Source organism: Symphodus melops (assembly GCF_947650265.1).
Source record: "Symphodus melops genome assembly, chromosome: 3".
NCBI lineage: Eukaryota > Metazoa > Chordata > Actinopteri > Labriformes > Labridae > Symphodus > Symphodus melops.
The window spans coordinates 26,241,024-26,385,202 of NC_136693.1; the positions used below are offsets into that span (position 1 = coordinate 26,241,024).

General features: G+C 40.1%; 3 protein-coding genes across 4 annotated transcripts; 2 read left to right on the forward strand and 1 right to left on the reverse strand.

Annotated features, from left to right (window-relative positions):
• The first annotated feature begins 411 nt into the window (after positions 1-411).
• On the forward strand, positions 412-27,493 carry lrrc49 (leucine rich repeat containing 49). 2 transcript variants are annotated; one of them, XM_079340417.1, is made up of 18 exons: positions 412-751; positions 894-959; positions 1,047-1,122; positions 1,233-1,475; positions 1,571-1,673; positions 2,118-2,321; positions 2,785-2,851; positions 6,447-6,590; positions 10,966-11,027; positions 13,076-13,223; positions 15,689-15,772; positions 16,973-17,148; positions 17,858-17,953; positions 22,081-22,315; positions 23,259-23,444; positions 23,933-24,042; positions 25,739-25,892; positions 26,658-27,493. In XM_079340417.1, exons 1-18 carry the CDS (start codon positions 653-655, stop codon positions 26,871-26,873), a joined length of 2,469 nt encoding a protein of 822 aa, XP_079196543.1. In that variant the 5' UTR covers positions 412-652; the 3' UTR covers positions 26,874-27,493. The 2 variants fall into 2 exon arrangements, with proteins under 2 accessions (XP_079196543.1, XP_079196544.1); XM_079340418.1 differs by lacking the exon at positions 26,658-27,493 and adding an exon at positions 24,292-24,343 and having other exon boundaries at positions 25,739-25,812.
• A 5,061-nt stretch (positions 27,494-32,554) lies between these two features.
• Positions 32,555-76,050, forward strand: thsd4 (thrombospondin type 1 domain containing 4). Its single transcript, XM_079339587.1, has 18 exons — positions 32,555-32,815; positions 33,387-33,442; positions 33,992-34,064; positions 35,276-35,586; positions 36,819-37,245; positions 38,997-39,099; positions 40,699-40,835; positions 65,658-65,862; positions 67,804-67,979; positions 68,425-68,521; positions 68,738-68,935; positions 69,382-69,511; positions 70,110-70,314; positions 71,864-72,037; positions 72,749-72,922; positions 73,078-73,257; positions 73,579-73,723; positions 74,829-76,050. Exons 2-18 carry the CDS (start codon positions 33,414-33,416, stop codon positions 74,969-74,971), a joined length of 2,907 nt encoding a protein of 968 aa, XP_079195713.1. The 5' UTR covers positions 32,555-32,815; positions 33,387-33,413; the 3' UTR covers positions 74,972-76,050.
• Positions 76,051-78,207: 2,157 nt separating this feature from the next.
• On the reverse strand, positions 78,208-93,071 carry pepd (peptidase D). Its single transcript, XM_079340052.1, has 15 exons — positions 93,000-93,071; positions 91,242-91,425; positions 90,328-90,455; positions 89,334-89,397; positions 87,104-87,151; positions 86,764-86,825; positions 85,783-85,827; positions 84,843-84,918; positions 83,988-84,034; positions 82,609-82,677; positions 81,810-81,887; positions 80,701-80,849; positions 80,055-80,239; positions 79,100-79,291; positions 78,208-78,745 (listed from the first exon to the last, which is right to left on the reverse strand). The coding sequence occupies exons 1-15, from the start codon at positions 93,014-93,016 to the stop codon at positions 78,608-78,610; spliced, it is 1,482 nt and encodes a 493-aa protein (XP_079196178.1). The 5' UTR covers positions 93,017-93,071; the 3' UTR covers positions 78,208-78,607.
• Between the last annotated feature and the right edge of the window lie 51,108 nt (positions 93,072-144,179).

A 144,179-nucleotide genomic window follows, 5' to 3' on the forward strand; every position in this document is an offset into this window, starting at 1 on the left:
CTAAACTCCTGCGACCTCAGTCATTCAAAACAGGTTATTGCTGTAATGTATTTGTTTTAAAATATTTAAAATTGTGTCCACTGTGTTGCAGGCAAATATTCATTTTAGGACATTACATGGGGATATGATGACCTGTCTGCACAATCGATGTCAGACAAATAGGCTACTCAAGTAAGACTAAAGGAGCATAAAATACAATGACACATTGAGGGTTACTGGAAAAATTACATGCAGACAAGAACTCCCTGTATGAAAACAAAAGTCCCTGTTTAAAAAAACATCCAGCTCACCAGAAGAATATGATTCTGAATACATCTCTTAAAAAATGATTTCCTCTTTATAGTTTTCAAGACTGAGGATATTTTCCTTACGGAGAACATTTCAAGTGACACAGGAAGTGGGTGTAACAAAGTAGCGCAGTCGTTGCCGTGGCAACAGGACTTGTGACACAGGAAGTTTGTGTCGCTTGTTGGGAAGATAAATGATGTTTTGAATGAACTAAACGTGGCGCTAAAAACGATTTATTGAGCAAATGAGATTGCGTTTAACTTTCAGATCTGCATGTTATTCCTCGTAGCGCTGCTGAAACAGACTTCTTCTTCGGGTCTAACCGCAGTCTGTGCTCTTCACTTGTTACTGATCCTGTCGGCGGATGGATCCGGAGCGGACTGAGGGCAAAGTGATGAAGTCTCAGAAACACAGCAACGTCAGAACGCATAACAAGGACAGATATGCGTGTCTTACTCCTATGGTAAACACCACCTTATCTAACCTCAGGGTCTGTTAAAAGGACCACTTATTTCCAGATTTAGAGTGAACTTCCTCACGGTTGTAAAAGATTGAATAAGGTTTTAATGCTTTAAAATGAATCTATTTCTATGACATTTTTGCAGGTCAACAGTTGCATACTGCACTTTACAAATGACAAACCAACAGTGCCAGAAAGAGCCCAGAGGAAGGTGAGCTGGGATGTAAAGAACATATTTAAAGACAAAGTCTCTTTGTGTGGTTAATTTTTCTTGATAAATCTCATGTACTGTTCGCAGACTGACTCTCAAGATCTTGTAAAAGGAGTAAGCATGAATACAACCCAAACATCGAATCATTCAAACCCTGAGCCAGGTAAACCTATAAGCTGGTTCACACACTCACTCAGCACTCTATTCATGTATGTCTTAAAAATGTAAATAATCCAAGGTTTCCACTGTTTCTTTCACTATAACTCTCTGCAGAAAACACGATATATGCACATAGACAAGAAGGACTTATCCAGACATCTTCTGTCCCATCACTTGCCTACGAGTCGATAGATTCTTCGGCACATATCCCAGTGCCACTTTTGGGTGGTGCTAAAAGTGGTTTTGATGCAGATTCACATGCTGCACAAGAAACTAGGTACAAAGGGTCAGGGAGACCAGCCCACAGTGCAAGTGCCAAATACTACTCTACTACTTTAAATCTTCCCAAGGCAGCAGGTAAACAGCAACATCATCCGTCAGTTAATGCGAGATTAGGAAGCTGTTTTTAGTGTCTGTGATATTTTCTTAATTGTGTTTTATTTAAATTTCAGATGGCTCTTGGGGATGTAAATACAGCACAGTCCCTGAATATCCTTTCACTCAGTTGCCATGTGAGCATTATGAATCCAGTTTCCAAAGAATTGACTTGGACAGGTACAACCAATTTCTTAATGTTTTAAACATAGTGGAATTTTAATGTTTTGATTAAATCTACATTTTATATTGAAGCTGTACATGCAGTGTACTGTGAACTTTCCGAGGACACCATGCTTGCTTTATGAACCCAGTATAGGCTGTAATAGTATCTGCAGTACAGTAACGTTATAGTGCTCTCATGTGAAATTGTAGATGCTTCAGATTGCCACCAGGGAGCAGCAAAGTCCCTTAAAATACAAACCCCTTTTCCCCAAAGACTTTACTGTCAAGAATATTTCACTAGTGACAGAGCAGAGTCAATTCATGTGTGTAGGGAAATGATAAGCAGTTATTTTCATAACAGGATTACACAGTTTAAGGTAGAATAACATTGTTATGTAATAAAAAATTAAGTACTGAACAATGATTGAAATTGAGCTGAATAGGGTTTTATTTTTCCAGGCGCCGTCTTGAGATGTGTCCCCACCTGGGTGATATGGATGGTCTACAGTTTCTCAACCTTCAGCATAATCTAATCACAACTATCCAGCATCTTTCACATCTGCAAAAGCTAGTTTTCCTTAACATGTATGACAATCACATCACTGAAATGACTGGCATCGAAGCTCTGAGCTCTCTGAGGATCCTGATGTTGGGGAAAAACAGGTTAGTAGTAATCATTAGATTAACAAAAAATTAAAAATAGATTTGTCTGAATTGCCTTTGTTTCAAAGACGACATCAGTGCTTTCAGCAGGTCCAGTGTCATTCTTCAACCATGAGTCTGGAGCTTCATTTTGTTTTGAAATGTCAGCTAGAAGAACATTAACGTCACAAATCACTGTAAATACAGACACATTCTTTCTTCAAGAGTATCTATTACCATAGATTGATGTAGGTTTCTATATAAAGACGCTCTCACCTGTTTATCCTAAGTTTGATTTGAACTCCACTGACTTAAACTTACTCCTGCACAACGCTGTTCAGTTTCACAAACAGTATGTTGTCATATTATATTCTTAATGGCCAGTGGCAAATCCACTTTCCTCTGCGTGCTGCCTTAACCCAGGTTAAATGTCCCATTTCATCTCACTTTGTCATTTATATATTTGTTTTTGTTTATTTTTCAGAATTTTTAAGATATGCTGTCTGGAAAACCTGTCCAAGTTAAACATCCTGGATTTGCATGACAATCAGGTATTTTATCTTCACTATCCTCCCAGTGCTAGGAGTGTGTTTAGTCTGGTACAGTTATGTAGTTGCCAACACTGCAACTGGAGCTCACTGTCTTTAACTGGAAGGTTCAGTAGACTCACTGAACACTGTAGCTAACTCCTGATTTGTGAGATGCAGTTCTCTTTATTTTAGAGTCAAACAGACACGACAGCAGTAGGCCATGCGTGAACATTCCTGAGTGATGATATTTCTTCACCCATAGTTATAGTCCAACAGCCTTTCAAATTGACTTTAGGTATCATTACTAGGATGTCTAGTTGTTGCTCTTTTATGCACTGTGTTTAAAACAGTGTTAGGTATACATAGATAATGCCCTGCACTCTTATATTGGCTGATTTTTCAGGGTTTTTGGTTGTCAGGAATAATGCTGGAGATATGATCGTCCTTTCCCCTGCATACCTCCGTTTTTAGTTACTAAACTTTAGCATTTGTTTTAGTTCCCACCACTGTTTGAGCGTGAGGAATAGAAAACCATCAGAACCCACAAGCTTTTGTCAAGGGTCTACTCCCACATCAGTGTCCTCAGTGACCCCAGAATAATTTATTCAACAGGCATAACTCGATGTTTTCAGCGCTAGACATTGTTTTGAGCTGTAGCACATAATGCTGTTTTACAATTAATTTGGGTCAAAATCTGTTATTCCCTCTGTTGGTTTAGTCCCCCCATTAGAGCGTGGCTCTCTGATATTTAAAGCCTGAGAAAACAAATGATGTAAGAGTCACTGGTGAGGATTTTAACAGCTCCTGGAAAAGGAAGATAAAATAGAAAGGCTTCCCTTAGTCGAATTAGTGTTTTGCCAGCATGCCGCCCACATCTCTCCTTAGAGAGGGTCTACATAGGCCAGCTTAGACTCCCCCTCTCTCTGATGTTGGCTGCACTTTCCATGAGAAGGCGGCCCAATTACTATTCAATGACTTCTACAGTATTATGTTATTTTTTCCTCCTGGAGTAGTCTCTGTTGCCTCAAACTCTGACTTCATGTTGTGTTTGCAAGCTACACATTCAATGTTATAAAGTGACAACTGAATGTAGAATAAATCAATGTTGTGCCTTCCGTGTTCCCCATCGCATTCAGAGGAAGCAGGCGTCCACAATGGAGTGGATGACGAATGCATTACTCCAAACAAAAAAAAGCTGCTTTTCCTAAACTGGCTTCTAACCGTTTTGTACACCTGAAAAACTAGTCAATCATGTGTTTTAATGTTTCCCACTCCCACCAGAGATGTGTCCTAAATGTAACGTGAACCTCTCTACTATGATAATACTGGAGGGTAAAGTGAGGGCAGTCAGTAATGTTAAGAGTCGTGGTTATTCTGATGTGTCAGGTTGTTGTTAAAGTCACTGTTGGCTGTAGGATACCAGCTGCTTGCACTGTTTTTTTTCTGTGTGCATGTTTAAACCACACGCCGTACGTCACTCTCGTCCTCCAGCAGGAAGGCTCACTTCCCTTCAAACCTCTCTTTTTACCATTATGTTGATCTGTAAGACGTAAGTTTACAGTGAGTTGAATGATTCTTTTCAGTAGAGTGGAAGATAACTCACTCTGACCGAGTGTTGGAGTCACAATGTGACCTGACATTTGATGTGCGTTCTCACAGAGGACAGTGGAGAATGCCCCACAGCGTCTGTAAGACACAGACAGAGTATAGGAGAGTAAGAACCTATTGGTTCATCTCTTGTCCACGGTAGAAAGAATCCTTTTTATGAAGTGTGACCACATCTATCATGTGTGTTAAGCACAGTTTACTGTGAAGCTGGGACAGAGAGATCCCATGTAGGAGCAGGCTTTGCTTTCGTTTTGTCATACTGATACAACAACACAAGCTTATTTGTGTTTGTGTCATTTTCTCTCACCACTAATGGCCATTGAAATTAAGATGAAGAGTTCTGCATTGTTTAAAAGGAACGTGTTTGAACCTGATGTGACTGTTGTATCTCCTCTTGATTCATGTTCCTCTCAAGACAAGAACAAGCCTCAAGGCCCTCAGATAATGTGACCTTTGAAGGTTGTTTCTTCCTATTTGGCACTGTGGCTTTTTTGCTGATTATTGTTTATTGAGAATGAATCCGTTTTGCATCCACTGGCTGCTCTACTGGACATTTTCCTTTTTGACACAACCTCTAACCTGTTATGTACCATCGGTCCGGTCAGTGTGTGATGATTGTGTGTTGACATGAGAGTCCAAAATATTAAAGTCCAACAAGATGATCTAAATGTGTTCAACGTATGTACACATGTTGTTGTGGGTGGATGCACTCAGATTGTGAGTGAACGCATCCACCTGTAAATGCACACTTACTGTGATTACTGTTTTGTTATTTACAAGCATCACTCCCACAATCATGTAAATGCATTCTCTCTCTCTCTCTCTCTCTCTCTCTCTGTCTCTCTCTCTCTCTCTCTCTCTCTCTCTCTCTCTTTCTCTCTTTCTCTCTCTCTCTCCCATAAAGCAACGGTGAAAACAAACAAAAGTAGAATAAAGATGCATAAACCAATAAATATCATAATTAAATATGTTGAATAAACACAGAATGCATTCATTTACACATTTACCGCATGTGTAGATTTGTTTCGCACATTAACCCTAGAAACATTAACCCGATTAGAAAATGCTCAAATTGATAGTGAGTCTGTCGTTTAGCAGATTCGAGGAGGTAATTGTTCCCAACAGAAAGCAGGATGCTTATGTTGGTGAGTCACAAGTCAGCACATGAGCAACGTGGAAGAATAAGGCATTAAAACTCATGCAACCCGCCAAAGTCATTCTATTTGGATATCTCAGGGTCTGTGCTCTGGACTCCTAAGATTAGGGTTTATCCTTTGAAAAGTATGAAGGTCAAAGGCCAGAAAAGGCGGGTGTTCATTTGTTTTTAAATTTTCTCAGTAAATCATTAAGGGAAATCATGAGCCAACCCTTGTTAATGGGGGAGTACAGTAGTCATATTCCTTCAAACATGAGCTGCACTGATCATTACGTTTTGTATTGTGACAGAATCTTTGAACCTCTGCTACCCATTGAACCCTATCCTCCATGTACAGTGTGCTCTTTCGGGGGCAAACACATCACTGTCAGGGTAACAGCCATCAGGAATTCCTCTGAAGTATTTAAAGTGTAATAATGATGGGGGCCCCTAAGTATCCTATCCCAGTGAGGAGAGGAGACGACTGGGTATCATTTCACCAACGACTGACCCTCAACTATTTGTTTGTTATGATTTGGGAGGTGAAACAGGGGTCACTGCTCGATGTGACTGGATGCACATCAGTCATTCAAGATATTCAGTGTTAAATTCAGATAAAACAGAAGAGTTTGATTGTCAAAGTATTCTAATTATTTAATATTTAGCAGAAAGTTTACCCTTTTGCACCCCTAAAACATTTAGCTGTGTGTAGCCTGATATAATCTTACATACATGTGACCCATGCAGGAATCTTTAAGAACATCGATGTGAATGTGAGAGAGATGTAGTGTTATATCTTGCTTCCCTTTGTGTGTTCAATTTATAATGTGATTATCCAGATTCCTGTCTCATGTCTTCTGTGCTTTCATTCAGATCTCCAGGATAGAAAACCTATCTCATCTAAACGAGCTGCAAGTCTTGAACCTGGCGGGAAACAACATCTCCAGAGTGGAGAACCTGCTGGGTCTGAACAGATTGACTGAACTCAACCTGCGCCACAACGGCATCTCTCTGGTGGTGAGGGGCCTCGTTCCTGTTTAAGTGTTCCTTTAAAGAAATGTCTTTGCTGCATGTTCACCTTTCTGCTTCACGTTAAGATAAAGAAACAAACTGTTCACGGTGAACACAACCTTTACCAGGACAGAAGTTTGTTTTCCCTTTCATTCATCATACGTTACTTTGATGTGAGAAGAAATTAGATAGTAGTTGCAAGTAAGTTTTAGCGCTTTAATTAGCATTTTTTATTTGCAACTTTTGATCTGATAAAGTTCCCTGTCTGGTCCATGACTGTAAACACTGCAGCTGTATTACAGATGGTCTTCAGCTTAGGTGATACATTCCTCAGTTTGATGAAAAACTAAACACACGTTAACCCTAGCAAATGTTCCTCATGGGATAAAGAAGGTGATTGCCAGCTTCATCTTTCATCTTCATGTCAATCCTTTGGACCAGGTCTTGTGAATACATACTGTTTCCTTTCTTATGGGATCTCATTTAACAGTTTTTACTGTCACAAAATAACAAACAGAAATTACATCAATACACTCTCTGTCAGACAGTCTGTGGTGTTACCCAGGGAGAGGTAGCTTATTATTCACAACCTCCCACCAACTTTGTGTTTCAGTGAAAGAGAAATTTGATATTCTAAACACGCAGATTCCCTCGCCTTGGTTTCTATACTTTTAATCTGATAAACAGAACAGTGCATGCCAAAACAGGCCCCTTCATTTGTATGCAAATCCCCAAAGCCTTTTCCTACTTCTTGGGGTAGAAAATAACGTAATCCAACATTGTTTTTGTAAAAAAAAAAAAGAACACACAAAAAACTCTTCTTGTCACTCATCAAGTCTTCTGCCTGCAAGTTCTGATCCTGAGCCACTTCCTGTGGTAATTATCGGATGTTGGGTTTTATTTGATACGCAGGAGAGGAAAAATGCCACCCCTCAGCAGATTCTACACTCTCTGTCATTAGTGGTGTTTGCTGCCAAGTGCTTTTATCACACTCAAAGTAAATAACCATCCTCAAGGTGTCCAGCTTTCCCCTTTTATTCAAGAAGACTGAAATTGTGGACTGGAAGAGGGACGTACTGTATATAATAAAGATTTTTAAGACTTATATTTTAGATTCAGGCATTTCATAAATTAGATTAAATCCTTATATATTAAAAGTGCATTAGTTATCTTAAAGGAAATTATTTGGGAAATAGTCATTCTTAGTTTCAGTGTGGTGGACATATAAAGACAGTAAGTATGTACATACTTAGGTTGTAAATTGACTAAATAATAAATGGCTTGTAAAGTATAGAGGTTTTCTAGTCTTCTGACTACTCAAAGCGCTTTCATATGTCAGGTGACACCCACACATTGACACCCATTCACACACTGATCACAGACACTGCTATGTAAGGTGACCATCAGAAGAAACTAATCCCATACACATTCACACTCAGCTGACGAAGCAGCATGAGCGACTCGGGGTTAGGTTACCAGGGAAACATCGGACATAAATCATAAGGAAGGCAGGACATGTGGCTACTGGAGCTGGGGATCGAACCCCCCGACAAGAGAAGACCGACTCTACCAACTGAGTCAGAGCGTCCACACAAGTGTAATCTGTTCTCCAATTCTCAATAAACTCTGGTGAAGTCTATTTGCACACTCTAAATCAATTATACTTAATAAAGTGACAGTTCCTTCACAGCTACAACAATAATAACTGATTATTATGACTAGATTATTATGATTTTGTTGTTGTGTTCTGCTGTTTACTTATGCATCTAAGGTGGGTCTTTCCATTGAGTAGGTAACTGTGGCAGTAAGTGATGTATTTTACATTTTGGCAGAGGGAACAGTGATTTGTTTGGAAGAAATCTAAAGTCAACATTTGCACTGATTAAACAGACCAAGCAAAAAAGAATCACCCAGAGGCAGAGTTTTTCCAATGTGCTTTTCTTCTTGTGGGGTCACTAGTGAGCTGGTTCTTTGTTAGATCTGCTATGGATTAGTTTGTGTGTTGGGTTCATAAATTCATCACATCGAGTGTTCAACCTTTTGCAACCCACGTATGACAGATAAGGGATGTCTCTGTGAGAGGAGTTCAAAAACAACACACTAGTGAACAACATGTAACATCAGTTTGCAGTCTCAATGTGTCCACCCACATAATGAACTGTATCTGCAATTATTGCACACAATACCTGAGGCCAGATGCATGCCAGGCAGGCTTACCGCTCAGATTTAGCTATTCAAAGAGTAACCGCAAAACAACAACAGCTTCTAATCTTTGACACCCCCTCAGCATCCACATGTACCTGTGTGTTTATTTGCTCAGATTTTGTGCTCGTTTGTGTGTGTGTGTGTGTGTGTGTGTGTGTGTGTTTGTGCATGAAACTGAGATAGCTGTGATGAGAGGTAGTGCTGTTTCTGTGGAAAAATGTCTCTGCCAGAGAGTGTGAAAGAAGAAGACACGCAAACTGTCAGTAATAGAAGGGTGGAGCCAGGACAGAGGTGAAGACATAAATACACACACACACACACACACACACACACACACACACACACACACAGCCACAAAGCTATAACCAACCCCACAACAAATCCTGTCAGCCCATTGGTTCTGATCAATCTGGTTTTAGAAAAAGATCTCACATTGGTTGCTGATTGTTATGCAGCACATCAGCTCAGTGATGACATCATTGTGTCTGAGACAGGGCTGCTATATTTAGTCTCAGACAGCGTGCAGTGGCTGCTGCTTCACCAGTATCCATAGACAGAGGCTGTGGGGTTGTGTAGGAGGGTCATCTTAAGCTAGCACTGGTTAGCATGACTTGCACTTTTTAAGAAATAGAAAAAGAAAACACATCTATATTGCTGAAGTGCACCGTATGCAGTAACAGAAATCTGAATACATTCCTCATTAAAATGAAAGTAATATATTCACTTAATACGTACCAGATCCTAATGTCACAAGATTCAGAATGATCTCCCCTCATAGCAGAAATAACAAGCTGTCTTACAACCAAGGTACCCTTTTAGCAGTCATCACTCTTCAGCATTACTCTCTTAGTCTAATTTTGGTGTCTGGAAATGGTGGTTATTAATGACAGTTTTGTTGCGTCCTTAAGTATCGACCTCACTTTATAACCCATATGTTCACAAAAAGTGTTAAATTTGCAATGATCCTAATCTACACTGGACAACCAAATGTTATGTCACAGTATTGACAAAAGGAAGTGTGGAGTATCGGTCATTGTCTGTTAGACATGTAGGCTACAGTATGAATCCCACGACTCATTAGATGACAATTGAATACTGTGTTCATAATTTCAATCGAGGTTCACATGTTCAATCATTTATTAAATAATATTAAATTCACGAATTCTGCATCCAGAAGTGTTACACAACACTTACAAACAGACACAGCTCTGTGTGTTATTGCTGCTGATGTTGCACACTGTACTACAGTGAGGAGTTTGGCTGTGGGAATGGATGAAAGAAGAATGACTAAGTGTGTACTATATTTATCTGCTTGTGTGGACAGGGTGTGTGGGACTGTTCAGAGTCTGAGCTGCAGCTTTTGTACTTTTTCTCTGCAGAGGAGCTAGCATAGCCTGGTCTCTCCTTTGAATGGAAACTGGCAACAGTCTTGGAGGAGGCTGTGAGGCGGTGGCTGCAACATGGGCGGATGCTGACGCAGCTCATTCAGACTGCTGCTGGGAGTGTCCTATTTGCTGTCGGCATGTATAGCATTGACCATCTGCACACACGCAAGCACACAGAGCACATTTTTACAGACAGTACCAACTGATTAGCTGAAGTCATTATTGGTTGTGATGGTGCTTACGTCCCTCTTTATCATCTTCACTTTGCCAGCAAGCCAGCTGCGGTTCCTCCCCTCCTCCTCCCTCCCTCTCACTAAACTCTGCATTGATCCTTCCTGATGAAGATTTTTTTTCCCCATCCAAGTCAGTTTTCATTGAATTAATCGTAGCTATTATTCTTGCTTGAGGAGTTACAGTGTCTCATTGCTCAGAGAGTGCATCTGGATGTATATCTGTTTGAGTTAGCTTCCTGCAGCAGGGATCTCTGCATTAGCGCAGCACACACACACTCTCTCCCCTCCCCCTCTTGTCTCACTCTCTCTCGCTTGCTCTATTGAGCCCCTCCTCTCCATGTGCAGACAAGGCAGCATGCTAGTATATGTGTGTGTGTGCATGCGCAGGGTGGATGGGGATGCTGTATGCTGAGGCTGAGAGCTGCAAGGTGACTGAGGGAATGGATAGGGATACAGGGCTCTAACAGCAGTGATGATGCAGTGCCCTCTTCCTGAGCACCCTCTCCTCTTCACATCCCTTCATCTCTCTCTCTTCCCTCTCCCTCTTTCTCTTTCTAGACTGAGGTGGACCGCCTGCCCTGCTTGCAGCGCCTCTTTCTCGGCTGCAACAACATCACCAGGTAAGAGCTCATACCGCTTAACTCCCTCCTCCCCACATAGCAGGGACAAGGATAGCTGCAGGACATCTCCATGTCCTCTCCCTTGGCTCTTGGGATGGGTCCAGCTCACAAGCTGCAGGCAGAATATACACAAATATGCACAGCCACAGACAGACACACACAGGTGTGGTGGGCTGGTTCTGTAACCTAGAAAAGAACAACCAGGATGTGTCCTTAAGTAATTAGCATGTTGTCGAGGGGGGCCAATAAATTAAATTTATTCACACAGCAGAGATAAAAACTGACTTCCGTGTAAAGTAAAACCAGATTTGTAGTTGAATTTAATTGGGAGCAGCATCTGTAGGTGAAAGTGTGTCGTCAGTGTTATGTTGCTTAGTGCAAATGTTGTCCAGCTTAACGCACTGTTCCCAGTATCTCTCATTGTTTTTCCTCTGCTTCTCCCTCTCTTAGTCAGCATCAAGATTACAGAGAGTTAGCTAGTTGAGGCAGCACACTCTTCTCGCTGAATGAGGCGGCTTTACACATGCTTTGTGTCTGCCTGGAGGAGGGGCCTGTGTGTAGGATACAGGGTGGGCCTGTGTTCGTTAGCCTGCTTTACAGTCACCTTGTGATGTGATAGATCTGACCTGACACCCAGAGCCAGCCCTGTTCTAGTGTCTGTGGGATTCTGTGTCAGTCCCTGACACTTTCATAGAGAATCCTTAAAAAGTCATTTCAACCAAATAATAACTTTTAATTGTTAAACGTTGTATTGAATTATCCATGATACTTATTTTAAGTAACTACTGAACTATGTTGTGGTTATTCAACTACAGTATTTCTTTATACATATATACATATATATTTTTTTATAGCGTACTCTGAGATAAAAACGTCTCTTTTGAACGTTCACTCACCATATCGTTGTTTTAACCTGATGTGTGTAACTTTTGTAGCTGTTAGTGCTGAGAGGAGAACAGTTGAGCTCTGTTGCTATGTTGAGGGGCAGAACACACTTTCCATCAGGGTGCAGTCTGTTGGCTCTGGGGAGGATGTTGGAGCAAAAACAAAAACCTAGTAATGTCTCAAATGTTTGTATATTTTTGCATATCCTGTCAGAATAATGAATCTGAAGCGAGGCAGATTGTAGCATTAGATGGATGTTGAAGTTCTACAGTTTAAAACCACACAGCTCTCTCCCAGCATACAACTACTTTGTTATTGGACCTTGGACAACACACTTGGACAGTTGTTGGTCTTCTTCTCACTGCTGTCACTGTTATTAAATGGTTTCCTCACAGCAACAATACCCAGGAGGGTAGTTTTCAAAGGGATTGTGAATGCACAGTTATGCAAAATGCATGAGATGTGGTCAAGCACCAATGATGAACTCTGGAGTTGCTTCTCATTATCATTGTGAAAATCTCCCCTTTTCATTATTAGTCGCTTCTAATTGTCTCTCTTAAAAACACAAAAATGCCTGAGGGTACTAGTTACATCATTGATCTCAGAATTTTATTAACTCAGTATTTTTTTTACCATTTCCTGACTAACCTTTAATGTGAAATGTTGACATGCACAAGCTGAACTTTCTTTAATAGTACACCAGAGGTTCATCTCGTGACCTTAATCTGCATACAGTAACCTCTGGCTTGGATCAGACACAGTGCAGAGAGGGAGGTTCATCTTCAGTTCCAGGCAAATGATTCATAAAGGTTATTATCACAAATTAGTCATGATAAAACCCCCTTGTTGAAATAACATGACTGGGCTCTTTCATGTCTCCCTTTGCCACTGGGTGGTATGAATACAGTAGACAATCTTTCTCTCATCATTAGCATGAGTCATCTCATGCTACCAGTTTTCCTGCTAATTCACCAGTTGGTCACGTTTTGTGTATTTTGTTTGAACATCCAACAATTTTTGATTAACCAGGTGACTTAGGTTTCTGTATGAGTTTACTCATCTTTTCTCTATGATTGTAAAACTGCCGGCGTATATTGTATTGAAAATAAGCATGTGTGGCTGTAATGCTCGATTTAACTGCAGTTCTTCCTCCCTGTGTCTAGTTTTGATCAGCTAGCCTGTCTCGGAGAGTCACGCTCCCTTTCTGAACTCACCCTGGATGGGAATCCTGTAGCCCTGGAGACATGGTACAAGCAGGCCGTCCTGCGCTGTGTGCTTCACCTGAGACAGCTGGACATGAAGCGCATCACGGTATGACCAAACTGTTAAACTGCATCTGTTTGTGTGGTTCACAAGAGAAAACTGGTCACTGGACAAATCCTGCACATCAGAACTGACTCTGAGCTTCCCTTACTTTTAGTTCATCGTCCTTTGAGATGTTCTTTCATTATTTCTTTACATTAAAGACATTTACTCACATGTTCACAAGGGGAGACCATCATATGTTAGCTACCAGTAACACCGAGCTATGTGGCTCATTGAACATGTTAATAAGCATAGGAAGTACTCGTGTAGAGGTTTGACATTAAAGCCTGCGTAGTATATTAAGCTTATAGCACTCAGCACATGACACACTACATGTTGATTCCATAACATCTTGTGCCGCTCAACAAAAACTTGATTATTTTTAAAACGAGTACAAAGTTATGGTGAACCCATGTATGCTTTCTCCTGTTCACTTTCAATGTGACGAATCCAAAGTTAGTCTTTGTGAGCTGTTGTTGTTTATGGTTGTTTAATGATTAAACTGTGAGCTAAGAATTCCCAATACCAAACATTTAAAGCCATGCCAACAAAACAATAATTATCCTTAAGATGAAGTCATCGAATTACTATAGCATGCCAGCAAAATGCTGCAGTGAAATATCAGCGTCCTTTTAAAGGCTGTCAAGCAGGAGCACCCAGGTCTGAGCTTGTACTTTCAAGGAATCTGTAAGTACCACACACCTTGCCCTCAAAACATACTGCTACTACTTAAAAAAAAAGAAAGAAAGAAAAAGAAACGTGTAGCTCCATTTTCAACTTTTTTCATGTTTTCACTTGAATTTCAAAGCATACATGGTCTTTAACTGGTTTTGCAAGTTTCATGCTCTGCTACTGTCAGTATTGAATTTCTCATTACCAGGAGGTTTAATTTTAGCAGGACACATTATAACAGTGTCAGTTTAGGACTGACGTTTCCTTTTATTTAAACAGTGGGGTGATGTTGATGGGAGTGGACTTCATAGTCTCTGAAGATAAAGATTTTCGCTCCAAGTGATCTGGAAAATTTGCCCCCAGTGCTTAATGATGTCAGCAGAAGGGAGATCAGATTATCTGAGATACTGTCTATGCCTGGCAGGTTGTTCATTATCTATGAATGAGATGAATTTTAATACTGCAAATGAGATTAAAAGCTACTGTTTGTAAAAGTACAGTATCGATTATATGGGTGAAAGGGAAAGTTCAGAAACATACACACACAACAGGCTGGACATGTCTCTTACTATAGGTACAACATCCATCCATCAATCTTTATTTGTTTAGTGCCAATTCATAACAAATGTTATTTTAAGACACTCTACAAAAAGGGCAGGTCTAGACTCTACTCTTGTTTGTATTATTTACAAAGAACCAACATTAATCCATCATGAGCACAGCACTCAGCAACATTTAGCAAAGTTAAAGGGACGAGGAAAAACCTTTGTGATACCTCGAAGAGAACCGGCTGCATGGTGAACCGCCATCTGCTGTGAATATGTTGGGCTTGACACACTGTGCAGTGTGCAGTATACATGTATTGGATACAATGAGGTCAATGTATGTACCCATTATTTCAGCTACACTTTTTGTGTTTGATGAGCTGATGTCAGACTGGATTGTTTTGTTTTTTTAATCTCAGTGAAGGAAACGAAAGGAGTAAATGTAGAACTATTTAAAAAACAAATGGAGTCAAAAGCTGTGTTCAGACTGCTGTTCTAACAGTTGATTAACAGTCCTTGACTTAAAACAAACATTTATACTCTGTAATATTATAAAGAATATACGGAACAATAATTAGATTTTCCACATATTCAGATACAGGTTTTAATTTTTTGTATGAAACATTACATTTTATTGTTGGCTGAAACAACAGCCGACTAACCCTTCCTATAATTGTATGAGGGCCAAACAAAGACTTTGTTTATGCTGAGAAATAGCAGCCTTTGCAATCATTACAATATTAATCCCTTTCACAGAACAGCAAACACACTTTGGTCATTTTTCCCATCGTCATGTTTTTTTCTTCTCATATAATTAGTTTATAATAGTGACATGCAGGCCTGGCATCTTAAAGTGTCTCCACTCGGTGACATCACTGTCTCGACTCCAGTGAAATTAGCATTTGCCTCTATTGATCAAACTGAAGCATCGACTCTGCTACTCCGTCACAGACAGCTGCACTAAATATTCCCAGCTCTCAGCTGCCACACTCAGATTTTGTTGGCAGCATTGCATTCTGGGAGTTTTGGCTTTCCCAAACAGCTGGGCATAGTTGATCCGGGACTGAAAATCAGACAGATAATCCTGTGATGCAGCCGGCTGGTGTGAGAATCTCTCCCATCCTCCACAATGGTCCACTTCTGGGGTAGAGGACAGTCTCCCTGGCGGCATCTTTTGTGGTTCCCCGTCTCTCTTGAATAATTCAGAACCCATGAATGGAGCGACACCCTGATTGCACTAGCTCTCTCTTTCAGGACGAGGAGCGGCGCATGGCTGGTGTACAGGCTCGAAAAGAAGAGGAGAAGAAGAAGGAGAATCACAAGCAGACAATTCATAAGGTACCACTCCGTCTGATTTGTTTCTCTTGTCTTTACAGTTTAGATGTAAAATACACGACGGCATGCGTCTCAAAGAGGAGATAAACAAGTTTTCTGTGAACCATTCGATGCCTTTTTCATACTTTTAAATGATCCTGTTACTTATTCGTGGTAAGAGGGAGATGGCAGAAGTTGAAAGTACTGACGTGTGAGGTATTTTGCCAGCTGAATGTTCTCCTGTAAATCCAGTGCATGTTAGAGTATAGACAATACAACAGGCCATGATTATTGTGTTATCTATTGTGGTTGTTAATAGATTGTTTTCCCATCCTTTTTTTGTCTCTATTTTATTCATTATTTATCCATTGTTATTTATCTACTATGTGTATTGTGATGTTTGAAGCTGGGTTTTAGTGGACCATTAATGACACTTTTTTTGGATACTACTTAACTTATCAAATGTTAAGATACACAGCAGCATGGTACAATACAGCTACTCTTAGGAAACATATCTAACTTATGGGAGAGGCCATTTGTTCACAGCTGTATTGTCTTTTTAAATCCAATATTTCTTTGAATCGTCAACCATGTTTTATCTTACACATGAAGCTGTTCTTCAGAGTCTGTGTATGTGAGTACGCTGTGCTGCAGTGGTTACTCATGTTGAGAGATGGTCTCTGTGCTGTACCATTGTCTCTCCGTAACCTGACTCTTGCTAATCCCTGGTGTTGTATATTGAATACACAGCCAACTTAGAGCGAAGGATTCAATATGAATTGATACTGACTCAGCCATGCATCAGGGAGTGGCACATTCCTAACCAAGTGTATCGAAACTACAGCTTTCTCCAGGACAGAACAAGTGAATGAAAGCAGAGCAGCATGAATCTTCTCTCTCGCAGGGGGGGGGGGGGGGGGGGGGGGGGCTTCACTTTAATGCTTTCTGGGCAAACTGCACGTAAAGCAACACAGGCATATACAAGATTAAATTTAAACTTAGGGCTGGATGATTTTTGCCAAAAGCAAATAAATGCCTTATAGTTTCTTGTACAACATATATCAGGGACAAGTAAGGTGGAAGGTTTTAGTTTGCCTTCAATTACAGTATGTTATGATAGACAGATAGGTCCATGCCCTCTGAATGCTACTCAAGAGAACTGTCACTTGAAACCATCTCTGTCCTTTGTGTATGTGTGTGTGTGTGTGTGATGTGATCATCCAGGAGAAGCGGCGTCTGGCTATCCGTAATGCAGCACAGCAGTGGGAGGGGGTTCGGACCTGTCTGGAGCTGCCACCAACAAATGGAGCTAAGGAAGAAGTCAGTCCGGAGAACAGCCCCGCCCACTGCCCAGCCCAGACCAATGGCCTAACACAGGAGCCTTCTCCAGAAGAACCCAGGTACACAACAACAACAGAAGAAGACTAGGTCACTTATCAATGCTAAAAGAGTTCACTGGCTGGAACAATAATCAGTGCTTGGCTGAAAATGTGCTTCTGTTGGGTCTGAAGTGTATAGTGCTCCCAGTACTGTAACACGTGTTTGTGTGGTTTGATTCTGCTTAAATGAACACATTAGAGTCAATTGTAAAACACAAAGTACACTCAGGCACCTGTAGGACTCAGTTTAAATAACCACACTGATCTTAAGGCCTTCTTGTTTGTAGACTGCACTGCATGTCTGGCTAACATATATCTCAACAACTATTAGATGGATACAAATGCTTTTATGAAACATTCATGGTGCCCAAATGATAAAGCCTCCTGGCTTTAGAAATCCACCTTTTTTTTTACGGAGGTAGTATTAGTTGGATGAGGTTGTTTTTTTTTACCGTGAAACTTCCATAGGATAAATTGTAACATCTTCACTTGTCCTAAGTACTTCCTGTCCTGTTGTTTTAGGGTAAATTTTAGCAGGTTAACATGGTAACCTGAGGCTGTGTTAGCAAGGCAGTAAATTATGTTGCTCAGATTTTAATTTATAGTCATGATAATCTATCTTACACCTGGTATAGATTGATAGGACTTGATATACAGTAGTTAGCGAGTTTTCTCCCCTGACAGTTAAAATGTGTTTTCTGTTGTGTTTTTTTTCTCCTTCTTAAATCAGACGGGTAAGCCCAGGTTCAGGACCAGAGCGACCATTGGGGGGAACGGAGAACAGACTCCGCACCAACAGCCGTCCAAACAGCCCACGAGATTCGAAGTAAGAGGAACGTGCATGTTGGCGTACACCCACCCTGCCAAATACATACAGTATGCATTAAGAGCAGAAAGAGCAGCTGCCTTGAGTTCTGTTGGGCTCCATGATGACTTAAAGACTGACGGAGTAAAGGATCAGTTACCACAAAAACACGCAGCTTTAGCCATATTCACCGTGTTGACAAATGACAGACACTCAGGGATACGTACACATGTTGTGTTGTGATTATCTTGCACTATGATCAGGACACTACTGAGAAAGAGTTAGTGCTGCTTGCTACTATCATATCTTCCGTCTTAATGACGTTTTTTTGTGACATATTATAGATTTTCTTTTTATATGTTATGTTAATATCATGGCCCTGACTATCCTGTGTCTTTGTCCAGTTTTGCTGTTTTAACTCTTGCACATGTGGTTTTATAATATGTTTTTTGAACTGAACTGTGTACAGGGTTTGATATAGGGCACAACCTTTTTGCAGGGTTTATTGCTCGAAGAAGTGCAGGCTGTTATGTTGGGTACTGTGTTTGCTGCACTCTCTTTAGCATCAGTTCCTCTTTATCTTGTGGATTTTTCAAGCAAGTTGTTGTGTTTGGAGATGAATGGCCTAAAGATATGTAATCTAAATCAACAGTCAGTCTAATGCCAGCTGATATGCTGTCTTACACAGGTTGCCCAGGTCTGAATGAGTTATGAGGGGGAGGCTGAGATGAAAGTTGGGGGCTGTGTCAAGGACTATTATTACATGTTTTACAGAAGGCTTCACCCTCCTGCTTCAGGATATGAAAAAGGTCCCAGAGTACATCCCACTATGGCAATGGCTTTCCTTGACTGGTTCTATTATAACTTCAGTCATGTGGTTTAACAGGTTATGTCCATGAGCAGGACTCACGCGATTCTCCGATGAGCTGAGTGTTGTTTTACTTCTTCTTGTATTAAATAACAGAATGACAACGGCCTTTACAAACCTGGCTCCACCAGAGACTTGAAAAAAGAAAGATTTTGACACAAGATAAAATAAAAGCCTGACTGAGAAATGAAGGCAGAAAAATAATCCATAATATCCCAGATTATCTTTTATAATCACTTGGAACCAAAATATCCATAAAAAATAATAGAGCGGATAGCCGAGTGATTATTTTGCGAGCCCCATGTCGCAGCGGCTGTATGTTCGAATCCGACCGCCACCCTTTGCTGCATGTCATGGCCCACTCTCTCCTACCGACATTTCCTTTCTCTCTTTAGCTGTTCTACCCAATAAAGGCCAAAAAATCCCCCCCAAAAAACAGAATAGAAATTTAAATAATATCTGATCATACAATTTTATAATATTACAATTCTTTTTTCCCCTTAAACTCTCATTTAGTAATATTGATGTAAACTTTTACTCTCCACCTCTGCGAGATGGGAAATGTATGTAAACATTTTTGGAATTCTGAAAATTACAACTTTTAAGAATTGCAAATGACAGGGAAATGGAAAGAACAAAAACATCATTTCCATACTAAAAAAAACTTTTTTAATCAATCACTATGAATCCAAATAGTTATATGTGCAAAAAAACCCAACAACAACACACCCTCAAAATATATTTATATGAAATGAAAGAGGAGCACGAGGCCATCGCTAGCTGTCGTTAGCAGCACCAGTTCAGAGTTCCTACCAAACATTATGAGACAAAAGCTTGGTTCAATGTAAAAGTGTTACAGTGGCAAAGGCCCATTTTTATTTCTTTGCGAACAATGTATGATTTATTTCCTGTTGGAGAGAGGAGCAGCGATAAGTGACAGCAGTAGTTATTTCTAAAATATCCAGTATTGAGTTTTGGTAGCCTGTTTGCTTTACTCAGCACCCAACAAGCCTATCATCTGCACTGCTTAGTGCCACTTGAACCATTTGTTTTCACTTTTTGACAGAGTGACATGATATATTGCTCTCTTGATATGACAGCATAGAGAGCAATGTTTCATACGTGTCACTTCCACACAGTATTTAGGCAACTGGAGACATGTCTGTGTTTATGTATACACGATACAGTATATGGTACAAGCCAATGAAGCCATGTCTTTGGGGGGGATTATGTTCTTGAGAGATGACAGATGTCCTTTTTAAAACTCCTGTAGGATTAAGTGAGATAGCTCTAATTGAATTAGATTCAGAGTCTAATAAGCCAGAGCAGGATCCATGTAACTGTGACAGATTTCTTCTTCCCCGCCTTGTACCCTTCTTCACTATGTGTTAGTGGCTGGGTTCAAGTCAGAGGGGATTCAGGGCCACCTGGCTGCCTTTCAGCTGTGATTACAGGGGAACAGTGAGTGGCACCGTACAGACGGTGTGGATGGCACACTTCCAGGAGTTGAGCAGCACTAATTCTTACCATTACTTATCGACATGTTACTCTTCACCTCTTTCACCGACTCCTTCTGATTTGCTGCCTTTGGCAGAGGAGCAGCATATTCTGACCCCTCCCCATCTATAGCTGAGAAGTCCGATGTTTCTGTCAACGCGTGCTCACATCAGAACTAAGCAGGACTTTATACGTTTAGTATTTTTACCACCAGACCTATTATTTATACTTTTTTACTGAATGTTCTTTCTATTAAGTACTTATTGAAATATGTGGAAGAGGAAGTCATGTGTTTGTGTACCTTCTTTTTGTAGCTGTGCACAATACAAGGGAGATGTTACTCTCGAGAGCCCTCGTCATATCTCTCACTGTTTAAAATTGAGAAGATGAGTGGACCTGTGTTTTTGAAGGTCTTTGTATTTATGTTTTTTATGTGTATTACTGTCATTGTAATCTTTCTATGCGTTCAGATTTTTAGTCGACAGCAGTTGTGACTCTGCCAAAGCGATCGCAAACAATCTCCCTTTACTATCCCTTGATGTTTGACGGAGACTTGCTTTCATTCAGGGACCTTAAGTGAGGTATCATGTTATGTATTGTGCCGAGATACAAGTATGATTGTGGGGGTTAATCCCTCATAGTCAGCGATTAATCCTGTTGTTGTTTTTGTTTGCTATGTATTGTTCAGCTGTTGTTCTCCCAAAAGGTATCAAAACCAACTGAAGTGATTAAAACTGACTGAACTTAAAGGCTAACTACGGCCTCAAAGAAGCCTTTGAGTAATGACACAGTGAACATTTGAATGCACACAATCATGCACAACTTGAAGTACACTATATTTCCTGAGGCACATGACCATTCGCCCGTCTTTTACACAAAGCTAACGTTTAGAAAAACAGTCAGCCACATTAGCTTGAAAGGGATCTGTTCTAAACACAGCAGGTTGCTCTGATCAGCAGCATGTTACTACGATGCAACTTCTCTGGAGTGTGTGATGTAGAAAATGAAAAGAAAACGAAATGACCCCCTCCCTCCAGTTCACTGAATAGTTAGTAGAGAAAACGTTCCCTTCTGCCTTGATCAGAGAGGAGGCTCAGCTCCTGGGGGATCAGTCTGCAACAAAGACGGCCAAAGCTTCAGTTACTGTTCAGCTTCATTTTGTATGTACCTCTCTGTCTGCTGTATGCCTGTTGTCCCCTTTCATCTCCTTTGCTTCTTCTATCCCTCAACACTCACTTTCTAAAAATGGGTCTCAACAAGAATCTTGGATTTAAGTCCTGCAATCAAAAGGATTAGTCTTCAAACCCTTTTGGCGCTCTGTTGCAGCGAGATTGGTGGGGTGTGAAATATGAATAGGGATGATTAGCTGTTGGCGGGCTGAATCCAAATTGGTCAGTGTTGAGTAGCGGGCAGCCAGTAGCCATCTGATTCGCTGTTATGCGGACATTTCTCGGATTCTTGGCTGAAGCAGAGGACATGAGCTCGAACAGTCAGGGAGATAAGGTCTCCTTGAGATTCCCTCAGATTCCCCAGTCTCACGACTCTCTTATCCAGTAAGGGCACTTCTACTGCAAAGCAATTAGACAAGACAAACAGAACATTGACTGGACTTCTCATGTTCTGCTCTGTTGTTGGGTTTACTGTTTTTTAGCACAATGACTGCTTTTTTTATACAAATTCAACCTCAGCACTTTTGGCTCAAAGTGTGTCTTCAGGTTTCACAAGGCAACAAATTCTGTGCATTCAGCATATAAAGACTGTTTTTGTCCGTGTGCTTCTTCAGGCTGGTGGAGCCAGGCAGCGGCAGTGTTCAGAGCTTGTCCCTCTCTGACAGTCACCTGGCGGAGCTGGATGGAGACACTCTGCGTTTGTTCGGACTGGGAGCCCTGGAGGCCCTGGAGAGGGGCTGGGGAGTCCAGACCGCTGGAGCTGTCACTGTCATAACCTTTCGTTACATCAACTTTGACGCCATTGTACAAACACTGCCGAGAACCAGGGTGAAGTTCCCCAATCTGTCGGTAAGGTCAAAAGCCACATACCAAAATGAACCATGGGATGATATTAACATACGTTTCTTCAAGAAGAGACAAACACAGATGGGGTTATGGTTAACGCTTAGCATCATCCACAAACAAAGTGCAATGACACTACACAAAGAGAAACTATTTTGTTTATGTCACCAAGAGTAGGGATGTAAAGAATAATCGTGAGGCAGTTAAAAATCGATCCAAAGGTGTCAAGATTTGTGATCAGCAGGTGTTGTCATGACAGTGGAAGTATTTTGGCTTCCCAAGACAAAAAAATGAAAAACAAAAACTGAGTGCAAATATTAGAACAAGAACGAGAACTTCAGAAAAACCAAGACCAACATGATGCAGCAATTAAACAACAGAACAATGAGAAGCTCCGATCACCTCCAGATTCTCTTAAAATAAATTGTTGGAGAATCGTATTGTGATCTCAGTATCGTGAGTCATATTGTGAGTCGAGTGAATCGTTACATCCCGAACCAAGAGACACTCCAATATGATCTGACTTAGGGAGAGAAAGGTGGCAGGTGTACAGTTGTGTTGGCTCCCACCCTCCTTTATTGTCAGTACTGTGAAAAAAAAACTTATTTTAAAGGTAAATAAAATACTGCATTAGCAGTAAATGGGTTTGGTGACTAAACTAAATCTTGGTCTAACAATACATGATGCACCTTTCTCTACTTTCACCTCAACTGGCCTCTTCACTTGTATTTCTGCTCTTGGCATCAGATCAGGAAATGATTATTTGATCTTCACTTAATGAATGACTATTTGCTCTCATAGCCATAGTACAGTACAGGCCTTGTTCATAAAGTACCTCACAATTTCAAAGTTTCTATGTTTTCAAACTGATAAAAAAAAACAACCCGTATCTAATCTTACAGATACTCTGTGTTTGTATAGTTCTAAAAACTAATAACATTTTCTGCAGCATTTGATCTTCTTGGAAACCAACATCAGCCGGCTGCCACAGTTGGCTGCCCTGGCTCAGGTGAGGCGTCTGGACCAGCTGACAATCCACCCAGAGGGCAACCCAGTGGTCAGTCTGGCTCTGTGGCGCTCCTTCATCATCTACCGCCTCAACCACTTCAATCTACAGAGGATCAATGGCCAGGAGGTGAGGACCAGCTTGCTTTTAATGCAGTCCGTCTTCTGCCTGAAGGTGCCTCTTCTGCCCCCTCGTCAAAACATGAATGTAGTAACCTAACCAGTAACAATTTTAACTTCTTCTGATGAGGTATCAAGTCAGATTGTTATTTGGTGCAAACAATATATCGTTTGTTAAATAGGACATCTAGAAGTGAAGGAAAGTTCAATACTTTAGTACCTTTGACTGAGACTTTAACCTGCTGATTGGCCAGTCCAGAACATTTAAAAGACTTGAAATAACATGTAATACCTTGTTTATTTGGACAACATGGTAAAGTCTTCTTTTTAAGATGACCACCAGAAGGATTTTTTTTAAGTCCACTATTCTTTAAATGATGGTACTGTACTGTGTTTTCGAGAACGGTTTCCCTCAGAATGTTGCCCATAATGTTTTCCTTTTTTTCCCCCAAGGTTATAACTCTCAGGTTTAAGTTCTTGTTCATTTGTCTCCCTTAGGTGACCATGAACGATGTGATCGCTGCGGAGCGTGTTTTTGGTACACTGGGTCACATAGCAGCCACCGAAACGCCCCGCTGCCGTCTCCTTTTGCTGCTCGAGGAGTCCAGGTGATAGCTTGATCTCAAACACAAGCCAACATTCACAGTTTGATGACAGCTGTGTTTCTGTCCTGGCCAGTCTGTGCTGTTCCTTTAAATATGTCAAGAATGTGTGGATTCTTAAATGTGTATATGAGTTACAGCTTACAGCTTATGAGTGTGTACTGTAGGCTACTGTACTTGTATGTGCATGCCTGTGCGCTGTGTTTTTGCGTGTGTATATTTTTAGATGTGTGTGTTCACATTTGTGTGAGACAGTGAGATGAAGCCTGGCACCAAGGAGCCAGGGAGTTAGACAGCCAGTCTCAGGGTAAGGGTGGGTACTTGGCTCTTTGACACAAACATTCCTCTCTTTTCTCAGCAGAAAGCTCTTGAGTTCTGTCACTTTTAGTTGATGAACAACATCTACGCAAAAAGAAGCCAAATTCTGCCAACACACACAGCAATAAATCTTATGAAGCCAGTGTCCCCTCTGTGTTCTTGTTGATTGAGGGAAGGCTCAGTTGTGAAAGTTTACAAGCAAAGCTGCACACAGTTACTGTTCCTTTAAAGGTTTGAAATGTGCCCAGTGAATTCATCTCACTTGTTCTTCCTAATCGTAGCACATGAAGCCTCATTTTTAGTGGACAGAAGAGAAATTGAGGACTATATTTCATCAGGTGTGTGCATATTTAAGAGAACATCAAATAAAATCTCTGTTACACAGGAAATGCGATTAACCGCCCGAGTGTCCTCTGTCGCCCTTTTTGTGAGGATTTTTTCAATGAACTGTTGGCTATTTGACTCTTAGTTGCATTTACTTTCTTTCAAGATCGACTTTTTCCATAGGATGCTGTAGAGGCTGTGTTTTTGATTAAAACGTGTCCTTTAACTTCATTATATAAAGATATGTTATTCAAAAGTTGATGCAAAAAGAAAGAAAGGCCTGAAGCATTGATTTGTATCTGACAAAAATATGTTGATTTGCACTTTGGCTGTGATTGCTTTCCCATCCTGTGTGCAGTCGGACTGTTTGACCGAGTTGGAATAAGTTTCAATATGATATCATATTCTATATTTCTCTCAATGGATTTTTGCACTCAATTACACAAATGGAATTTATTTCAAACCTAGCACAGTGACACACACACACACACTCATTTCCTTAAACTTGTCTTACCTTGTTAGTCAGCGTGATGTGTGGCTGATTCACGAAGTAATTCTCTAAGAAATTCTATTTGGCATACACAGACAAACTCAAACCCACTTAACAAACTCTGTTATCCAATGTGGAATGTTTGCCTGCAGCTTCATCTCGAAATAATGTTTCATCCTGGCACTGACCTGAGGGACATGTCGGTGCAGTGATGTTAGACACCAGATTTTATACTAGATAGCAACATTGGAAGAAGTTTAAATCACTTTTAAAGTCATGTACTTATTTTGTAAATGTGCACATCAATGCAGCTGCGAGATAGAAGTGAAATGTCTCTGACTGACATTACTGACTGTGCTCTATCACTCTAATCTGATTTGTGAAGTTTTGTGTTTCTCGAAAACTTTTATGATAGTTCTACTGAATCCAGCGATACAGTACACTCGATGGAAGGAACGTGAACACACATTTCTAATATGTTTTTGTTTGTCTAACTTTCTGGCATTTGTTCGCTCACAGTGTCTGTGTGTATCTTCACTTTGTATCTCATTCCCTCTCTTCTCCCTAAAGGAAACGCCAGCTGCAGTTCTTATTGGAAGGGCGCGGCAGGCGGGCAGGGCTCAGTCCGGAGGAGCTGCGAGACAATGGGAAGCTCCTGGGAGAAGGTCTGAGCAGAGCGCTGTTTAACTACCCAAGCAGAGACTGCAGTGCAGAGAGCCCTGAGGTCAGCTCCATGTCGTTTCTTTAACGTTGAAATGAGATTGATTGACAGCTCAGTCAAACCCACTGAGCCACTAAAGACATGTTGAATTCCACATTGCATGTACTTTTACAAAGAAACTTTGACTAAATTAGATGGTAAACAAAACATTGAACGTTTTAAAATGTGCTATCATGTAAGTGCATTCAAACGCATGTATACATACAGTATATTATATATTCCATGTTCCATCCACTCTGTCTAACCGATTTTTGTGTGTTGAGCGTGCTCGTGTTACAAGAGTAACTATGTGGGCTGCTGCCATCACAGATATTTCAACACTATCATCTGATGGTTTTACGACAATGTGTTGTGCTCAACAGTATATTCTAACTATTGAAATAAGTTCGACTACAACAGCCTTGATTTTTCCAGGAGGGCCTCCGGTGACACATTTTCAATATTAGAACTTTAGAGTGAACGTGGGTCCATGGTTCAACATCCGTTTTCCATCTGGTTCATGAAGAACTTGTCGAAGTTACTTATATTTTGCCTTTCATGCATTCTCTGGTAAAATCAACATCATTTGAGATTTTCTGACTTTTGGGAGGGATTTAAACTTATAATAAGAAGTAATGCCTCATATAAAAGGGTAAAATATATTCAGTCACTGTCATGTAGCTGGTAAGTCATGTTTGATCATTAAGCAAAATAAACTTGTACTGACCTTGTACTTTGGGGCTTAAAAACCACATCAGTGGACCTGACATCATCTTGTTTTACTCACAGGAGGGGAGTGTGGAGTCGTCGGAGCGTTCTGCCACGGTAGAGCAGTACCTCCAGGAGTTGGTCCAAAGGGCATCAGACACCTATCTGAAAGGTGAGGCTCTGCACAAGCTCTGGCCCTCCATGTTTGCAGAGATGGTGAGGGACTGTGTGTTGGACATGAAAGACCGAGCCGCCTTCCGCCAAGCCAGCCTTGCAAAGATCTCTGAGACCAAGTGAAGAGGACCACTGAGGAACCCCCCCCCCCCCCACCCCAACACACACGCACACAGACACACACACACACACACACACACACACACACACTAACACGCACAGCTCTTCTGATGCCATGTCAAACTCCATCTTTAACATCACTGAGCGACACTGTTACTGACTGTCAGTTAATACAATCTTTGGAAACTGAAGGATGTATTTCCCAAGTGTGGGAATCCTTTTCTTAGCATGTACGTAGACTGTTTTAAAGTCTGAAGAAATGAGTTAATTGAATGTACATGTTCACTGATGACACACTGTTTGATTCTTCAGTGCTTGGAGCAGTAAAATACTTGAAGAAGGTCAAAGGGACTATTTGACTCAGTGCATTGTGGTCCCTACCGAGCATCCGCTGCACTTCTGAATGAGCCCTCTCTACCATTACTATCATCAGCTGAAAATGACCTGTGTCTCTTTTGTTGAGACTAGAATGATTTTTCTGTCTTAAATCTTCTTTCATGCAGCACTCTCACACAATGTCTTCTTTTTGCATAAAAAGGACAAGTAAGGACAAGGACCTTTGTTTTGTTTACCACTGATTTTCTGTATGATTCTTAGAATTAAAGGTTATGTATTAACACCCAGTTTGTGTACAAGGTTCGTGTGATTATTTCTTCCCTCAAACATTGAGTCTAGGTCTAGAAATCAAGTCAAATGAAGTGAATCAGTTATCCAGGCAATAACAGAAATCACAATCTCTGCAGGATGAAATCTCTGGAATCAGAGCCCAATAGGCATGTTTTTGTTGGCATCAAATCAGTGTTGATCAGTTGTTTACTTATAGATGCGAGTGCATGTAAGCCACCTCTGCACTGTGTTAACACTCCAAGTCATCTTCCCTGGTTCCTCTCACAAAGTTTAAAATTAATTATCAACTTGCATAATCAACAACTCAGATCGATGGTCCGCCTTGAGGCTTGCTGTGTGTATTTTTGTGTGTGTGCGTGGGTGTGTTCCAAAACGCCCAGTAACCATTAAGTGTCCTCTTCTCAGTGGCAACTCGAGCTGGAATGTCCCCGAAGGCAGACAGACAGACTTCATCAGTTTCTCACCACCTGTTCACGCTCCCCTAACCTAAACTATCCTGAACACACTGTTTAACCCTTATTAATCAGGCATGTAGGTGGAGAGCACAGCAACGACCTTAAGGAGTAACTGCGGGGTCGATGGAGTGTCAAACATCTCCACACACACAAAGGACTTGACAGGTTGCTGTCCAGCTTCATCAGCTCGATACCAGATGAATGCTTTGCTCACAGGTATTTGACTTGAAAGGTGAGAATCACTCCAGGATGTTATGAGTTTGTCATTTCTCAGTTTTGGGTTTGCTTTGCTCTGATTTTCAGTGCTTTTGGTGAATATTTTTCTCATTTTTTGTCTTGCTGTGAATGTTCCTCTCAGCATCCTTGGTGGTTCACCGTTTCTGGAAATAAGGACTCTAATGAACATACAAGAGCTTCAGACTTTTTGATGCCTTTAATCTGTATTCTCTCTGATGGCCAGAAGTGGTTTACCTCAAAGTCTGATTATAAAATACAGGGTCAGAAAATATCCCACCTTCTTATTTGATTTTTAAAAATCTGACTTATAATTATCCCATCAAGCATGCCAACAATGTTAGTTTTCTAAATCACGAAACATTTTCAGTTTATATGCGTGGATGCTTTGGTGGTACGTAATCACTGTTTATATCCTCCCCACCCCCAACAACATAGACAGAAATGATACAAACTACAGGAAAGAGATCAGCCGTCTGACCACACGGTGCTGAAATAACAAAGTCCTTAAATGTGGGCAAGACCAAAGAAGAAGAACTCTCCCCCCTCTCCTCCACCAGGGCATGTACATCAGCAAGGACTTCTCCTGGACAAGAAAGGCAGCATCTTTTCTACTTCCCCCCAAACTGTAGAAGGCAACAGCCCCCCGACCCATCATGTGCTCCGTCTACAGAGTCATCACCATGTGATACAGCAGGAACTGCACCGGCAACAACCGCAAAACACTTGCAACACAGAGTGAGGACAGCAGGAAAGATCATCCGCTTCTCTGTCCGCTGCCTTCCTGACAGCGACAACAAACTCCTCGCCCGCAAAGCTCCAAGCATCGTGTGCGTCTTGGTCTTGGATCCTCCTAGCTGCTCTACCAGACTTATGAACAGCATCACTCACCAGGCTGTCAGGAAGAACTCTCTCCCCTCTCCTCCACCTCTCCCCCCTGCAACCCACAACTCCAGATTTTAAACTGCCACCACCCATCATGGAGCAGTACTCTCTCTCTCTCTCTCTCTCTCTCTCTCTCTCTCTCTCTCTCTCTCTCTCTCTCTCTCTCTCTCTCTCTCTCTCTCTCTCTCTCTCTCTCTCTCTCTCTCTCTCTCTCTCTCTCTCTCTCTCTCTCTCTCTCTCTCTCTCTCTCTCTGTCCCCCCTCCTAATAAGAACCAGACACTTACATTAATGTCACTTTATAATTTATACTGTCCTCCCCTTATCAGCAACACACATGCATCAGTCACTTTAAAAACAAAGGACTTTAAATATGCAGTTAAGAACCTTCCCTTCACTAAGTTAAGGGCTTTATATTTAATTCAACTCCATGCACACGTGTTGTTGTTTTTGTTGTTGTTTTGAAGGCATATATTTTCTTAATTTTGCACAGTCTTCTTCTTATACTAGTCTAGTCTGTGATCACAAGCAGACTTCTACACAGTCAAGTGTGAGGACTCTTTAGTCAGGACAAATACATTAAACAAATGTTTTTTTTTATGGTGGTGTGATTAATATCAGAACTTGAACATTGATCAATCAGCTTAAGATGTTCATGCCCTTTTTCTCATTTGACTTATTTCCATTCTTCCCTCTAATAGCAGAATAAAGAGCATGTTGTCCAATGGATCCGCCTGAAAAAGGAGACATGTTTTATGGGAATTGTGATTGCATAATGTTTAGTTTTCTTTGGCGACAGTCCCCCCAAGTTCTCATCTGAACATGGGACATAAAAGTGTTTGTGCTTTGAAAAGAAACGCCTTGGTGTAAATGCCTGATATCATGAATTTGCAGTAAGCTTGTTTTGAACCGCTCTGTTTTGTGCTGACACAGTTTGTCTTTTTATGGGACTATCAGGGCTGTCAGCGTCTTGAGGGATGTGTCCCAAAGGACTGACAGAACTCTGTGACTCATGGCAGTGTGCAGACGCAGAGACGGAGACAAAGTTTCTCACAAGCATTGTTTCGAGGTCCAGGACAGTGTCTTCTTGAGCCTTAACACATTAAAGTCTATATACTCTCTGCCTCCAATCAATCCCTCATTAAAATCAAATGCAGCTTTTTGATAGTTTACAGAGATGTACATTGGCATTCATATTTGAAGTAAGTCCCAGCCTTGATAACTGTCAGAGTATGATAATAATTATACATTTTGATTTGTGCTGCTGGAGGTGCAGCCCCTAATGTTCATGATGCTAATCCAATGTGCTCAAATTCTTTTTACTGAAAAAGAAAGCTCGATAAGACTACTCCTACTACTGTTCTAGTAGAAGAACAGTATAGCTAAACCTAGAAACGTATTTTAAAAAAATACACTATCTGAAAGATTACCTTGCTGATTTTATGCCAAAACTGAAGGAAAGTAGTGCCAGTGATTCGTAACGTCACAGAAATCGTCAGTATGTTGCAAAGTCCACCAAAAGCTTTCATTGTGTTTGCTTTGATACTTATTACAGCTCACAGAGATTGTACATTTGTGAATTTTTTCAGCAGTAAGTTTATAAAATAAGGCGGTGCTCAACATTTGATTTAATCATCTGAAAACTTTTTTCTCGTTAATATGATATTGGACATTTTATTGTCCTCCTGGGAAATTGAAAAGTGCTGCGAACGTTCAACTGATCTGAGTTTTTAGGCTCATTAAAACGGCTTTCATCAAAGTTGGTAACCTAACTCTTTGGCCACACAGAGGAGGTTAATAAAAGAAGGAGAGAGTGAAAGAGAGAGCGTATAGACATCACTGTTCTTCTATTATGGACGTAACAAAAGACTACAGTCAGGCAATATTATCCTCACAATTTGTGTTTGGGTGAGTGACAAGCAATAAAGCTCAGTGCGAGTTTGGAGGCTGCAGTGTTGAAGTGCTCGACCCTCTGATAGACTTTTGTCTGGTCCGGAGACATGGCTGCCAATTTGTTCCACCTCACAGGACCAACTATTAGCTCTCCTGGGATGAACTGAGCGCATTGTTTATTCAGAACATTGCACTGTAAAAAAGAAAAAAAATACCATCTGCAACCGTCACTTCAATTAATTGAGGTCAAATACCAGATTTTTGCTGAGCACAACTTAAAACCAACAAAGAACTGTAATATATTTTTTTAAACATGAACTTTTCTACTTTATTTTGTGCATTCTGTATTTAAGATATACAATATTTATTCATTCTAAAGAGTCATTTTTCCCTTCTGTGTCGTTTCTTCCATCCAGTGTCAAACGACAGGGGCTCCTCTTTCCGGATGTTGTCTGGAAAGGCCTCCGTTATGGGTCATCCGGAACAGTACTTCATTATCGATGCTTTAATTGGAGCCTTGTTTTTCCTGTGAGGCGTTTGGAAACATTGGGGTTAAAGGCAAATTCCTGAGCAGCATCAACGTCCATGCACCAGTGCGGCCGGTCACAGGGGCCAATAACAGAAGCAGCTCCCCTGCAGATACACACAAAGACATGTACAATTATATACTGTGCAGAGGTGCATAAAGAGAGTGTTCCTACTGTAGCTACACACCTTCACAGACACTTACACTTCATTTACAGATTTTGCACTGAAGAGTAGGCTACAGCTCTTTTTTCTGCTGTATTAAAGCTCCTATGAGGACTTTTAACTAGTTAGAAAACAGACTGGAAAGAATATTATGCCCAGTTAAAGCTGCCAAAGCAAAGGTAATTTCTATTTACAGTTTCTTTTTAATATCTGAAACTCCTTACACTGAGAAGGTGTTAGACAAAGTGATTAAAAGCATGCAGCCCTTTTCAAATTGTCCATGGAAAAGATTCTAACTTAATGATACATTTCACTGTTAAAGACAGTATACAAGGAGATGGCACATTAACACAGAAGTGGAACATTTATGATTCAACTTCTGCACAAAAATCACACATCACATTTAAAAACAACAGGCATTGGACCTAAGTCCCCCCCCCCCCCCCCCCCCCCCCCCCCACACACACACACACGTTAAGTGAACTAAACTGATGTCACCTTCCTGTATTTATGGGTCCTGCAAATGTCAAAAAGTCACTTCTGCCCCTTTTGTATCCACCATGGGAGTTTGCAGGTGCAATTGAAGCTTTGGCTTCACAGCAGTCGCTAAATTAGATCATTTACGAGCCTGTGGCTCCAATGTGGACATGTCAGAGTGAGAGAGCGGAGTGTCAGAGGCACTGAGGCACTGAGCAATTGAAAAAATAACTTTCTCTCCTCCACACACTTCAGTGCGCGCCACTCAAAGAGTGAGAAAGGAGAGAGGAGGTAACACACACCTGCATGTTTATGACACGCAGACAAAGATTGTGTGATTTTCGCGGCAGGGGGCGCAGCAGAGGTTGTTTCTGATTCACTGTGTCAGTTTCCAGGTTTTGTCATTCCGTGTCTTCGTGCGTAAAGGCAGAAGCGCGGGGATCATGAGGACCCGGGTCTGGAGTTTGTACCGCGCCAGGACTTGATTCATAACCCTGGATACGGATATGCTTTGTTTCATGGCTTAGTACTTAGTCTCTGGAGGTAAACCCTGCATTTCTACCTGGATTAATGTCCCGACTATTAGGATACAGGTCTGCGCTTGGAAATGGATCTGTAAACGCGACAGTGTTGGATACACAGTGGAGTTGCTAAAACGTTACCATACCAGCATAAGTTACCTGCAGGTACATACGTCTGATAATGTGTGTTAATGTGCTGTAAAAAGTAACGATGGGTAAACACTGAAGTAATTCAGCATTTACGCAGTGTCCAGGACTTTGTGACCACCCTGTCTGCCTCAATGAACTTTATATCGACACGGTGCAAAGCAATGCTGAGTTATAAGGTCTGGGGGTGAGAGGTGAAAGTCTCTCCTCACTGGACCTCAGACCTGCTGTCTAATGGGGGTAGCAGTTTTCAGCAGGGGGGCTCCCTCATTAGGAGCCACAGGTCAGAGAGGTCAACTTACATGGTCAAGTGGGTAGAAGTGGTTTACTTGATCCCTGAGTCAGACTGTTGAGGGACTGTAAGACATGGTGTTCACATGTGTGGGATATTTATGGCGCAAAGGCACAACTGTCAGCATTGTACTGACTAATTGTATTACTTTGAATTCATGTTTTTATTCTTCAGGTAAATTGTGCTTATATTTCAGGTTTGCAGTGTCTGCTCTGAATCCATACAGACAGCCTTTGTGTTTACAATTTCAGTACCACTCAGTTGTACACTAATGTTAACTTGTCTTGTTCCACTCAGGTATCAACCTTTAGGAATCCAGGAGCTATGCAGGGATCCTGTGTCTGGATGCTCAGGTACAGTAGGTGTGGAAACAGAATAACGGCTGTGATTCTTTAACTCGCCAATGTGTGAATCAATATGACTTATTTGTTTTTTATGCAATAGTAAAATTTGTAAAAGCGCTATATAAGCTCAAGTCCGTTTTCCATCACATTTGCCATCAGAGACGGTCAGTTTGTAAAACATGTTCCAGTGACATTTCAAGTCGAGGGACTACTGAAACACTTTGAATACATCCAATCACTGAGCTCATTTGGAAACAGACAGCAAGAATTACACAATGTTGTTTGTAAAACAAACAAACATTGGTATAGGAAGCAGCGGTCGGCTCGATTGTTAATAAAATCATCTGTATCAATCACAATCAGTGTCCTCTTAATTAAAATACAGCTAATTAGATAAGATACATAATATAATAATACATAACATTTTAAGATACAGCTAATTTTCAGTCTATCAATTTAGCATTTTTGTCTTATAAAATTCTTTTGCCTATGCCCTTTATGTTTTTGGTTTTAAGCGGAAAAGGTATCACTGGAAACAACTTCTTTTTCTCCATGTAGAGTTTCTCTTCTTCTGCTGTTACTTTGGCCAGACACGCTGCACAGCCAACACAGCACAGACCACCAGTTCGAGGTGAGTACACGCTGATTAGCAGCTGGTGCTACTGTGTGTGTCCTAACACGTGTGATCCGTTTGAAAGTAACATACACGGGATGGCGAGCCCCACTTGAAAGGAATTGTTGTTATTTGTTTTATATAGCAGTTTAATTACATGTTTGGCACATGGTATTGGAGTGCTCTTCAAGTGGAGAATAGTGTGCATGATCATGTCTCTCAAACGCCACTCTTAGTTTTAGGCTTTTATTCTTGCCTCCTGTGTCCCAGCGAGTGTAAACAGAGAGAGTTTTCTCAGGGGGAACCTGACCTGAGTGCTAATCTGTTAATTTGAGAGCATGAGTGAATTGTCGTGAAACAGGGAGGGCTTATGTCAGCTGTCAGCCAATCACCCTTTGACCTGCGGAGCCACAAAGCCTACTTGGAAGAAAGAAACTTGTGGATGCACCTGATGAGACCACTGACACTCTCATGTCAGGTTAGAGGAGGTTGATCTGAGTCAGCTGCATGTGTTTCCATCAGGGGTCCAGCTGTGTGACCTACAGCTGACCCGGGAGATGACTGTGGTGTTGAGTTACAAAGGCTGAAGCAGGGGAGAAAATGGGGGCTGGGGGGGGGTTGAGATCTCTCTGAATAGCTGCATGGGCTGATTGACAAGAGAGGAACTTCCTGCCAACTCTCCCCGCTGTTTCTGTATTCTCTTTCCGTCCACTAAAAGTCAAAGGCAGCTGAGCTTTTACTACAGCCATGTGTTTGCCCAGAGAGGTTGCTTGAATGGAGACAAAGTACTCCTTAAAGAGCAGGGTTTCCAGGGGGCTCCACAGATAAAGCCGACTTGGCACAGCTCTTCTCCTGGCGGGTTCCTCAAAAAGAGAGTGCTGCGATCATTGCTAATACAGCATTGGCAAAGTTGCAAGAGTCAACAAGGAGAAATGCAGGTAGCCAATAGACGACAGGCCACTAAAAGACACCCACTGATCAGGCAAATCAGCTCTTTATAGCCTCAAACAGAGTTCTGCTTCATGGACAGAGGTGGGAGGCAGAGGGGCACGTCAGTGATGTTGATGAGATGAGGTCACTGGATTGAGTCTTATAAAAAATAATAATCTGGGATCAAGTCTCCTTAAGGTAGGGTTTTCACCTGTTCTAGGCATTCACTTTACATGGCACTATTCTGCATCTGTTCTGTCTGCAGTGTTGCTAATCACGTTTGTTTTATCACCATACAGGCACCTCAAAGCGCAGACACCCAGCAGGAGCTCAGGGCAGAGCATGGAGAGATCCAGGGCTCCTGGGGAACCTGGGGGCCCTGGTCAACGTGCTCTCGGACCTGTGGAAGAGGGGTTCAGGAGCAGAAGAGACCCTGCCTGCCTGTTTACACTCCATCCAGAAGAGCTGGTGTTCCCCCGCAGCAGCAGCCTGGCCTTGTCATTTCAGCCCTGCGGCCCACAGTCCCTCTGCACCGCCACACAGGCAGGTCTAACGTCAGCAGGCAGGAAGAGGCGAGGGAGCGCACACAGACCCGACCTGGTGGACACAGGTACTGTATTATCTTGGGAAAGGAGTTAGATGGGTTTTGTCAAATTGAGCTGTTGATACCCTGAACATTTTCAGGGCTGTTAAAAAGGAGTGACAGAAGGATAAATTGGTTAAAGGCAGTACTGTGACATATCCCTTATCATAAAATACAGAAAAATCAAAGGCAGGTGTTTCCAGACAAGTCACAGAGGATCAATACTATATTGAATGAGTTTGGACAGTCTATGGTTTGGACCTGTTGTAGCCTTTACCAGCTCTTGATCCCAAACCAAGAGCTACTGCATGCACATTTAGTGGTGCAGCATGACAGGTGGGTGCTTTGTAGGTTTGCCAGGAGGTTTAAGAGCCACCTCAGCTTCACATATTTGCTTGTGTTTTTTGGTTGATGGAAACTCTGTTTGACACAGCATTTTCAGAAAGGCGACAGACATAGTTTATAAAATAGTTTAAAAAAAAGTTAATAAAACCATGGGAGTTTGGAGCTATGTTTTGGCTCCCCCAGCACCATCAACATTAAATTAAATGATAACAGACACAAGGACAGTATATAACAATAATGGTGGCTATTTTTGTCAGACGCACGTTAGATTATCCAATAACTTGTTGACATCTGCAAAAAAAAGTCCACAAGTGTTTGAATGGTTGGCATCATTATTTGTGCCATTTGAGAGTTATGACTTCAGTATACAAGAGGAACTATTGGTAGAAATCTTAATGGCCATGGTTCTCAATGGTTAAACTGTTTTCTTTCTCTTTGGCGAGGTCCACAAGTTCAAAACGCCGTCTGCTGCATGCTGAGAAGCCTTTCCACCCTTCACTGGCTTGTCTTTTATAGATGGAGTCAAAAGCTGAGCTTCTGCTTGGCAGCTTTGTGACCTCCTTCCTGATATGTCTAGCTTTGAACAAATAGCACTGACAGTGGAGTAAGGGGGGGGGGGGGTTGAGTTGGAATCTACAGAGCCAAATATCAACAAAGGCTCCCAGAAAAAAGGGGATCTGGACGCTTCTCAAAAGTTTGAACTGGATGAAGGGCCATGAAAGAATAATTTAGCTCAATTAAACTTCATAGAAAAGATTCTGATCCAAATATTCTGGATGACCTGTTTTGTACACTGTGGTTGGTTTTTAGAAGGTGGATTATTTCTAAAGTAAAACAGACAAACTCCAAGCTAGTCTTTCTCTCAGGATGTGTAGTTGTAGACAGAGAGATGATATTAATATTTGTGTCTCCAGGAGGGTTTCTGACATTGTCCCGGGGAGGTACGGCTATGGCAGAGCTCCTTATGCTATTCCACTGCAGACAGATACAGGCCAGAGCTCTGCTTCACCTCACCGTCACAGACAGAGACGCACTGCTGCACCTGAGGGCAACCACTACACTTCGAGGGGCCATGAGGGGCAAAGGTCAAACAACCTAGACCCCTCCAACAACCTCCATCCCTACAGCAGACCCCACTTGCAGCCAAGGCAGAGGCAGCAAAATAGTAACCAAGTCTGGGCCCCTCTCTACCAGCCTGGTTCTGCCAACCAGGCTGAGACTCAGCAGGAGTCAGGCAGCCAAACGTCTGGACCCCAGCAGCACCAGGAGAGACCTTACAATCCCCTGCCTGCTTCCTTCTGCACAGGGGAGCACACACGCTACAAGATCTGCGAAAACAATGTAAGCAAATCTCAATTTTCCTACTATAATATCATGTTAGTCATGTAATAACATAATTAAGTAACAGCTCAAATTGTGTAATTATTTTTATTCTTTGCAATGCGCTGGCACTGTTCTTTAAAGAGCTGGAAAAACAAGAAACAGCTACAGTTCTATACGTTCAAAGTTTATCAAGATTTTCAACACCAAGAAGAAACTTTTCCATACCACGTGTTTTAATATGATAAAATACAACTTATAAGTACAAACGCTTTAAAGATAAAACACCTTAGATCTTCAGTTACTTTCTTAACACGAAAGCAGCCACGAGCAAAAGAGACAAAGAGCAGTGGTGGGCTGTTCAAATGTACTGGTCTGTTCAAACTGATTAAGTGTGTTAGAAGTTATTTCTGCCTCCAATTGTAAGCTGACAAAGTCTCTCTGTTAACAAACTTGCGTATATGCTGCTAGCAGGTACATCCTACAAATTCCTTTCCACTTGGCTACATCTATTAGGCTTGAAAGAAGACTTCAACTTGACTTATACATGTTCGACATATACATTTGTTCAGTTTGAGAGTCATGTTTCCTTTTCAGCTCACAACAGACTCTTGTCTCCAATCCAAATATAATTCTGCTGCTGTGAGGTCTCGTGTATTAGAGCTTCACAAACCTAAAAGAAGAATTGCTCTCAGATGGTTGACACAGTTCAAAGATATAGCCACGAAATGATCAAGATGAATGAGTCCATGAAAATACGTACTAACAGCATCATAGCACTTGCTAAAAAGCATTTTCATCCTTCTAGTTTCAAAGCCGTTTGCAAGAATTTGCTTTCAATTTCAGTAATTAAATACAAGAATCAACCAATTGTGGATGCCGAGGACATCTACATCTCCTGCTGAGGGTATCCAAACAGACTTTTACTGATATAAAACTTTTCTGGAGTGATAACCACGATGCATTCATGTTAAAGCTGATGTTATTATGTACTAGAATGCACTATTACACGTTTTGCTTTATTTCTGAGGTCAACCAATAACGTCATATTAGATACTAACACTTCATATTCTCCACTGGTAACCCAAGTCGAAAACCCACAACAATAAATGTAGTATCTGAGGAACACGTTGGAGTTGAACTTAAACTGTTGCTGCTCAACTAAGCAAAGGTTCTGTAATCCATCCTTTGCATTAAAGGATTGCAGCTGTGGCTCAGTGGTACAGTCATCGTCTCGCAACTGGAAGGTTGAGGGTTTGATCCTCAGCTGCTGACACTTAACCTCAAATTGCTCCTGCTGCTGGATGTGTTCTGTCGGTGTGACGTGCAGTGTAAAAGCACTCTGAGAAGTCAGAAGTGGACTATACTATACTATACTATATTCTATACAAGCTCAAGCCCATTTAATGTACCATTAAACTACATTTAAACAGTGTTGGTTCTTGTATATGATATCGAGAGTGTGATGACACAGATATTCAAGCAAAGTAAAGCAGACCAGGGTATTGTTTAGACAGTGGAGATATGGAGATGTCAGGGAGGTTGAGTTAGTTGGGTGCCTCAATAAATACCTGAAGCCTGAAATAAAGGCACATGGGTAGAACAGAGAGGGTCGACTGCAGCAGTCAATAACCTGATATAGAGTTTAAAAATGAGGAAATGTATTTTCTGCTGTAAAAAACAAACAAACAAGTGACATGCTGGTCTCTGTATCTGGAACATGAATGCATGTGTGTGAATGTTAATGTGTGTGTGTGTTGGTCCATCTGCAGGCCTGTCATCCATCCAGCAGACACATCCGAGCTGTTCAGTGTTCTTCATACAACAACCAGCCTTTCATGGGCAGACTGTACGAGTGGGAACCTTTTAACGAGGGTATGTTGTATATAAGCATCTCTTTATTTACAGTGCGTTCATATATCAATGTTTAGAACATATACAGAATAAACAGTTTTAGTTTGAGACCAAGAAGGATCTTTTGCTGTTGACAGGTCAACAGACATTTCCAGATATTGTTCACCTTTATTAGGCTAGACAGAATATCTTTGAACTAGCAACAAATTCTAACACAAGCATGCTAACTATAGAAAAAAAAAACCTTCTATTGAGTCCTTTTGCTGGCCGTCCGTCTGTTTTGACTCAAAATGTGTCATGTTGAGATGTTGGAGATACTCCAAATGTTTTAAGTGCTTCAGTCAAACTTAAGGTCACTTTCATTTCAAATGTAAAGCTGTCAGTTACACCTTCAGCTGCCTGATGTGTACGCACTAAGGCGTGTTGTGACGTAAGCGCTGCAGTATTTCACCTTTCTTTTTACTGATGTATGTTCATTCTCACAGATTCTGTGACCGCGCTCACCTGAAGTATCCAGGCAACAGTCAAAACACCTCCTGAAATGTAATTTCTCTATGAACACTAATGGAAGTAACAGCCTCCAGTTTAATATCCTGTCAAACAGATGTCGTCTCTGTGCCGCAGCCTCGACTGACGCGCTATGCAGACGTTCAGATTTAATAACCTCAGCTACATGACGGAGGTTAAATCGGGTTTATGTAACATCTATCTTGCTTAAACATGCATCACTTTAAGTAATACCTTTCTTTTAGGCTCATCGTGTATCTTAATAATAAAGAACCTGAATGAAAAGTTTAGAGGAGGAATCAGAATCCCTGGTAATCTCTCTCTGCTGATTTTAAACCACCACATGAAGAAAAGAGGATCTTATATCAAAGTCAAGTTAATTAATTAATTGTGACATGCTAATAGACAGAGCACAACTGATATGGGATTTGTGAGATAAGTACTAACTAATTTTTTTAGAGGACAAATTTAAACACTGGCCTATATGGTGACTGACATGGTTGGTATTTTGAAGTGAACCCCCCCCCCCAAAAAAAAAAAAAAAAAAAAAAACGAAACATATGACTCAGGGTGTATTCACACCTCACTTGTTTGGTTCGCTTGAAACACTGCTTTAATGTATCAAAGATACAACGTAAGTGCAGACTGCAGTCTGATCAGCTGTTCTGCATCTACTAAAGACATTGCAGAGAGTTTTATATACTATTCGGTTAAGGTTCTTAAATCTTAAATTTGGTGGTTTCAATGATCAATAGTATTAAAAATAACTGAAACAAGTGCTTCCAAAAACATTTTTAACTAAAAGCTGCTGCCAACAGATGAGAGAGATCTCTGTGTAAATGTATGAGCAATGATAAAATGATTTCTGAAATACTAAAGCAGTAAATCATCTGTAAAAACAAGATCTTGTAAAACAATGCTGACGTATCTGTGACAAGCAAAAAGAGAGTGGTTGAATATGATGCACATTTTTAAGTAGTACTGTAGATGTTGATCGGACCTTTGTGCACTTCTGTTGATAGTGTTGCTTTTACACTTTGTTTTATCAGTGTGCACTGTCTTATATTTTATCCCAGTGTCTGGTTTATCAAAACGTCTTCAATCTTCTTTCAGTTTCTGAGGCTCAGCATTGTGAACTGAACTGCCGGGCCATAGGGTTCAGATTCTACGTGCAACTGTCAGACAGGGTGATCGATGGGACGCCATGCAGGAAGAATGACACCTCTCTCTGTGTGGCGGGAAAGTGTGTGGTAGGTAGACCGCTCTTTACACCGTCTGTATTATAAAAGAAAATCCTCCAGTCGAAGATTTAGTCTTACTAAGACATACTGAAATGTTTCTGTCTGCCACGACAGGCTTCCTCAAGGCTGTTAGTTTATGAAAAATGTATTAGTTTGATTCATTTTGGGATTAGACCGACCATCAACCCTTTGATCGCTTCCTGTGTAGGAACTGCTGTTAAAGCTGGTCAAGACACCACATCCAAACACAACTTTAAAATACTGAAGTGGGTTCCTAAAAAAGATAAACATTTACAAATCATAAATAAAAGATACATAAGAAGTTATATAAAACAATCAATTTGTGCGAAACCAATAGTGGATAAAAAAAAAAGGAATTTTACACAAAAAAAGGCACAAATAGTTTGATCAAACCTTAATTATGAGTTTTTGATTCATGTTTTCCTTGCATCTTGGTAAACCATGGCTGTTCCCTTCAATAATCCAACCTGAAGGTTCATATCAAGCTCAAAACTATGAGAGTAAATATAGTTATTGAAGTTACACATCATAGACACTACATGTTTAAAAAAACTGGACATTTACATCTACTTTAGAAACAGAACTTAAACGGTAGCTCTGCTGCAGTGACATGACCAGCAGAGGGCAGCAAAACTTCAGTGAGACTGCCCTTCAATATCAGGGAGTGAAAAGGAGGTCAGGGTGACCTTCATTTCACTCACAGGAGATCTGGGATCTCAATAGAGGAAATATTTGCACTTCTGACCCCGTATTTGATACACATGATGAAAACACACCTGTGAGCCCTGAGCAAGAGAGAGAGAGAGAGAGAGAGAGAGAGAGAGAGGGAGAGAGTCGCTGTGTGGGCCTGCTTATAGCTGTCTGTGTATTCTCCAGCAGAATTCAGTCTGAAATTCTTTTGTTTCTGGTTTAGCTGAAAGGAATATATTGGAGAAAGAGTTGATTTCCAGCTGGTCATGGTGACCTTGCTTTGTTAGCCCTGTGTGCTTCCCATGGACTCTAATCAAGAGAAAGTATTTCTAACATCAAGATTTGATGAAGATATCAAGATAGAGTAGTTTGGATTCAAAGTCATCATCAGCCCTTCAGGGAGAAGATCGTTTCCTCCTTCCATTTAGATTTTCTCAGCTGGTCCAGTCATTTAAGAATGAGCTCCCCTCGAGCTGCAAGCCAAAAGATAATGCAAAAACATCTGGATTATTACATTTAATTCAGAACCCCTCTTGTCACTGAAGTGAAGCATTTTCGTGTGAACTATTTTGGAAAACCGTTGTATTTGTTCCTGCACAGTGAAGCTGTCCCCTTCAGGGTGAAGTGCACACAGCAGATACAAACATATGGAATAATCACTCTGCATAATGTTTTTAGCAAGATACGTCATTGCAGGGATATCGATATAAAAAGAACCGTAACAGTTGGCCTGGCACAGTGAGTGAGCAGCACAGCTATTCATCAGCGGCAGTAGCAGCAGCACAGAGCAGGAAGGAGCCGCAGGGAGGAACGAGGAGTTGGCAGCTCCAACAGGTTGTTTGAATTGTTGGTCATCTTTGGTGCCTGTTTGGATCAGCAGACAGTCAGCTGGTGTGACACACTCTGCTTGACTCTACATGATACCTCATAACTTGTCAAAATACACTTAAATGGGATGGATAAAAAAAAACCCAACAACAACATTTTTGAGTTTAACAAATTCTAAATCAATCAATCAATAACATGAGATCCAACATTTATCTCTATCACTTTTAGTTGATTTAAAGGGACCATCTTCAGTATCTAACCATTTGATGCATTGTGTCAGAGTTTAGCTGTCAGATCATATCTTCAGTACCTTCATAAGGTTTGTATCCTGAAATATCCAAATATCTCTTTGGACATTACCGTCAGGCACTTTTGATTATTAAAAAGTACCACTAATACTAAACGTATCATCCTCAGAAAATGACACATATTGACTTTGTGTTTCATAGAGAAATATACTGCCACCTGTTGGACAGAATGCTGTATATTTCCCAGATTATTCAAAGATGATCAAAATGTGTGGATCCATGTTTTTGGTTCCTGCAGTTTCACCATCTGGAAAAAGTACCCAATGTAAAAAAACCCATTTAGTTTAGGACCATATACCTCCAGATGAAAACAAATTCTCAATCAGCCTGTACCGTAGGCTCCACTCATTTGTAGATTTTAATAAGCTATAAGTGATATATCATCTTCTAAACATCAACATGCTGGATGTTACAGACTGCTAGCTATAAATCTGTAATGCGTTATTAATACTGACTACTGTAGAAACGTTTAATCTAAAGAGTCCTACCTATGTTGGAGATATCTCTTAACAAAAAAACATAAAACACTTGTGTTTGATTGGCAGACAGATGCTACCTTTTCTAAAAATGTTTATATTTAACAGCTTTGATTACCTTCTAGTTTCATTCTGAGTTACATTGTGTCACACTCTGACATTTTATCGCTCCGAGAAAAGCTTGTAACTGGCTGAAGTGTAAGCTGGGGCTTCAGAGAGCATGTTTCGTGTGAAATAAGGATGTGTTTTTGATGTGGCTCTGAGAGCGTCCAGCTGTGACCAGGAGCTGACCAGCTGCTGGGCTCAGTGGATTGAAGCACTGCAGCAAAGCAGAGTCTACATTTAGTCTTTTGCTGTTATTGGATCTCCAGTATAAGAATTGCGTCATCAAGTGTTTTGCTTTTCTTAAAGGGTGTGAAGTGTGAGTGAACACTTTTGCCATATTTTCTGTGAAATTTATGCTCACAAAATGAATATCAGATTGTATTTCACAACATGTTTCACACATTCGTTACATAACAGTGAGTGTGTCTCTTTCAGATGTTCTCTACGATAGGACCACATGTTATGGAAACCAGACTCTTTAATCCTTGTCTGACCGTATGAACAACAATGACAGACGTGGATGGATATTAAACGGTCACGTAAAAGTCATGAGGTTTCTCTCTTTGTGTGGTTGTTTCCTTCAAAAGAAATATGTTGTCTCTGCTTGAACTGTTTTTGTTGGCCACTATCCAAACCAGGAGCAACAACAAGGTCTGAAGTGCAATAAACCAAATACTCGTGCTTTAAAGTCCAAACTAACCAAATCCAAACACAGCTCCACCATAAAGATCAGGATATATGTCACGCAAACATCCTGCAAACTGATGAAGGGTCTTGAAGGCACTAAGTAGCTAACATACAAGCTATACTATATTATAGTAATAATATGCTATATTATGCCACCATATTATGCCAAAATATAACAACCTTTTTTTTAAATTATTCATACAGAGGAGAACATTGCACAGATTCCTGGGAGCCAAAAAACATATTAATAATGCTTTCAAGGAACACTACAGGAAATTGAAAATCATTATGGTGAGATGTTGTCCTTTGCACAACTTGAGTTCCACCTTTTTTTTGAGGTTATAATTTCAACTTGGTTTGAATGAAATGCTTGCCTTAGTATACAAATACTCTACTCTATAGATGTGTACCTTTATAAAACAAAATATCTAGTAATGTTTTTCTACTTTATTAGTGACTTTAAATTTAAGAGAGAGAGAGAGAGAGAGAGAGAGAGAGAGAGAGAGAGAGAGAGAGAGAGAGAGAGAGAAATTAGAGAGGAAAGGACAAATGCCCTGAGTTAAGTTTGAATCCAGAGTGTAGCAGTCCTTTAAGACTCCTTTGACTTTGCAGAAGTGTCTGGAGATCATTTTAGTTTTGGCTTTCATGGAGCAGTAAAACATTTTAAGATTCTTAATCATAATAATGACACGATTACTCAGAACATTTGGACTGTACATTTATTGGTTTTAGAGGGAAATGTAGCCTTTAGCTTACGGTACAAACCAAACTGCAGAGTTTGAGTGCTGTGTGGTCCCCTGTCACCTCTCGCACTGCATGAATAACAACCCAGCTCTGCCCACTTCACCTTTGTCCCCAAGTGTCACTGCGGGAGTCCTTCTCCTGTTTCTGTATCTGACACAGTCACACCCTCAAACTGGCCTGCTAAAGAGACCCAAGTCTCGATCAGGTTTTACAACCAAAATTAACGAGGCAAATCAAGTTCTTTCAAGGTTGTTCCCTGCAGTTTTGGACTCAAGTGGTTCTTCAGTCTTTGTCTGAAGGAGCACTGGTGTGATTCCATCCTTACTCTTTCTGCCTGGATTGTAGCCCAGCCTTAATTGTCTGCGGTATTGGCAGCTCAATGCTTGTCTTTCACTGTGGTATGGAGTGAGGGTTTGATAATGAATGCAACCAGTTTGAGCAGCCTATAATGAAGGTTTCAATGGGGTTTTTTTTTCTATTAAAGCGTCTGGTATCGAACAAGAACATGGTTATTGTCAGGTTTTTATTACATGGTTGTGAATGGAAGCATGTCAATGATTTATTCATCTTTTTTATATTTGAATGCTTTGTCTTTATTCAGTCTACATCCTGATTTGAAGAGGCTGCAGGCAAGCTAGTCGCTCAGTGTTCAGGAGCCTCAGCTCTCTTTGTGTCTGCAGCTGTAGCCCAGTTTCTCTTCATGATTTGTCCTGCCTGTGATGGCTGCAGGGAGCAGCTTCAAAACTACTGAGCTGCTTTCTCTTTTCACACAAGCACTCCTGCATGTGTTGGGGCCAACAGAGTCAGACAAAGAGCTATTTCTTCAGAGAGTTATTTGTCACAGGATATTCTAATTGTTGGACAGTTTTATTACAATGTCCTCATTGAATTCATACCCTTAACCCTAGAAGTGACTCTCTCTCTCTATGATCGGTGGTCTTTCAGGATCATTGGTAAACTAATAAGAGGAACAGTCTTCAGCCTTGCTAGCAACTCTGTGAAACAACCCAGGTACCAAGGTTGCAGCATGTTGATAAATCTTGGGTATATTGCTTGCCACTATCTGACTGTGGTATGTTAGCACTAAACAGTTATTAAGAATATCACAACATTTTCTGTCCAATTAGAAAATGTCTGTCATCTTTGAAGAAACTGTCGACTCTTTAAATGAAGTCTATGTAGCCAGCTTGATCTCTTTCATTGATTGGGGGGACTACTTCGTTAGAGCCAGAAATGACCATATTCTGATAAATCATTTACATTTTCTCTCCTGGTTGACCGATCAGCAAGGCAGCAACATGTCAATGCCAGACAAGAATGCTAATAATATACTCCCCAATTCATATTTCACTGTAAATGGGACCATAATCCACAAGAATAACACACTGTGTAGAATGTAATCATCAATTGGCTCCCTCTAATTTTGTAAATGTTTTTATATATATTACCTTATAAACCAAGGGAGAAGTAGTTACAATTTCTGGTAGACCTTAAATCTGACTTCTTTTTGCCTCCAGTGGAGTTGCCCCCTGCTGGCCATCAGCAAGAATGAATGTTTTTACAAAATTTTGCGTTGGCTTCAATTATAATAAACAAGTGGCTTCATTTCATCGGCATCTTGTAACACTTGTTAATATGTCTCGGCTCAAAATCAATAACTAATGAATGGAAGAGACAAGTAGTTACAGTTCTACAAGGTGCACACATTTATTATGCATACCATCACAGACATATGTAAAGAATTTAATGAGGTTTTTGATTCTTCCTCAAAAACCCACAGTACCAGGGCCAGACTATAAGATGACATGGTATGTCATCATTTCTTGTGTTTTAACTCAATGCAATGTCATTTTAAAGACATTATATGAATATGAATGACCATGATTTTTGTTGATTTATGTTGAATGTGTTGGATCTTCTGAGATGACCATTTATGATCATTTATTCCAAGTGCTAAACCTTTCTCAGTTCACATGTTGAAAGCTGGCTCTGAGGCACTGAAAACCCCTTGAATGTGCAGCCACTCATTTCAGACGAACAGTGAAAGAAAGATCCCTTTATGGTGGGACTTCCATTCAGCTGAGACTTCCCTCTCTTCAGACTGAGGAAGGGCATTTGAGAAGGGTGTGTTTATTTTTAAAGGGCGATCACTGACCACACACTTTTCTGCAGGCATTAGTGGGCCCATCTGAGGGTAAAAAGCTACCTGCACTATCTTAGACCAAGCAGTGGATTTGCAGTATTTCCTCCTGCTTTAAAGGGATACTTCACCCATTTTCATGAAGCTGTGTATCATTAGAAACATGGTAGTAGTGTTGAATGGTCGTGAATCCAGCCCTCATTTTGCCCTGAGACGAGAAAAATATGTTTTTCTTTGCCTGGAAGTTTTCTTCATGTGATGCAATATGACGCTTTTTGCATCACATGAAGAAAACTTTCAAGCAAAGAAAAACACATTTTTCTCGTCTCAGGGCAAAATGAGGGTTGGATTCACGACCATTCAACACTACTACCATGTTTACACAGCTTCATGTAAATGGGTGAAGTATCCCTTTAAGTAAGATCGCTCATAAACCAAAAACTGAAATGAGCCTGAATGTTTTAAACCTGACTCTGTTTGCGTTTATTTTTATTGATGAACAGTGAAACATTAAACTGACATATTTCCGTGTGTTTGTGGACGTATCCTTATCTTTAGTAGAGAAGTCCGATAAAATAAGACTACATCAGACATAGTGCAGTCTCCAAGTCTCCTCCAGTCTTCCTCCCTATCTGGCACATTTCCCAGCACCCTGAGTTCCGCTCTGGCTTGGACTCATCAGACTCAACATCCCAGGCCCCTCCTCACCTCACCTCTCTTCTCTTCTCTGACAGCTGCATCTGTTTAATGCATTCCCTGCTGTGGTGGACATGCAGACTTGTTAAAAAGGGGATGAGTGCTCTGATATACTGCCTGCTTGGTGAAGACTGGTGGAGATACCTCAATCACATCTATGACAAGCCAAGCTCCAACTGTATGCTCAGAGGGGGTTCTGCACCATTACCCTCTGCAGATGGTTATGGATTCATGTCAGCGCAGCCTGCCTTCAGGGATTGGACAGATAGAACAACAGTTATGATAGGTTTATGGGTGTAGTTCTTGTTATATCAGCCAAAGCATCTTAAACATATACTGCCTTCATTTCTGGATGTATGTTTTTGTTGGCCATGCTATCAACATCGCTCTACAGATGACAGGTGTCTATTAATTTAATTTGACACATCTCTACATCTATCACATGGATTTACATGAACGTTTATTTTATATATATATATATATATATATATATATATATATATATATATATATATATATATATATATATATATATATATATACTGTATATATATACTGTATATATATATATTTATTTATGACAAGTCCAGGTATTCAGAGGATGTATCTGGAAAAGTTTATCTCTTGATATTTGTTGTAGCTCCTCTCTAAAGTTAACATCTGTGGCATCTTGGAATGGATTGCCATGTAATTTAAAACAGACGTTCATGTTTTACTAGAGATAAATTAGAAATACTTTGTTTGTTGCCTTTCCACTCCCAACAACATTTTAATGCCATTTTGACCTACTTGTATGTGCCAGCGATTCTTTTCGAGAGTAAGAATTGCAGGTGTAAAGAAAACATAAAAAATTACAAGAAAAAAAAATACATTTGTAATGATGACTTTATTCCAAGATCAGATTATGTTCTCCTAGTGTCGCTCCTCAGAAAGTCAAAGGACACGTTTAGCAACCGCAGCCCCATTGCTAGCACAGATTCGTTCTGTAATGGTGCATGTAAGGGCACTTGTATAAATATGAGAATTCCAGTTGGAAGACAGTTGAGACAGACGGTGCGTGGGAAGTGAAGATGTGAAGGAGATGACAGATTGATGGCTTAGTTTGGCCTAAACTTCCTTTTCTTGATGGGCCTTGCTGTCCCACCTTCTCACGCTCATTGGCCCGCATCGACTTTGCTCTGTGTGATCATTGAACAAGACCGACACTTTCTTTGCACGGCCATGTGTCTGCTTGGCTCTGTCATAGCTCATCAAGTCTTTCTCCTAAAGAGAGGTTTGAATGTTTAACAATCGAGTGGAGCTGCCTTTCAAGCTGTTAAAAAGATGTCTTCATCCATCTACATTGTGTGTGCTTTCAACACTTTCGTGTGATACCTTCAATATTTATCACATTTTCTTTTCTTTCACAATCAGGTCAGCTAAGCGCCTAACTGTGGATAACACATATTTTTAATTAAATCAAAATGGATGTGTTGATCCCCCCTCCAGTGTGTGTGTGTGTGCATGAGGACAATAACTAGTTCAACATATTGGCCAATTATTGTTCCTATCGACCTTTTGTTTTTTGTAAAGATGTTTATGCTGTGTGTGGCTTTTTGGGCTTTGGTGTATTTATTTTTTAATTTTATTAGATTTAGATGTTTACACTCTGGTTAACATGCAACACACACAGGTCGAAATATACAAACAGGTTCCTTTGGACATGCAGTGACAGAGAGACGTCAGGAGCTGCCTCTGGCAGGCGCTCTGGTGCTGGTTGCGGGGGAGGGGGGCTTGCTCAAGGGCAACCTGGCAGGAAGTTGTCTGGCACCTCTCCAGCTACCAGACAAATTTCCACACTTGTTCCTCACTGGGACTCGAACTGGCGACCCTCCGGTTCCTAACCCAAGTTCCTATACGGACTGAGCTGCTTCCGGCCAGGCCCTTGGAGCCAGCCTCAAGCGGACCCTCAATGAGCTGCAGGATTTTGCACATTGGATCAATTTTTACACACTGGAAGTTTGTTTCTTGGTATTTGGTTATGTATTGTATCATGATTAACTTTGGATTCCCTCCCTTACCTGCTGTAATCATTATGTGTCCTTACAAACACATGTTCAACAGAAGTGTTTGATATGTGGACTGATGTTGTCTGTATCGATAGACAGCTTTTGAGATAGTCTTATTAAGATGGTTTTGTGACAGCTGATGCACTGTGTGTGCTGAATCTCATAGCACAACAGGTTGAGCTCTGCAGTGTACGCAGTTGTAAGGGCAGAGAACATTGAATTTGGTCTCTGAGGCAGATTTATGAGGGTATACTAAAAGGAAACAGGGTTATATTTTTAGCCCTCAGTGGTCAGACAGGTCTTCCTCAGACGGAAGGCTGTTGACAGTGATCGGCTGCTATCTGGGTGGCTGTCAATGAAGAGGCAGTTGAACACATTTTATAGCTCATCGGTTTGTTTGGAATTTCAGAGATCTGCTCTCTCAATGTGTGGTCAGCACTCACTGGGTGCTGGGAATTCACGGTCACTTGAGAATAAGATAAGAGTCGATGTGTGAGTGGAGGATCATCCATTTGTGTTTACGATTACAGGTGTATGAGAATTATACACACGACTATATAGCTGTTTTTCATTAATTAGCAGTTCCTATTTTTGCATGTGCATTTCTTAGATGGCGTGCATGTGTTTGTGTGCGTGCGTTTGTGTGTGTGTGCATGCACGTGTGTTTGTAAGTCTGTTATTCAGAGTGAGTGTGCCGGAGGTTCCCGTTGCTCAGGGTCAAACTTCTTTGACGGACTCTTATCTGATGTCATCCAACAGCTTAATTAGCCTCCATTGTCCTGGGGTAGCGGTATAAACACAGTAATAAAGAAATGACACTAAACCAGTCTGCTCTGTTTGATCGTTACCTTGTCACACTTTCGTGCCTCATAAAAGGCGCTTCTTGTCGTGGCCAAGGATTTTAAATGTCCTATCGTACCCTTCCTAAAATGACCCCATTTAAAGAGCAAAGACACTGAAACAGACAGAAGACCAATACAGTTTCCAAGATATCAATTTTAACTAGAGATGCACTGGTTGCAAATTCTTTGGCCAATTCATGTTTCTGTTGGGTTTTTTTTTCAGAGTGACACTATGAATATTTTTAGAGAGTAAACATGTCTGTCACTGGCTGTGAAGAGGAAGTCACTGTTAGCTGCATGTTCATGCCTTCTCTGCTTGTTAAAGGCTTGATGCAGGTAGAAAAGTATTTGATGACAGATTGGGACTTCATAATGTAGTTAAAGTGAAGGTGATATGGATGGACTGTTAAATGAAACTTTGCTTAAACTGCGTGTTCAGTTGCAGCATCCGATCTGTGGAGGATCAACATTAAGATGCAGCTTTTATAAACTTTTCTTTTCTACTTTTTCGATATGTTTTTATTTGTATGTTGTATACACACCTCGGGACAACAGATGGATATAAGTGGTCTCACCTGGTGCAATACATGTACTGTAGAGTTGTTCAGTTTGAAATAAACCAGTTATGGTAACCAGTGATCAGTAAAAAGAAAAAAGAGCAGAAATGAAAGTGCGGGAAAAAGATAAAGTAATGCACTTTGGTAGAAAACAAGTGATGTAAGAGAATTTGAGAAAAACCTCTTTCAATGAATGCAGCTCAATTTGGTATGACGAATCCTACTTTGTGCAGGGACGGGGTTTGAGGCTAGTATGTTTGATTTATGTGCCACGGATAAACATCTGTGTGTTTTTATTGCTTTTCAACCAGTATAGGTAGAGATGGAGAACTAATCACTGATATCAGCTGCTGTAGTATTTGACTGAAATGACACATGGCATGAGAACTCTGCTGTACAGCAGAATTATATTATACAACATTTACGTGATCCACAGTCAGCTGTTTTTCTGATAAGAGACATAAAGAAACAGTAGCTTCTCTCAGCCACACCTATAGCCCCTCCCTACCACATCCCCTCTCGACCTGCTTTATTCATTAACCCTCCCTCCTACACTCCACTTTTTAGTCAAATACATTGCTCAAAGGAAACAATTATGGGACCTACATGCCTGGCCTTGCTTACTGATATATACCCCAGATGCACAAAAATATGTGTGTTTTCTCTTCTTCCTTTCTGATTTTTACTGCTCCAGATTACAGAAATACATGGCAGAGTCATCAGAAGAGGTTGATCAAATGAATGAAGATCATTGAATATAAATAAAAAATATTCTTTCTTTTGTTATTATGGATTTTGCAGTCCAGAAATTTGAACGTCACTCTTGGCTGACACTGGATTTTTTTTCAAAGCATTATGATAAAAAGATAAACATGTTGACATTTTACTATAGCTTTGACTTGTGTTTCCGACAGAACATTTTCAGGCGGTATCAGAGGCGTGTCCATAATTGATATTGGTATTGGAACAACTCTGTATGTCTGCATCTACCTGTTGTCTTCTCCCTCAGTTTGAGCATGCATGACACATGATGTAATGCTGACACAGAGCTAAATGACAGAGGTATAACAGCTGTCAGGTAGCGTGTTTCCCACTGAGGCAACACCTGCTGAAAATGTAAGCAGTCATGGTTCTGCTAATGAGCTACAGATATAAACATCCTCTAAAGTAGTCCCAGGACAGACTGAAAGCCTAACAGAGAATTAGCACAAGAGCTGATTGCAGCTTTTGCAAAGAGCGTGGGTCTGGCACTAAGAGTGTGCAGTAATATTGAGCCCTCCCGCTGTAGATCGTGACTCTGACGTGTGCTCAGGAATCAGATGCCTGGAGTCAAGGTTGCTTCAGTGCTGACCTTGTTGTTGACTGAAACACAGAGTCTGAGGTGTACTGCAGAGTCAGTCTGGCCCCGTCCGACCTCTCGGTGCGATGATTCCATAATGAGGTCTGTCCGGATCAGAGGCGGAGCTGTAGGTTCATTGTGACAGATGAGCTGCTGAATGAAGCCTCCTACAGGTCTGCAGCTGGGCTGGCTGCAGGATTGTTATCACATACTACACATGCTGCTTCGAGGTGTGTGTGAGAGATGAAGGAAAACACTTGGCTGCTGAAGTGAGCCATTCACAATTTCAGTGTGCTACTATTTTCATAAAAAACTGTAGCAGAATTAAATGGGCCAGACTGGATTTGTGTGTGTGTGTGTGTGTGTGTGTGTGTGTGTGTGTGTGTGTGTGTGTGTGTAAGCTGACACTGTTCCAACATAAGCAAAGCCAGTTGCAGCTGTGGAGATGTGTGTTTCTTGCTACTCTTGGGTGCACTTGTTGCCTCTGCTTGCTCTGTGAAACCGCTTCACAGGTTAAAGTGGCAGGGCGTGAGTGATTCAATATAGTGCCAACATCCACATCATTACCAAGCAAATATTTGGCAATCTGTTCAGCTCGCTTTTTATGTGTGAGTGCACAAATAAATCTGAAGTCTTTGGTGGTTCATTTTAATGGCATAGATTCGTGTTGGCTGGTGTTTAAACATTTGCCAGTCTAATCTATTGGATCCTCTCATAAGGATTGTGGTAGAGTTAAACATTTCATCAGACTGCACCTGTATGAACCTTTTTGTGTGTTAGTTTAAAAATGGTTCACTTTTCAAATTGCTTACTGCTATTGTATCATGTCTTATTATATTTCTTTTCTTTTAATTATGATATAGGAACTACCACCTTTCCATTGGCAACTTGTTTTTATTAAATCAAGTGTTCCTGTTTGCCCACTGATTGCAATATAAACAGATTTTAAAGGTCTTCCATTTTTCTTTCCTAAACATGAAAGCAAAAAAAAATCCTGTAACTTTTTAATGGAAATACAATTTTGTGTTAATTATACACCCTGCTCACAAATTCAGTTTGAGCGTGTGTGTGTGTGCGGCTGTCACGTCAGTGTTTATGTTGCTTTGCACACAGCATGAAGCGAGTGGAGCGCCTGTGTTAGTCTTGGATCTGCACAGAATGGTGTGTATTTGAGAGCACTGACTGATCACCTGTCATGGCTGAGTAGGCTGAAACATTGACTCATTCCAGTCACCAGCTGGACGATCAGTTCACCTCCTGTCTAATGTTCTTAACTTTGCATGTCAAAGCTGTACTGGAGTTTACCTTGTTGAGATTTATTATGGGTGATAAGTCAACTCTATAAATGGTTTTGTAAAAGTTTATAGACATGCTTCATAGATGTTTTAGCCAGTTGGCATTCATGGGAACACAGTTGCCACATTCAATAATAGATATGACATATTTTATGTGGGCAACCATACTTACAGTGTATCCAGTATACGAGCATCACAAGACATGCGTGATGTTGATGCTTGATTCTAAATCTTGCAGTGAAGTTTGTTTTTTTTAGCAGTTTTGTCTTTACTATGTTATCATTTTGAAGATTTAGCCATTTGTCTCCTTCCTCTCCTTTGTGTGATTTGTCCCACCATGTGTGCCCTGCTGCTCAAACATCTGAGACTCAGCCTCTCAGTGTGCACAGCAGACGGAGCAGCGGCCTGTTGTGGTCTCTGTGTGCCACTTCAAAACAGGTACGCTTTCAATTAACTTATGTTACTTCCAGGCCTGAGCTTGCAAAAGTCTCTTTATGTTAAAAAAGTTCGGTCAGAATTTCTCCAGAGTTGTCTGTCTACATTGTTTCCTTAGAAAAAAAAAAGGTTGCGTTTCTCAGTGTGTCTTGCTGATTTTGGGTATAATTTTCTGGAAACAATGGTTGATCTTTTTGGCTCCAGCAGATTCCCTTTGATTTTAAGACTTGTGAATTGATCTCATTTTGTTTGAGCTATTGATCCTGAATCTTTTGAGTGAGCAGAAACAATGAAAATATATTGTACATATATTTTGCTACTTTCAAATATATATTTTCTAAGCTTCAGGATGGGCATATGATCTTAAAGCACTTCACACATCTTAATTCCTATTTGACGGAATATAAGAAGGCATGCCCACCTGCCAATTACTTCCATACTATTTAACCAGAGTGGTTTTGCTTACACATTCATTTTAGCCCTGTAACAATTCCCTCCCTCTCTTACTTTTTGTCTCATTGAAAATTTTCCCCCAAACTTCCTCTGTGACTTCCAATTCACTGTCAGCAGTAGCTACGACACTCCTCTCTTCCTCGCTTTCCCCTGCCTCTCTCTCCCTCCTATTCATTTTCTACCTCTAACTCTACCTCCTCTAAAAAGCCCCTTACCTCCCCCAGCTGCACCTCCCCCAGCTCAGTTTACAAGAGGAGCTTGTAGAGATCAGCCCCGTAGCAAGAGGTTTTTTTTTGGCATTCGCAGAGCGTCAGAGGCGAGGAAGAGGCTGACAGGGAGCAGCCACTGGACTTTGAGAGGAAGCCTGAGTGACTGGTCAGACATTTCTGTGGCCACATGAGAGAATGCTGTCAGGACTGGCTCTGCTGCTGCTCATCTGCCTCCACATGCGTGTGCAGGGGAAGCCGCGGTCACAGGTAGGACTGGCTGCACCTCTTTTGGGTCCTGGAGGAACCTGGGAGAGAGAGGGGATTCACATTGATGCTACGACTATAACTGTAAGGGTTTCACTGCACGATGCACTGCCCAGTGTTAGTTTATTTTGGACTCTGTGTCTTCAGAGTGTTTCAATGCATGATGAGATAAACAATGTGCATTAATTGAAGATGGTGATTACATTAGATCCTATTAAGACATATACATGGATAGATATAGATGCAAAAAAAGTCTACTCATTTCCATAAAGTTTAGTGTGCTCGCAGGCATCACAAAGAAGTGTCACACCATAACATTGACCATCATAATCCTGCGGTACATTTACTGAGTGGTAGTATTTACAGTATGGCTGTTTTTACTGGGGCTCTGCTTGGCCGCTGAGTGGTTTATTTTTCCACAGCACATTCACAGGGCACTTGTGGGATTAGATTTCCCTCCTAGTGGAAGCCTCGGTGAGCCAGGCCTGTCCTGGGACTATAAAGATGTACTTGGAACTCTATTAGGGATTGACTGCAGGCCTGAATTAGCCTGTCGCTGACTGTGGCTCTGCTCAGATAGTTTAAGCTCACCTGTGTTTGCTGATGATTAATGAGGCGGCTGCGAGGTGCCTGAGGTTGTAAATGCAAACTTATAGAGTGCCAAGCTCTTGATAGTGATGTCTGCGCCAATGTTATATGACTTTAAACTACATAGCAACATTTTTCAAGCGGCTAAATGAAGGTTGAGTTCATCGTTTGTTGTATTGTGTGAGCACCTTCTTGGATGTGTGAAAACATAAAGCAGATTGAGTAAGAATAAATGCACTTTTAAGAGACACAAGGCTGAGAACTCATGAATGTTTCATGGAGTTTGATTGAAGTTATTGCTACTTTCAGATATCCAGACAATGATAGACCTGCATCCTATACTCAACCATAAAACTCAGCATCAGCCTCAATTACAGACTGAAGACATACCAGCATGTATCAGAGTTACTTGTTATTTCATTGTGGACCGAAGGGTTATCTTTCCGTAGAGTGCTCTCTGGTATTTTGTCTTCTTCCTTTTTCAATATAATAAGTCTCCTAGGTCCTATAGTGTATGTAGAAAGTGAAATATGTGCAAGTTCTCCCTTTTCCGCTTTAAGTTGGCATATTTATTGAGGGTGACAGAAAAAGAAATGAAGAGCATATCGAATAAAAATGACTTTTTGTATTTGGGCTCAACTAGATGAGACCTGAGCAAGTTGTAGTAAAACTCTGTAAACTGAAATTAAAATATGGGCATGTATTTAAAAAGAAAAAGACAGAAAAAAAGAGATTTTCCAAGTGTGAATTAAACTGCCCACTTATAGTTAGAGTTATTCTGTTCCCAAATCTGTCTGTCCAAATCCGAGCAGTGATGTCAGGACAGGAGACACCCTATGCGTCTTTATGGCTGTAGATTCACCAGGCTCAATGCTATTTCTGAGTGTTTTACAAGCAGGGGAGCCTCTAACGAAGACACCCTGGCCTTCTCCCCAGGCGGTGAGGGCAGTTTGTGGGGTGCTTGAGGCCCCTTTTTTTTACTGTTGGGATCAAAAGGTCTCGCCACTCATGCCTATGTCTCTTCTGCACCACCCAGCTGCAAATGCAAATTCCTGCAGCATGTAGGATTTCCTGTACATTTATTAGCCTGATATTTAACCTTCTGACTCCATGCCTGTCATAATTATACATGACATATCAAAGAGCTTTTGAAGCTGTACTACAGCAGCAGGACTCAGAGGATGTTCTGATTAGGGTCCTCGGGTTGTTCCTCACAGTCGACTTGAAAATAAAGGAGACTTTGCTTTTCAGGTTGTTGCTCCTAAACTTTGGAATATATATGCCTCTCACTAAAAACGAGAACTGTGAACTCTGGGGAGAGTTTTAAAAGCAGATGAAGATCTGTTTGTTTCGACATGCGTTTGTTTGAACAGTCTGACTGTTATCGCGTAATGATCTGTATTTAATGTCTTTTTTATTCATCTTTACTTGTGAGGCACTTTGTGACATCTGCTCTTAGACGTTGCTATATTAAATAAACTTTACTTACCTACTTACATAGAACACAATAACCTTTGTTTATAGTTCAACACAGCCTTGAATGTAATGCAATTTTAAATTGGTTGGAACCATCACATCCCCAGTGGTTGCGTCCTCATCTTTTCCTTTGTTCCAGTAAATTAGCACAGCATGACTGTGTTCCCATTTTGGTTTGACGCACGTTATGTTATGGTTTCATCAAACCCTCTGTTGTGGAGAGTGGAAAACAGAGAGACTACTATCTACAACATGACATGCTTCTATTTGTGGTTATACAAGTCCTTTAAGTCTTCTCGTTTTTTCCCCCAATGATAACAGAAACTGAAGTGTAATTGAAGGAGCGTTGCAAACTGAATAACCCTGCTAGTTTGTAACTATTGGTCACATCTTACATAAATTAAAAAAAGGTTCCCTTTGTGCCATCTGCTTATGGATATGGCAAAACCTAAAGGAAGTGTGTTTGCTGAATCACATTTTTAATACCTTTTGATTAAACAATTCAACCAAAACTTTAACATCAGTTGCACATTTGTCATATTTCAGTGTCGATATGGCATTTATGTAGGTTTTACTGATGAATATTTTCTACTCTATTCTTTGTCTTAGTGCTTTTAGACAGAACTTTATTCAAAAGCTTTAGACATAAAGGCTAATTTTCATGGTAAACACACTGTTCCAAAATACACATTATTATATCTGCATTTTAAAAGAGACAGCAAAAACGTTTGCTTGATGAAAAAAAGAAGACGCTGATGAAAACCTGTAAGCCTTACAGTTTTACTAATAATCAAATAGCCAAACTATGGGGCGCAGGGTTGAATGGAACAGATCTTTCTTTCTGGGTCTTGAGCACAATTCAGAAGTGATTTTAGGAAATGTGGGGATTTTTTGCTTTCATGTTCATGGGTGTTATCAGACAAACAAAGACAAGTTCCATTACTTTGTTGAAAACCGTGTTGTCTCTTTTACACTTTCATTTTGCTCCAAAAAATAAATAAATAAAATAACTTTAGTTGGACCCACAGTTTTAGATTTTCCTTTTACATGGTTTTACTTTTATCAGAGTGTTGTTAAGTTGGTGGCCCTAAAAAGACTGAAGTGAGATGAAATGGTTGTAATTTAACACAGAGAAGATCATCCCTTAAATCTTTGTCCCTGATGTTTTGAATAAATAAATTGTTGCTCTCCCACTTGGTTCTGATTATCTCTCTTACTGCAGCTTCATGCCCATCACCTCAACATGTAGAGGAACCCAAAACTTATCGGACCTGCAGTACTGAGTCACAAGTTTTATGGTTTAAAGATTGGGTTCTGATGAGGGGTTCACAAAGCTAAAATATCAGTTTTAATAGATCTAAAAGTCTGTAAAAGCCACAAAACATTCATTCCTTTAATTTTTTTGCATTCAAGGTTCTGAAAATCAATACCAGTAAACGTTATGATCCCAGTCATATCCTGTGTAATCCAAGGGGAAATTTCTCTCATATTTGGAATTTAACAGGATGTATAGTCAGTGGTTGAGTCAGTTTATTAATAAGAAAGTCCCACGTGATCTTGATGGCAGTGTGGCCTTCACAGATACAGATGTGTTTGAAGTGCTGACTGAAGTAAAAGCAGCTTCGTCTGCCCCCGCTCATTAAAACCACTTCATGATCCTCAGCATCCCAGCATGTGGGAGGCAGATGCCGGTCCTGCCATAATCTCATTTCATCTAGAGATAAACCTTATTTTAAGTCTGTAATTAATTTAAGTCTTATTTTAGTTTTTCTTTGTCTTTTGGATGTTTGTAAGATCTCTGTTATGCCATTTCCAGATGCATCATGATATGAGGTCACTTCAACTATAAATTCTTTGTCATTGGGGAGATGTTGCCTCGATATTTTTCACCTGGAAGCCAAACTATACTAATTACATTTCCAGGTGAGCTGCTGTGTCACAGCTGATTAAATCATAATAACTTTTTCGGCTTTTTGCCAAAGAACATTAATATCCCTTTATGCAAATGGTGCAGAAATCCCTAATGTGTTCAACAAACAGCCCCCCTTTAACCCCACACTCATAAATATGTTTTAAAATACGGTGCTACATCTATCCTGGGAAATATCTTGACAGTAGGAGTATCATCACATGCCTTAATCCCATAGGGTCATCACGAGGAGTTCCTCTAGTGGTCCACAAGAAAAAAAACCATGTTGACATGATGAGATGATAACCCACAATGATATATCCTTTTTTGAAATACATGTCTTAAAGGTAAAGTACAAAACATCCATGGTTCAAAGTTCTGTTGTTTTCTTTTTGCGGTAAACATCAAACCTCCAGGACACAGGTCAGGTTTTGGTTTGGATGAGAACCTCAGCCAGTGTGGGGTTCATGTGGATTCAGTCTTAGTGGAGGGCTCAACCACTGCACAGGCTCCAGACTAAGAAAACATCCTTTCATCCATTTAAAAAAAAAAAAAAGACTTTCTATTCTTAATCTTCTCCTGTATTTCATTGGAGACTCTGAACAGGCAGCTTGTTTACGGCGATCCAGCTGTTCTGTGTTGTTTCTGGTTCGGACCAGAAACTTTGTTTTTTTTTGCCCCCAACTACGCCCAAAAGCTGCTTTTATACAAACAGACAAGTCCAGGTTATGTTGATGTTGTAACCCTTTATGTTTGGTGCAGATTTGGTATCTATCGACTTTAACTTAACTTCTTGTGAGGAAAGAGTCAAGCCGGGCTTGTTGCTCTGTTTAATGGGAACAGCCAGTTACTAACTTTGCACTCAAGCTGTGTCGTTGATCTTTGATGTTTAAAGCATTCTGGTTTAAGTTTGATGTCTGAATGTTTTTATCAACTTTAGTGTCAGAATACTCTGCTTGTATGCAGGAAAGCTGAGAGAAAAGAAACAAGCATATTGAGCTGGCTGTAATGCCTGTTATGGCGAGTGAAAGGGGAAAATAATCAATGTCCAAAAGGTTTTAAATTAGGGAAAACATGCAGCGAATTTAAAAATGATGCACTAGATAATACATACATAAATTCAAAATGAGTGCAACAAGGGGAACACAGTGCAAATGAAAATATCTGCATTAAATGTAAGTGCACTTAAAAACACATACTCAGAAAAGAACGGAACAAGCAAAACATTGCAAAGAAGCCTTCAAAGGAAGTGCTACAGGCCTGTAGGGCACTCTGTAGTGAAACATTTCATCATTGAAAAGAAAGAGTAAAGGATACAAGGAAGTGAATTTCATTGTAATATCACAGATGGATAGACGTCACCCGAGAACAGTGTATCTGGGTATCTACAGTCGACTGTGCAGAATTCAAAGTTTATCGAAAATTTACAAATCTCAATTGAGTAATAGTTTCCAATTTATGGTTCTGCTAAAGTACCCACTGCTAGGTATAGCTTAAGTCCAACAGCCAAACATTTCATAGCCCCTGTAGCCTATATCCTGTGTTTGTAGCTGCTGTTTGTACTGTAGGACATTAAGTAAGAAAGCTAAAGCTAGGTCATAATTCACTGAGCTACGGACCTCAGTGAGCCGGAGAGCTAGCAGTTTGATTGTCTGTATTGCTTAGCTCTGAGTGCAGGGGGCGTGATAGCAATAAAGCTAAGTTAACATCTAGCACTGGCTCTATAGCCATGCCAGGGCTAGTCTAGAAGAAAGCCCGTCAAGCTCTCTCATCTCTGTGTCAGAGTCCAGGTCTGACTCCCATTCAATCTCTTAGATGCCGTAATTAGTGTGTAACTCTTGAAATTTGAGCAGATGAGATCCTCTTTTTAAGGCTGTATATAAAATAAATAAAGAAAATATATCATTCAAAGAACCACATCTTGAATCGTAAACAAGGTGATGAGACAGTAGAGAGCTGTGAGGTCTGATACTTCACCTGGTTGAGACACAAAGACAACCCTGTCTGATAAAATATTACACACTTTTGAACCTCGGTTAAACCAACAGAGTTCATATACGGTACACACACACACACACACACACACACACACACACACACACACACACACACACACACACACACACACACACACACACACACACACACACAGAGTCAGACTCTCTTCTCCTCTAAGACATTCCAGTTTTATGTTGAGCCTTATTTTCCACCACATCTCAAACTTAATTTAGTGAAAAGTCTGCATGTTGTATTTACCACTGCTGTGAACTTAGCCATGATATCATTCTGAGCATTAGCTTTAATTCAGAGTAGCATTGAGAGAAAGAGTCTGAAGCCATGAACCTCCTCATGGATGAAAGCACTATTATTGCAAAGCAGTTGTAACATTATGCCAGAGTTGTCTGGAAGAGATGTAGTGCCTGTGAAACTGTAGATCGTAACAGCAAGAAAGAATAAGAAATTATACAAATGTCTGATATTTGCCAAGGCTTCCCACAACTCTCTGATTTAAGTTTTGATAGTTATTGTCTCATTCTTTATCTTATATTGAAGAGAGACGTCTGTGTACACATGCAAGTGGAACAACAGACTAGGAAAAAATCATACTAATACTCTTGACAGACAGATCAATATCTGGCCTGAAGCATGATATTCCATGTTTTGTTTGTGGCTTTTTCAGAATCTGTTCTCAATAAGCAACAGTCAGTTGATCACTTTAGAAGTTGCTTAAATCCATAAAATAATAATTTGTACTGTAAGATATGGTGCTCATATTTTAGTGGAAAACACACAAAGATTTGTCACAACCTCTGGAGTTAATCACAATCCAGAGAAGTTTAGTCAATCAATCAATCAATCAATCAGTTTCTACGCTTCACTGTCCCTCAGCTCATTGTTTGGTTTTACATTCTGCGTTAATTATGGCTGTTATCAACCGAGTTTCCAGTGACAGGCAGTTCATTTAGCAAAAAGAAATGCCCAAACTCATTGGCTATCTTCTGATGAGATCATGATGATACAGCTTCTAGGAGCTAGTTGGGGTTTCAGTTTTAGCCACTGGTATTGCTGGGCAAAGACTTCAATCTTGATCCTTTACTGTTTATTCGTAGCAGTTTGAGAAGACTTTAACTGTTTATCCAGATCAATAAAAGATGACTGCTGTTAGGTTTTATGATTGCATTATGACCATTGTGCCAGCCTCCTCTGCTCTCCACATGGACAGTATTTCCTGCATACAACCAATGCTCACTTAAACACTAGTCGACAGTACTTCCCAGACTACAAATGGAAACCAGACCTTTTCCAACACCAAACATTTTGTCCCTTCTCGACATAATTATTCTTCCAAATGCATTTAATAGAGCCTGCTATCAGGTGAACAAAGTTCAGCAGCAGAGGAGTCTGATAGTTGTGGATGTGGAGAGGGTGATGACAACATGAACACTTAATGTCTTCAAGATGTGTTTATAGCTTGTTCCCTGTGACCAAGTGCCCAAACCAAGTACTCCACAAATGTTTTAATAATGCTTCAACATGTAATAATGATTTTTGAAGATCTGGGATTTCTGCCATGAACTGTGAAAGAAAAGTAAGTTAAATCTTCTACTTAGTTACAGATACACTGCACAGTAACATATATGAGATTACAGATGATAACTTATTTAATCATTCAATTTCTAACTCTTAGTCTTCATCTCATAATTATGACATTTAATGGAATTTTTAAGACACTTAAACACATCAATCTGACTCTCTTTAACTTTGTATTTTGCAGTGTAATTATTTTTTCATTTTGTACTTGAATGCTTAATTTAATTGAGTTAGTTAGACTTTGAATTTCATCATTATCACTTTTTGGTGTTAAGACTCATCATCAGATATCACTGAAAGAGTCCTCCATCTGTTTAAGTACCACAGTTTACCATATTTTCTTACAACCTTCTCTGTAAATAACTCTTTTGTAGACGTGCAGTGGCCGTGCCACAAGCCTTGTGAAAGAGGAAATGGAAGACTTAGGAGGTTAAGTAAAATAGGTTGACGCTAAATCCTTCTATTTTTACGGTCCCTGAATTCACATAACCCCAGATATGAGTTAAAATGACTTGCTTTCTTTTCACTGCAGGATCTAGCACGTGCGTTTTGTGTGTCAACATTTCAATTATTGCTAAAAATCAAAATGCTGAATTCTGTGTACTGGCATTTCTTTGGCAAGTCTTTGCATTAATTTAATATTTGTATTTAACAATTAAACTGCCATCATGACCATAGGCGTTGACATGACTGAATTATGGCCTCTCAAGGTGTCTTATTCAAAGGTTCTTGTTGTTTCTGTGTAAGAAGAATGCGTCTCTGGTCACTTTATCTATATTTGAGTTTGTTCGAAAAGTTTGCAATACGGTGACTTGAACCCAGCTGCTATGGCTAACTTTAGATGATGGTTTTTTTTTTTTAGTGTTCGCAGGTTGACTGGGAATCGATTTCAATGTCCTGACACTAGTAACCATTTCCAGATGGAGCCACTCTTTCAAAATCCTGCCATAATTCCACTGAAAACAGCGTGATTTCCCGCACCAGATAGCACAAACCACCCACAGAGAGAAGTGGGAAAAAGTCACATTAATGAGTTTAACATTTCAGGGCCGACTCCTCTTTTATGCACCCCAATCAGATTTGTGTTTTAAACCTGTTGGTGATAATTTTGGGAGGGTTTTTGTGTCCTCACGCCAGCGACACCTCAGTTTGAAGAGTTCACAGTGAAGGTCACGTTTGTCAGAGTGAGCCTGGAGGGCAGATGTGACACTTAGGGGTATTATTCACAGGCAGAGTATGACGTTATGTGCAGCATGCTACTGCAAGGCAGAACGTTTCTCAGTTTTGTGATTTGAATTGTGCAACTATCCAAATCACTTACTAATACTAACAATTTGAAATGTCAAAATGTATTTCTTTAAGACAATCTGTTTTTCCCCTTCTTGTGTGTGCACATGATCTTGCATCTCATGTCCATATCTAGAAGATTTGTAGTGGTTTTGTGTCCTTGACACAGCTTAGATGCATTTTATTTCCCCTCCTCTCCAAGTATTAATGCATCTGTATCTTCAGGTTGGGTTATGAGTTTGGATTTTTGTTTGGTTTAAATGCCGGTTTTTCAAAGAATATATATGAATAAAAATGATATTGCAAAAAAAAGCTGCCTATGTTGTAGGTCTTAGCTTCTGGGTTGTAGGTCTGTGAAGAATGAAGACCTTTTGTGTTTTTATATCCACGGTCAGATGTTATTAGTTTCAAAATTGAGAAAAGAGACAATACACTTCTTGCTTACTCTCCACTTTCTCATTGAAATGTGGTTCTTCAAACATTTTCCCATGCCAAATGGCCACAGATAACCTCTCATCATGTCAGCATCTGTTTTACGAGAGGAACATTTTTCCCTTTTTCAGGCAAAGGCTGTCACGCTGTATAATGGTGTTGTTTTAGTTTGAAGGGGTTTACGGTGAAAATGGAGACGTGGAAGAGATATTCATTGGTCGTCAAGTCATTAATTCTCCTCTTTCGACTGAATTTTAATTTGTTTTCCACGATGGACTTTTTTCAGCTTGTCAGAATATCCCTTTATGAGTTTTAGCATGCGTTATTGCTGTGGTGTATATTGACAGTTGGATTCACTATTTGCTGGTCTGTAAAGGAAGCTCTTGAAACTGAGTCTTGAATGTTATTGGGGTTATGTTTGGGGATTTTTACCCTGACTTAATCCACCTTAATGCTGCCCTACAACACTCCCTGACTGCACAATCATTCTGTAGTTTTTTTCCCCCAGCGTCTTATAGCTTGCTGCTCTTTGCGCTCATCACTTATTTCCTGTGTGGAAGCAGCCACTTCATATTTGTTTTGGCTCAGAATTGAATGAGCTGCTACGGGTGGGAGAGCGCCAGACTCTACTCTTGAGTTTTCCCCAAGTTTTTTTCCCCCCTCCTTCCCTTTTAAGCAATACTTCCATCTATTCCACTTTTTATCCCTCGAAACTGCAGGTCTGCTGCAGGTAAAGGGAACCCATGGAGATGACTGTTTTACCTTCCTGCGACTGTGTTTATGTCATGTATCTTTAGAGAAAGGTTTGGCACCTCTGGGCCATGTGTACAGCTAAAAGCCTGTCCATGCTTTATCTTTGTGGGAAATATGTTTGCATCACCAGGTCAGAGGAATATGTCAGATTCAGAAAGGGAATCCACATGGAAGCCAAGCAGGAGGCGAGACATACGAGCATACATAATCCCCCCTCCCCCCATGATGTGCACTCTGTTGGTTTACTAGTTGGCGGCTGTGGTCTGGTCGGGACTTGCCCTGGAACTCCCGTCATCACAACCCTGTATGTATGTGTGGTACCTCAGTGGGACCAGTTTTGGCTGCTCAACCACCTGTTTGCACAGTGAGTTGCTTTTACTGCTGGATTGAGTGCCTTTATGGACTGCTGATTTTAACTGTTCTATTTTTACTGTGCCCGGGTTTCCTGTAATTCATTTCCACCAGTGCAGCACAAAAAAAAAAACTCACAGCCTTGAGTGATATAGGAAGGATATTGTGGAATCAGTTTAAAGATTGTCACACTAAAATGACATCTTCTGAAATGAAAAATGTTACGCTTATAAGTTATTCTATTATTGTAGTTCATGATCTGGGTTTATGAAGTTCTTTTTACAGGTGTTTTCTCTTCATTTTACAGAGTCTAGGCTGCGATGAGTATCTCGGATCAGGAAAGGTGATGGACAAGTGTGGCGTGTGTGGAGGCGACAACTCAACCTGCAGGCTGGTCTCTGGACTGTTTAAACACAGTTTAACCAAGATCGGCTACCACAAGATAGTAGAGATCCCAGAGGGAGCCACCAAGATCAACGTCACAGAAATGGTGAAGAGCAGGAACTACTTAGGTGGGAGAAAAAAACACTTTCATGTTCAGACTGTGCTCAACTCTGCCAGTTCTGTTTTCAGATAAGCTTGTAGATTCACAACAGAGAAAGTCGAGCTGGTTGAAGCTTTCTTTTTCTATCTTTGTTTCTGTTTCAAATCTGTTGGAACGATTCAAGACAAATTAATTTACCACAAGAACAAAATTAAGTGTGACTATGATTGAAAACATTGTTTTTATTTTGTTAGTGAACTCAAGATTGTGAAACTCTGCTCATCCAACAAAAAGTGATTTCGCAGCATCTGTATGAAATCATCAAATACAAACGCTCTTTGGCATCAGTTAGTTTAAGAAGACAGGCCTTTATTTTAAACGTTGGTTGTTAAATGGTTTGAACAGAAAGCAGGGCTTCAAAATGGAAACAATCTCCGTTTGTTTTTCTGCTAAAGATATAGTTTGACTTAAGGCTTTGCAGTGTTTGCTGGATAATGTGTGTCCTGTCACAGCTAATTTAGCTTTCTCTTGGCAAACTGAGAGTTCCTGTTTTTATCCAACTTCATAGTGTCATCACTGGCAGTCCACTGCAGATCTCTGCCTTCATACTGCTCATAACACATGTAGAGGAAAAAGAAGCTCTTCCTGTAATCTAAAGTCTGATAAGTCTGACATCAGTGAATAGAAGGTTCATGAAAGATAAGTATCAAAATGATTAGATGATTAATAGGTTTGTCTTTTAGCACTTGGACTTATGACAATTCTCCTACCTCTGTGTTGCAGCAGCTGCTTTATCTATAAAGGCAGATCGACCCGGGCGTTGTGTCACTTTTTCAGGGTCTCTCCAGCGGCTAGCATATATTACCACCCAGCAGTGAGCTGCAGCCTTTCACTGGAGCTTCTGAGTGTAACGCATTGCCCAGATAATTGGCGTCTTAATAGAGCTGCAACAGTGGGACACACACAGCGGTGGATTATTTTCAGAAGCTGCTGCTGGAATGTCAGACATTGTTTAATGAGCGCCATGCCCCAGCTCAATGATAGGTTTGGAAGACGAGGGGATCTGCCCTGATTTTCCCCACTGTCTCCCCCCTCAAGGGAAAGTGCATAAACATACGTTCATTAGAGGATCTTACCCCTAAAGCCTTTGCCTGTCTTTTTAATTAAGGTGAGGAATTTCAGCACTGTGTGGAAACTGAACAACACGAAGGATGGATTCAGAACCTTGTAGATACAAAGTACTTGGTTTTCAAGTATGTCCTGCTTTCTTTCATGAACCGACCATTTACACAGACAAGTGCACTGGGCTATGTGAAGGCATACTTATCTGCGCTTAAACATATCAGTACTTTTTGTACAAGAACAATTATTTTGACGATGGAAGTAAACCAAGCATAGACTTACTCCCCTCACGTACAAGAATGTCAAACAGCCTAAATAGTTAAATGAACACAAAACAATTGTTTCAGTTCATTGGAAAGGTAATAAATTCCAAGCAGCATTTAAAAGTGTGTAAAATGCAAAGCAAAATATGAAACAAAAACATGAATCCAGCAGGAGCCACCTTCTGTATCTTCATCACATCCTGGATTTTCTCTCAATAGCCCTCTGTTCTACGCTGTGCATGACTAATGTTCTTTAGTAGTCCAAACGCTCTTTTACAACCCTGTCTAATGTTACACTTCTAATGCTTTTCTAATGGCCTCTTGTACTTAATCCATGAAATCAGTGGAAACCTTCTTGAGGATGTGTTACAGCATTTGCATGAAAGATTTCAGCAAAGATTTCAGCACCAAGAGATCCTGCGCTTTGTGATTTACTTTTTAGTGTGGAGAAACTGTACTCAGCTGTCATTATGCATAATTGATATCACATCAAGCAATATCTGAATGGAAGAGGTTTGGTAGTTAGGTTTTTTTGAGCCCAAAGTGAGAGATGTTTGTATGGTTGTTTTTTCTGTATGCTCCAGCACTCCGGAGTCGATCAGGCCGATCCATCATTAATGGAAATTGGGCGATAGACCGACCAGGGATGTATGAGGGAGGGGGGACCATGTTCACCTACCGACGGCCCAATGAAATCCGGAGCACAGCTGGGGAGTCCTTTTTAGCTGAGGGTCCCACTAATGAGGACCTGGATGTTTATGTAAGTACCGAATCAATTCGGACCACCAGATGCTAACAGCAGTCTCTCTCCTTCTCTTTTATTCATGCTTTGTAGAGTTTGTTCAAGTCAGGTTGAGTTAAAGACTGTACATAGGAAATGCATGTAGCCTCTGTGACTGACCTCCATTAGTTCTACTTTCAGGTTTGTGCCATCTGTTGTTTGTCATTTGTTGTTTAGAAGTGGCCATATCAGGACGACAGGGGAAATAAACCTAATATTTTTTTAAAGGATGCCATTCAGTATAAGCCAGTTTTTTAATCCCAGGCAGCCAGTTTCAAGGTCTATCTTTCTGTCTTATTGATTTCTACACCTAATAATGCCATGATCATAAAGTAAAAAGGGCGTAGCTGTTTTTTGATGACAGTGATTTCAGACTTTAAACATTGAACATTGAACATTGAACATTTTTTTCTTTCTGCCCCAGATGATCTTCCAGCAGCCAAACCCAGGTGTTCACTATGAATACATTCTCCCCTCTGAGACACCAGTCAGCCCTCAGCAGCCAAATCACAGACATGAAGGTAACATTACCCACTTTACTTCCCCTTTAAATCATTTCTTACAACAGGTTAACCTTATTATTAATACCCTTTATAGATGTAAGATTGATCAAGAAACTACTGTCACTGGCAGATATACAGTTGTACAACCAACCGGGCACCTTTTCATCCCTGCTGATCTAATATTATCTCTCACCTGATGTTTGTAGTGTCTAATCTCAACTCTCCATGTTTTAGTGAATACTGTAAATGGACAAGTTGAATACGACCATCACCCCAACACTCGCCAGGAAAATGTAACTCCTGCAGGTGGAGGGAGGGTTCCTCCTAGTCTTCCTGACAACCACGTTCCCGTCGTACAGCCTCCCAGACGTGTGAGAGAGTACAACTGGAAACTCTCTGGAACAACAGAGTGCAGCGCCTCATGTGGAAAAGGTCATTCAGTCTCTTTATATTTATCAACTACTAGTTGCAGATTAGCTGAAGTAAAGCACACATACGTTCAACCCAAAATGCCTGTTATGTAAGAACCTATGTGTTTGGATTAATCTTACATTCATAAAACATGAACATAAGATCCTGTGAGGACTAAGAAGCTGGTCCTGAAATGAATACTAAATATGACCTACAAAAACAAACAAGATGATATATATTCATTTCATATTATATTCATACCTGTAACATCTGTCATATTGTGCATGTTTTCTCCCCACATCACTGATAGCAGAAAGCAAAATCAGATATTAAGTCAGAAATACTGTCAGTACACAGGACGTGATCAGGGAAGAGAGTATGTACTTCTTTGTCCACAGGGGGCGCCAAGTAGTCACAAACTAAAAGTTTATTACAGTAGCTTAAAATGTGCTTTGTATGCTTCTCAGGGTTCAGATACTCCATCTTTCACTGTGTCTCCCGGGTAAACCACGTCCAGGTATCAGACGCTCTGTGTGACAGCAGCAGCCGACCCACTCCTCAGGAAGAGGCCTGCAACCTGCAGCCCTGCCCTGCCTTGTGAGAAACATCACTCTTCTGATCGCACACAAGTGCACGCTTCTGAATGCTGCTGCATTATAAACATCAATCTTTCTTAATGATTGTACACTTAAAACGGGCTTGACGATTATAGTTAAAGCTTCAACACTTCAATTCTTCATATGAGATCTGGAAATGTATTATATTTGCTGTAAATGCAGCTCTGTCTCTTAATAATCAGACATGCGAGTTGCTACTTGGAGCTAGTGAAGAATGGTGTATCATTTACACAGAAAGACTATTGGTGTCAAAAATGTCATCTGCCCTCACAGACTCAGAAATCAACCACAGAGCTGGGAGCTTGTCTGTGATTGGCCGAGAGAGCCAGTTTGAACCCAAAATGTTGATGCACCTTTTAGATTGACTCCTTAAACTTTGAGTTTCTACGGTGTATGTAACAGTCGTCTGATGTTCATGGGTTAGGAATAACAGATCTGTGAACACAACCTTTTGCAGTAATTTTGTCATTTACAAATGCTTGTACAAACAAATCCCTCCCTAATACTTGAATTAATGTACAATAGGCCTACACTGCCAAGGATACCTTTCTAACACCGAGCATTCTTCCTCTGAGCAGCTGGGATATTGGAGAGTGGTCAGAGTGCAGTAAAACCTGCGGCCTGGGTATGCAGCACCGGCAGGTCCTTTGTCGGCAGATTTACGCCAACCGCACTCTCAATGTCCACACAAGCCGCTGTCAACACTTAGAGCGTCCTGAAATCACCAGTACATGCCAGCTGAAGATCTGCAGTGAGTGGCAGATTCGCTCCGATTGGACCGCAGTAAGTGACAGCTGTCAGCCACAATGTGACTGCACTGATATCTCTGCCCTTCAGTTAATATAGTTTAAGGTCACATATTAAACTCCTTTCAACACATTTTTGATAAGTCTCAGAGCTCTTCAAAAAATGTCAGTAAAGTTTCTTGCAAATAATCCACTCTGATCTTGTAATAGATGCCTATTAACCTCTCTATTCCAGCCCAGCTCTGAACAGGCTTTTTCTGTTGTGTGCGAGCTGTGTTAGACCACGCTCCTCTGTCATAGCTTGGGCTTCCTTGTATCATGCCCATTTGTTTACAGTGAGATGACAGACTCAGAGGGCAGAACAAACACTAAGCTGTGGGAGTTTCACCAAACAATAGATAGATGAGGTTTATCAGATTGTTCTGCAATTGCAATTGTTATTCCAGATGCCATTATCATAATTTCTTCCGTCATTGTTTTCTTGTCTTATTCTTGTATCAATGTTTTTAAAGGAATAATTCTTGGATAAGACCTACTGTGATACTGCAATGAGCTTGATATTTTAAAAAATAATAATGAAGGAAAAAACAATGTGAAAGAGGTCACTTGTAGTGAGAATCCTTGAGAATATGATTATAATATTGTTCTGCAGCTCCCTCCTTACAGTCTCTTTCAGCACATCTTTCATACAGCTAGGTGCAGCTTTACATTTCTGCTTCACTTTAATTATTCTCATCGTGCAGCTCTGGAGAGTTTTGATTAATTTATCGTCTATTCTTTAAAATATATTACGAAAATATTAAAGGGGATGTCATGACAAATCTACTTTTACAGTGTTTTTGAATATATATTTGGGTTACTTGAGTGTCTGATAGGTTTTATAACACAGAGAAACATGCTAGTGTCAAATGTTCTCAGTTTGTGACATGACAAATTGGATTCTGGTAAAAAAAAAGAAAAAAGGAACTACCTCCCCCCCATCTCCACCCATGGATTCCACCCAAAGCCTTGCAAAGCACAGCAAAATTTTGGCGCAGGTATGCCTTTTGTATTTTCACGACATCATTGTGATGTCGACCAGAAAAATTCAGGAGTTGGCTCGTTGCATTTAAAGAGACACACACCCAAACGGAGCGTTCTGAGAGAGCTGGTTTCTACAAGGTCACAAACCTCCTCTGGTGTTTGATTCATGTTATATTTTCACCAAAGCACAGCACAGATGATTCATTTAGACCACAGAGGACTGTTTGATGAAAAACGGGGTATAATATGTCCTCTTTAAATATCTGGTACCAGAATAAGCATTCAGACTCTGAGTAGAAGCATTGGCACAGTAGGCGTGCATATTATAGGTCCTCTATGAGCTCTGCAGGGTGTAAAGAAAACAAAAAGAAATTCAAAACTTCACACCTAAAAAAAGAAGCTTACCTTGGAAAAACAGTAAAAAAAAAAAATCCACTTTTTTGAACAGATACATTGGTGCACTTGATAAATAAACCAGTGTATTTGAAAACATAATCAATCATTCTGGCTTCCCTGCTGTGAGGACTTTGACTGTACTAACCATGCGTCCTGTGTCTCTGTAGTGCTCTGTGCCATGTGGGCTGGGTCAGAGATCACGGGAGGTTCGCTGTGTCAGCAACGTGGGCGACTTTGTTCCTGATGATGAGTGCAACATGAATCTGAGGCCCAACGATGTAGAGAACTGTGACATGGGAGCCTGTGCCAAGAGCTGGTTCTACACTGAGTGGGGCAACAGGGTAGGTGTTGTAGTTAAATGGATGCATAGAGATGGCCATTCATGTCTAATAACAGTGGCTTTCATTGTACAAATCTGTCTTTAAGCACTCAGATAATTTTAAGATCTGTACAATGGAATGTAAGAGCTGAAGTAACAGCAAGGATCTGATCTTTTTTTGTCTCTATCACAAGTAACGAATGTTAAACTCTGAGCCATATTGAATTATCTCTGGCTCACTACATCGTAAATGTACAACGTCTGATCAGATTATGTGATTAGGACTCAATTTCCAAAACACTCAGTGTCCTTCTATGCCTATTATCACAACCAAATTATTATTATCACCACCTAAAACATAATCATTCATCTAAAAAATATAGTTTCCCTATGAAGCAAAGTTTTTCTATGTGGAATTTGTCCAAGAGTTGGAAAATCACTTGCCTCTATTAAAGTAAATGTATAAAGTTCTTATGCATTAACAATGTTGTTAACTACTCCAGTAAATAAAATGTATCTTTGATAGGATTTGACAACTGGACATATTTCTTGGCTGTTAAAACCTATATAAGCTTTTGACTATCAGCAAGAGAGCAAAGGATAGCAAGATTCATAAGTTACTTTAGGTTTTTCATCAAATATGATCCTTTATTAGTATGAATGTAAAGACAAGACAAATGTTGGTTTTTTTTGCAAGTTCATGAAGTTAAATAGTAATGTTTTTACTCCATAGTGTTCCACTGAATGTGGGATGGGAGTACGAACCAGAGGAGTCCTCTGCCTTACCAACCACATCAGCAGTCTTCCTCTGGAGGGATGCGGTAATGAGCGACCCGCCGACTCTCAGGTCTGCAACAACGGCCTCTGCGAGAACCGCATCGAGTGGTTCACAGGCCCATGGAGCCAGGTATGAGTTTACTGAAGGTCAGGAAGGGCTTACTGTATGAGGGGGTTGTCTGGAGTAGCTAATTACATGGGATTTAAGTTGATTTTACAGTGACATGCATTTCTTTTGTCTCGGTTTTATGTAATTGAATCCATATGTTGTCCTGTTGTGAGCAGTGCTCTGCAGAGTGCGGTGCAGGCAGCCAGCAGAGGTCAGTGGTGTGCTTAATGAAATCAGACGAAGGAGTCACAGTCATGCCACCATATGAGTGCTCATCTTTGGATCGGCCTCTCAGCCAGCAAAGCTGCAACCTGAAGGCCTGTGGAGCGAGGTGGTTCCACACCGACTGGAGCTCTGTAAGCTCTTTTTTCATTTCACTGTTTAAATGCATCCAAGCAAGATGTCTAGTCCCTTCTAATCTTACTGGCTGGGTAATGGCCAGCAGGCCGGGTTAAGGAACTCCTGTGGAAGAATTACCTTAAAATCCTCAAAACAAACATTTTAGTCACTGTAGTCTTACACTACAGGCTTGACATACGCTGCATTATTTAAAATGTTGATCCTCTAGACATTGAAAGTAAATGTTAGCAAAGTCACTGAAGTGCCACCAGTACTGTAGATCAGCTATTGGCGGACTTTAATTGATCTACTGCTCTCACTGACCCCTGTCCTTCTAGTGTTCAAAAACATGTGAGAGAGGTTTCCGTGTCCGGGAGGTGCGCTGCATGTCTGATGACATGCTCTCCAGTGAGGGCTGTGAGGAGAAGCTGAAACCAGCAGAGAAAGAGGACTGCAACCCAGAGCCCTGCATCCCTCAAATAGGTCAGTTATATCGTTCTATTTCAATATAATTATCACATCACGTATTACTGTATTATTAGGCTTAGCTAACATGCCTCTTTGGTGTTTAGGGCCAAGCAATCACTTCTGTTTTGTCCAAGCCTTAGAGATAGGGTGAGGTGCTTACACATTCGAGGGGAGCCAGTTCAGGTGGTATCTGATTAGGATGCATCCTTGACGCCTCCCTTTGGAATTCTTCTGTGCATGCTCAACTGGGAGGAGTTTGTTGGAGGGATTATATATCCAGTCGAGACTTGGAACTCTTTAGAAAATCCCAGGAGGAGTAGGAAAATGTTGCTGGGGAGAGGGAAGTCTGGGCCTTCAGATTAGCAGAAGAAAATGGATGAATGGAATCAGTCCGAGCAGTGAACCTTGTGGAACTCCACGACTAACTTTGGTATTTCTAGCCGACTTATCAATGGACATGTACAAATGGAGGATATAGGATTTTGACCAGTTGAATCCATCACCTTCAATGCCAGTTCAGTGTGCAGTCTAAATGCTATGGTGGACTCTAAATCCTGACTGACCATCCTCAGTTCAATTTTCGGATTAGGTGATACAATCCCTTGTAACCTGCATGTTGACCTAAGATGATTTGAGCGAGGATAATCATGCCTGCTGAGGGTTTCCAGGGGGTACTTGAGGCAGGGGATAAAAGGAGGTAACACCATCACTGGGGTCATCAGGTGCACTCCTTCATAGGTGTTTGTTTGAAATAAAGACAAAAAAAGTTTTCCAAAGGGTCTTTGCAATAAAGGAAGGATAACATGTAGGTCTATAGCTATGCACAAATCATTAGTAGTCTTTTTAATCGAGCTCATCAAGTGTTACTGCTGAGCTCCATTACTGTAGGACTCATTACCTATGGCTCAAGTGGCCCAGACAAATCTTAGGTTTGTATTCTGTCATGAGGAGTAAAGAAGAAATGTTCTTCTCTATCTCTGATTTTTAAAAAAGAAATGTATGCTTACTTACTTAAAGCAAGGCATTGGATTTTAAAAGCATTTTGGGGCTATAAATGTTTAAAACTGTATGATTTGCTCTTTCTTCATAATATAAGAACAATATTTTGTTTCCCTTTCAGATGAGAATTGCAGAGACAAATACTTTAACTGCAACGTGGTGGTTCAGGCTCGCCTCTGTGTGTATGATTACTACAAGATGACATGCTGCGCCTCGTGTTCTCGGGTGGCCCACAGACAGTCCATCAAGCGGGTCCGCAGCTAGCACTCTCTACCCAAAGCCCAACATTGGGTAGGACTCAAAAACCGCTGCAGGCACTCTTCCTCCCTCGGTCTGCCCGGGGAGAGGATTGACAGGACCTTGGCATAAATGGGCGCCAAGAACCGAAGCTGAAGAAGGAACAATTCTATTGATTCGTTTGGAAACAGCTAAAGGGAAAAAGGAATATCTAAGAATAGTTGAGGCAAGGAATCCACTCACTGCATAAACAGAGAGCTGGTTTGGTGAGAGATATTAGAAGCAAACCACAAAAACTTGATTTTAACCAACATTTAAAATTAAGGATCCAACTTGTTTTGAAACAGGGGAATTTTCCGCCTTCTTGTGCTGATAACAGCTCTGGATGTTTTACAGGAGATGAAGAGAAGAGCACCTGAAAACGTTTTAGGAAGACTTTATATAAGAAAGTATATGATCTAATATGTTTTTTTTTTACTCTATGACGCTCAGATTTCATTTGGTGTTTCATTTATTATCAACTATTTAACATCCACTTTGTTGACCAAAGATATGTAACGTTTCCAAGCTGAAGACAATGGCAAAACAGACTCTTTTTTTTCCTTCTTGAGAAGCAAATATTGTGCGTCAAACCTTAGAAGGTGCTAAAGGTACATCCATAACACAGTATGGAACCACAAGCAGTATCTTTAAATGTCTCAACTCTTTGTGCCACAGATGAGGTTTCTCTGATCATCTTAACCAGTAAAACCTGTTTGTTTTTTAAAATCATGGATAACCATGAGGTTTAAATGCAGCCTATGTAACATGGATGTACATATGTATGTATGACAGAGTGAATGATAAAGATCTTTTTTAAGGGTTCTCAAACAGTCCTTCCAGTAACTGGAGAGAAAATAGCCCTCTTTATTTATTTATGTGGCTCCCCAGGGGAGGACGCTGGTTTATCGGCCACCAGTGGCCCCTGTCTGTCTGGCTGTGGGGATAAAAAGCCCTCGCCATGTCTCCACTAATCACAGCCTCTGAACTGACTCTAGGCATTCCACACCTGGATGGTAGAAGCAGATGGTGAAAAACTCATATTTAATAAAAATGAAATAAAAATTTTATTTTCTGTGGGAGATGATCATTCCACAATTCTTGATAAATCACCAATCATAACTACATGGAATTATTCAAATTGTTAATATCTGATTGTATAGATGAATCATGACAGTATTTTTGATTATTTATCTGGTGCAGTTTATTTGAGGTTTACATTTATAGTAAGTTTGAAACTGTCCATTGTCACAATGTACCCCCCTCTTTCATTTTCGTACAAAACCTACACACTGTACCTCTTGATTGTTCAACTGTTTTTGTATAACATGTTATCAGTTCCCTCCACGCACAATAAACTTACCTCTGATCTGTAAGTACCACAGTGCGTCAGTTTTTAAGTTCACAATGACTCAAGTATGCATTTAACTTTTGAAGAAAAAATAACAAATTGCTTTAGAATAACAGAATTCTTCATAATTTAACAATTGACTTATAGGAAAAGAAACGTGTTGTTTAAGTGATCAACATTTGACAGTCATGGAGTCTAGTTGATATTTCTTTAAAACAAATTGAAATAAATCACATACATAAATCACATGTTATAATGAAAAACAAACTTGACACAAATGAGTCAGCTTGAAGTACGTTACTCAAGTCCTCCTCAAAGGTCATATTACAACAACAGATCAATCTATTAACTACTTTATTATGAAGATCATCAGGAAAATGCCTCATTTTATCAAACATCTGCTCAAGCGATTTAAATGCAGTGGATCTATGATGTTCTATTACGTTTTCTAAGGTAGTCCTTTATACTAAAGATACAGTATATCCATTGAATTATTTTTTGCTTTGGACAACAATTTTATTTATTTTAATAATTAATCTGTCTTTATGGCTTGTTGTGTGAATGCATCTTAATGGGGAAAAAAGAAAAAAAAATAGTTCCTCGTAAATTAAATGTAGACGTTCAAAGTTAGACAGGTACAGATCACACAACCCAAATGTCTCACTTATTTTAACTGACTAAATTATACCATGATTTAAAACACATTCAATGACCAGCTATAACTATTTGATTGGTTGTTGTGAAAGTCTTATACCGTGTACATTTCACCTTAAAATCACGTTTAGTCACTTGAAGAAGCCTAATTATCATGCTTAAGTTCTTCACAGGGAGCCCAAGGTGACTGATGTCCTTTGTTGTGCTGTGTGTGAATCAAATGTGAAGGGAACACTTTTTTTTCTCTGAACATCAAGAAGCCACGATACTTCAGGCAGTAGACATCAGATGGCCTGACGTCAACCTCCCAGGTCTCCTGGATGTCTTTACTGAGCAGTTTATTTTTGACATCTGGGAACCCTTAACCATCTTTCCCTACAGCTGACTTTGGTAGTATTCTCTTTTAAGATTGAACATGGCTTCAGAGATGATTTCTTTGTTGTAACTGTAGTTTAAACTGTGAGCTGTCTCTCTCATCGGCACATAGCACTTTTTCTATTGAATGAAAGTGGCCTCTGGTGGACAAACCTTGCAAGTGTTTTTTGCATGCAGATAATCCTGAATCAATTATGTACATGTACATTCAGCTTCAGTCATGTGGAAATAACAAATGAGCTCTAAAGTGTCTCATTAAAGTCCTCCATCTAGAGAACAGTGATCGTCTTACAGATTGTTAAGTAATGGACAGGTTTCCGTGTTCATCAGGAGCTCGTGGCTGCACCTGTGATGTTGTCCCTCACCTGATGACAGTCAGCTGGGCATGGAGGCTGTAGAGGGAGGGAGATGTTTCATTGCTCAGTTGGTTGTGTCTCTAAAGAGTCAACAAACATCAGTTGGCTTTCTGTGCATTTGTTTTTGAATGAAGCTCTCAGTTATTTTGTTTTGAAAATCAAATTTTCTTTTTTTCCCCCCTTTCTGCCATATTTTTGACTCCTTATTCCCGCTCTCTTCTTTGACTCCCACTTTTCTTTTCTTTTGGACTCCAAATCTAAGTTGGTCTGTGATTTTGATGGAATTAGTATTGTGGTTTTAAAGAGCAATGTTCTTGCCCCTTCAGGAAACCCGAGGCCACTTACAGTATGTGGTATCTTTATGTAAAGTGCAGTGAGTTGTTTCCCAACTCGTGGCAGATTCTGTTTACTCAGGCGTAACAAACGTCCAATAACATGAAGTTTCAATAATCATACTCTGACTGATAAATAAAACAAGAATACAAATGTTGCTGTCAAAGGTTGAAAAGTTGAGACTTTAATAGAAATCCAAAGCATTTTGTGAATCAATGTTTACAAAGAGGAACATATAAGAAAAATACATATTTAAAAATAAAATAAAAAAAGTTTATTTTCTCTCCAAGAGGCGCATTGACTTGAAATGTGTTACAGTTGAGTTTGTCCCTTTAAGCAACTTCTGCACTATTTTCAACAGTGTGAACGCTTCATGAAGGTTCTGCTCATCAATGTGTTGATTCTATGACTCAATAATCATCATCATTGATTGTGTCTTCTGTTGTGCAGGTGAGGAATGAGAGTGGGAGAGAAGAAAGAATAATCTTTGCTCTTTATTGAAAGTAAGATATGAAATCACCGTGTTCGTCTGAACTGTGAGACATGAAATCAGAATTACTTGCTGCTCACGAGAGGGCTGAAAGGTTTCGCTGTTTCAGACATGAACGCCTCGATCTCCTCCACGGTGCGGGGGACGCAGGTCAGCAGCTCGACACCGTCATGTGTGACTGCGATGTCATCTTCAATGCGGACCTGCACACGGGAGAGACAGCAGAGAAGCTAAAGGCAAACTCAGAACACAGAAGGATTCATATGATGAATATGAGCTGAGCAAGTAACAGAAGTTTCAGGATGACTTTCATTTAATCTCTCATACAAGTTTTCATTTGATACATTTTTATATATTCCCAAAGTATTAACAATGCCATCTGCAGATAAAGATCAACGTACTGTTTTCATCCTGAGATAGAGTATAACGTTTTCAGTGCTTTGCGTCTGAGTGGGGACTACACTTCAGTACAAGTGGAATATGGAGCTTTAATCTCTGTGATTACTCTTCAGTAAGGTCAATGAAACAACAAAATGACCCCACGTAGGCAGACTCACCCCTCCGAAGCCTCGGAAGCGAGCCAGCACTTGGTTATTGATGAAGCAGCTCTGTGCGGGGTTGGCCAGGGCCTCGTCCAGCAGGTGGTTGATGAAGTAAATGCCCGGCTCCACCGTGAGCACCATCCTCTCCTGCACCAGGCGGCCCATCCGAAGACTCTTCAGGCCAGGCTCGTTGATACGCTCCAAACCCTGGACAACGATCCAGATGGTTAAAACCAAACAATCAGAGAAAACAACAAATGAAACATTTAGTAAAAACCTGTTTCAGCTGCTTCACTTGAATTTAAGGGACTCAATGTAAACTGCAGCAGAGACTGTATCAAGGCTACTACTTGAGCTGATGCTTTGGACACTTGAGGCATTATGAGAAGAAACACAATGAGTTTTCTTGTTTCGGTTAAAAATATTTGTAGGATTTTTTTGATGAATGGAAAGTTCTAAACTCACAAAAGAAACAAAAATATGAAGTGGTTCTCTGTTTGACCTTGGACTGACTGTGTGCGCAGGCTTTCTGATGACGTCTGAATTTGTGTTTTGCTTCACTTTACTATCTTTATTTCTGTCTAACTGAATGTAACAGACACATTAGTTTGCCATGTATCCACAGAGGAAGTAGCACTGTATTCATATTATAAAACACACTTCCCACGCTGACACCGTCTGTCACTGAAGAGTCAGCACTTCCTCTGTTTCTGTGGGTTAACTGTCATCTGTGTTTACTGTTAAAATCCTCCACCACAAACTGAGACTGTCTGTGTTCAGAGTTTAAGCCTTCCTCTCTCCTGACCTCAGCCTGAACTTGTTCCTCCAGTGTTTTTTATTTTCCTGCTCTTCCTTTAAACAAACTGTCCCTCTATTATTGATGACACATCAGTGTTGGAGGAACAGGGGTGTCTTGGGACTTTGACTGTTACAACATGAACTACTGGTTGGTTGTGTCTCCTGCTCTCACTTCAGGGTATCCCCCCACATCGTGCACATCGATGCCCAGCAGGTGTCCAAGGCCGTGGGGCATGAAGACGGAGCCCATGTGGACTTTCAACATGTCCTCCACGCTGCCGGTCACAATGCCGATCTTCACCAGCTCCTCCAGGTGAACCCTGTCAGCCAGGCGGTGCATGTCAGTCCACTTAACACCTTCAACAAATAAAACAAAAGTGGTTCATTTGAAATCCAACATAAAGCTTAAGCCAAAACAACTTTTAGATCAGGTTAGTATTTAAATTTAAAATGAAAACGGATTAAAGACTGTTCAACTCAAATTCGATGATTGTCTAACAAAGACAACATTTAGCATTAATCCCTGTTAGCATCACGGCTCATCATTGCTCTTTAAGGTCAAAGATCACAAACGACAGCAGCACCAAAGAAGACGGTTTAACTGTGGGCAACATAAGAGTTCAAGGGATCAGAAGTCGTAACAGCACAAAGAAAAAAACCTCATATTCTTTGAGACTTAAGACATAAACTTTCAGGAAATAAATTAAGAGCATTTTACTACACTATTGTATCCTAGCAAGAACTTATTTTAGGGCATGTGGTCAGACTCCGACTCACACTTGTTAGTATGTGTGCTCAATAGGGAGAATAATAAAAACCTGGTTTGATTGCAGCCATGACAGCTCGGGAGGATTTGAGGACAGCCTCATAGATGGCCCTCTGGTCTGCAGTGAACTTTCCGTTGGCCGGGAAGGAGCAGGTGATGTCTGAGGAGTAACAATAGTACTCTCCACCCATGTCGAACAGGCTGCAGGGGCAAAATCATCACATCCGATTCAGTCATTATTACCTCGACTTGTCTGTGTGTGTGTATCCAAAGGGTTTCGAGTGTTAATTCTTCATGCCATTCTTTATCATGTGTAATGGCAGTGTGTTTTTTTTACAGAAGGATTAGAGATGTTTGTCAGCTAAATTATTAAATGTTGTCACCCTCTCTAGTTGGTCCTAATCTGATAAATCAATTATTAATCATTTCATTTAAGTAGTCCACATCACGGGTTAAATGTTGTGTCTAAGCTTGACTGCAGCCATGACTGTAGCGCTGGATAACCAGCTTGCTCTCCCTGCATGTAAAAGAGTACAGTGGACTAACGGCATCTTGTAGGACCATTGAGCTTAACTGGCATATAATCACAATGACCCAGTGGTGTTACCACTGCTGCAGATAGCTGAACATGGTCACCCACAGAGTGCTGCATGTTTAAAGTGTCACACATTTCAATTAAATTAGCTTTCAATTTCCTTATCGAAGATTCTGACAAAAAATGGTTCAAATTTGTGTTAAATCAACAGAGAAATGAGTCACTAAAAACCTCCCTAATAAGGATGTTAAAGCACACCGAAGGTTTGCATGTACGATGGGCGGTCAGGACTAGCATACAGCAGGGGGCTCTGAATCCGAGCTAATTGGAGAGCCTTACAGAGGTGTCACTCTGGGCTGATGTGGTGGCTCTTGCTGCCCATCTAGTTTAACGGTTGGGTTGTTGGAGCCATCAGGGGGTTTTCAGGCTGAGTATCAGTGTTGTCACTATCTGAATAAATGACACGAGGGTCTGCTGAAAGTAGCAATGCCGTTTGGGTAATGCTAACCACCAAAGGCAATGTGTTAAGATATGCAATGTTTAGGTGGGGTAACTGGGGTGGAGGTGTTTCTCGGAGTAAACGTCCTTGTCAAGAGGGCGGAAGGATCTTCAAACCATAAACGTACCACATGTCTCCATCTGTGATTGTCTTGTCATTTGGAGCCCCAGCATGGCCGTAGTGGAGGATGGAGGAGTTGTTTCCCCTGTTGTCAAAAAATAAAATAAAAAATAATTAGAAAAACACAAAACTAAATAAAGTCTAGTCTTCGGGTGCTTCATCAAATGTATTGTACCCTGTGACTGTTAAAGACAGACCTAGTGCATCTCTGTAGGAACACCATGGAGATCAGTGTTTCAAGTCTAATTTTAACCAGGAAACTCATTAAACCTGACCTTTAATATAAAAGGCTAACGCAGGATTATAAATGAAGGCGTCTACCTTACTGTAACCGGGCAACCGCGACCATTTGGATGTTGTACACTCTATTCTAGCTGCCTGGTTTGGACCAGCGAAAAATAATTTACTGTAGCATGAATTTATGGTCTAAAGATTGAAACTGAAACTGTTTTTTGTGTTTTATCTCCAAGCTAACGTTTTTACCATTAAAGACAATATCCTTTTTTTTTTTTTTTAAATCAGGAAAAGAACTAGTGGAAAAGTAAGTCATTTTGAATGTTGGGAACTGAGAGTATGTTCACTCATAGAGGGGCCATGTAGAACAACAAGCACATTGTATGTTTGCATGCCATTTCCTCTTATTCTTTTATTGTGTTTTTCACATCTTAACAATCAACCAGTCAGCTTGTCTTGACATGCAGGTCTGCTCAACACACATGTATGGATGTTTAGGAGGTGTGTGCATCGTTCTGTCTGATATAAATCTCTGAAGAAGCATCAGCCTGATGCTTTCTGTTAAAACTTACGTTCCACAGATACAGGTGTAGGACGTGTGACGCATTCCTCCCTTGTTGTAGCAGTAATGCTGGAAGAGGCTGCAAAGGAAAACAAAGTCAAACATTTGAAACAACAGAAACCACAGAACTTTCTCTGCCCTCGCCATGACTCCATGCTTTTTAAGAATTCATTCAGTGACTCTTAAATCATCTCACAGTCAAACACATCAAAGGCTGTAACAAATGACGAGTTCATGTTTCCTCGATCTACTAAGACAAGAACGCTGGCTCATCAGCGTGACTGACAGCTGCTCTGACATCAAATTATTTTTTAAATAGAACGGTTCTGCTGTGGAACATTTTCAAACACCAGGAATACGAACCCAGTGCTGATAATTATCAGGACAGTGTTTCAACAAATGTCAAGTGTGAGAGTGAGGGTTACAAGACATGCTCGTTAAATATCAAGGACATGCTCGAATTGAGTTTTTCCAGATGAAAACAGTAAAAGGCAGCACATATCTGCGCTGAATTTAAGAAACTTGATCTTAAATCTCAACCCTTCTATTTCTAATGGATTCACTTAACTGTTCACATTTTAATTACTCTAGTGTATTCATCAAATGCTCTGCCTGTGAGGCTGCTGTGGTGAGCGCTGTTGACTAAGGGCTCTTGGGTTTAGTCCTCATAGTTCAGAGCGTCTCTGTGTGGAGTGAACATGTTCTCCCCGGGTTACTCCGGCTTCAACCCACATTCATACATACATCACACGCTCGTTAGCTTAACTGGTGACGCTTAATGCTCGTGGTTGTGATTGTGGCTGCTTGTCTGTCTCCATATTTCAGCCCTGTGATTGACCGGACTGTACCCGCCTCTTGCCCAATGACAGCTGGGATCTGCTCCCCTGCCCCGAACAGGAAAAAGCAATATAGATAATGGAGAGATAGCTCCTTCTTCCTCTGACTCTCTCTCTCTCTCTCATCGACTCGATCTTCTGTCCTGTCTTAATTAAAGGCATAAAGATTTTTTTTTTTTTTGGAAAATGTTTTTTTTGCCTTTAATTAGAGAGTGGATAAAGTCAGAAATTGGTGGGAGAGAGAGATCGAGAGAGACACAGGTCAAATTTGAACCCAGGCCACCTGCTTGGAGGACTATAGGCTCTGTACATGGGGCACGCACACTAACCGCTAGGCTAACTTGCACCCCCAGGTTTTGGATCTTTTGGGATAAATAATAAATATCTAGTACTTTAATTATCCAATTTATCCACTCTCAGATTTCTTATTTCCTTGTATCATATTTCTATGTGTCAAAGAGAATTAAGATCGCTCTCAAGTGAGACGGTGTTGGGATTATTTCTATTACATACTGTAATACAGTCAAAAATATACATGCAATACAATGTTTACCTCTCCATTTCATACTCTTTCTGACCAGGTCTTACATTCTTCATGATCTTCAGAGAAAGAGGAGAGATAATATGCAGTTAGGAGACAGACGGACTCATTTCAAGTTCATCTTAATATTCACTAAAAGCACAAAAACCAAACCTTAAAGCTATTATCAGTGAGTACTTGACAGAAGTGTCCAATTAGCTTAGTAAGTGTTGAATAGTGATGCCTTTTTTCATCTTTTTATATGCCACCTCATTTTATCAGAGTAACACTATTTTGTAGATTAACTCTAAGAAAGAATAGTCTGAAAGATTAAATCAAAGCAGAACAAAAGTGTTTAAAAAAGTCTGAGGGCCCTCCGGCCCCTGCTGATTTGTCAGAGTATCTCCGGTTTTTACCACACAACTATTGGAAAAGATGGATCTTACTTTGAGGACACATCATCCTCTTGAAGGTCTTTTAAGTGCACGTGTAAAAGAAACAGTATTGAGCGCTCCTGGTCAGGGATTTTAGAGGGGAGATCAATGTGAGAGGTTAACAGCAGCTCAACCTCTAAAGATGTTATTCATGGTTATAAAGTGAAATCCTGTGCAGCAGTTAAATATTGCTTTAATGTTACAGCTTATTGGTCAAAAGGCTATCTTTGTTCACGGCCAGCCTCCGAGCTACTGGCTGCAGTTTAAGTCGATAGCGTTTAAACACTTTATAGCCCTGGAGGATGGTGACATCTTGATTCCTTTGGGCGAGACTTAAACTCAATAAGCTGCTCGATATGTGGGGTGTTTTATTTCATACTGTGACCTTCTCTTTTTATTCCTTTTTTTTTTATTGTTTGAAATTTTAAGATGTACCCTTGCACACTGATCTCACCACTTTATGAGCCTCGCTGGAAATCCGGTTGGTGTAGCGCAGGACCTCCAGCTCCATGTCGGTCTTAATCAGACGGCTGCACACAGATAGAAACAAGGACGTCAAGATCAGACTTCTCTTTTTTCTTTTTGCTGATTAAACTGCCAGTTTTTCAAATAAAAGCCGACAAAGAGGCATTGTAGTAAATATTTTCTTTCTGTAATAACCTGATGTAACAGTATCTAATGTAGTGAACTTGTCCCTGAGATCATTTCCAGGATCTCTGTAGACAGACTGAATCTGTCATGTTTTGACATTCCAGTGGAAACCTCTTGTAATCTTCAGCTTCAGATCTGCTTAAAATTGTTTCAAACGACATTAAAATGTATTACAGCCTTTGATTAAAATCTGAGCTTCAAGGCGGTAACAGAACTGAAAGTTTTCCACCTGCTGATCTTACATTTCTCATTCTGCACCGGAGGTGGCTAGATACTAGAGAGTGTTAATAATTGCTACAATAATAGAAGCAGATAAATAACACAAGCAGTGGTAACCAATAGTAACGGGATCGAAAGGAAAAAAAGAAAAAAGAAACAGCCCATTAAAAGAGAGCGGTGTGAGCCGTGCAGAGAAGAGGAGGCAGAAAGGTTCAATCAGGTCCGTCTCCCCGGGAGATGTGCCTGAGAAGCATTCCTTCTTATTTGAGAAAATGTCAATTCATTGAGAGGGTATAAACTCTAATGCCAAGGACAACCAGGCGAGCACGAAGTCCATTACACGCGTGCAGCCGCACTACTGAGTGTGAGACAGGAGAAACGAGCTGCTGTTTGTGATTGCACACACTCAATTAGCTGACTGGAAGCTTTCATTGTCGGACTAAACACAACATTCAGGTAATTCAGACAGAGAACAGTTCTTATTCTCATCTCGAGTGTGATCTAAAGATGTTTCAGGTACTCACCACTCCACAATGACAGGGTGTAAAAGAGTGTTGTTCACTGTGAAGCTGGAACAAAGAAAAAATAATCGTTAACAGCAAATCACAAATATTCAATGTTTGGTTGAGAGTTCAATAAGATCTCTATTCTGGTGCTTTTTCTCTTATCCTTCATCGAATGCAAGTCACTACTGCTGTGCATTGAGATGATGGAGGTATTGGATGGTTTGTCGTGTAAATATCAGAAAATCAGTCCTTCTCATTGATTATACAATCAGAAGAATGTTATTTGTGCTGAATGCTACAGCAGAACAACACTTTGCATCCCAAACAGTTTTTCACCTTCATAAGTCCCCCCCCCCTCTATTTACTATCACTCTTCTGTCTTCTCTTCATGCACAACCTACCTGCTCCCCACCCCGTCCCTCTGCATGTCCACAGAGACTCATCTATGCACCGCCTGCATTTAGACTCTGGGGGAATCCTCCAAACAGTTTCCTTCTTCATATGTTTCAACCCTTAATTAGTTAAGATGCTTCACATTGATAGAGTCTAATCAACAACAACAGCACAAATCTTTACATTCCCTGCATATATATATATATTTTTCATAATAGGCTTCCAATTAAACTCCCCTTGTTGAAATACAATTGAATGCAAATGTATTTATAAGCTTTGAAATAAGTGTATACAACGTGTTTTTTTTCGAAGCAGTGAGGTTCAGATTAAAGAAAAGCTCAAATGTTAAATATGCATCTGAAGAAAGAACAAAGCCCAGTACTAAGGCCAACAGAAACAATAGCACGAGCTGAACTAACAACCAAAAGCACTGTTGTTGTCTGAATTCAATTGTATTCAGAATGAGGTTAATCAGCTGTAATCAGTATGCATGAGAGTCTGTTGTATCCTTGGTTTAAAAAGATAAAAAATAAAACATAAATAATAACCTCCCAAACACACAAACAAATAATTATGTAAATGCAAAGTGATGCCAATTAAACATACCGGCTAATTCCTTCAAAGGAGGCTTCACGGCAGATGCTACCGCTATCTGTATTCTGCCCTCGCTGCATGGGAAACACAAACACATGCCGAACCAGTGAAATGACATCACAACCAAGTCCTTTAAATGTCAACACTATTCATTCAGTGGGTTTATACTCAAGCACAAACAAGGACTCATAACACATGAACGTCTCCTGAGTCAGGCTTTAGATGATCAAAAGTGACTTTTATAAAAATAAGAACTTCTTTTTTTATGAATTAGACTTAATAAGTGGGACCTGCAGTTCAGGGCTATAGAGGTTCTAATACGGGGGGGGGGGGGGGGGGGGGGGCAGCGTACCAGTGTGAGGAGAACTTCAGGGCTCATGTGGGACAGAACATCAGCAATCTGTAAGAAGCACACATTGAGTAATTAGAAGACAACAAGCACAGGTTGTTTCCTTCCTCTGCTCTCAGGCTGCAGAATAAAGGTCACTCTGGCAGAGGCTGTTGTGGCTACGCAGCCTGTCTGCTGCTCAGTGGCTCATTGAAAGACACACCTCGAGCGACTTTATTACTCCTCTGCCAACAGCCTAAATGTCAGACAGAAGGTCCAACACTCAGTTTTCACAGACAGGTGATAACTGAGCTATTTTTGTATGAAACAAAAACAACAGAGAAACATCCTTTAACAAAAAAAAAAAAGAACTTTCTTAAAACCTGAAATCATCATTGCAACTTCATTTAGAGACATAAAAATAATTGCTTTTAGCTGATTAGTTTTGGGACTACAGTCTAATAAAAGGGAGCCAATGAGTAAATCAGTAGCTGTAACAATAACTTCAACCTATAAAGGAAAGATGTGAACCGTTGAAAATTGGACTCCCTTTAATTGTTTTTGTTTGAAATAAAAATCCTGAATGTGTTGAAAGAATCAGATTTGTTCATGTGTGCAGGAGTTGTAGTCCCTGAAGTAAACACACATACTGTATCAGTCGATTGAAACGTGATGGAACAACGTTTCAATTTGCAGAATGATGACGTTTTTTCTGCAATATAATCCATCCATCCATCCGTGATCTCTACCGCTTTTTTTCCTGTTTAGGGACACAGGGCGCTGGAGCCGATCCCAGCTGCCAAGGACAGGGTACGGTACATCCCGGACAAGTCGCCACACACTCACATGGCTGACATATTGAGACAGACAACCAGCCACACTGAGAGTCACCAAATAACCTCCGAAGCCTGTCTTTACTTTGTACTGTGGGAGGAAGCCACTCATGTAAAGGGAGAACATATGAACCTCACACAGAAAGATGCTAAACACGGACAGCGCTAACCACTGCACCACTGTGCAGCTTTACTACTTAATCAGAAAATCAGTGGCACCCAAAGCCAACGTGAACACACCTGGGCTTCTCAAAATAAAGAGCTTAACTTCAGCTGTGGAAAAGTCTGAGAAGAGAAGTGCGACTCAGATACATCCTTCTTCAAATATCATCCCAGACTCAAAAAGCATGAAAAAAGAAAACTCGAACAACAGTTAATAATGACGGTAAACACCAGCTGAATTTACGTGTTCTCATGTTAAGCAGGGCTCTGCCAAGGAAAGTGTGTGTGTGCAACAATACTTTCAGTGTGTGTATGTTTGAAAAACAGAAAACTGCTCAAACATTCATGACCTAGTTTGGATAAAAAGGAAATATTGTTCTCTTTTAGATCCTCCCGCGGGCAGCATCGTCGGCTGAATGCTGAACACCAGAAACTGACTTCTTTAGTTAAACACATTCAGAGACAGTTGTTACAGGATTATATAGTTTTATTTTACACAGCAGTGTGGGCCTGAGATTACTCCATTCAAGAAGGGCTTGTTGACAGAAGTGATAATTTGAATCTCAACCTGTGACTAATTAGGGACTCTAACACCTCAGGCAGGTGTGGAGATGTAAATAAATATCTGAAAGCACAGCAGGAGAATGAGTCATCAGGAGGTCATGGTGCGAGATCATTTCAGACTGTTTTGGGTGTAAAAGGCAATCGCAGACTGCCTGAACTTGAATGTGTGTTTTTTTTGTTTTTTTTTAGAAAAGGTGGGTAAATTACTTCATAATATCAACATGATACAGGAAGTGTATGTTGAGTGAGCACAGCTGTTATTCTTTTTACTTTGACAATGATGTTATCATCGTACCCAGCATTTAAACTCTCTCACATTTGCACCAAACATTCAACCCTCGAATAGTTCACAACTTTCATGGACATGTCCGCTTCGATGTCATCCCCCGGTAACACGTCTATTCAGCTGAGAAGGCTTCCTCTCGTGAGAGCGTTTCTTAAGCCGTGACACCTTCTACTCAAAAAGGACTGATTACTTTTTAAGGGGTTTCCCAAAAAGGAAGATGACTTCACCTTTGAAACCATCTATAGAAGTAGATGTGCTTTATTGTAACCTCGTAGCTCAGAAATTCAAACATCTTGATTCACTGGCTGCAGAAAAAAAGGCCACAAACACACAGACACACACACACACACACACACCCACAGAGACACGCACACACACACACTCACAGGCTTTAAACACCAGAACTTACATCACAGGTGTAGTAGACCTCATCCACAGCATACTTTGTCTTAAAGTGCTCTTTGGGATAGATCCTGTTAACACAAAGCAAAGTGCAGTCAATAAAAACACACACACTCAGTGACAATTTGAAGAAAAGAAACAGAAAGCTTGAGAGCCTCATTGTTTTGTAAACCTTATTTCTGGCAGCTATAATTGCAGTTTTGGAAGAAAAGCATATTTGAAAAAAAAAAATGTTTTGTGTCTCTCTTAGTTGATACTATGCCATTAGCTGACTTGTTAAAGGCAGGGTGGTTAATTTTCTCCAGATACACTTTTTAAGATTTTGGTTGACACTTTGAATTCAGCTATTATTTTCAAAATATAAATCATTATGTATCAAAGCAGAATTAAAACCAGCTATTATGAAATGGAGCTCTTAGGATAGGTAATAAACTGAATTCATAAAATAATTACAGGTGAGGGTTTTTTTTGTCTGGTTCAACACAAGTTAGACTTCTTTTTTGCAACCAGTGAAGTCAGGGACAAAAAGCTGAGAGAGGAAGAACAAAACTCAAGATGAGCTGATTAAGTAACTCCTCTTGTGTGTGTTTTTATACATGTCAGATGATTAAAGATACTCTGTGGTTTATAGATGAGGAAACAACAAACATGTGACATAGTCAAGGGCCTGTAGGCTATTTCCACATAATTACGTGCAGTGGGTTCACTGAACAGCTTGCACAAAAACAGGAGAAAGTGCTGAAGCAGTCCGAATAAATTCTGTCCATCAGCAGACCTCAGCAGACTGCCATTTTAAAGTTATAATCAAAACGTCACGGTGTTGCTAACAATAAATCAAAAAAATAAAACGGTCAAATAAAAACATGTTTATGCTTGCTGTGATGCATGTTGCTCGATACGACTTTGTCAACCCTTTCTTCAGGCTGCAGCTCTCAGCTAGACAGCAGCTGGTTCTGATTGTTGGCCGTGTTCAGCGCTCTTTGAAGATTAGTGTGACTCACTCTCCCATCCAAGTAGCATAGCTCTCAGGCAGTTTGGGAACAAAAAGGATGGATTTCCCTGACTCCACGTCAATGGCTCCATAACAATCAGCCTCGGTTACTCCGAACGCCCAGTGGAAGAAAGACTCCTGTAGGACGGTGAGAATGAGCAGGAGCTTTGGTCAGAGAGATTAAAACGAGCAGCGAGTTACATGAGACGTTCTTCAGTGCTGTTTGTGATGAGGTGAGTTCGGACAACACAGGTTAATCCAGAGCTCAACATACAGCTCTGTTAGGAGCAGTATAGATTCTGCTTAGCTTCAGTACTTCAGTGTATTTTGTACCAAGTGACGAAAAATACACTTGAATCTAATTTGAGCATCTACAGCTTGCAGCATGAGACGCACCTAACGAAATATGATTACAATTTCAAACCACCTCCAATCAACCAGCATCAAATAACCTCAGTCTCATCTGGTTATAATCTAGATATCATAAGACCACTGGGAGTCTTTGGCTTGCTGCTGTTGTCTGTGGCTGTTTTCTAAAACTGCCTACTATGCTATTAGTGCGTACTGATTTACAAAAAGATAAACTTATTTGGTTTTACCGTTGTTTACCAAATAGGGCCGTCTGTTGATTACACAAGACAACCTAAATGGAAGTGAATTGTCTTTCTGAGAATGTGTGCACATCAGTTTTCTCTTCTTGAAAAAATGTTGTACACCTTGTAATCCACCTCAGAATTAAAATGTATTTGTTAATTCAAACCCCCAATAAAAAAAATCTATTTCATTTGCAACTGTGATGTCTAATCATATGGAAAAATGTAAGGAATGACAGCTGAATCAGGTCACATCAAATTAAAGACTGGGTCCCTGACTCAGACGCCAGATTTGCACAAGTCCCAGGATCAGCGTGTATAGACCACGTACCTGTCTGAAGAGCAGGTCTGTGTCCGTGCAGTACCTCTGCTTCTGCTCTCCACCCTGCAGCACCACCATCGACTGTGGCACCAACCCATCTTTGGCCTTCAGCCCCTCGCACAGACGTCGACGATTCTCTGCAAACAGGGCAGCAGACACCCTCAGGGTTTCGTTGCCCAGGCAGTAGACAGCTCTGCAAAAACAGGAATATACAAAACAGCTGAGCCGATTGTGGAGCTGTGGGTTGAGAAAATCAACTTCAATTAAGTGTCTCTATGTCGGATGAAGATTAGCAAACAAGTATAAGGAAAAGAAATATGGCCACACTGTCCATACTTCATATAACGATCCTCTTCTATTGTACTTGTAATAACAACTTTAAAAAATGAAGTATGATCAACTCAGTCCCCCACAGCATAGCTTGCCTTGAGTAAGGCGTAACACATAGATTTAGACAGAATTACATCTTTTTTCTGATAAGTAAAGTAATAAATCTTCATCACTCGGCTTTCTTGATAAGATAACACAAGGTACATATATCAGGTTCACTCTAGTCTTTACTAAAGGTTAATCCATTATAACCTCACAGTATGTCTAGATCAAGGATTTCTGTATCATTCAGGGGGAAGAGTTGGCAGGTGTAACTTTATCTGTGAGGAGGACAGATAAGACCCAGCGAGGTGTGAAGTCATGTTCTTAAAGCAGAAGATCCACAAAGCTGGCAAAAAAGGTGAAAATAGGAAAAGAAACTGACACACATGAGGTCCAGGTTTTTTATGACCAATACTTTGTGAAACTTCAAACTTTGTTAGTTTTTTTTTCCAAGCAGAGTAACTGGCCCTAAAACTGTGTTACATAATCTGCAGGGTGTGCCTGGTGTTTGTTCTGACCTCTGGAAGAAGTCCCCTCATGTCTGCTGACTGCAGACAACTTAATGATTACAACAGCAGATTCTTCTGGTTTAATCAGAAGAACACGAGAGATAACACAAGATAAATATTGCTCTGTGGACATAACGTTGATTTATTTCAAACACGATATGAAAAACCATGTTCCACTGACACAAAGAAACATGTATTTTATGTTCACCCCACAATGTGTTGCGAATTTATATTCTGAATTTGTTCTCCAGGTAACTTAACTTTAGCTAAGTCCTTCATACATCAATGAACCTCTGGTTTATTTGCAATAACACTTTTTAGACAAAACAAACTTCCTCATCATATTTAAAAACACTAGAAGGTAACTATTATGAACGTGCACTGTGTGCCATAAATAATAATGGGGGAATAAATGGGGGGTAATTACAACAAGGAGCGGCGCAGTTGTAGTGCTCTCATGCATTTCTAAAATTTGTTTTATTGTTCTAGAGGTCACGATTATAATAAATGTATGCTATTTAATTAACAAGAACATTTTATTAACAAGTTAGTTAATCAGATTGAAAGTGCTTTCTCTTTTACCTTCTGTGAAGTTATGTATTATTATTATTATTATTTTTTTTTTTTACTTCCTGCCAGGTCAATATAAAATAGTTCTTAATATGTAATGTGTCTCTCCAGATATAATGACCTGCAGAAAAGAAGTTTTTTCTTGTCATTAGTTTAAAAATTGGTAAAGCTTTGCTGTCAACTTTGCAGCTTTATACGAGCTCGTGAGCTTTGCAAAGTAACATTTGTATTTTTCTGCGCTGATTAAAAACATGTTAGAGACTTTCTTGCATTACATATAAATACATTAAATTCACTTCAAGAAAAATCGACTCACTGTTGTGCTGCAGCCATGTTGACGTGCTGGTCCAGAATGTCACGTGCTGACAGGAGTCACGTGAGTTCAGTTCTGGCACAAGTCAGCTGACGTGGCAATGTGCTGCGTTCACGTCTTTAGGAAAAACGAACAGCAACAGAAAATAGAACGGATGCTCTTTAATAACATTATTCTCTCATCATCGCTTGTGTCAAGTGTTGCAATCACTGGGAGGAAAAATCATCAAATAAATGTATCAAGCATCGCCCAAAACCGAAACAACGCAGCTCTGTGAGTTTCTATGAAATAGCTTCAAATTTCCTATGCTGATAAACGTCACATCATGTCATTTTATCAGATATGTAATCTTACAGTAGTCGGGTGAAATTATTGTTCAATGACAAAGAAGTTGAAAAAATTTAACTAAATTTACAAAAGTAAATCACCGTACTATGGACAAGGCATACGAGATGTTTATGTAGAATTACATAATATCGTGGAGTATGCACTAATCAGGCTTATAGCCTATTTTTAGTTTATTGGCTTTTGAGCCTACTGATTGATGAACATGTGATTGGTAAAATGTTCCAATGTGATTAAATGTTATGTTTTGGATTGAATAATAAAAAAAGACATGTTACTTGGGTTTTGTAATTATGTGTTTGTTTACTGTACAATCTCTAGAAATCAGGAAATAAACACATCTAAAGTCTTATATAACATCCAGTCTAACAACACAGTTTAAACAATGACAAGTTTTCGTGCCTCTCTGTCATCACAGTATGAAAAATACATTTATTTATTTATTTTTTCAAATGTGCACCTTGTTATGAGACGTTTCAAGTTCATAAGTCTTAAGAGAGCTAAAGGTCTCAATGTCTACAATTACTTCAGCCAAATCCAGTTATCATGATAAAACTTTAAACTCTCCTGGATGACTGAAAACCTTCTAAGACAAAAACATAAGGTTCAGATAACTTTGTAAAACAACAACAACAACAACAACAACAACAAACAGCCTTCCAAATGGCTATTTTTAAACTTGGTGTTTCAAATCGCCTTCAACGTTTTATTTAGCAAATTGAATCTGTTGAAATTACGTCTTCCAGCATTGTTGTGAAACAAGTGGGTCTTCTACATAAGTTAAGAATATGTGCTTTTCTAAGAACTATTTTCACTAAAAATACACGTTATTAGAAAAGAACAATTAACTTTTAAACAGTTGTGTTAAGAAAAGAGATGATATGAAAGGAAATTATATTGATGTTTTATCATTAGCATTTTAAACCACCTATATCCTCTGGCATCTATTTTTTCCCAAAACCTCAGACACATCATCTTATATTCTTTAATCTTGATTATTTGCTCAGAAAGAAGATTAGTGTGACCACATTGTCCAGAAGCACTCAGTGAACCAAAACCTCCACAAACAGTTTAGGATTGGTGAGAGGCAAACGAAACCAAAAAACGGAAAGAACAAAATCACATATCTTCTGTGCTTCTAGAATCAGGGTGCTGCAGCCATCCACTCAAAAAGACACTGACATATTCAAGGCTGTGAAAATAAGTCATGTGGATCCAGCAGCCTGCAGCTAAGACACAATGGTGAAACTCCCATCTGAAGATGCTGAATGCCTTATCACAAATGTGCATAAGCAAAAATGTGGAGCCTTTATTAACAGAGTAAAGCTGAAGAACTTCTCCACATTTGAACAGCTGAGGCCACCGAAGACAAGGCCATAGTCATCATCGAGTTTTCCAAAAAGAAGATGTCCTTATAATTGAGGAGCTCATGGATGTTTTCAATACAGAACAGTACAGGTGTTCGGATAGAGGCATGTATTTCAAATGAAAAAGAAAAAACCTCAAAACTGAAGGCTGTTGCAGCAAAGGTATACAAAGATTTAGATAGGTTACGTCTCCTGAAAAAGCATAACGAGCAAACCTGTGAACTGCAAGCTGTACTGAACCACGCAGAAGAAACTTTGAAAATCAAAAGCCTCTTTTCCATTGCTTGTTAAAGGAAGTGCTATTAAGTCTCACTGTCAATGTAAATGTCATGGAGGCGTACTGGTGTGGAGCAGTTCGAGGATTTAATTGAGGTAAAACAGTGTCAAACATCAGATTTAGAATAGCGCTGTGTGTGTGTTTGCATATGTGAAGCTTTTGCTGTACGTTTGAATGTTGCGCTACCATTTTTAATCAATCAATCTTTATTTGTGTAGCGCCACTGCACAACATGTAATCTCAAGACTCTTCACAAAAAGAAAAAAAAAAGGGATCATGAGACCTTTGAAAAGACCCCACCCCTTTTATCTTATGCCACAAACCCATCAAGTCACCCCAAGTCATGTTTTGTTTCATTCCATTTATTTTACTATTACTGTCATTTCCTATTTTATTTTGTTCTGACCCTTATCTCTGTCTTTCAGATCCTGCTCTTCATGTTTCCTGCCTTGTTCTCCCCCGCCCTGATTGTTCTCACCTGCATCTCGTTACCCCCTGATTGGCTGCTTAAACCCCCTGTGTGAGCTCCCTTGTGTTGCCAGTTCATTGTGTGTCACCTCATTCTTTTCTGATGAGTTTTCTGAAGTGTTCGACCGTTGCATGCCCTTTTAGTTTCTTATGCTTACTCTCTTGAACGTGTGTTCTCTGGTTTTGGATTACCTTTTTATCAACCTATATAGACTGTGTAATAATATCTGCCCCCTTATTGCATGTTTATCTGTCTGGTTCTGGCATCTTGACCTCTTTCTACACTTGTACATTTGGAAAATGGAGATACAGCTTTATGTGGGCAGTTTCAGGTTTAGCTGGAAGAATACTGCTCAACTGCAATTGAAACCACAACAAGCACTGTTTTAAACATTTAAGGGAGGCAAGTAAACATTAATCTTAATTGAAATTTAAAGGTCTTGTGGATTTAAAAATATTATGAGTCATGTTTAAAGCCAGAAATAATTAACTGCCTGAAAATGTGCGTGCATTGTGTTTCCATCTAATAAGGGGGATAATAGATTAACTTTTAAAAATCCATTTGCACACACTACATGAACATAAATGTGTATTTCAGGAATCTTAAGTCAATATTCTTAACTTACTATTCTGCTGAGCTTTCATTCAACTTAAATGAATGAAGATAGAGAAATGTGGATTTATTGAGTCAATCTAACTCTGTGAATTGTATTGTTGATTTGTGAAAGAAAAAGAGAAACAGGTCAGCCATCTTATTCTACTTTTACTTTAACAGTATCATTCGTTATTAAGAACGAAGCAGGTATCATAAGTTTTCTTCTTCCTGCTCCTGAGTGGTGTATTAGTATCATGAGAAAAAATGTTATGTTTTGTTGCAACCATACACTGAAACGAGTTAATTAATTAAATATGAACTAAATGTTCATTTATTTGAAAGTCAAAGTAGATAAGAGGAGACGGAACTTACGGGAAAGCAGCAGTAAATGAAGTTATTTTAAAAGAGCCTCGGGTTCTCTGGGAGTTTGTTCCCAGGTGAGGGGCATGGAAACTAAAGGTTTCCTTGGTTATGGTTCTGGGAACACTCGTAAACCTGTCCCACAAAACCTGAGGGGTCTGGATGACTTGTCAGCGAAAACAAGATCTGTGCCACCGTATGTGACACGCTTTCATATAGCTTTCATATAATCATCTCACGATTCCTTTAAATTTATAACATCAGCATTATATTAAGTGTGCCAAACTTAGGAATGGTAATGAGCTTTATTGATCATGATTTCTATGCACTGATCTCTCAGCAGAGACGCAAGACAACAGTGCAGTGATGGGTGGTGTAAAAAGACTGATATATTAATGATGTATCCTATGGGTTAATTTACACGAGGTTTGTGCAGTATTTACATTAAAGCTCTGAATATTATATATCAAACGAGGGTTATCTGTACCTAAAACTTGTCTTTTCTTAAAATTTGACTTCAGAGGGAAAAGTTCATAACAAATCTTTAGACTGACTAGATACTGAAGTGTTGCTTTACGGTAAAACAGTAGGGGGAGATGCAACTCTCTTTTGTAAGAAAGCAGGGAGGGTTTGTGAAATAATTTTATTATATCAGTGACTGCAGAAACATGACACAGGTAGCTCTAAATAATGTGTCATAAACGTCAGCATCCAGGAAGGGGTGACAGGTTGTCAACAGAGCTGACATGCACTGACAAAGAAACATGAACAGGTTTCACTTCCTGACAGGTCGATGTATACGCTAACAAGACATGTTGACACCTGTCTGTTTTTCTGTAAGTGTTTAATAGTGTTTAAAAAAAGAGGAATATGGTTGGATAAAAGTTTATCTTAAACCACTTTGTTCGATGGGGAATTAACCACTAACTTTCAAAACTTTGGACACAAAGAATAACACTATAATGTTTTAAGTCATTAATCTTTGTCTGTGCTCTTTAAAATGTTGCACTCATTATTTCAACTAGATCGTTTGTGGGAAATTGACCAGTAAAAAAACTTTTTAGAATTTTCAGAGATTAATAATTAGTCCTCTAACATTTCCACCAACCTTTCTGCAAGTGACAGTCTCATTTAAATGAAGCCAACACTCTCTTTAAAGCGGCCTTAATTTAAACTACAGCCAGTTTTACCTCAAGCTCATTATTTTCACGTACCTTGTTTTGCCATTGTTGAAAAGGCCAAAGCAGAATCAATTTATAATGCTTGATGTTTTCGCGAAATACAACAAACTTAGAGTAAATTCAAAATAGTTCAAATTCATTGCTTGTTTCAGACTCGCCACAACTCAATATTCAAACATTACACACTTTTTTTTAATGTAGTTGCTCCCCCTCAGCAGCCCCTTGGCATGAAGAAAAATTCCCTGCTGGAAGAACAAAGAGACTCTGGGAGACCAGGCGTCAAGCCACCACTGTCACTGTAGACCGGCTGCCAATTCCCTAAGTTTTATCTCAGCTGCCAGCTTTAAGTTGTTCTGATACAGTTGAGCTGCTCAGCTTTGAACCCTGGTTTTTATTTCCTCCGGGGGGTTGGACATTCAAAATGGAAGGAGGAGCATCTTCAAAGACAGAGACTTTCAGAATAGGAAAAAAGGGGGTGTATGTAAGCAAAAGAGAAGGGTGGCAGGGAACGCACAACGCTGTTGTGAAGTAACAGAAAAGGAAACTGAGGATTTTTGTGACTAAAAAGTTGATTCTTGATTACTGTGCATGAGCAAGGCACTTAACCCTTTACAAACAATACTGAGATTGTAACAGTCAGTCCCCTTATGAAAAACAAAGATATACCCTCGTTTTAAGGTGGAACTAAAATATAGTGAATGTTTGGTTTGCGGACAAACTACCTTTTAAGCTTTGAGCACTGTTCACTTGTTTTGTTTTTTTGGCACCAGAAGTGAAAATCTTTGGACAAACGGGTGTATACACATTTCCTTGTTTCTATTATACTGTGGTAATAACATTTAAACTCTAGTAGGGAAACCATAAAGACATCTAACTAAAATGAAATGGAACCATAATTAACGAAATGGACATTATGATGTATTGAAGACAACTTAAATCCAAAGAATTTAGATGATTAACTCATCAGGAAAATGTAAACTAAGGAAGTGAATCAACTGAAAAGTAGAGTTATTTCTCAACTGGTACTTGAACTTATTTTTTAAACCAGTAGATCTCTCCATGCCGGTCATTCAAAAGTTGTCAGCTTCTTTTATGCAGCGCAGCATAACATCTATAATGTAAAGAAACAAGTTAGATGAATACATGGATGCCAACAATTGGTAATGTCAGGAAGGAAATGTTGGATCACAGTGGTAATAAAACAAGCAGCAGTTCTATGAAGAATGAAAGGAAAAAAAAACTTTTGATAAAGTTCTGTCATTTTAATTCAGTTTATTTCCACTCCAAAGTCCTTGCCGCTTCAATACATGTTTGCATCATTTACAAATCATGCTGACCAAACTGCCATGTTTTTACTGAGACTTGATAAGCTAAGAGGAAGACAAACACATGAAAAGAAACCTAACATTTAAGTTTTTCTCCAATAGTAACCCAACCCCTGTTTTACAACCCGGCTCGATGCAGTCCATTAGGGGGATAGTGGCGAGAAGCTCAATTGACTCAGGTTATTTACTTGATGACCAGATGAGGCTTAAATTAAAACACAAGTCTGCCTCAGGCAGGTGCTCTCCTGAGAGGGTTTCTCTAATTTGATGAGGATGACACCAGTCTGTGACAGAAGTGGGTTAAATATGGCATCACATCAACGTAAAACTTTAATTATTCATGTAGCATTTGTTGTCATTGCCATTTTAATAAAGATAACTTAAAAGTGTCAAAATAAAAGCATGCATGTACGCAGGGACTCTGAGGCAAACTGAGCTGCTCTTTTTTAATTTCCATTTTAATAAAGCTCTACAGTATTCAAACTGTACTGTGGACAGTCCACCTCAACATAGACTAATTATGTTCTTCTCAGAGACGAAGTTTAATAGAAGCTGCTTTTACTTTTTTGCGACTTCCATCAAATTTAGTACAAGCAGAAGAGAATAGTGAAAGTTCAAACCAAATGATGTATCAAAATATAGCGCCAACATTTTTTTAATTTGTAGATTTTATCTTTTCTCCATAACACAAACACTACAAGGACAGACAGGAACTTAAACAAGCAACCACAACTTAGACATCAAATAAAATCAAAGTAAATCTTTAATAGAAATTCTGCTTGCATAGCTACAAGTCATTCAGTATGTACAAATATTACTCCATATTGTCTCTAAGAAGAGGTCCACAGTGGCCACAAGGTGAGTTTTCAACCCACATCAGCTTCTTTCAAGTGGGCAGGAAATGGGTCCCAGATGGCTGAGAACTTGTCTTCAGGAACCTGAGTTTTTCCGTTCGTACAGCTGACATCATTTCAGTGATCCATTTTTGAAAAGAAGGCGGGGAAGACGACTTCCAGTCTGTCAGAATGAGTCTCTTGGCGATAATCAGGCCCAGTGCAGGGGAGCATTGCAAACATGAAGGAAAACTTTCTAACTGTGAGCTGCCAAAGATTGCAACTTCAGCACCTAGATAAAACAATTTATTATAGGCCTTAGAGTACAAGTGAAATATTATGGACCAAAATCCAGCGAGCAGAAGACCGGACCAGAAGGCATGAGTCAATGTGTCCTCTGAAACTTTGTACCTGCCACACAACGGGGAAATAGGAGAATAGAATTGATGTAACCTGTGATTAGAATAGTGAAGCCGGAGGACCACCTTAAATTGAATCAGCTGCTGTCTACTGTTTACGGAGCGAGAATGTATTATAGACAGACTCTTATCCCACAGAGCAATGCCCAATTCCTTTGCCCAAGCCTCCTGGATCTTCACAGTATGCACTGATATACAGCTCTCAAACAAACACACAAACTTACAGATGAGATGTCTGGAGTGAGGAGGGTTTTTCAGGACATCCAAAACAAAGTTTCTCCTGGAAAGGTCTCAGAATCATGATCGGACATGGTGTCTTCTTTGCAGATAGCGAAAAAAGTGTGACTGGGGTAAATTTCTCTCTCAGCTGATTAAATGAAGCAAAGTGTCTATCTATGTAAAGGTCTGCAAAGTTTACCAAACCACTCTCCGTCCAGACATGATAAGTTTTATCCATCTGTGGAGGCAAAAAAGAGTGGTTGAAAAAGATTGGCGTCTGAACAAAGGTCTCCAATAGATTTAAAAAGCTGGTTTAACAGTCAGATAGAGTGCCAATAACAAAGCCTAGAGCCTCTAAAGACTCAAGCTTCTCTAGCTTAGAAAATACCCGCCACCGACCTGGGCAGCTTCCATGTCCAGAGGCGCTACTGGTCAACAGGCAAGGCAGGCAACTGCATGGGCCCCAGACCAGGAGGGGGCCAAATCTTAAACCACAGCAGTGACCGAAAATGTGCACATTTTGCAACAATGGTAGAAAAAAAATCCTTAGGGGAGCCCATCTGAAAGCACTCATTCTCATTGGCCTGCGGAGCATTTAATGCATTATTGTTGTCAAAACCAAAGTTTGTCAACCAAGAAAACGTAAGAAGAATTATCTGTCTACAGGATAGAAAAAAGACACGGGGAGAAGAGGAGTAAGTATAGGGACACTGGGCAGGCATGTTGGTGATGGACGCTGGTTGGAGGGGCCCCCAGTGGATTTTTGTCCAGGGCCCCAACATACTCAGAATCGCCATGTCAAGCCACAAGGGGGCAATAGTGGCCAAACTGTCAGGCCGAGTGTGCCATCCTGCCCATTGACCTGGGTTTTTCCAGATGTGCCTTTAAGATTCTAGGATTTTTGTAGAGTTTAAGGGTCTTTTTCAAACCAGCCACGACACCCTCAACGACCTACCCTTTGTTAGAGATATTGCCTATAGCGTCAATGGCAAAGCCTCGTCTTTCTTTAAATTAGATACCATTCTAAGAAGGGGCAAGTAAGTCACTAAAAGCTTTATACAATTCACCCCCAAAGCCATCAGGTTCAGTGGCCTTTTGACTGAAATAACTTTAAGTGTGAAGTCACATTTGAGATCTGCCCTGGCATTCAACAAAGCTACAGGTCAGAGGGAATTACGTTATGTTTGGAAGAATGCAGTTTGTAAAATTGTAAAATGCAGTGCCAGGAGTCTCCCAGGTTTGTCCCTGAAATTGTTTCTTACTTCAGGAGAAGGGTGTTAATTTGACAGTGTAGAAAGCTGTATTCAGGAACAACTTCAAAATAACTTATATACTGATACGTTAGTATAATATTCATACAATTACAAAATGTGACAACACATTTCAGCATGTCACATAAACAGACAGGCCCACCTCAGCTGTAACTGATGACTTGTGTATTTTCAGCTCTTTGAGTAAAACCAATAACATTTAAGTCATTAGCAAGATTTACACATTTACAAATTCATTTTGTAGATTTCTCTATACACATTTGTACATCAATTTACACATTTCTGTGTACACATTTATTTATGAATTTGCAAATAGTTTGATCCATAGATTTGCATGGTATCCGTTTCTGCATCGAATTCTTCTAATTTTAGGCAAAAGCTGTTTCCATTAATTTAATGTGTCAGTATTTTTCTGACAAGATAGTTATAAAGTCACACAACCCAGAAAATATACGTATGGGTCTATGTCATTAGGAATAGCATATTGTAGTTCAAGACTAATTATTAAATTAGTTGTTCTGATAAGACTGTCCATACAATGCTATTTTTTCACTGATCTATAAGAATATGAGTCAGCACCACATAGTGGGTACAAGAGCTCTGCTTGTTGGATTCTGTAGCCCTAGACCTCTACCTGCATGGAAATCCTAATCACTTAAAAACCGAACAAAAGTTTGCAGAAGAATGAAAATGGTTGCTAACAGGCTCCCTCAGTAGGGGGACTGCTTGAGGTAAAGTTAGGCTGATTAGTAGTTAAGTGAATGAGCAGCAGGCTAATTACTACAACACCCTCCACTGCAGTGAGAAATATACCTCATGTTGCTAAAAAACCAAAACGGGGTCATACTAGAACATCACAGAGATGGCCACACTTTCACTGAGCATGAAGGAGGTGTTTACATTAAAATAGTACATATTTAACATTATCACAGTATTCCACTTGAACTTCGCTTTGCAGCTTGAATTTCTTAACCTATCCTTTTTAATCATGAACACTCTTTGTTACTGTTTCCTTTTAAATACAGTGTTCAACAGGGGACCACTTTTCTATTTGAACAAACATGAGATGCTCTTTCTAGTAAAAGATGTGATAGCAGTAAAATTCCAAATAATTATTTTGTATTGTTGGTATATATAATTAATTTGGTCAAATGAAGTGACAAGTCAAAATTGCTTTGACTGAATACTTGTCAAACTTTTGGCTTTCTTTCTTCTTTCATCTCTAGTGTCTCAAGAATGGGACACGATGTGTGGCCACATGTGGGACGAATAATGTTGGCTTGCAGAATCAGGCCACATCTCTACTGCTTCAAGGTCTTTAATAATTAGGAAGCTCTTAATGCAGACCATTGACTTATGTATGTCCTGTCCAGATAACATGACAACATGCTTGAAGATATCATTTTATGTATTTCCTTACATCTTTATTATTAAAATAAAAATGGATATAAATGACTTTATAAGCCTAGGGCACACTTTTTTATTGCACTAAAAAGCCAATTTCTTTTGATGTTTATAGTACAGCAATTTACAATTTATGAGGTGACCTTGAGGACTGGCAGAAAACAACATCACAAAAAACTAACTCATTAGAGTTTACTGACATAAAAATTCAACACATTTTGTCTTTATATAAGGTGAAAACAAAGCAGTGTCTCTAAAGTACATCTATCCTTCAAAGTTCGACAGTCACGTTTTCATCCCCAGTGGTGCAATGCTGGGGCCACAAGTATAATGTGTCAATCCCGTTCCATTTGCCAAAATGCCAGAGCCAGAGATGGATTGTCCAGGAGAATCGGCTCTGTTTGTTTCCATCTTGTTAATATGCCTCTGAGAGGCCGTCTGTAGGAGGATCACAAGAGGCTGATCTCCTGAGAGCTGCACAGGAAAAACATGGCCATGTTGAAGAAGACAAGTTGTTCTGTTTTATTTCTGCACAAAAGCAGCTCGAGCTGCAATACGCCCATAGTCATGGAGTATAAAGTGAGCCAATCAAGTTTTATAGCCATCGTGTTTGAGAACCAAGCCAACCCGATCCCTGAGAAAAAGAGACTGTATGAGCGATCTCAATTCAAAAACTGAATTTTCATGGCTTTTAAGGTTCCTGGTACATTCCTCGCTCGTCATTAAAAAAATGTTTTGGACAAGAACAGCGGTCCGAAAGTTTCTTTAAACCAGGATGTGCGTTTAACTGGATCCTGATAATGGGCTAAAATTGATTTGTAATGCATGGAGGAGCATACTGGACATATCAGCAAAAAAACAACCACAACTTTTTAACTGTTGATTAAAAAAGACTGTTTTAAACTACTGTAACACAGGTTGATTCATGTATCTAATTCACAGTATAATAGGTTGGATAATGAATTGCTGAGTAATAGTGTATGATGCTTGTATGATAGAGCACACCCTGCAGTCCAGTCCTTTTGTTTTTTAAATAGTAAGAACCACTTCATGTTAAAGCCATTCAACGGGCACTGCTCCAGACCTGCACTTAACACTAAAGAGGCATGTTGGCCAAGACAGCTGAATAATGTCTAGAGCCTTAATCAAATAAGGGCGAATCTCATCCATACTTGGCACCCTGCCATTGAGGTTTGTTTTTGTTTTGTTTTTTCAAATTCTCAGTAGCCTTTGCTAAGGATACAGGAGAAGCTTCCCCTGGGTCATCAGGCGCCGCCTGCTCAACGTAGGACATATTGGTTGGGTTCAGGAGTTGCTCAATCGGTAACTTCCACCGCCGAAAGATATCCCCAGTCCGGGCCTGCAGTGCTCATGCTGATTTCTACCACGACAGGCACTGATGGGCCTCCTCCCACAACTCCTAGTAGTCGCTTCCAATGGAGGCTTTGAACATGGACCACTCAATGTCCCCAGCCTCCTCAGGGATGCACAAGAAATTTGTAAGTGGATTTCCCACACTAAAGGTTTCGGTTTGTTAGGTCTGTCCTGCAGCCTTCGCAATCGAGGTGAGATTCCTCGTCCAAAGAACCAGCCTCAATGCTGGAGATCAGCACGCCAATCCACCCATCCCTGGTCTGCACCCAGCCCCGTTGCCCATGCTTGCAGGTGTCTGGCCCACAGGGTGGTCGATCCATGTTGACTCAGCTTGTTTTATTCCCGGGTGCTGGAAAAGGGGATCCATCTGATTGTCCAAACTTGCATAAAGGAGAAAACAACATGGATTCTGACCTCGGATAAGTAAGAAAATGGATGGATGGAAGAAAATCATTAAATTCTAGATTAATTCTGTACTTGGATCAAATACTGTTCATCTTACTTATCTTTTACGAAATGATGATCACGAGATGATGTCGGAACAGAAAAGGTAATCCTTTGGGAGAGAGGCAGCGTTAAAGTGGGAAATGTTTATTTTAATGGCAGAATTATTTGAGTTGCGTGTTAAATGGAAAAGTTAGAATAAGAATGCATTTATAAGACATTTGTAGGTGCTGAGACGGGAATAAAGACAGAATACTGCTCATATTCTTAATTTGGTCTGCATGTTAATTCAAAGCTGAGGGTCTTTAGGGTACAAACCTTGACCTTAACATTTGTGAACAATGTGCAAGACCAATACAATTAGCTTCAACAACTGAACTCTGTCTGGACCTATTGTACAAACTGGTATCAGCAACACCAGCCTGTAACTCACTAAAGAGAGGTGATGTCTGTGGTTGCACTCAGCAGCACCAAGACAACATTGAGGGAAAATGAGCATACACCCCATGTGTGCATGCTCAGTGAAGTGAGCCTTAAGCAAAGCTTACAGAACAAACAAAGGCTCATCAAGGAATAGAACCTCTTTCAGATGCTGTTTGGCTTTCTAGATGTACTTTAAAACAAAAAAGTGTGACAGATGGCGGGGAAACGGGATCAGGTTTTGACAGGCAGAGCCAAATCCAGATCAAAGGCTGCTCTCTCTGCAGGTTAAGCAACAGTCACATCCATAACCCAGGACAGCTGTTTATGATTGGAGAGGATTAGGGTCAGCACACATATTTCATCAGGATTTATCCACGTCAACATCTAAAACTGGATTGCTATAAAGCCCCTCACTTTAGCTGGTAAATAATTTTAATTATTATGCAACTTTTCTTCCAGTGAAGGTCAGCTGTGCCTGTGTGGCAGGCATTCGGCAGATCAGTCTTTATTACCCTCAAATGCCCTTCAGGTGTAACAGTGGGAAAAAAAGTGCCATCTGTATGTATTTAGAATCAGACAAATGCTCCTCTCAGACAGTCAATCAAAATCAAAATACAAGGACTTAGAGAAGTTCTCTTAGAAAGCTGTGACCCTCCAGGCTGACTTACTGTGTTGAAAATAAACATGCATGTTTTCTGTGAAAGAAATGTCATTAGGCTGAGAGACATAATTAGGGCCAAGAGGCTGAGGTTATTCAAATACAGCTTTTATCGTCCAATAACATAATGTGCTCTGAATAATAGAGCACGGTTTTAATCAAAATGAACATTGACATTCCACCAAGTGTTATTAAAGTACAAATGAAGTAATCCAAAATAATTTTCTGTATTAAATGAAACGCACATCTTTTAAATGACATTTCCAAAATGCCAGGTAAAATTGTAAAAAGTAGAGAATGAGAGAGCTTTAAACGATTTTGAAATAATCAGTCTTTTTTTTTTTTAATGTCATATTCCATTTTCCATCTTGTCGTCTTTATTTTTATTTTTCAGTTCCTTGTTCATGCAGAAAAGAGAAGTGACCACATAGCAACAGAATTGGCCAGAAAGGCAGAGCAGAGACAATTTGTCTCGGCGTGATGTTAATTTTATATACAAATAGTTTCCCTGAACTTGTTTAACTTCTTTTTCTCTTCCGCATGCTATGTTCCCCCCTCCGTATGTCAAACAGTTCCTTTTAAGATATTGCAGTAAGAAACAGAATGTACAAGTCTTATTTGGATGAACTTTTATAGAAGGATCTATTAGATCTCATTGACTGAACACTTCACTGTGTGACATATACCTGACGCTGTCACACTCTCTGCCAACTACTGCACCATCTGTCAGAGTCCCATTGTTCCAGAAATACCCATGGCCTTTATTTCATAGTCTTGAGTCTTTATCAGACAAACTTCAGCAGTTCTTTTAGTTTGTTTTGTAAGACTTTCCTCTCACTTAAACATTGCTCATTAAATCATGAGCATTTGAAATGACCTACATTTTTTAAAACGGAGCCTCTTGTTACCCATGATTGGACTGACATCAAAATAAGTACCGAACTGAAGTTAAAATTCCTGCTATTGTATTTCACTTTTATACTTTTTTTTCCAAGTGTTTTCTTTTTGCACCTTCACATCGCAAGGAAAATATTTAACTTTAAACTCAATTTGTCTGAAAACTAGATACATTCAATTCATATTCTTCCCATGATGTGAAAACCAAAAACGTGTACCATTGGCCTTAGTATTTGCCAAATACTTCTTGCCAAATGTCTTTGTCTTCAAGCGTAACCATGTAAACCAGAGTAAGTTTTGAATATTACTCCAATCTTTAGTATGTATTAAAAAAAACCCAATTGTAATTGCTGTCTCTTCTCTGCGTCTCTGTAGTCATTTGACATAGCTGGTGACTGAAGAACTACAGCCTATTTTAACTTCAAATGCAAACTCATTTATTATCAACACTGATTCTAAATCCATGCAAAATGTACTTTTCTTGATCCTGACAGTGTGGCCAACAGTAGAAGTCCTCATGGGAGCATTCAATCAGAAAATGGTTATTGGTGTCTTTGACTGAGACACCCCATGATGCACATACTTCCTAAACTTTTCTGCTTTTGATGTTTCATTATTGCCTTATGTGACATTTTAATGTTGTGTTCTTGTGCAATCTGAATTTATAAAACTAATTTAAAAAGATTTAACGGCTGCAACTCTTGTGTTTAATCAGGCTGAAGAGACCAGCGGTGAAGTACATGGATGAACAGCTCCACGTTTCCTGGTGCAACAAAAGAACAGTAAGTCTTTCCCTTCTCTTCATTTGGTCTCTGACCCATTTTTCTCCTCCCAAACTTTAAAATGAACAAACTAGAGACCATACAGGACATTAATCTGCGCCTCTCCTTGCTTTACATATTATGTACATGAACATGAAGCTGTCCTTAAGGCTAGCTGTGCCATAATAGACCTAAAAAGGACAAATGTAACATTTAAGAAAAGGCATTTGTTGATCTAATGTTCTTCTTGGTTTAGTTTAGCAGTTGAAAAGCTTTGAGGTATTCTGAAAGGAAATTATACTAATTTAGAGCAATTAACAGGATGAAGTGAACACAGTGTCAAAACAAATGAAAGATGTTTGGAGGGGAAGAAGACTACAAATGAGCTGTGATCAGCTTTTATATAATCATTTTGGACACCCATTGTGTGATAATAATGACAAAATCTTGTGAAGATTTTGCATGGGTTAAGGATTTGAAATGCAGATTTTATAATCTGTCCCTTTAAGTCTTCAAATGTTTTACATACTTTTTCTGTACTATTACAGACTTTGGCATCATGATGTCACAGCACATATAGTTGTAGGTCATGAATACTGAAGAAAGTGAGAGTTGGGGAAACTGGCAGATTAATGACATTAAAGCAGTCTGTAATGAGCTAGTAATATGCGTCACCCTGCAGAACAAGCTTAAACCGTGCAACTTAAATGTTATTCAGGCTTTGCAGAGGAACGGAGGGAGACCTTAATTTGGAGTTTTAAATCCACACAGCGATGCCCCCCGTCCTAAGCACTGTGCTGTGGTAACTGCTTTAGCTGTGACACTCATCACCTCTAAATAATTGCCTTTCCTGCCAGAGCTTGTGTAAGATTAAGATATTAATATTATTTACCCTCATAATGCAAACTTTTTTTTTTCCATGATAAAGTGTCAAGGAAATATTTTTAGCAGTGCCATCTGCAGCCAAAACCAAGAGTTACCTCCTCATCCTCCTCCTATAACAATGTGAATTCAAAACGATATTAACGTGCTTTGGGTTCAAACCTCTTTAACAATCATGCCGTTCTGATGGTTGGACACCACACCATGACAGAAGTGTTTTGTCACATGTCGAACATGTTCCAGTAAAGATAGAAGGGAAAACATTTCATACTAGAGTAAAGCTCTCTGTACTATATGGAAAAAAGATCAGGATCACAAATTAAATAACTAGTGTCAACACATCATGTAAAGTTGATTCCTGGGTGCTTACACATCTACAACTTAATTCCTGTCTTCCTGGTTGGAAACATAACCACAAGGCTATCGTCACTCTGGCTCGTTATTAAAGAATGAGAGGATTCTTTATTGATGAGTTTATGTATCTTCCTTTAGGCATATACTGCTCCTTCTAACATGTACCTCGTCTCTGTTTGTATGATCAGTTTCACTGTTATTTTTATTTAAAGGATGCAGAGTCAGCCTTCACAATTGAAAAAAAATCAATTCTGCTTTTCTTTGTCTTGCCACAGTGATAAATTCAGATAGTTCATAACTTTAAAGTATGTCCTCCATTACCATAGAAAGTGTTATGCCTGCTTGTGGTGCCTATAGTCTCTAAAGGTACTATGGGAGGTAGAGCCTTTAGTTATCAGGCACCGCTCCTTTGGAATCGTCTACCAGTCGGGATCCGGGAGGCAGACACACTAGGTACTTTTAAGAATAGACTTAAAACTTTTCTTTTTGATAAATCTTATAGTTAGGGCTGGCTTAGGACCAGCTCATAGTTATGCTGCTATAGGCCTAGACTACCGGGGGAACTGGCACCAGGATCTCTTATCTCTCTCTCCCTCTTTCTCTCTCTGCTTTCATATCTTATTACTGCTTGTCATCTTTATATTCTAACCTCTCCTTTTTCTGGGAGCTCCTGAGCTCTCTTAGGTTCCTTGGGACTGTTGGTGAGGATGGCCTGCCCAAACAGATGTGTTAAAGCCCTATGGTTTATATTTATTTGACTTTCTTGCATTAATATCAATCTATCTATTCACTGTATTTACATTCATCAGTCATGTTTATTGGCTTGGTCAGCATTAGCTCCATCTGTTGGGACTTGTATGGCAGTTGATTTTGCTGGAGAGGTTCAGGTCACTTCCCGAGTACTGCTCTTGAGCAAGGCACTGAACCCCCAACAGCTCTAGTGTGATCCCTGTGTGACAGTGTGTTGTAGGATCACTCTGGCATCTCACCACTAATGCATGTCCACAGGTCTTGGTTATTAAGTGACGTGTTTCTCACATACAGACCCGGATTACACACATGAATCAACAGAGCAGTCAGAGTCAGTAAAGCTTCATAACTTGTGTATCTGTGAAACTCTTGTACCTGTGATGCTACAGTGGAAAAGTTTTGTTGCACAGCACTCTCTGTAAGGAAAATGTACAGACATAACATTGAGACAGAGCTGCTTATGGATGCATCATACACCTTCTGTAAGTGTGCTAAAAGTAGTTGGTGTTTAATGTCACCGAAGATAAAAAAATGGTGAGAGCCGAAGGCTTTGTGCAGGATTCTCAAAAGTGACTCAAATAGAAAATAGAAAAAAAAACAAGATTTCTAGAGAAATGCTTTAAGCAAAACAGGTGAAAAGAAAGCAAACTAAGAACATCTATCTCAACTTTTCTTCCTTGAACTAAGTCATGTTGTATTTAGTAATTGCATGTTGGAAGTCATTTCTTATCACAGCAGATTTCTTAAGATGATTGTTGTGGTGTCGAAGAATCTGGGGTCCTTTCACGTGTAACGATACAATTTACTGATATCACTTCAAAATACAGACAAGATCTTCTTGCATGTTTTTTTTGTTTTTGTTGTTTTTGGTCCAAATTTGAGATTTGATTTTTTAAACACACAGTATGATAATTCTATCATCAGGCGGAGCTCCAATTAAAACAATAAAAGAAGACGTCGAGGCAGGTAGGGTATCATGGGAGTGATTCACACTGCTACTCCATTGTGAAACTGACCGCAAGAAGAAAATATATTTACTGATGATGTACTTAAGTATAATTTACGTGATGTTTTTATCATAGCAGCAGATACAGCATCAGTCAGATAGCTTTAAGTAGCAGTTCCTGCTTCCTTATGAAGCTACATCTGGTGTTTCCATGGCAATGATAAAAATGTCTGTCATGGCAGGCACCACCAAAAACAATTAAGTTAAGGATTAATCTGGCTTTAATACCTGTTTGAAAAATTAAAGTAATGTGAGCACTGAACAAAAAATGTGTAACATACATTTAGTTACTGTATAATTAATTTAGATATTTGAATGATAAATTCACACAGCATTAACTCCGTTCATGGTGTACAGTAGAAACCCTACTGTTTGTAGTGATACTTTGTAACTGTTTAAAAAGGATTTTTAAACAGCTAAATGTAATTAGCATCTCAAATTTAAAAGAAGGACTCATATCAGTGGGACGAAGTTGGAGGGATATACTTTAGTTAATTTAAAATGAATGTGTGGGTGGAAACCCTTCAGCGCTGCTGCAGAGGACATTGTCATCTTCATTAATCCTCACAGACCAAAACCATCTGCTCTATGATTAACCTCACATTTAACTTGCATACCTGGCAAACAAACAGTAACAGGGCGTCGCCTGACAACTCTCAATAATATTCATCAAAAGATTGCACATGCCATTTAACTTTTTCCTGAGGAAATGCAGTGTTTATTATATTTGTGGCATTCAAGGAGAGCTAAAAATGACTTTGAAAGAGACACTCCTCCTTTAAGGCTTTTGGTTTATTACAAAGCTCCCCCAGAGTTTGTTTCTTGAAGGTAGTGCTCTCTAAAGTACATGATGGGGAGTGATCCTGCTTGTTACTAACTGGGAATCAGCAGGAGAAAATTCATGCAGCCTATCTTATCGCGCTTCCCACTCACATCATTACTGGCCTCTGTTGCTTCTGATACTTTTTGGCCAGTAGTGCAATGCCACACTCATCAACCGTTTGCATGCCCTCGCTTGGCTGCAGACCTATATAGTTAAGTGCCCTAGCATGCCACAAATCAAAAGAAAGCCATGACTTGTTATCTCGTTGCAGCTTTTCCCCGGCCTTTGCTGAGCAGCCATATCTGCAGCTTTGAAGTCAGAGCCACTGGCAATGTCTCAAGAGCTGCTGCCATCAAGTGAGCGCCTCTTCATTAAATCCTTGAGCTGCTTTTAATTACGAGCTATATCAGGAGGCCCTCGGTGCTGGGCACTGGGGCAGAGAACAATGTGCATGACACCAATGCCAAATATCGCAGAGGAGGCCGGAGACTTAAGCTGCAGCAGTTGAACTAAACTATCCATATCTCACTGCAGCTCTATTTCAAGAGTGGACTTCAAACTGCAGAGTCACAATAGATCAGGGAAGTTAAGCAGGAGAAATAATTCATTACTGCGCCGAAGTAGAAATGTCACTTATCTACCTACAGTATGTGGTTTTTTTGACAATACTTACTTACTTACTTACTTACTTACTTACAGTATACCGGCAAGATTTGAACAACTATTTCTACTTTATACTCTTTACAATTTGAAAGCAAGCTTGTCGCGTTGATTCATTCGAGAGGTTGTATCTATTGCATCATTGTGTGCAGCCTTACCAACTTTAAGACCAACTTCAACCAAATGAATTGACAGTATTACATTCAAAGACAAACATTTGGATTATCAACCACGCACACACAAAGCATGACAACAATAAAAGACAGCTGTATTTAGGCACAACAAACAAGAAGGAAACACAACAGTGGAGAGGAAGGGTCAAGCAAATCAGACGTCTGCCACCAACATGGAGAAATTGTAGCGATACAGGAAATTTAAGCAACCAAAAAGTTCTAGCAAAATGCAGCAGATTTTTGGTAATTTTGTTTCTATCATAAATATACCCATGGATTTGGATAATCGAAAGCACAGGGATCGTTCTCTGCTGTGCCTCTCGTATACTTCATCTGTTTTGTAGCAAAGCACCACATACACAGACTGAACAACAGTGATTCTTTACTTGTCTTAAAGCAATATCACTATCTAACTGTAGAGCAACCTTGAAGGCAAAGTGCATCATAGCAAACGGTTACTCTTGTAATTGTGAGCAAAGTATAAAATATAAATGTAATGAGCATGTAACCAAAATTCTATATATATATATATATATATATATATATATATATATCTCCACCTTGGAAAAATAACGATCTATAAAAGAAAAATAAATTTCATTTCCATTTTACAATTGAATGATTCAAGTTTACTAAGTTCCCAAGAAGTAGAACATATGCTCAGAACATTACTTTTTATGTTGCACACTTTCTTTTATTTTAGAAAAGAAGTTCAATCAGTTCTTTTACTTTTACTCATCCTTTGAGGTTTCTGTATCTGTACTTCGAGCTGAGTAAAGCATGTGTGTAGTTTGATCTCTCTAGACCTTAACACAGGTCTTGCATGGATATCGGTTTGTAAAGCAGCAACAGGAAACATAAACGGCTATCTGATATTCAGCTGATGATGATGTGCAGTCATTAAATAATCCAGGGCAAGTTTCTGTTTCCTCCCTGTCAAACCAAGTTTCAAAGGCTCCCTACGTTCAAGTTTTCCTCCAAGTTAACAGGTCGGCAGCGGGGGATTGTGGGGTGGATTTCATCTGCGTCTTTCATCCTACAACTCTCAGTTCCCTTGTCACCTACACTCCCAGCTGCTCTATTTATAACTTGTAACCATAACAACTGGTCTCTTCTCTTCGCAAACGAACAGCGTTTCTGTCACTAGGTGTCTTTGTGCTTCAGAAAGGAAGAGTGTGTTTGCACTACAAAACTTTCATCAGTGATGTCAGAGCAGACTCTCCAAACATGTTAATGTTGCAAACAGAAGCTTTTAGCAGGTGTTTATATATAACTGTCTTTTGAAAGAGAACATCCCAGTGAATTCATTGCTTTATGAAGCTATCTAACACATGTGGAGTGCTTTGTTCCTGCAAGATGAAAACATGCTACGTGCTGAAGGGTGACAGAGATGAAGGAACCTTTGAAGACAAGTTCAGTCATTGTTTTCTGTTAAGCGTCATCTGCTTTGCATCAGTTTTTATTTATTTATTAAGAATAGAAGGCAGGTTTGTTTCTTCTTTTGGGAAGGTAAATAGAAAAACAAAACAATGCAGTGTTATTAGTAAATGTGGTCTGTGTGTGTATATGGATTTTGTTTTATCATTTTTGCTTACAGCCACGTGCACATACAGACGCATATCATCAATTTTCAAATTAGATTTATGAGGTGGATGTGCCCTAATCCTGCAATATTCCTACTTAGTCCTATTTATTCCTAAATAGTTTTCCAAGGACAGCGACATTTCTCGGTTAAGACATTTAACTTGTTGCAATTTAATTTAAAGTTTCAATATTTTGCATTTGGAAATAATCATAACCCTGTCTTTAAAGCTGTTCATTGATGCACAAAACAGTGTGAACAGAGGTAATAACGAACACATAAAAATAGTATAGCTTTTACAAAATTAGGCATTTTACAATGGGTGAAGCTCATTCCCTGTACCACCTGTTCAAACTGACATACCCACTCTGACTGCTCACTGTGTACTACATATTTTGTGTACATACACAATGTTTGGTTTAATAATCTGTGATGTTGATATGCTTGTCTTTAATATTTTATGTTAATGTTTGGTTTTAATATTCTGTGACTTTATTTTATGCTTTTATCCTATGACCTTGGATGAACAGCGCCATTTAACAAATACAATGTATTATCTTTATTCAGTAAACATTTCCTAGTACATGTATGTTCTTAATCCCTAGTTTCAAGTTCTTTTCCATACACATCCAAATGTGGTTATATTTAGAGTAAAATCGAGGATAAAGCAGACTAGTCATACCCGGGATAGATAAGAATGACAATCTGTCAACTAGGAAAGAAATGTTATAAACAAATCCAACCACTTATCAAACATAGTAAGTTTTTGCTCCAAAAAAACAGAATGGTAATGACTTCCATGCCAAACTGGAGATGACAAAAAAAGGCTTCATAAACGATGGTAATTGCATAGTGGCTACATCTCCTTTTTTTACTTTAGTAAATTCACTATATGATACATAAAGACACAATTTCCCATCAGGACGTCACACAGTGCAGCAGATTGTGTTGAACTGTCTGAAATCACTCTGTGCCGGCTGTTTGCAGCTAGGGAGCGTTCACACGGAAATACAAAACGCTGTCAGCTCACTCTCTGGAGCCGAGGCTAACAGGCGTTTAGCTGACGAGGGTTTGAGCCACTGTCTGACATCTCGCTGCTCCCACCATCCCACATCTTTTAGTGAGGACTAATTGCTCCCAGAGGGACCAATCCAGCGGTCACACTTAAATGAACCTGACCCCAGTGCATTGTGGGGTAGGGGCGTGATTGTCTGCATCGTCTAACATTGCAAACTTACAGACAGACAAATCCGAGATCAACTCAACAACATGGGCTGTAGGAGGGGCTGAGGCTTTAATTCTCTGTGCTGAGAGCAGAAACCATAACTGTTCATCAGCACCAACACTCATGGAAAATACATAAACAACATGATTTCTCTGCTGGTGTAACAGTGGGGGTGGGGGAGGACGGGGATTAAAAATGATTATCACAATATTATTACTTCTGAATGTGCCCTGACCTTGTTTGTAATGTAATTTGGAGCGCCTTTAGAGATTATGATGAGATGAGTCATATCCTCATTTTTTAAATGAAGGCAGAGTGGTCTGCATAGGGTCCGCAATGAATGTTGTGCTAAAAACAACAATTCAATCCATTTCAATGCGAGTGCAAGGTTGAGCAGTAAAAGGCCTAATCTGTCATTGAAATCACTATTTAGTTACTGAATAAGATTCAACCAGCTCCATTCATTCAAATGACGCATTCTTTCAACATCTCAATAAGGCTTTACATCTGAACAGCTTTAAAGACAGGGTTATGATGATTTGCAGCTGTAAAATATTGAAACTTTAAATTAAATTAAACACGTTAAATGTCTTAACCGAGAAATGTTGTTGTCCTTGGAAAACTATTTCACTGATTTAAATATGATGCAAACTTCAACTCAAGGTCTTCAACTCCCACCTCCGGATGAGTTTTTCACAGATCCCGGGGGAGGCTGGGTGCATTGAGTCGGAGTGGACCATGTTCTCCACCTCCATTGTCAAAGCAGCTGCTCTGAGCTGTGGTCGCAGGGTCTCTGGTGCCTGTCGTGGCGGCAATCCCCGAACCCGGTGGTGGACACCGGAAGTAAGGGAGGCCGTCAAACTGAAGAAGGAGTCCTATCGGGCGTTGCTAGCGCATAGGACTCCTGAGGCAGCTGACGGGTACCGGCAGGCCAGGCGTTCTGCAGCCCGGGCGGTCGTGGAGGCAAAAACTCGGGCCTGGGAGGAGTTTGGGGAGGCCATGGAGGAGGACTTTCGGTCGGCCTCGAGGAAATTCTGGCAAACCGTCCGTCGCCTCAGGAGGGGGAAGCAGTGCTTCACCAACACTGTTTACAGTGGAGGTGGGGAGCTGCTGACCTCTACTGGGGATGTAGTCGGACGGTGGAAGGAATACTTCGAGGATCTCCTCAATCCCACCTTCACGTCTTCCACCGAGGAAGCAGAGGCTGAGTGCTCAGAGGTGGATTCGTCCATCACCCAAGCCGAAGTCACTGAGGTAGTAGGCAAGCTCCTTGGTGGCAAGGCACCAGGGGTGGATGAGATTCGCCCTGAGTATCTGAAGTCTCTGGATTTGCAGGGGCTGTCATGGTTGACGCGCCTCTGTAACATCGCATGGAGGTCGGGGACAGTGCCTCTGGACTGGCAGACCGGGGTGGTGGTCCCTCTTTTCAAGAAGGGGGACCGGAGGGTGTGTTCCAACTATCGGGGAATCACACTCCTCAGCCTCCCTGGGAAAGTCTATTCCAGGGTACTGGAGAGGAGGTTCCGGCTGTTAGTCGAACCTCGGATTCAAGAGGAACAATGCGGTTTTCGTCCTGGCCGTGGAACACTGGACCAGCTCTACACTCTCCAGCGGGTGCTCGAGGGTTCATGGGAGTTTGCCCAACCAGTCCACATGTGCTTTGTGGATTTGGAGAAGGCATTCGACCGTGTCACTCGCGGCGCCCTCTGGGGGGTGCTCCGTGAGTATGGGGTTCGGGGCCCTTTGCTAAGGGCGGTCCGGTCCTTGTACGACCGGAGCAGGAGTATGTTTCGCATTGCCGGTATTAAGTCGGACCTGTTCCCGGTGCGCGTTGGCCTCCGGCAGGGCTGCCCTTTGTCACCGGTTCTGTTCATTACCTTGGACAGAATTTCTAGGCACAGTCAGGGGCCGGAGGGGGTCCGGTTCGGGGACCGCAGGATCTCGTCTCTGCTTTTTGCGGATGATGTGGTCTTGTTGGCTCCATCGAACCCGGACCTTCAGTGCGCACTGGGGCGGTTCGCTACCGAGTGTGAGGCGGCTGGGATGAGGATCAGCACCTCTAAATCTGAGGCCATGGTTCTTGACTGGAAAAAGGTGGTTTGCCCTCTTCGGGTCGGTGGGGAGTCCTTGCCCCAGGTGGAGGAGTTTAAGTATCTCGGGGTCTTGTTCACGAGTGGGGGGAAGATGGAGCGTGAGATCGACAGACGGATCGGTGCGGCGTCTGCAGTCATGCGGTCGCTGTATCGGTCCGTCGTGGTGAAGAAGGAGCTAAGCCGAAAGGCGAAGCTCTTGATTTACCGGTCGATCTTCGTTCCTACCCTCACCTATGGTCATGAGCTTTGGGTCATGACCGAAAGAACGAGATCTCGGATACAAGCGGCCGAAATGGGCTTCCTCCGTAGGGTGGCTGGGCGCACCCTTAGAGATAGGGTGAGGAGCTCGGTCACCAGGGAGGAGCTCGGAGTAGAGCCGTTACTCCTCCACATCGAGAGGAGTCAGTTGAGGTGGTTCGGGCATCTGGTCCGGATGCCACCTGGACGCCTCCCTAGGGAGGTATTCCGGGCATGTCCCTCCGGGAGGAGGCCTCGGGGTAGACCCAGGACACGCTGGAGAGACTATGTCTCTCGGCTGGCTTGGGAACGCCTCGGGGTTCCACCGGAAGAGCTGGAGGAGGTGTCTGGGGTGAGGGAAGTCTGGGTGTCTCTGCTTAGACTGCTGCCCCCGCGACCCGGCCCCGGATAAGCGGTAGAAAATGGATGGATGGATGGATGGATGGAACTACAACCTTTCAAAACAGTTGGGACAGTGGCAGCAGAAGTCTGGATAATGTGAAAGTCCCATTAACACACACCTGGTGGAACATTTCACAATAATTATGTTAACTGGCAACAGGTTAGTAACATGATTTGATAAAAAAAAAAAAAAAATGATTTACTCATGACAGAAGTTTTGAGTTACAGTCTATTCTCTCTATGTGAATGGAAACAATTGGATTCCTAGTTGTCAACGTAAACGTGCAGTATTTTTACAATTGACAACTCTTTTTTACATTCATCTCCATGCAAGTACAGCTACACTCTGTGTTCAAACCCAACTCCATGTTTTTTCTAATAGTTAAACTTTAAGAACACATTTCCAAATCTGTAATGTCACGATGGCTGTAACCAACCAATTATCTGACAAAATACACTGATGCTCGAAACTGTAGGTTCTAAGTATCTGCTGATATGGCATGGATATAGTCATTATATACTGTAGTCAAAATAATGAGACCTTTCAATATTGCTGTGCAAAAGACACACTTCAATGTTTTTTTTCCTCCTCAAAAGCACAATGCTGCAGGTATTTGATGATGGTAAAGCAGCCTGCCATAAAGAGAATAATAGCTTTAATAGGTAGTTTTACAGCATTGCACTCTGCCACTGCTTCACACACAATCAACTGATTCAAACACATCATCATCATCACTTACTACTAGCCTGCTACCAGAGAGAGAGAGTGTAGGCCTTTTCATTCTTCTGTTTTGATACCTTGTCTGCACACAATCTGTAAAGACAAAAGTTGAAAACCTCATATGATACCACACAGAAACTAAAATTAGAAATAGACCGTAGACGTACAGTACAGAAGAAACATAGACGTTGTTAATGGAGCTAATGTCACTGAAAATAAACTATTATGGATTTAAAATGCCTGTGAGTTTGTAATGATTTTGGCAACCTTTTAGTATGTGCTTTGTGCACTTAACTCTTTGCTAATTTTGTGCTGTGCATCTGTAAGTTGTGTTTAACAAAATAGTCTTTTCTACAAATATAATATGATCTGAAGGCAACTATAGGACAGAGGTTTCAGGCAATAACATGAACAATACATAATCAATTAAACTTGTGGTTTATGGTTTACTTTTGTGAATCATAAAGCTGTTTTATAAGCACTCCTGAAAAATTTATATTATAGGACTGCACCTTGGATACTATCACTGTCACAACGTGGCTGAGGCAAGATTTAAAATTTACCAAAGTAAGAGCTGGACAAAGTAGCAGTCCACTTTTCGACTTTATAATCAGAATCTGTGAATTTATATCAGTGTGTGGTTTGTCAGACTCAGAGTGTAGAAGAACATACTGGCAAAAGGAAAACATGATCTTAGCGGTCGTGAGAATGCATTCTATGGTCCCCAAGGACTGAAGGGAATAAACGTCACCACGCTCTCCGACTGGCTTAAAGTGAATTATTCTGATATGTGCTGTGTTCTCACATCAGCTCAGCCGGATTTATACTAGCGGGGCTGGCAGGAGAAACTCTGGGTAAAGTCTGAATTAAAATGTGATTGTTTGTGTTCACACGTATAGCTTGTCCTGTCCATCATACGTTTTTCAAAAATGTTGTTCAAGTGTGAAAGCCCTGATAATGACATTTCAGTTTGAATGTCAGTCTGATTCAAAGAAGGTTTTTAAGGAGCTTTAAGCAAGCTCCTCAAAGGCAAAGGGTTTTTAATTTCTGCAGGAGCTGAACTTGGGGTGTTATTAATCAGCGGTCTACAGTAGCAGATTAATAATCTCCACTGTTAATTAGATCATCTAAATATAGAGGAGCTTCTAAGAAATCCGCCTTTTTTTTTTCATTTTATTTCATACTGCCCTTTGCTGTAAAAATCTCTACAGCATTAAGCACAGGAGGATATCCAAACAGGATTACTTAGTGTGGGCATGAAAATCAATTTCATTCTTTTTCAGTTGCAGAAGCCAGTAACAGTGATTTATTTTCTCTCAGAGCCATGCCCACTGTATACAAGCCTGCAAAAGCATTAAATCAGTAGTGAGGGCGAATTATCTCTCCATGCAACTTATGGTTAGTGTAGCAAATTATGATAAACACATCTTAGTTTCAATGAGAGTGTCTAATTTTTTAAAGCAGGCCTTGTATTTGTGTTGACAGAACTAATACTTTAGGAAAACAATCAGGGTTACAGTGAGTGTGTTTGTTATGATAGAAATGTTTAATTGATTTAAACCACAAGAAAGTCTTTTTTTTTCCACACAAGGATAGTTGTGTATGCAATAATTCACATCCCAACAACCACTGCCGTCCTCATTCATGTGCACGGCCTGCTACGTCCTCCACCTCGGCAGCGAGGAAGTGTTTTTTTTTTCTTTTTTTTGGGGGGGGGGGGGTAGATTTTCAGTGAGGTCAAGCACTTTGAACTTGTAGAGGCTTAACACTCAACTCCTCCTTGGCTTTAATTTCTGTTTAACCCCTCGATCCTTCAGGGCAGAGAGCACCTTGATTGTGTGGTGACGGAGGCAGATGGCTTTTACCTTGGATGGGTCATCTGTATGTGGTTACTGTAGCTTCAGGGAGAGACCTGTTAGTTCACGTAACACACTTTTCATTGTTGCTATATCAGTAAAGAATTTAGATGCATCTTTGCAGTCAGACTGTACATGATGCTCCAACACTGGAAAATACTTCATTTTAAGGGGACCTTGACATTAGCATATTTAGTTCCACAGCTGCTTCCTGTATAATTCCTGTAGCGTTTATTGAGGACTGGCGGTATAGAAAATAGGGTAACACACTGGGTTACAATATTCAGCAATAAATAACTAACTTGAAGTATACTGGTTTCCTTCTAGACATTTTTAAGCAGTTTAGTACCATACTCTGAATTAAGCTGTTCTTTAGCTAATCACCATTAACTCAAATTTAATATTTACAACATTGAAAAATTTATTATTTGTTAGTAAAATAATCTTTGCTGGTGATGATAAGAGACCCATACAGATTTATTGTTTTACTGATTTCATGGGAGATCAGATGCCTCCATTGGCTTCCACATAGTTCAAAACCTGTCTCCTCCTCTCTGTCTCTCATCTGGTGGTGTCGCCTGCTCCGCTGTCATCTACAGGCAGGCTGAATCTCTCCTCCCTGTCTCTCTTCAAACTCAGTTGTTCCTGTCAGAGAGTAAATTTGGTTTCACATTATTCCTAAAGATATGCCAGGCACAGCCACAGCTTCCTCTCCATTTGATAGATCAAAATATTGCCAAACGGCACTACGAGATGCCATTCTTCCGCTTCCAAATCACACAGAGACGAGTCTATTAAATTTTACATGTGAAATCAAACTTAGTCCTGCTGTAAAAAAACATCTGAACTGAATCATAACCACAATATTGAGTTAACTAATATTACTGCCCTGAACACTGACTTAATGTGAAATCTGACAGTGAGTCTGATACTACGCCTATCATTAACTTGGCGCTGTGTTAGGGTCACATGTGCCCAATGCATGCAGTTAATCTTAATATCTCTGTTTATCTGTAAAGTCAGGTGACGTCGTTTTGGAGAGAGAGAAAATGGACAAGCCCGCAATGTTTAATGATTTTAGATCCCAGGCATCTACACCTGCAGTCACCTGACCAAAAGCTATACAAATCTGGAAATTGTTTTAATATTCAGCTGCAGGTGCTTATTCAATTTACTTTTAAGAGTTAAGGGTTAGGGTTTGTATTCACAATTTTACACTGAGTATACATACAAACCTGCAGTGCAAAAGAAGAGCACTAAAAACTAGCAATAAAAAAAAACAATACTATAAAACAGATAACTTAACTAAAGACATTTGGACAACAAATAACGAATGACAGACAATCGACAGACAAGGGCACTTGTGAGTATTTCACCATGAGGTAGTATGTATGTAGATAAATTAAAATATTAACAATATAAACAGAGTGCAGATTAAGCTAAAAAGTGAGGTAGTGCGTTGAAAGGTGCAAATAGCATAAACAGTATAAACAGTATAAACAGTAAACGGCTGTGCAGAGTTTTTTAGGGTGCGTGAATTAGTGGAGCACGCGGGGGGTGGAGGTGGAGGGGGGGTGATGACCGATGCAGTAGGGGCTGACTGTGGCAGGGTGCAGGGGGGGGGGAGAGGCAGAGGGTGGGAGGAGGGCTGAGGGCACTTCAGAAGTTGTTAGAGAGGAAACTGTCAACTGTCAAAGACACTTCAGGGTTGCATGCTTTAAAACACTTCTTTCAAATCTTACCCAGAACATCTGTCTATGGTATGTATTAGCTTGAATTAAAGACAAAAGTAAACTTAAACTGAATCCGTTTTATAACCAGTGAGAAACTCTTAGAGAATATATAAGCTGGTTAACTAATAAGAAAATCTCAACACATATCAAACACTCTACTTTTGGTTGGCTGCTTCATTATTGGCACAGATTTAAAACTCCACGGCACAGACAGCTGCCATCCATATCTCTGCTCAGGTGTCAGGTACACAATAGTTCCACATTGTACTGCCAGAAACTCAAACACACATTTGCTGGAGATTAAGATGACACTAAAGGTTTTACATGGCTTCGTCAGTGAACTGGAACATGAGCGACCGTCTCTGTCTCGCACACTCCCACAAACACAAAGGGCTCTCCTTGTTCCACACATATTTTCATGACATTTCAAGCTGGTGACATTTATAAAGGAAATGTCTGAGCTGCATCACTGACACTGATCTTTTTAAGGGGATCAGGTAAGGCCACGTGCGACTCCACATTCCAGATTTCTTTGCCAGTGTTGCTATACACTTGCGCTCTCAGTTACATTCATTAAGTCAGGGTAGGACAACGACCGCTTTTTCTTACATCTCCTGTCGCATGCTTCCTGAGCCCAGGGAGTCTATGCACTGAGTTTAATTTCGGTAAACGGATCTCTTATACCATACTATTTTGGTGAAGTGCTGTTCTTTCAGATCACGTCACCTAAGTATGTTGGTCAGTGTTGCTTTGTGATACAAACTAAGATGGAAGTGAAGCTACAAAGTTCATTTGTTTCATTTCATATAACTGCTATTTATAAAGGGACCATGTACAATATTAAACATATGTAACTATGGAATACAATTATTTTTACTGTCAATAGCTATAGTAATTAAAAACTTATCAGTTGATTATTAGTTTCCCAGATAGAATGAATTCTAAATTATGTTTATTAGTTAATTGTGACACTGCAGAGTAAATTCTAACATCAATTCATTTCCTAGCCACAAACATTTTAAAAGCAAAGTGACCTCTCGGTTGTTCCATGTCTCAGTCATTAGAGGGCACTCACAACACTGTGAACGTTCCCATGCTTGTCCAGCATGATCTGTCATGATCATGCCTACAAACTTAAACACTACCTGCTGAGCGTAATGTGACTAAACACACATTCACACTGCAGGGAGGAGACGAGGGAAGTCACCTTTAAAGATTACTGCTTGATCTGAATTCTCTATGAATGTGTTGATTCTCTATCGCAGGCTATAGTGCATAAGAGAACATCATACATTTTTTATACATCAATCTGCAGTGTGACCTCAAGGCACATTAGATGAAAAAAAAAAATCAATAAATGTCATTCTAACTGTAATAGAAGATGTGCTGTTTTTATGCAGTGTGGACTATTAAGCTAGAGTCACTCTTAATACAGCTGAAGTGAGAGTGAGAGGATGTTAACATGGTCACGTAAGAATCAGTGAGATGAAAAAACCTTAAAAAAAATAGTATCACTTGGGTTTGTCCACTATCTCTTTGAAGTCTTAAATTTGACGCATTTATTTATTTATTTGTTGTTTATCTTTCTTTGTGTTGCATGTTTTCCCTTGTGTTTCTTTCTCAGTGTTTCCTGGTTTAGTCTTGTGATCTCTTCTAGTATGTATTGTTTTAGTTACAATGTTGGGTTCTCTGCATGTCTTCAGTGTTTCCTTTTGTGTTTGTAGTTTTTGTCTCCAGTGTTGCTTGTCTGGTCTTCTTGTGCCTCTGTAAATGTACTTGTAAATGTACTTGAGCTTGTATAGCGCTTTTCTAGTCTTCCGACTACTCAAAGCGCTTTTACACCACAGAGCACACCTACCCATTCACAGCCATTCACACTGATGGGCTGGATATATGCCCATCCAGTAACTATCCATTCACACCACATTCATACGCCCCAGACGCAGCAGGGGGAGCAATTTGGGGTTAAGTGTCTTGCCCAAGGACACATCGGACATGTTGCTCGCTGGAGCTGGGGATTGAACCCTCAACCTTCCGATTGAGGGGCGACGTCTCTACCAACTGAGCCACAGCCGCCCCCTCTGTGTGTTTCCCTCCAGTTTTGATTGCCCTTTTTGTAGACAGTATATCAAGTTTTAAAGATACATCAGTTTACTTAAAAAAAAAAGAAGACGCATTGGGTGAGATAACAATAAGATCAATATAGTTTATGTTGCATGAAAATTCAGTTTGTTCAATAGAGCCGTCAGTTTGTCTGTTTCTTCTCTCGCTCTGTTCCCCTTCTTCCTGCTCCGCTTTAAGAACCTTTACTTTAGTTTTTTAGTATTACTTTTCCTTCTTCTCCTTGCAAACATTTAAACATAGCAGAGAAAAAACCTACCAAACTACTTCTTCATACTCCATCCTACGTTCTTGCATATCCAACAAATCATTTTGATGCTGATAAACTTTACCCAGACACATTTATGATCTGAGAAGGAGAGGACATAGGGGGTAGGTGTGGAGCCATTACTGTGAGAGACGACGTGATTGGGCCAGCTATATCATCATGACATGGGGAGAAGTGATTTAGGTGGAGCTGAATATTTGGGCAAACACCACAGCATCAAGGCAGATGAATGGTATATGCCAGATAGCTTTAAAAAAAAAAAAAGAATACATGGATACCTTTTTGTCGGTATAACATATCAAAGAAATTCAAGTAATCACTTAAGAATCATGTATCATTTAATTTTTCCATTCAAATGCATTTAAATCTACTTTTATTATTTAATTTGTCCAATTCAGGTTGTTTGCCACCACATGGGCAGCCTTTTTGAATGTTTGTGAATGATTCCCTGGAAGCCTGCATGATGCAAGGGTCCTCAGATGCAGCCCCTTGTACGTCCTCCATCTGCACGTACCCCCGCGATGGTTTGTCATAGCGGACAGAGGCTGCTTGGCTGGGTTCTGTAAGCCTGTCCAAAATGCTGTTGAGAGCAAGTTAAACTTCAAGCTGTGTTGTTGAGAGGTCATTTGGGGAAGCAGTTAATCTTTGTGAAGGCAGTGGGGAAGATGGAGTTTGTGTCAGAGATCATCATCGCCTGCCTTCTCCTCCACGACCTCTGCATCAACAACAGTGACATTTTGGAGCCAGAAGAAGTTAGTGAAGTTTGATGATCGGTTTCACCACTAGAAATGACATGGAAAGGAGCCACAGGTCAGACTTGAACCCTGATTGCCCACTTGCCATCAGCACCTCTAATGAATGTTTTTGAACGAGAAGCTTCCACAACGGTTAACTATGTCAGCCAACACCTCTGTAAAAAAAGAGAACAGGGCAGCAACCAGCATCTTTTCAATGTCATCTTTCAAGCTTAGAGCGAATGAATAATTACTTTCAGAGTAATTACATTTTCCACCATTGTTGACTGTGGAGACCCTCTGACTGTGATCACTCAATGCAACAAAACTCATTAATGAAATCACCAAACGCTCTCTAATCTTGACAGATTGAATCCCCGTGGATAATAAATATCCCGCTCCAGTCCTCTCCTCCTCCTCACAACAGACTCAAACATGTTGTACAGCTCAGTAGGTGCACTTCCACATTAATTGGTTTGATTCTCATCACATTCATTAGTGCGTTAAATTCACATGCTTTGGGAAACTGTTACTTCCATCTTAGAAGTTAACATAGTTTTTAAACCATGCAGCAGTTCTTTTTATTTTTTGCCTTTTGGGCAACAGTAAGTGTGAATTGTAGTTAAGTAGGATAAGACCATTTGAGATTGTGAAGGATTAGACCGTGCTGGCGATCTGCCAAAGCAGAGAGATCGTAGAATCAGGCCACAGTTTTTATTTCATCATGATGCAGTTCATGCTCCTACAAACTCTCCCCTTTAGTATCATCTGCTCGTAAGAGGCCAATAAGTGCCGTAGCATCAGAGTTAAATTGGCCAAAATTGGAGTCTCTCTTTTGTGTACACCTAGAAATGATAAAGGTGAAGATAATGATAAAAGATGCCACTCTGAAGCTCTTTTACATGGAAAGAAAAAGACGATCAGCGATGGAAAGACAAGGTTATGTAAAGATTTACATTTTTAAAAATAACGTTAAGGTCAATTCTAAAAGAAATAGGTAGCCGGTGCAGAGTGTTTAAAAGTGGAGTTATGTCATTGAATTAGTTTTTCCTTCATAGAAATGTGCATAGAAAAGTCTGAACTTTAGACTTAGCTTTAAACAGAAATTTAAAGCTAAGTCTTGACTTTTTATCAACTGAAACACATTTTCTCGACCTAAATGTCTTTAAAGAAAACCGATTGATTGTAACACCCTCCTGAGGGCAGACAGTTTTCATCCTCCTTGGCTGATAGATAACATACCATTTGGTCAGTTTCAGAGAATTAAACACGTCTGCAATTCATACAGATGATTTCAAGAGAAATTCCCAAGATATGAGACAACGATTTAGGAAAAGAGGATTTTATGAACTTTTAGCCCACATGAACTAAAGGCCTTTTATACCCTCTGAGTGCCTCAGACTTTTTCAATCACAGTAATTAGCATGATCTAGCGAATGCCAATGTTAGCCAAGACAAGTGTTGTGGGGTTTTTATCAAGTTGTCAAGTGGCCTCGTGAGAAATATGGAAATTGAAACTAGAGTAAAACACATTATGGCAGAATTTGTACAAGTCTGTCCATCAAAATAAATAAAAGACCATTGAGAAAGTCTAACATAACGTCTGCTCTCTACTCAAACATACAGCACTGTGCAGGGCTACACACTGATTGTCACGTTCATCAAACAGATGACAGACCATGAGTCACCATGCTTTCACACAGTCATGAGAGTTGTTCTAAAATTAGCTATTATCCAAAAATTGAGAAGGGTATTTTTTGTGGTTTAATGAGACCAAACTTATCCTATATGCACTAAACTATTAATTTTCAGACAAATCAACCTAAATTGCACATTGTTGAACACAGAGTTGCATTCGAACTGCATCAATTGAGAACCTTCTCAACCTTCTCTGTTTGATTAATTTGTGCAATTTTCAGTTCACTGGAGTCCTTTGTACACTGAGTCTCCTTTTTTGGTCTGAAATTGAATCACTTTAAAAAATATAATGATCCCTTGTCAATCATTTTTGCACACTGACTCTGAAACCTTCGTCTGACGTGATCTGTGTTTTTTTGCATGCATCCCTGTGAGTGTGTGTACGCATGTGTGCGTGAGTGTGTGCGCATGCTTGCACGTGTGTCCTTACCTCAAATGCACAGCCACCCACTTTAGAATAAGTTGTTTGCAGAAATTGGTTGTGTTCCATTTAATGTGTGGTTACAGTATGAAGAGCAACGTATCAAACTGTCAGACATCCTGAAATGCATCTTGAAGCGATCAGGATAATTCTGCAGATCCTTATTGGCAGGTGAAACTTTCCATTTTTTCAGGTTAATTTTTGCAAAAGCTGCTTCTCATTGATATCCTGAAGACTGGCCATGTTGAAAACAGAAATGACATGCATCTTTGACAAAGGTTTTTTCAAACTGAATTGCCGTTCGTTTGCGTTTGTCTGAGATGAAAGCAGGTCAGAAACCAGGTGTGTTTCATGTGAAAGGTAGTCTGAGTAGAGAGCAGTGTGCCAGACACTCTGAATGTTGGGTCACTGGCTTTGTCCCCTTGTCATAAACTATTCTTCACAGTGGGCACACAGCTCTCTTGTATGACCTTTCCATAAAGCCCTGCAGTCCCCCTGTGTCCACAGTACTTCTCCTTCACCTTTACCTGCTCTGCCTCATCCTGTGTGCTTTCTAATGAACACGTAGTCATTAGACCTCTGAAACGGCCGGCATAATATCTCTTCGCCCAAATTGAGCAGATGACAGATTAAAAAAAAAACCTGCTGGCGATATGACTTTCCTCCTATAATCATCGGCCCTCGGGTCAAAAGCTACATTCCACACGGAAAACACAAGGACAGTAAGAGAAACTGATAGTATCACAGGTACAATCCCATTACTATTATGCTCCAGTTCACAAACAGGACAAGCTGCAGCACATCCCAGACTATCTGACAATGATATCAGAGGAAATCAGTCTAATCATAGGCTCAGACATTCATCGCTGTGTGTTATCTGTGTTCAGTACTTTCAGTTTTAATAAACAATGGTTCAAGATTCAACAATGCTACATATAGGCTAGAAAAATACCCTAGCCATGTTCCTGTGGCTTCCCTAAGAAATCAGCTCTTCCAACGAGATAAAATACTTGTTTTGATTTTTCGAGAGGCAGAAGGAATTCTGGGAGGCTGTGAAAGAGGTTCTGATTTGTTAGGATAAATGTACGACGGAAGAAATTCGGACAATGATGAGAAACATTCATGTCCCCCTCATATAAAAAGGCTTCGCTTGTTTGTGATGTTAATGTGACATATAGTACCTATCACAAAAGCTTAGCTATTTACAAAATATTGCTGTTTTTTTTGTACAATTTGAAACAAAGAGTGAGAAATCAAAGTTCACACCATCTTTTTCTAAAGGGATATCTTTTTTTTAAAATAGCTTGCTTCATGCAATTGAAAAATATATTTCATTTGTTCTGAGGATGTCCTCTGTGACATCTGCGGCCGGAGTTCAGGTGACTGACACAAAATGCTGAGTTTTTTTTTTACCTTCAAGATTTCAGATAATGATGTGTACTTTAATTCACTGCCGGCTTGTGAAGGTGACAGCGGGTCTGAGTTACATCTGAAGGTTGAAAATAAGAGTTGGGGAGCTGCCACAAATTACAGGGTTCTGACTCTGTGTCCATCAAAAGCCTTGTCTTCTGCTCCATTGTACTTTAAAAAGTTTCTCTGAGTGACAGCAAGCCGCACAATGTTCAAAATTGGAAAAAAAAAAGTTGCCCTTCGCCTCACGTTTGATCAAGGTCATTATATCAGACAACACTGGTTCACTGGCAAAGACAACATACTGATTTGTGTCATCTACATCTTAACCGCTCAATTTACTCAACTGATTTATGTAAACTGTGGTCTGGGGACTTGTTAATAACTGTGATAGTTTTGCTGCTCTAAGCAAATTCAGCAATATGTCAATGATAATGCAGTGGAAAACTTTGATTGTGCATTAAGTACAAAGGCACCATTTACAGAAGTATGTCCATTGTTGGTTAGTGTAGGTGAGCATACACATTATAAAGTCAAAGACAGGTGCAGAAGTAACGTTAGAAACTTTTGACACTCAAGCTCAGCGGCAGTTTCTGAAAGGTGAAAAAAATGTGAATAATTTTATAAGAATATGATCGCATACGATGCATATGATAACACTTTTTGTTGAGTATGTACTGTACCTCAAATATTTGCAAATGTTCTGAAAGCCAGATCAATTTGTAACCTTATAATTGTGACACGACATGTCTTGTCGTGACAGACACGTTTATATTTGCCGTGGAAACGCCTAATGTTACGTCAAAGACCTAAGGAAAGTGGGAATTGCTACTGAAAACTGTTACTGTTTGTGCTGCTGTGAAAAAAAATGTCATGTATATTACTGGACCAATGGCGTCAGTGCATGCAAGTGAGGGGCGTGGCTTTTGATGGAGCACCGAGGGGAGGAGATTTGGTACAGACGGAGCACTGAGGAAATGCTACTTTCAAAATCATGCTAGTTGTTGAAAATCAAACCTGCCTTTAATTAACTCTCTTCATGCCAAACTAAACCGAGATCTTCATGTTTTGAAGTTAAGGACAGAAGAGTCACTACAAACTCCTGCATTCATTAACCTTTGAGTATGAATGTGATGCAGTATCATAATGTAATAGTGACTGTGTGAATACATAACCTGCTTAAAGTGCAGCTCCTTACATGTTAGACAGCTCTAAACAGGTTGTTTAACAGCTATTTCTTTTATGTAAATGAATTCTACACCCTTCTTCTGACCTTGACTATTTAAAAGTCAAAGTGTGTGATTTTTTTGTTCCTACCTTTTTGGCCTAAGTAGAGCAGACTACTTCATTATGATGACTGTTAACGCAGCAGCCCTTAAATTACACAATGTAGGCCAAGCACTGCGACGATTGTGAAAAGGTCTGTTCTGTGTCCGTCCAACAAAGCCTCATCTCCATAGATGACTGAATAAGAAAGGCACCAGCCTTGGGAGAAACTTTATTTTATTTTTCCTAATCTGAGCTGGGGCAAGGAAAGAGGACATCACATTATAGCTCAGGGAGATGGGGAGGAACGTGATCAGATGCCTAAAAGAGGCCCAGGTGCTGGAAACAGAAATTTAATGATGTCCCTAGAGAAGACAAAGCCAAAGCAGGCTGACCCTGTCAAGTCAAAGCCAAGGATAGTTACCTTGTCAGGGCAGAGGACATGTAAATGGACCAGTCCCTGTTCACACTTTGACATTTAGATACACCAAATTATCTTCCTCATTAAAACTTTAGTGCATCTAGAAAATATTAGGTTTGTGTGCCACTGTTGAGTGTTGCAGTTGGCAGCAAATAATGTAGATTTCTCCTACAGCATTCATGTTCATTGAAATGAAGTCGAAGAAAGCAAACATCCAGACATGCAACACAGTTTTTTTCACTGAGCTGTGCAAGCGTTTTCTGCAGTGACAGATGGTGCGGTCAGCTTGAAAACAATGGTGAAGGACACACCAGCCAAGATGTCATGGAGCGTCCCTGCCTCCATCTATATTGACTTAGTGTGAGTGCAAGTGAGATGGCCTCACATTGGGCTGCTCTCATAACACACTTCATCAACTGTATACAGTGTGTGTCTCTATTCCCTAGACCAAAGCCTGCGCAACCCCATCTCATCAAGCAGGTCGAAGGGTCAAATGGCTGTGCAGTCCGCCTCTTGTCAGATTTACAACATGCCAGGGGCCTTGAGACACAATCTTACATTTTGTCAACACAGTATATGACGGAGTGTTTCGTCTCTCTGGGAGAAGTAATCTCCATCATCCACACTGGCCTTGAGAGAGCTGTGTCAATTAAACTTTTTAAAATTATGTCAACCTGAAGTCACCTTGAACTGGGACTGCTCAGGCTAATCTATGCTGCTGTATTTTAATAAAGCACATCAGCCTTAAAGGATGCATTGTGTATTTTTTTAGATAAATGCTCTTTTGGTATTGTGATGACTGTAATATCCTCACAAGTGTTGCAAATAAGACTTGTCAAACAGATAATTGAGTAGTGGTACAAACTACTCTACTTTTGGTATCACACGCTGCTTTATGATTACCTTTAAAACCTGCATGATACTCTAAATCAGGTTACGTAGCCCACTGTGAGGAGGATGGTTGCAACACTGAACACTTGTCTTAATTAATAAAATTTTTACAAAACATTAAACAAATAATGTATCTAAGCATACACTAAACAGTTTAGGAAGAAAAGTACAGTCCTAGAACACCAGCATGAAACCAAAACTACTCGAGCTGCATTGTTGTGTTAGCGGGCTAATGGTAGCGCTCTTTAGGTTGCTTGTAGCTTCACATTGCATGTAAAGTCACACGAAATGACCATGATCTAAAAATGCTGACATGACATTCAATATGTGTACATTATGTTATTCTTCTCTTCTCTCGTCCTTCACTTACACAGCTTTCATACGTAAGGGAAAGAGCCTTAGATATTCTGGATTTCTGCTATTTATGAGTAAAATGTTGCACATTCAGCCTTTAGGATAGCAATACTGTATCCATTCGCTTCTGCATATACTTCACTTGAAAATTCACAATTAAGTCATGTCATCAAAGCTCCATCATACACTCGACAGGCCAGTTAATGTATCAAAGCTTCCATGTTGAGGAAATGTTGAATACATAATGCAGATCACAGCATGGAAAACGTGGGCCAATGTCCTGGGCCTTGGTGAATGGGTTCTTGCCTTAAGATTTGTATATACAGTATATAGATGTATATACACTGAATTCCAATGCAAGTTTTTGTCCAGGGCTTTATGGTCTTAATAGTCCATCCATGGTTGAAAATCACATTTATTGAGCTAAATAAGTGAGGGGAAAAAGGAACAGATAATGTAAAATGTTGATGATGTTAATAACCGTAAATTTATTTCATCTTCCTGACGAGATGCATTAAACTTTAATGTAAGTATCTGCTTGTTAGATTCACTCAGACCTCCACTGAATGTTATTCTGTTTCCCTAGAGGATCTTCTTAACAGATCAAATTTGCTCACATAAATTTGAACAAACCCACCCATATGCACTCACATTGACCTTAGACACCTTTGAAGATAGCACAGTATTTTTTCCCCCCAAGTGTAATCTATTGCTTTTCTACAGCTTTGTTGCTCCCAGAGTCCCGCACTTCTCGAAGTACCCCTGCAGCTATAAACGAGAAAGCCACAGCTGTTGAAAGGAGTGCAGGTATTAGTTTTCATCCGACTAGAGAGCCGATGACACTTATGAAGACCTATGTCATTTAATATACATCACCAGCTTTATCGAGGAAAATTATAGCAGAAAGCGCGAGCCAGTGCCTCAGGCAGCTCAAGGCTGAACTAACCAGGAGGCGGGAGGAGAAATCAGCCTTGTCATTCAAGGCCAAATCTACAACTGCATGAAAAGTAGAAAGATGTGTTTCTGGTATAAGCAAAAGTAGAAATGTATAAATAAAGAAGATATTCACCCTAGTCACAACTCTTAAAACATTCCATAATACATCTTTAAAGAAAGACATGGGTTTTTTTTCTATCGGCACCAAAACATCACATGAAAGGATTCTCTCTCCTTTTTGTAAGGATACATCTAAAACTGATCATCCGAAGGCACTTACAATCCTTTGGAAATGTGTCTGAGTTATAAATTACATCTTAGGTCTCATTACATATCAACTACAATCAGAGTGAAACTCCAATCAGAAAAATAAGACAAAAAAAAGCTTTAGATGATTTCTAACGGCCATATTATCAGATCAAATGTTGATCTCCATAGACTGTATAAAACATAAACGTAGTAAGTGACGTAGTATCTCCCATTAGTTTCTAAAGCGGCGTTATTTAGCCAACCGACAGTGTTCATCATATCGGAAATCCTATTTCCACCTAACTTTCCATCAATTCAGAAACGGGCAACAAGGCAATCAGCAACAAGTCACCTGTCAGTTAAACCCTAATATCCAAATGTAAGATAATACCCAAATATCTGCATGGCTCTCAGCCTCAGTATAATACATAACACATATAAACAGAGGTGTTGTTAAAAAGATAGATCACGTGTTGGATCATGGAACTAATAATGGAAAACAACATAACCACTTCAACTTGAATTTGGATTAAAATGGATTCCTTATTAATTAAAGACACTATTATAAAATTTGGACCCTTAATTTCATAGTAGGATTGGGATTGGGCTTCCTGATTGGACTTTAAATATTCGAGTGTGCCATATCTGCAATCATAATAATATTAAGTAGTTGAGAGATTTCTTATTTGTCCTCTCTTGCCGCAGACAAATTAAATAACATCTCCACTTTGTAATCAGTAACAAAAAGGGAAAAAAAAGTCTTCTAAGAGTCCTTTCATTAATCAATTTAGAAGTGACAAGCAATTACTTCTCACGGTTAGAGTGCACACCATCAATCCAGACTGTCCAATTAGCCTATGATCAGTTTGTAAAACCACATTTAACTCGACCTCTTCTGTGTGATTGTTGTGAAGCTTCTCACAGAAACTTTTCATCAAGAAACTTTGAAACTGGCCAAATAGAGCAGCCAGAAGGGTTTAGAGTTCACCTTACATCTCATTATTCAATAACACGTTTGGCTGCAGAGGCGCTGGCTGAGAGGAGAATAACAAACCCCTGCATGAGTGTCAGATGAGCAAAATATGTATCTAACTCAGTGACATGACAGTGACCCTATGGTGGGTCAGAAAGAATTTAAATGCTGAAAAATTAATGAAAGCATAAATCTGCCTGAAGCATAACTCCTGCTTTGGTTTTGATTTGAGAAATAAGTTCACATTTTGTTCTTAAAATAGTCTGTGATGGACTGCAGTGATGGTATAAATGGCGGTACGTGCAGGTTACGTGTAGGTCTTTGTGTGAGAGAGGGGGGAGTGTGCTATGTAGATGTGTGCTAAGGGAAACAAAGAAGAACCACTCGTGACAGAAACTAAAGATTGTAAAACGTGTCTAATCTTAACAGTTTCTACCATGTAGAAACTACATTCAACATCCTCTCAGAGGCGCTGCTTGACAACAAGCAAGGTTGGTGACTGCTTGGGGCCTGAGACTAGTGGGGGGTCACAAGCTAGACTGAGACTTAGACTTCCTTTGTTGTCATTCAAATTTGAACTTTACAGTACAGATAAGAATGACATTTTGTTGCATTAGCTTGTTATAATGCAGAAAAAAAAGCAGCATCAAGTTTTTACAGTACATATGGAATGTTGTATTTACAAAATAAGGTGCAGATATAAATAGATATAAAACAAGAGCTATGCGTGAAATTACCGTACAGATAAACATATTGCATGTTTATTGTCTTTTTAGTCCAGAGAGGTGATCCAGTTGGGTTGGAGGGGGAAATGAGGGGATCATTTTGTTGTGTTCACGAGTCTAATGGCCTGAGGGAAGAAGCTGTGACAGAACCTGGAGGTTCTGCTACGGAGGCTGCGGCACCTCTTTCCAGAGTCCAGCAGTGAAACTCAAACTAAAACAGTGGTCCTGTGAAAATTATGCAATGAGGGAAACTCCCTAAATGGGACCCCATCCAACAGTACTTACTCTCCTTGGCCTGCTACGCTTTGCATGCACTATTGCTGTAAAAACCCAAAGTTTGTCAATGAACGTCAACATAGAAAAAATAAGATAAATGATCTGTCTTTATAAAGACACAGGAAAAAAGAGAAGAGTAAGCGTTGGGACGCTGGCAGATATAATGGAGATGAATGTTGGTTGGAGGGCCCCCCACATGATTCTTGCTTCGGGACCCAAGGCACTCTAGAATCGCCACTGCATCCCCTCTTAGCTGGCACTAATACAATTCTGTAGCTTTGGCAGCAATCTCAGAACCTGCCATTGAAAGTCTGACTGTGAAATCACCTCTGGAAAAGACATTTTGTTGTAGCTAGCTGTTGAGGATGCAGGACTTCTGGCCATATACTCTATACTATACGTACATTGCTTTAAAGTCCAACAAGCAACATAAAGTCCACATGAAATGGAAAATACATTTTCCAGGTTTTAATCCAGAGTTCCTGTGGTACAGTTCATTTATCTGCCATTTCAATTAAGCAATTTCCTTTTGTTTTTACATCAAAATTACTATTTTCTCTTCCTGTACTTGTTTAAAATGTAATGTCCCTGCAAAATCATCATGTTACATAGTAATTGTAAAAAAGGAATTACAGTAAAACATGTATATGTGCCTTTTTCTGTCAAATTGTGGTTGGCTATATGAGGAGACAGGCTTTCTTCTTCCTGGCCTGCTTCTATCTCAATCAGCTATCTGATGGTGGAGACTTACTCAGTTTGAACCGTGAGATTTTGCCACAAAATCCTCCAAAGTCTTGGCTGGAAAACAGTTTCTTTCTCTCCATGATGTCCAACTGATCAATGCGACCCTCCAAGTAAGTGATAAGTCAGTTTAAAATCCATCCAGATCTTCAGCTTTCACTCTCTGCAGTCTCCAGCAGGGATATTTCGGTACAGTTTAAGGCATTGCCATCTCTAGAAAACAAAGATATGATGGTAGTGTTTAAATGCCTCACATTCCTCTCATATTTCTGATAACTAAATGTTAACTTTATGTCCAAACAAGTTTTTTTTTTTTAAATAAATCTCTCCCCATTGAAAATCACCGGTATAATGTCAATGAGAATAATCCAGATATCTTAAGAGCAGTGATCAGTATAAATGAGAGTCACACCACTAATTGTAAAATGTGATGAGTTCATAGCTTTAATGTACAGAAGAAACATTGGTAGTGAAATGGCTGACAGTTAGATTTTTGCTCGGAAATTAACGAGGCACTGAAACCAGAAGTATCATCGAAACAAAAACTGAAATTAAATTTTTCCTTCCTGGCAGAACAAATTTTGGTTAGTAACCACTTAGCTTTAAAAACAGCTTAAACCTGATTTACTGCCATTACACCAATGCTGCAACTGGTCAGGAGTGTTATGTGATTTGTTTCAGATTGCTCTCACTGTGCTTTGCTAGCCTGGTTTTAGCTAAAAAAAACAAAAACTGTTGACATTTGTGTTGACATGCAGCCAGCCACAATCTCAGCTCCTGTTGCAGAGCTGCTCAGTTGATGGAATATAAATAAGAAAAACAATTATAACCAGTCTTACTGGAGTTGCTCATTATAGATGATATATTGTAAAACGAGTGGTTACATCCACAGTGATGGAAAATAGGCTAGCACTCGCTTTTTTGGTCTGTCACCTTTACATTCACACACCTGCCACATAACCTGCCACATAGCCCAACGGCCCATCACAACTGTTCCATCTATCAAAAATTCACACTTCATTGTCTTAGTAACGGGAGAAATCTATGAACATCAAACAACCAACCTTCCGGTTGAGAGACAACCGACTCTACCTCTGAACCACAGCTGCTTGGTTTCCCATTCCAATTTCAAATGGTTTCAATTTCCAATAGGGATACACATGGCACATACCCCAAAAAACACACCCAACCTCATTTTCTGGAAGAACACTTGAAAACAATTTGGACCATAAAGTCATGTCAATATTTCATTGAAACTTAGACATTAAAAAACCCACAAATAAAAAGCTAAGCATTCTATTTAAGACATTTTAAGTCATCTGTCTGTAGATAAGTCAAGCCTGCAGCCTTGTTTGCATTAGCAGCACCTACCACAGCCTGAACACCGCCTGGAAAGCCGACCTTCTATCTCCAAACTGCTCAGATCATGGGTTTTTGAAAAAATGTGATGAGTTTGAATAAGCAGCTCTTCTCCCCTGTGGCAGGTCAGTCTGGCCTTGCAAGGTTTCACAATTTAGCAGGCTTGGCTTGAAATCCTGTTAGTGTAACGTAGGGCCTCCAGCTCCTTATCTGTCTTAATCAGAGGCTGTGAAAACAGACAGCAACAAGCAAGTGTAAGATCCGCTCTCTCTGATCATTACATCAGCCTCTCAGCCTGCTAAATATTCATCAAATTTCTTCATAACCATGCATGAATAAAGCCAAAAAACACTGCAGCTGGATTTGGGATAACAGCACATTGAGTTAACCTTTCAGACACTGCTGCCCATAGTTGCTGAATCTTTAAATAACCTTTTAATTTTCCATCAACAGCAAACCAATAAAAACATATAAGCCAGAGTATAGATGAAAAACATTTAAACACACGTCCATAGAATTCCACAAAAGGATGAATAGTGGTCTATTTAAAAAAATGTGAATCATCAAATAATTGTGATTTGTATAGTGCCAATTTATAACAAATGTTATCTCAAGAGACTTTCCAAAAAGCAGGTAAAAGACTCATTGCTACAGTATTTTAGAAGGACACCGTTTTAATCTCTCATAAGTAAAAAAAAGAAAAAAAGCATTTTCAGAGGCAGAAATCTGAGTTATAAATCCGTCCAGCCATCTACTGAAACTGCCCCTGACTATCGGAAGTAACTAATTATGAGACCATTGTCAGTCAGTTTGAGTACTTTTGACATCTTTCTCTTCTGTTTCCATACTTGTATATTCTCTCTTTTTTTTGTTTTGTTTTGCCGCCTTACTTCTTTGTTAGACGTTGTCTGGTCCCTCCTAAATGTCAGGGAAATCAGTTGTTATCTTGTTAGCGAGATGTTCCTAATGATCTATCTTTAGTCACTGTGTTATGATCCTGCCTGGTGATTCTTCAACAGTGACACCGCCTCCTATGACTCACTGAGCAGCAGACACCAGAGATTATTAATGTTTTTACAGAAATAGTTACACGGAAATAACGGCAGAAGCAGTAACCCATGGTTACAGTGATGACGTCACCTGGTGTCATTGATCTCTTTTACACTTTCTCATGTTCCTAATTAATCCAAGGCGACAACCCGTTGTGTCAGGATGTATCGTCGCTTAAGTCGTTTTCATTTATAAAACAGCCAAACACACATTTTCAATTCATTTTCTGCCACCCAGCCCTGGAAATATAAGTCAATATTTTTTCTCCAGAGGGAGATGTGCCCGACTGGCGCCGTGGCTCATTTGAGAAACGTTACATCATCAGAACAGTTCAGCCCTTGAACTCTCTTTGGTAATCTTTGATGATAAGCAAAGGGAGAAAAGAAATAGAAAGTTTGCAGAGGAGAGAAGCGTGGCCATAATGAACCGGCTTCCTGCAGGGTAATAAAGGTCTGCGTCTAATGCCAAGGGCAGCCAGGCAAGCACGAAGACCATTACAGCTGAGCGGGTGGGCTTATAGCTCTGTCTGGGAGGCCAAAAACAGCTCTGACAGAGAGAGCCCTTCCACCCCCTCGTGCTTTTGACTGCAGACACTATTATATTGTGAGGTTGAAGCCAATACTTCCTCCTGGTGCCAAAGGTGAAGACATGTAAGAATTGTGTTTTTGTTGTTTTGAGTTTTTTTGTTTTTTTTTCAGCAAAAAAGAACAGACGGTGAGTGAACTCTTTGGGAAATGTCTTTAGGACAGCAGGACAGAGGGACGAGAGAGAGAGAGAGAGAGAGTGAGGCAGACAGACGGTGTGTTTGTGCTCGAAGCTCTTTGCAATGTTGAATAAAAGCAGTGAAAATGCCAAAGTGACTATTTTACCTAAAAGTAGCTGGTCTCTTGATACTCTCAACCTACAATCTGAATGCATGAGTTTTCCTCGCTCCGTAATGAGAAAATAAATCTTTGCAGCCAGACATCTTATAAGAGGTTGAAACACAAATTTCGATAAGATAACCCCAATTTCTGAATGCTTGAACATTTGTTGTCGCCGTTGGAAGGAAAAGAGACTCACTGAAAAGTCATGCTGAGATCTTCCAGCACATAGCAAAATCATTTGCACAAAATGAGATGCAGCAAGTTATTTGAAATGGCACTGAGGCTTGAAGAGGAAAATTACAGATGGTGATTTGTTAAAAAGTTCCATTAACTCTGCATTTAATTTGCCTGGACTTTGACGGCATACATTTACTGTGCTGTATAGCTTACACTATTTGAAAAGTCAGTGCAAAGAGGGTAGCCTGCTTGCTAAAACTTCACTTCTACGTATGGAGAGCTCCAAACTTAAGTCCACCGAACATCATAAACTGCTCTCTTGGGGCTTTAAGTTGCACATCTTATATAACCTACCAGGTCTCTTCAATTTGCGTGCAAATAAGACGACATTACACTTTCAAATTAGTTCCTATGCATACGCCAAATTGCAATTTTGAGTGCATATGATACGCCTTGCAACACATCCCGACCGGTTAAGGTTAGTAAAAGGGAGAGGGAGAGGTTAGAATAGTTGTCTTGGCCCCTCCCAGACCCCTGTCCAAAGCCTAACCAGCAGACTGACTTGCAACACATCCCAACTGGTTAAGGAATGGATTCTGGGATGGGTAACCCCTTAACTCCTGACGAAAGTTATGTACATTCTTGTACTGTCACACTACTTCTCTGGTGAAGTCATGACGTTGAAAGGTAAAGCGCGCGCTTCCGCTCGCTATAGAAGTTAGTGGCAGGGATTGGTGTATCAAATGCACGCAAAATTGCAATTTGGCATATGCATGCAGGTATGTAATTTGAAAGTGTAATGTTGTGTTATTTGTATGGAGACTATGAGACCAGGTTGTATATAACAGGGAGAATTCCTGCATGCAGGGTGGTCACACAGCTACTCTTCCTGACTTTTCACAATAAGACTTAGACTTAATCTTAGCCCTTCTCTCCAAACAATGATTCAAACAGGAAATCTAATAATAACACGCCATTATTTTCTTATATATTTTGGTACTTTGGACATCTTCACGACATCTGCACAGACCTGCAGACTGGTTTCTTTTAAAGCCCTCTGACTATTGTTCTGTGCTTCTCTTCACGTACCATACAAAAGCTTTATATTCAAGTAAAGTTAATCTAAGTATTACAGAACTATGCACAATCAGACACTTACAGTATATATGTCTTCAGATACAATGCATAGCATGATATATACAGAAAAGATATGAGCCTTGAACAAGAATATGAAATAAGAAATGCTTTGCTTTCCAGAGGGAGAAATCAGTGGAGGAATTATCAGTTTTTCAAACACTGCTGATTTTCTAAATGTATATTTGTACAATTAATATTAACGTTGCTGTTTTGTTTAATGTCCTTTGTGCTCTTGAGCCCTCTCATTTAACAGCTTTTAGTGTCAGAAAATATTTCTAAAGACAGCAGAGACTTGTTTCTCTTTACTAGCAAAATCTGTTTGTACTAATGTTAAATGAGACACAATCCTCAACGACCAATTAAAAGGTTTAAAGACATATTTCAATAACTGCCGTGTTGCTGTGAGGTCACACTCGGTGGAAAGCTGAATTGGTGTTATTGTAAATCCTCACTAAGAACAATGTCACAAACATGACAAACACTTTCTCTCCAGTTCAGTTCATACCTTCCTGATTAATATAAAAATGCCCAGATAATAGACACTAACACACACACAGAGAGAGACTGATACTATTACTACTTCAAAAAAAGCCCATTTGCAGCCATCACACATAACAATACATATTTTGCCACTTCCTTGTTCACTTTTCTGTAAAAAAAACAAAACAAAAACAAAAAACAAACAAACAAACACAGATGTGATTTTGCCCTTATGATAAAATTGCCAGGATCCCAACAGGATAAAAGCAAGAAAACAGGCACTTGACAAAAGCTTGTAAATCTCATGATGTATTTATGACCAACTGTCTCCGACTGAATTGGCTTGTTGATGTGAATTGGCAGTCGCTGAGTCTGTCAGGACTTGGGTTATGTATCAGAAGGTTGCCAGTTCACGTTACGTTACAATCCAAGGGAGCTGAGAGAGGTGCTAGTTTTTCTTCCTGAGCACTGCTGAAGTGCAGCAAGGCACCAAACCCCCGACTGTTCTGGGGCGTAGTGTGTGTAGGATGTCTCATAATAACAGAGGGAGAAGTTGGTATTTCCCCGTGGGGGGAATAATACAATTAAAAAATTAACTGTGACATCAAAAAGTGCATCAACAACTTCTGGGTAGATTGCATTTGTGTTATGTAATATGACTACAACATGTAAAATGTGTCTTTATTCCTGAATGTATTTCCTGCAGTTATTTTAGATCAGATTTAGGGATAAATATCAAGTGAAGTCTGGAAATAAAAAAAAACCTTCTTTTCTCTTCTAAAATAACTTCTTGTCACTGGCATGCTTTGTGAGTGTGCTCTTTGATTCACTGTAATTTAATTAGTGGCTCGAGAAGATGAGATTTTTCCCAACAGTTAAAACATCAAAGCTGGCGTACAATTAGGCTTCCCCTCCAAATATCCTCTGTTTATCTATAACTGTGCCAGCACCAGTAGCTGATGTCTCATAGTTGGGATTTGGTTTTTTTGGGAGGCAGTGAGTAATATTTTAGAGGGACATTTTTGAAATCAGTGTTTAGTTGTTTATTTTTAATAGCAGGTCAAAGAGGGTGAGACACAAAGAGACACTGAGACGTGAGCATGAAATCACGACTCACAAAAGCACGTCCATGTAGTTGGTTGAACAGAAAAAGTAAATACATCATGTCAAAGCTGCTTTTGTTCCTTAGATAAAAAAACATGGAGGGACACTTTCTAACTCATTCACTTAGAGTGAAAGTAAATGTGATGACTTTTGAAGTTCTTCATTGGTGAATGTGAATGCATTAGAAATGGGATTCAAGTTACCAACAAGGGATGTTTCTGTCTCTCTTGTTCGCGCTGCACAGTTGAACTTGTTTGAGCCCATCTCTCTTTCCCCTCTGTTAAAGAAACCCAACCTTGACCCCTGACTGCTTTGTAATGACCGACCCATTTCAAAACTCAACTTTCCTTTGATAAAATACGAGAAAAGGTTGTTCTTCAAACTCTCAAAATAATGTACAGGAAAAATTTCAGTCAGGTTTCAGGGTGGCTCACTGAGCCCGCCTTGCTGAAAATCCATAGTGATCCCCTCCTCCCAGTCGACTCAGGAAACATTATGGTCAGGGTCTCAAATGAATGAAACCGATTTTCGCTGCTGTAATCATTTTTAGTCAAAACGACACGTTCATACCCCCCGTAATGTCAGTGCCCACTGATCCAAAGTATTATGTTTTATAATTTGGGCCATTGATCAAGCTGCTTAAGAATTCACTCTCTAATATGTTTCTAGTTTCAGTGGTGGAGAACACAATACACAGTTCTTATGCTGTGAAAAATGTGAAAAATAGATCCCCAAGGTGAAGTAAAATCCATAAGATCACAGATGTAAAATTCTTCAGATTATTACATTCATGCAGTTATACAGTACAGAAACCGATTTATATTTAACTTTGTAATCTTGGATTTTAACTTTCATCTGGACACTTTATTCTTTTGTTGACACTTTATCTTTGATAATAATTTTAGTATCTGCACTGTCGTTCATTTACTAATTACTCCCTGGGGGCAAATGAAGTTTTTTTCTAATTGAATTAATAAACAGATTTATTGGTGATCAAGGGGACTTTAAGACTCTGAATGCAAGCTTACTGTTGGGGTCCATCAGTGAGCGTCCTTCATATGCAAGACACCATCTCTGCTGAGTCAGACTGGCACGGCATTAAACAAATTATGTTAATACAGTGTTGAATTAAACACTATTTATGACTCATCAGAGGCTCATTCAAATATCCAGAGCCAACAGATTTAATAAAACTGCTCTGATTCATTTTTGTCCTGTGAGAAAACTCATGCTACTGGTTCATCTGCAGCCTTGGAGAGTGGCAGACATGATGTGCATTAAGGCAAAGTCTACTCATTAGCCTGCCAATCAGCCAAACACTATGCGAAGCTAGAAACAACTATATAATGATATAAGGTAGATAGATTTTGACACCGGTCAGGAGTTCAGATTCAATATTGACTCATGAGTAAAGACTCAGAGAGAGACGAGGAGGGGAACAGGACGACTCACCCTCTCACAATGTCTTAACTGTGTCATAAACTGAAAGTTTTCTATTAATCTTCATGCTGCCACGGGGCGAGGGATAAAGACTTTTATCAAAGTGATTAACAGCTCAAATGATGCTAGATTTTTTATTAATCGATGTAACTTAAATCCTACTTTTACTTGCATCACCAGGGATTTATAAATGAAGGTAATATATTAACCTAGCTTTAGGAGCTTGACCACGCCTCGACTACATCTTCAATCACCTGAAAGGAGATCAAGTCATCCCACTCACTGTCATGGTGTGGTTTCGTTTATGATGTATTTCAGTGTTTTGAGTTCTGTTTGTTATTCTCTAGTGTTAGCTCTTGTGTTTCTTAGTTTCAGTCTTTAGTGTTTCCTGTTTTTAAGTTGTAGTTCTAGTCTTCGTTTCCTGCCTCTCTCTGTTTCCCTCCTGTCTTGATTACCCTGATTGTCCTCACCTGTCTGATTAGTCTCACCTGTGTCTGATTACCCCCGTCTATTTAGTCTCTGTGTTTTCTGACCCTCTTGACGGTTCACTGCAGTTTGTCGGTGGTGTTTGCAGTTTGTCATGTCTAGTCCTAGCCCATCGTTTCTCCCCCGGCTTTCTGGATTTACTTTGTTTTTCTCCTCGTGGTTTTTGGATTTCTGGATTTATTATTTAAGTAACTTTTGTTTTTTTTTCCTTTTTGTATATTAAATATTTTTGTTTATCTGCAACTGGGTCCTCCTCCCCGTTTTCTGACACTGTCTTTGTCTCACTTCTTCAACCAACCTACCTTTCCTTCCTTTCATCCATCAACACTCCTTCCTCGTCCCTTTTTTTCAACTTGGCGTATGCTTCTCCTATGTGTCTGATTCAGGTAAAGTCTGGGCTTAGACCAGCTCAGCTAGAATTACGCCTGAGACGGAATCTCCCTCACCCGGGCTGTCAGTTCATCTACCCTGAGCAGCCTGAC

Excerpts from the sequence above, each read along its gene's own strand:
- pepd (XM_079340052.1), bottom strand. Across the intron at positions 84,919-85,782 it reads CACCCTGTCATTGTGGAGTG|CCGTCTGATTAAGACCGACA; the intron begins GTGAGTACCTGA and ends ATCTGTGTGCAG. Across the intron at positions 80,240-80,700 it reads CATGGCTGCAATCAAACCAG|GTGTTAAGTGGACTGACATG; the intron begins GTTTTTATTATT and ends TATTTGTTGAAG.
- thsd4 (XM_079339587.1), top strand. The coding sequence starts at position 33,414 with ATGCAGGGATCCTGTGTCTGGATGCTCAG. Across the intron at positions 70,315-71,863 it reads TTCGCTCCGATTGGACCGCA|TGCTCTGTGCCATGTGGGCT; the intron begins GTAAGTGACAGC and ends GTGTCTCTGTAG. Across the intron at positions 72,038-72,748 it reads ACACTGAGTGGGGCAACAGG|TGTTCCACTGAATGTGGGAT; the intron begins GTAGGTGTTGTA and ends TTTACTCCATAG.
- lrrc49 (XM_079340417.1), top strand. The coding sequence starts at position 653 with ATGGATCCGGAGCGGACTGAGGGCAAAGTGATGAAGTCTCAGAAACAC. Across the intron at positions 1,476-1,570 it reads AAATCTTCCCAAGGCAGCAG|ATGGCTCTTGGGGATGTAAA; the intron begins GTAAACAGCAAC and ends TTTAAATTTCAG. Across the intron at positions 15,773-16,972 it reads ACAAGCAGACAATTCATAAG|GAGAAGCGGCGTCTGGCTAT; the intron begins GTACCACTCCGT and ends GTGATCATCCAG.